This window comes from Nyctibius grandis, chromosome 9 (genome assembly GCF_013368605.1).
Source record: "Nyctibius grandis isolate bNycGra1 chromosome 9, bNycGra1.pri, whole genome shotgun sequence".
Lineage (NCBI taxonomy): Eukaryota > Metazoa > Chordata > Aves > Nyctibiiformes > Nyctibiidae > Nyctibius > Nyctibius grandis.
The window spans coordinates 3411009-3536499 of NC_090666.1; the positions used below are offsets into that span (position 1 = coordinate 3411009).

Below are 125491 nucleotides of genomic sequence, written 5' to 3' on the forward strand. Positions count from 1 at the left end.
AGTGCCACGGGGCACATACTGCTCTGGGAGATGCCTACATCATTGTTACCCTTTTCTTAAAGACTGTGATTGATTATTAATGTAAATAGTTGCTAAAAAAAAAAAAGTCCAAGTCCTTGGTGATACAATCCAGTGTAGAAATATTAATTGTTTTATTTCTTCACTTCGGTGTTATCTGACTTCAGAATAGTTTCTATTCATTGGTAGCACTGGCATACCTCCCAAGAGGAAGAGGTTAAGAAGTAGTAGTACATTATTAATGACTATTATCATGCTTTCCAACTGCAAAAATGATGACTGACCAGCTGAAAAAAAACCAAATAAATAATTGTGTAGTTACTGGGGTCATATGGAGATCATTGGAGAAAATGAAATTATTACCTCTTACAGACTATGTATCTTAAATTAGTATAGTAGGGAAAGGACTGTGAAAATACAACAGAATAATACGTGGCTAAGAGACTGGTTCTGTAGGTGGGATTTTGGGTTCTTTGACCACAGGGCAGCTTTCATGGCACCGGGCCTGCCTATGCCACATGGGGAACACCTGAGTCAGAAGGGGAAAAGGGTTATGGCCCAGAAGCTGGCAGGGCTGATCAAGAGGTCTTTAAACTAGGTTCGATGAGGGAGGGGTATAAGGCCAGGGCAGCCACAAATGAACCTAGGGGTGACAGGCCTGCATTGGGGGCAAGACCATTAGCCCAGCTGAAGTGCGTTTACACCAACGCACGCAGTATGGGCAACAAACAGGAAGAGCTAGAAGCCACTGTGCAGCAGAAAGGTTATGACGTGGTTGCCATCACAGAAACGTGGTGGGATGACTCACGACTGGAGTGCTGCAACGGATGGCTATAAGCTCTTTAAGAGAGACAGGCGAAGCAGGAGAGGTGGTGGGGTTGTGTTGTATGTTAGGGAGTGCTTGGACTGTATCAAAATTGAGGAAGATGATGAGGATGACAAGGTTGAATGTCTATGGGTAAAGATCAGGGGGAAGGTCGGCAAGGCGGACATTACGGTGGGAGTCTGTTATAGACCACCCAACCAGGATGAGCAGGCAGATGAGGCATTTTACAAGCAGCTGTCAGAAGCCGCCCGGTTGCCGGCCCTTGTACTCGTGGGCAACTTCAGCTTGCTGGATGTCTGCTGGAAATACAACATGGCAGAGAGGAAGCAATCTAGGAGGTTCCTAGAATGTGTGGAGGACAACTTCCTCATACAAGTGGTAGATGAGCCCACTAGAGGAGGGGCCCTGCTTGACCTGTTGTTTGTGAACAGAGAAGGACTAGTGGGAGATGTGAGGGTCGGTGGCCGTCTTGGGAATAGTGACCATGAAATGTTAGTTTTCGATAGTGGGGGAAGTAAGGAGGGGCAAGAGCAGAACTTCTGCCTTAGATTTCCCGTGGGCAGACTTTAGCCTGTTTAAGAGGTTGGTGGACAGAGTCCCTTGGGAGTCAGTCCTAAAGGGCAAAGGAGTCCAGGAAGGCTGGACGTGCTTTAAAAAGGAATTGCTAAATATTCAGGAACAGGCTGTCCCGGTGTGTAGGAAGACAAGCCGTTGGGGAAAAAGACCGGCCTGGTTAAACAGAGAACTTAGGCTAGAACTTAAGGAAAAAAAGAGAGCCTATTTGCTCTGGAAGAGGGTCGGGTAACTCGGGAGGTCTATAGGGATGTTGCCAGGTCGTGTAGGGAGAAGATCAGAAGGGCCAAAGCTCAATTAGATTGATTTGGCTGCTACGGTCAAAGATAACAAAAGAAGTTTCTACAAATACATCAACAGCAAAACGAGGGTCAAGGAGAGCCTCCACCACTTGCTGAATGAGGAGGGTAGTGCAGTGTCAGGGGACGAGGAAAAGGCAGAGGTGCTCAATGCCTTCTTTGCCTCAGTCTTTAATGTCAAGACCGGTCGTCCTCAGGAGACTCGGCCCCCAGAGCCTGAAGTCAGGTGCGGGGGGCTGTGTGAACCCCCCGTAATCCAGGAGGAGACAGTTAGTGACCTGCTGTGCCAGTTGGACACCCACAAGGCTATGGGCCCAGATGGGATTCACCCCAGAGTAATGAAGGAACTGGCAAGTGAACTTGCCAAACCACTCTCTATTATCTACCGGCAGTCCTGGTTAACTGGAGAAGTTCCAGCTGACTGGAAATTAGCAAATGTAATGCCCATCTACAAGAAGGGCCGGAAGGAAGATCCAGGGTACTATAGGCCTGTCAGCCTGACCTCGGTGCCAGGCAAGGTGATGGAACAGATCATCCTGAGTGCCATTACATGGCACATGCAGGACAATCGGGGCATCGGGGCCAGCCAACATGGATTCATGAAAGGCAGGTCCTGCTTGACCAACCTGATCTCCTTCTATGACAAAGTGACCCGCTTAGTAGATGAGGGCAGGGCTGTGGATGTAGTCTATCTAGACTTCAGTGAGGCATTCGACACTGTCTCCCACAGCATCCTTCTAGACAAACTGGCTGCCCAGGGCTTGGATGGGTGGACTCTTCGATGGGTTAGAAACTGGCTGGATGGCCGAGCCCAGAGAGTGGTGGTGAATGGGGCAAAGTCCAACTGGCGGCCGGTCACTAGCGGTGTTCCCCAGGGCTCAGTTCTGGGGCCGGTGCTGTTCAATATCTTTATAGATGATCTAGACGTAGGGATTGAGTGCACCCTCAGCAAATTTGCAGATGACACCAAGCTGGGTGGGAGTGTCGATCTGCTGGAGGGTAGGAAGACCCTTCAGAGGGATCTGGACAGGTTAGATAGATGGGCCGAGACCAATGGCATGAGGTTCAACAAGAACAAGTGCTGGGTCTTACACTTCAGCCACAACAACCCCATGCAGCACTACGGTTGGGGGAAGAGTGGTTAGAAAGCGGCCCGGTGGAAAGAGACCTGGGGTTGCTGATCAACAGCCGGCTAAACATGAGCCAGCAGTGTGCCCAGGTGGCCAAGAAGGCCAATGGCATCCTGGCCTCTATTAGGAATGGTGTAGCCAGCCGGTCTAGGGAAGTGATCGTCCCTCTGTACTTGGCACTGGTGAGGCCGCACCTTGAATACTGTGTCCAGTTGTGGGCCCTGCACTTCAAGAAAGAAGTTGAGGTGTTGGAGCGAGTCCAGAGGAGGGCGACCAAGCTGGTGAAGGGTCTGGAGGGTCTGACCTATGAGGAACGGCTGAGGGAGCTGGGGTTGTTTAGCCTGGAGAAGAGGAGGCTCCGAGGTGACCTTATTGCCGTCTACAACTACCTGAAGGGAGGTTGTAGTGGAGTGGGAGTCAGCCTCTTCTCCCGGGCAACTAGTGATAGGACAAGAGGACACAGCCTCAAGCTTCGCCAGGGGAGGTTCAGGTTGGACAGTAGGAAGAACTTATTCTCAGAAAGGGTCATTAGACATTGGAAGGGGCTACCCAGGGAGGTGGTGGAGTCACCATCTCTGGATGTGTTTAAGAAAAGACTGGACATGGCACTTAGTGCCATGGTCTAGTTGACAGGGTGGTGTCAGGGCAATGGTTGGACTCGATGATCCCTGAGGTCTCTTCCAACCTGATTGATTCTGTGATCATAGTGTTCATCAGAAAAGAAAAATGTGCTTTGCGTGTTTGTAGGACAGACAGTGAAGTGATACCTGCAATTCCTAGGAAAAGCTAATAACAGTGCAGTTATTGGGAAAAGCTGACAGGTGTGGAACCAGAACAGCAGCTGCGGTTTTTTGTTTTTTTTTTTTTTTTTACTTAGAACAGCAACTGAGTTTCTCCGAAATATCTAAGAAACAGTAACAGAGCTAATATAGTGTCAACCATTGAGTTCTAAGTAATGAGAATACATCTTGAGGTGTAGAGAAATAGTTGCTGTTAAAAAACTAGCCTTAATGAGGAAAGGAACAGGTAAACAAACAGAAAACAATGAACCAATGACACAGGATAAACACAGAAAGAATAGACACCTCTGTGTTATCCTTCAGTGTAAAGTCTTACAATAGAAGCACTTGCTTAGGTTGGTGTCAGGGAAGTCTTTGTCTTCCAGTGATTTCTGATGGGAGATGAATTAAGTCAACACTGAGAGCTTGGGGAATTGCTGTTTTGTTAAGAGATGCTTAACCATTTTGATTTCCATTTATGGCTTTGCGGGATTCTGCCTTATAATGAAAATTGTGTTTGGTTTTCACCCATCATCCAAGACAGAAAATCTTCAAATTTTCCATGTAAACATAGATGAAAATAATAAAAGGCTAAAAATAAAGAGCATAGGCAAGTAACACTGTAAGACAGAAAGCGGAAAGAGATTTTAGTCAGGAAGAAAGAGACTAAATGTAATGGTTTACTCTGAAAAAGCAGCTTGATGTTCTATAATTATACATATTAATCTTTTTTCTTATAATATGATTATTAGATCTTTAGTGGAAGTTAAGAGCAGTTTATTGACTTCATCGTAACAAGGGTGATATATAATAACAAGGAATCTGGCAAATAATATTCAGCATAATGACTCAAAGTTTCTTCAGCCTCCCAAATACAAAATGAAACGTTTGCTTTCCTATATGCCTTGCCCTTCTGAGTTAATTAACCAAATATGTTGGGATCACTTTGTGAACCAGCAGTAATATCTTCTTGTTGTTTAGTCAAATATGTGCAACTTGTTTTCAGATGAAACCAGTAAAAATGAAGATTCCGTAAACTTAACAAACACAGTTTCTTATAGCTACAAAGAGTGATCAATACAATAACCTCAATTTTGCCAGCTCATCAATCCAAATGTAGAGCAGATTCGTTGTGTGGAAGTTGGTAAACTGTTTGTAAGATGCCATTTCATGGTTTGATCCTGACCATCATCATAAGTTCTGAGATGTGGTTAGCCTTTTTATTTAGATGTTTGACTAGTAAATCTAGCCACATTATCTTCAATATACTTTCATTTCAGTAAATTATTCTTCTTTTGTCAGAACTGGGTGTTCTGCAAAGAGAGCTGTTTTCATTAATAATTTGTTTTAGAAGATACTTAGTCTGGGAAGTGCAAAACTTGCTCTGGAGATTTATCATTTAGCACATAGAAAAGTGATCTGGAACATGAGAGTCAAAGACTTAAGCATCTGCCAACACTGCAATGAGAATGGAAGGATCTTTCCTGATCAAACCAACCAGAAAACTTATCTGCATCGTCCTTATTCCTGTACACAGGACCTCTTCCCAATTTGAAAACTCACATTTTTGTTTTGAAATTGTGCAGTCCTATGTGCTGCTGTTTACATGTAGCACAGGACTGGAAGAGCACTCTAGAGTCAGTGAGTGCAGTCTTGACGTTTTTGTTCAACCACTATGAATAAAATGGAATGAATAGTTCCTAAATGGATCAAATCCCCCCTTCCTTTCCTGTCAATGATTATAAAACTTCATGAATTCATAGACTAAACTTATTCATGGCAATTTGCACCTATTTCCTCTTATTACAGCTATAACCTGTACTTTATAGCTAAACAACTCTCTTGTTTTTCTTATTCCCTCCGCCCTGCCATTTAATCTCTTTGATAAACTTCTAGATGGCAATTACAGCCTTTCTACTCTTTGTTTCATCAGGTTGAACAAGCAAAATCTTGTTTCACCTTGTAAGATAGTCGACTGTTTTCCTATAATTCTAAAAATCTTTAAGTCTATCCTCATTTGAATTCATGTTTCTTAAACAAGAACAATCCACACACTGCTTGTTCAATATTATGGGGAAGTTTCCAACACTGCATCAGCTGGTGTTGATGGTTCATATTCCTACTGTGATTGCCTATTGCATCCAGGTTTTAATCCTCCCCTGGTTTTAACTAATGAGCTTGTTCTTGTTGTTATTCCCAAAGTGCATGGGTTTACATTTTCTTATACTTAGCTTAGTCCCATTTCTAGTGTAGCTATTGTTGAGTTATCAAATTTGATAGATCACTTTGCTGCATATTTGCTGATAATGTTCACAGCTTTGACTCATAGAGTTCCATAGTTTACTTAGTGCTAACATTATAAAAATGTGCCTCATAACTAACCAGTTAGGGAGTCCTGTTTCCTCCTTTAACAGTACCGCTAGTTACTTCCCATTTAGCCAAACTTCCCTCCTCCTAACTGCTTTTGTATATGAAATCCAGGACAACTAGCAGTATACTATGTGATGCAAAATCAAATACCTTAGGAGAATCTAGAAAGAGTAGATCTATTTAATTTCTTTTGTTTTGAATACCATTTGTCTTATGAAAGATATCCACTTAATCTGGCGCAATATATCTTTGTAAGGTCTATGTTTCATTCTACCTCAATTTCCAGTCAGGTCAGTGGATTAAAATGTATCCTGAATCTTGCATACTGCTGAGGTCAGTCTAATAAGACTGTGCGTGTCTGTTGGAGCAATTGTTTTTCCATTTTAATATGGAAGAGTAATATTCTAGGTTTGGAAATTTATTCTTGTATGTCTGGTGCAAAACTCTGAAAAGTTTAGTCATGCTGGTTTTTGTTTTTTTTTAAAAAAGGACACCTTTTGTGGCATTACCATCATGCTGGGAAAAAACAAGCAGCAGCTCTTGGAAAAACTGTGGGAGTTTTCATTATCTTTGTCATTTTTCGTGTCAAATATTTTATTCTTTGGTCAATCTGTTTGTACTCCCCATATCATCCTATATGGAGACACAATGCTGCCCATTCGTGCTTTAACTTTTTCTACATCTGGTTGGTCAAACAACTATTGCTACCAGAATGTGCATTTCTGTTGCCAGGAAGAATTAAGCATGTATTTCCAAGATCCCATTCATTTTAGAAAGGTAGACCTCAGTGGCTTATTTATCCTTCTTCTTTTCTCAAACTTTAGTGCAGTTATATGAAGCATAGGCTTTGGCACATGAAAATAGTACAAGCAGGAGATGTATTAAATGCAGAAATGAAAATTACATAGACTGAGAATACAATAGGAAAAGATGAAAGAAAACTGACAACTGAAGTAAAAAAGTTCTGTGTATTTATTTTTTGTGGATAGTGAGTTCTTGAAGCACGACACTTTTTTTCTGAATCCAAAAGTCTATCACCTATAAGAAATATTTTATTTATTAGGACTTGGATTTCTTTTACATTTTGTGGGACATGCTTGTCTCTGTAAAGCTGAAATCTGTTGTTAGGTCATCAGATAAAAATTTTCTATTGCTGTATGGCATTGTGATACTGCCTTTTGGTTTTCTTTCTGCACCTGAAAACACAAGGTTTTTTTGCACAATTAAGTAATTAAATGAATATTATATTTCGGTGGAGCCTGTTGAGCCCAGCTTGTTGGGATTGCTGTGCTGAGAAAAATATTAAAAGAAAAGTGTCCTTAAAGCAATAAAAACGCAGGCCAACAAGCTTGGTGTTTGAGTGGTTTTGGATACGTAGTTTTCTTTTGTTAAATAATTGTTTTATATAAGTGAACACTGTTCTATCCCCTGTTTTGGAAGTTTAGCTTCACTGGAGAAAATGTGAAATGGTTTTGATGTGGGTCACAACTAGATATATTAGTAGAACAATAAACAATGTCTTGTTACTCACTTTCTGATAGTATTATGCAGACTTCTGGTGAGTCATCTTTCATTTACAAAAGAGGGAAGTGTAAGTCTTTCCAGTGTAAAAAGTGAAATTCTGTGGTTTGAATAGTGCCATTGATGAGACTTTAGCTCTTGTTTTATGGAAATCAGTAGAATCCAGAGGGGCAATAAAGGATTCTTCTTGATGTAGCTAGCTCCGTGTGGAAATATTTAGGACAGCTATGGATGGCTCAGTGATTGGTGGAGGATTAGGGATCATGATCTGCAGCATCTTAAATCCACTTACAGATGATCCTATTTGGATTTTGAATATGCTTTAACTTATGCTCATCAGCTTCACGTAGCTAATTGAGTCTTTCCTGAACATCTCTGTATAAGCAAGCCCAGATGTTTTTTCAAAAGATCATGAGAAAATTCTTTTAAAAGACCATGAGAAATTCTTTACAGTCCTTGACATGTCTGACACTATTATGCAGCAGTCATCCAATGTCTGTCCTAACCACAGCCTTAATATCCAGGGCAAAATGAGGCTATTGCAAATAACACCACTGTCAATGACAAAGAGCTTATGTCACTTTATATATATATTTGTAAAAGCTCTTGTTTTTAATATTTCATTTTACCTGATTTTGCTCTGCAGTACTAATTAAGTAAATTTGTAGCTGAGTATTATGAGTTCTATGCAAGCTTTGGTATGCATTTGTTGGAGAGAAGATTGGATGGGGCTTTGAGCAACCTGGTCTAGTGGAAAGGTGTCCCTGCCCATGGCAGGGGGGTTGGAACTAGATGGTCTTTAAGGTCCCTTCCAACCCAAAGCATTCTATGATTATTTTGATAGTATCATTGAAAGGAAAATATCACAAACAAGCTGCCCAGTCAATCTAAGTGTGGGTCATACATCAGAGGTGGGACAAAGACAGAGAGAAAAGAAAGAAAATAGAAGAAAGGAGATTCAGTATGGACATACCTTGACATGAACATTGACATTCCTGTTTCCAGAATGCTTCTGGTCTCCTTACTGAGAAGCAGCCCAGCATGGTTTTATGTACCCATTCAAATAATATTTTTGTGTATTCTGAGCCTTCTTTGAAAATTCTGCACAGAGAAATGAGGATAGAAGTATTCCACAGATTGAAAAAGCATTAGAAGACTTGTTATACCAGGCACAGAGATGTCAACACTAGCAAATACAGACATGAACTCCTCTGTTCTTACTCGAACTGGCTGTCAGAGCTTGACTTTGGCCAGAAGCTATGTGGTGCTCCTGGCAGGTGGTCTTAGCTCAGCTACAGCGTTATGCTAATACAGCTATAGAGCTTCTGTATTGGAGTTTGTTGCGGCGAATCAGCCAGCTTGCTGTGTGGATTAACATGCACATATAGGACAAGAAAATAATCCATTGCCAGATCCTGTCTTTCCTGGCAGTGCTTACTGAAGATAATGAGATTGCTCCATGATATTACTATACCATACCATTAATTTCCTGCGAACATGGTGAGAAGTGAGGATAACAGTATCACGATTTAAACAGATTTCTGATATGGAATTGCTCCTGCATGAGGCAGACTTGAGATCAATGTAAACATAATATCAAGGTTGTTGCACAACTTACATACTTTTGTAATCCCTGTTGGTTCAGGAGAACAGGTTCTCTGTATCTGTCTTGCCAATGACTTAGATGGTGGGCACAGTCTTCTTATTATTCATGTAGGATTCAAGGACCTTTATGAATTCCATCACTGATATTTTGTGCTGAATCTTTGCTTGGGACAGTTGAATAAGTTGTGGTTTGGCTTGTTAGTCAGGTCCATGCTGAAAGTACCAAGTGTCTGGTTCCTCCTCTTCCTATGTTTCTTGGGAAAGAAAAGGGTCAGCTACCAGCTGAGAGTTTTACTGATGATGCTTAACTTACTTTTCTGTAGAAGTGTTGTCTTTAACATCAAGCAAACTATAGCTTTGAACAAGAAAGCAAGCAGATACAAACTACAAATTAGTTGAAGTATTGAGGAAAGAGCAACCTCACCTTCGGGTTTTTAATGTATCTAAATTTAAGTCACCCATTCTGGTAATGGCTGTTCATAAGGAATGGCTGCTGAGACTGTAAACATTTTAGACTTTCTTTGTATAAACCTGAAATGATGTTCTGCAGCACTGAAATAAGAACCAAGTTCAAGACTTCAGTGCTCAGGATTTTGCTGGGAAAATATGTTAGCTATTCCTGTGGGCTTCCTGCAGAGCTGAAAACAATAGGCTAAATGGATATAAGACTTAATACTGTAGTTCTAGGGGATTTATAGATTTAATTGACCTTTTCTAAATAACAAATATAACTGCCCCTTGTCCCCAAGAGATGACAACATAAATAGAATGAAAAGCCAGTCTTCCCCATGGGATTGAATTAACACTATGAAACCTCAACATGAGGGAAAGACACAAAAACAGAAGACTTGCATGTTATCTTTTTCTGTGTGCTTTCAGTATTTGTCAGACAGGTAATTTTCAGCAGTCAGAAATAAAGACTAAGGGAAGCACAATTAGGATTTGGTAAAAGAACAGAATGTTGTTCAGTAAAGTGAAGTAAACTTGAAAGAGATGTAGCTGACCATGAATGCTATAATAATTCCTGTGTATGTATCCAAATGGAGGCTGAACTGTAGAGACAGTCAAAACCAAACAAAACCTCACAGTATCCTTCCAATGAATTTTTATAAAGAGCTGCCAAAATAAAGAACAAATTAACCAAAAAAATAAAAGCTTCTAAAACAAATATGAAATGAGATAGCTAATGTGAAATGTGAACAACTGGAAATTGTAAACTGCTAGATTAATGTTAGTATTTCAGAAATGCAGAAGTGGATGCTGTCATGAGAAAGCGGCACATTCCACATGCTTTGTATACAAGCATAAGGAGCACAACTCTGGAGTTGGAATATACAAGGTAGATGGATTTAGAAAAAGACAAATGTTAGCAATGTTGAGAGAAAAATGAATTTTAATAGTTTCATCTTGGCCATCCTGCAAAGGCTCAGTTGCATTGAGGCTGACAGAAGCTGTCTGTAAAGGTGGAAAGGTGGCTACAAACTGGCTGAGATTTAGAGTGAAGACAGTAAGAAACACATGAAGAATATGTACAGTTTACAGGGAAAGAGAAAGGGAGAACTCCTCTATTCCACCAAAATTATAATACTGGGAAAAGAGAAAGGTAATGAAGTGGGTTTGGGATTTTTTTTTTTTTTTTGATTGGGGGGTGAGATGGGTTGGTTTGTTTATTTTTTAAAAAAGTAGCTGTGGACTTACTGAAATATTGGAAGCTCATTTTAAAGAGAATTAGCTAGGGACAGAACTGCTATGTAGAAATATAGGAAGGGCAGTAACAGATATCAGAAACACTAGTAGTAAAAGATGTTGCTGAAATTATTAAAGATTATAAGAGGGGAGAGACCAGGCGGTTACTAAATTCAGTGGCAAAGCTCTCACTAAAACCACTAGGGGCAGGTCAGCCTTTGGGGGCGGAAGAGGAAAGGAACAGCAGGCAAATTGCAAGGATGTCAGTAAGAGGAATACCAAGAAACAAGAGGGAGAGTGTCAAGTGTGTAAAATGTTAAATTGGTATTAGCAGCTTATGCCTTCTGTCTCTGAAGGCAGCAGTTCCTGTTTGCTCTGCTCAAACCATGCTACAGAAAGATTTTTGTCCAGTCAGGATTACTTTTAACATCTTCTTGTAAGCTTTCAGGTTATTAAATATAGATTTTTTTTTTTTTTTTTTTAGATTCAAGTACTGTTGATTTTTTTCTGTGAAGTTGCTACACAATTGCTCAAGTAACATCTGTGTTATGAAATCATAGGTCTATACAGAATTATTGTGCTTGTTCCCATGAAAAACATGCATATTCCAAATAGCAAACTGCTATTACTATTATCAATTGGACATTTTAAAACCACATTATTTTTTCATAGTCAGGAAAATATTTTAGTGACTAACTGTGGTTGTCTTTGCTAGGGAACACCTCATTCATTCTGTCAGATAGTCCCTTTCTGGCAGTGGAAAGGACTGCAAACCCTTTCATATCCCAAATGGGGGTATATGGCTAGCTCGTGTGTTTTCCAGTAACTCTTCGGGGAATTCAGCTTCTTGCTTCAGAGTTTCCCATTTGATGTAATGGGTTGTCTGCAATTTGGTAACTACATTGTATCTTTATTATTAAAAAAAAAAATAACAGTTTTTCAACAGTTCTTGAAAGCACCTTCTAATTATGCAGTTACTGTAGGGGTTGTATCCTCCAAGAAAAGATAAAACAGAAGAACCATAGAGGGAAAAACAGATCTAAGTATTTGGGGAGGTTTGAGTTATTTCTCTGTCTCGGATTTGTGCAGAATGGACATTGCAGTATTTTGTCTAAAACTGAAATTGTTCACTTACATTTGAATTTTCAGTTACGTAAATCCATGCTGTGAGTTCTTCAGGATATTAGGGCTTGTCTTGTGCTTGGCATAAGACATGAATCTTGCCTGGAGTTCTACACTGTAAGTGTTTAGCAGCATCTAAAAGCATTTGTAAGTGAAATAATGCCTTCTTATACTGTTATTCCTCCTCTTGTGTTCTGCCTGTGCCAGTGGCAACTTTTACTCATGTTAAGGTTCTGCACATAAAATTTTCCTTTTTTCTTTTTTTTTTTTTAAAGGGCTTAAAATATCTTATAGTATTAGCCAGTCTGCTCTGTCATCGCTCGCTCTCTTTCTTCCAAGACCTCTACTTGTCTGTTTTGCAAACTGCCACAGCAATGCAGTCTTAACTAATCTAATGACCTGGAGTCCTAAATATGGACAAAATTAGAGAGGAAAATGTGTATATTCATAAATTTCCTTTCTAAATTAATGTGTAATTATTTTTTATTCTTATTTTTTAACATCTAATTTTGGAATTAAATGGTAGGATTACGTGTTTCTGAATTTCTAAAACCTTGAGAGACAAATTTAAATTTAAAGCATCTTTACCCCAAAAAAACCTCTGTTCTTCCTAAGCCACAAAATTTGCATCCCTACATAAAATGCACAAATAGAATTTATGGCTATTTCTTCACTGGGATAGGTGTTGGATGACAGAGAATGCATTTACGTTCACCAGAATGAACCTGATGCTCTATCCCATGAACAGAATAACAACATTAAGAGAAGGTCGTTGTGTCCAACTGTGGTGATAACAATCTGATGATGGTGATTTTGCCTAAAGTGGATATAGACCAATAAATGAATGTCTGCAAAATTTCATTGCTCTGGAAATGATAAGAACAAATAGCGAACAAATAGACTAGTGTGTGATCTCTTATGTTCAACAAAAATGAGCAGATTTAACACTGCTGATAACCATTACAAATATATTAAAAGTAGGAGAATTTAGATTCTTTTGCCAATATTTTAATATTAGAGTGAGGCCGTAGTCTGATGACTAATGAAATTTCACAGCCTTTGTGACCTTATTTACTGCAGGCACCAAATAATAGTGGTCATGCAATTGCTGAGAACACTGTGGGAGAGTGGGACACATCTCATAGGACATGCTCAGGGTGGGACTAGTCATGTTGACTGACTCTTATCTATAAGAACACCCTGAACAGAGAGGACATGCACCAGTTAATTATCTGGTCCAATTTTAAAACGCATTCTGAATCTCAGAAGACTGTTTTGTGAACCGCTTGTTTGAAACCGTTGCAAATTTGTCAAATCGGGTATATAATTGTCTGAGGCCTTAGGATTTATGGGTGTGGGATTAAGCGCAGGCTCTGTAGTAGAGCAGTTCTTAAGACAGTGTCTTGGTTTTGCAGGGATAAAATTTCTAGAAACACTTTTCTGTTACATTTTGGTTTGAGTTGTGGCCAGCTGTGGGATGGTGATCAAGGCCATTAGCAGCTAAATCCAGGGCAGCTGCCCCAGGCTGGCCCTCAGGTGTGTTCTGTAACATTAACGTCAGGGTCACTATAAATGGGAAAGCTGGGGGGGATGGTTGGGAGACTTTTTGCTCTGTTCTCTTTACTCTCTCTTCCCCATGGTTGTGATGCCTGGAGGGACTTGCTACCAGTCTATGAGCTAAGTATAATTTTGTGTCTTTTGTATTAGTATCAGTATTGGTTTTCTTATTTTATTAAATCTATTTAAATTTCAACCCATGAGTCTCCTTCCTTTTCTCAATTCCCTTTCTCGGTTGGGGAGGGGAGATTGAGGGATAGAACAACTGGTTATTTTTTAGCCCTGGGTGCAGGCTAAATGGAGACTGACAGTGCCACAAAATGCTGCAAAGGATCTGTTGGCAAGATGCTCACAGCTAGTAAAACATACTGTCTTCCCTTTAATGTGAGAGAGTACAGGGAGTACAGTAATTCTATCCTGACAGTGATCTTTCATGATTACACTGGTGACTCCTGATTCCACTGTACTATAGTTCTCCCTCTTGGGAGCTATTCAATGATGAATCATTACCAGGAATGAAAGCAGCTGTATTTTGTGTTTCAGATTGAAGAGACTTTCAGTGGTTCTCATTAGGAATATACAGAGAGAGGCACCTAAATTATTGTTATTTAGTACAGTTTTATGGAAAAGGTTATGTTAGTACTTGATAAAATTATAGCTTCCTTTATGCTAGCTGGTCGGCCAGATGGAGTGGTGGTTTTTTTAATGAGTCAATAAGTGAACAGAGAGTCACTGAAACCCTTTAATGTAGCTCTTGCTCAAAGGCCAAAGCAAATTCTCCTTCTTTGTGGAACTGGTCTATGTCAAAACCATTTCTCTTGTATGTACATACAAAATATTTTACTACTATATCTGCCATGGGTAGACAAAGCGAGCTTCAATTTTTTTGTTTACCTACCTTTAAAATCAATAGCATAGTCATATAAATCTCATCTGTAGAAACCTTTCAAAACCTGTCTGAAAATAACATTTTCTAAAAGGAAAAAATTACCTCACTGTAACACTTCATGTCAAAAAATCCTGACAAATACTCCTTACAAAGCAGCCAAAGGCAGGGAAAGCAAATGTAAAAAAAAAAAAAAGTTTACATGACTTGTACGATTTTGAAAAGAATATGTAAGCATGGGTCATTTAAAATTATGCTTAAATTTAGGTGTTTGTGTTCATGACAAATCTAATCACAATCTTTCTACAGAACAATAGTACGTGTAATAAAGAAGCTCTCAAAAATGAAAAAAAATATCAATTTGGAGAGAGAAAACAGAAGTCTGGAGTAGGAAAGATAAGTTATGGAAACTGGGAGAAAATGAAATAATTAACCCCTCCCTGTGCATTGTCCACTTGGCCACCTTGGTGACTAAACAATGCTATCTATTCATACTTTTTCACTACACAGGTAGCTGAAGGTTTTATCTTCTGATAATGCCAAAGGTAAATTTTGTGTACCTATAAATAAACATGCAGCGTGTCCATGCCTGTATAACATCTGTGTGCCAACACAGGGAGGCCTCAGTTGGATGCTATGTACAAATAGAGTTGCACGACATTGTGTTTTTGCCTGACAAACTTTGTACATTTCTAAACAAATTTTGTAAAAGCCAAACACAAATTTTTATCCAAGCAAGGAAAGTTGTCTGGGACCAATGTTCTATAGGCATCAGCCAAGCTGAGGACTATTTTCCTTCTCTGTGATTACAGTAAAAGATGAAGTGTTCTCAAGCCAGCTGGGGTGTACTAGGCCAGAGTCTTTGGATTAAAAAAATGTGTGCTGTGACCTGGGCAGAGTCATCATGCAGCTGATAAAGAATAACAAGTCATTCCTAGGAACAGCTGCTATGCTGAGTGAGGGCTCTAACCTCTCCAGTGAAGGGAGCACTGTTAGGTGCTATTGATTTAAAGAGATCTTATCATCACAAAAACCGCAACACTTCTCCCTCTGAACAGCAGTTTACTGCACAGACTGCTTTACAGTTCCCAGAGGTTTGATCACCAGCAAAGCACTTGTCTCCAAAACTGTCCTCTAAGACCTGCTTCCAGCAGAGGCATCGGTTTAGTCCCAATGGGCTGTTTCACCATTTTTTTTTTTTTTTTGCAGAGATGGTGCATTGTGTATATAAATGGCAAATTTAAACAGTGTGTTTCAAATTTCTGTAGTATTGGTAGCATGAACAGTCAGCTCTGCAGCAGTTTCCAATACGTGTCCCCAGTACATGCTAGTATAGTCAAAGCAGAATGAGGCCCTGGCAGTGGCACAAAGTAACAGGCAGTATGGAGTCAGGCAGAGGTGTTCCCACAGATGTCATAGTCGCATAGGATCCTTTGTTGACTGTAGATACGGCCAGTTCCTTTCATCTGCCCAGTCACGTGCCTATTGTTAAATTATTGCCATGTTAGTTGGAAACTCCCTTTAGAAACATAAAAAGGCCAACTACAGGGGCAGCTGGCTTAAGAGAATTCTACCTTACCTTGCAAAGTGATTTGCTTTCGTAACACCTGTCTTGCATGTATCACAACATAAATGGCACAGTAATAGCAGTGGGAAATACTGAAATAACTTCTCTAGGTTTTGTTTGCTCAGTGAGTTGATTTTTAACTTTCCTTGTACAATGTTTTTGGAGATTTCCATCCTTCTTTATAATCATCCCTAAAAAATATCCTGTATGTTTGCAACACTGAGGTGAACAACCTAAGGAGAAAGTAATGTGGTAGACTGTCCAAGACCCTAGGTCATGGGAAGAGGGCCCAATTTAAGCTAGGTGCAGGTCATCCTGAGGAATGAGAAGCCCACGGCTTAGATATTACCCAAGGCCAGCAAAAGTCTAATGCTGTGTAGATTATCATTTACATTATCTGCGTATGCTTGCACAGGGTTTATGGCCAAGTGCTTCCAGGCAAATGTATGATAATATGTACATTTTGGGTCATGAGAGGGCTCTAGTCCAACCTCCTCCTCAAAGTAGGGTCAGCTATGAGGTCAGACCAAATCACTCAGGGCTTTATCCAGACAGGTTTTGAAAGCTTCCAGTGATGGAGACTCTATAACCAGTCTGGACATGCTGTTCTAATGTTTCCATCCTCATGGTGAAAAAGCTTTTCCTTTTACCCAATCTGACCTCTTTTTCTCAATTTATACCTATTGCTCCTCATCCTCCTGCCATACACCACTGCAAATAGCCTGGCTTCATCTTCTGAATTATCTGAAGCTGCTCCTTACCCAGGCTGAACAAGCCCAGTTCCCTCAGCCTCTTCTCACAGGGCAAGTGCTCCAGTTCCTGACCATTTTGGTGGCCCTCTGCTGAACTCACTCAAGTTTACCAATGTCTTTCCTGAATGGAAGGTCCCAAAACTGGATGTAGTATTCTAGATGTAGCCTAATAAATGTTGAATAAAGGGAAATAATTACTTCCCTTGACCTACTGCCTATGCTCCTGTTGACACAGCCCAGCGAGCCCACTCCTCCAGCCTGTCTAGGTCTGTTCTATCGTTATTCAGACCAACAGCTTTGTTCTTGAGCATGTCAACAGGTCCCCTCAGTTTGCACTGGAATGGGCTGGACTGCACAGATGCAAGTTAAGGTAGATCAAGACTTTTATTTTTAACTCTAACAGAGTGGGAGCTGCTGTGTTCTGCCACATCCTGCAAAACGGGAAATCCTAGATTTTTAGACAATGTGAGCAAACGTTGCCAAGTAATTTGTGAATAAAGGCTTTGTAATTTAACAACTTTTAGCAAACTCTTCTTACCAAAGCTACCAGTACACAAGCCACTTTATGAACAATCAGAAAGATGTCAATTTTCAAACTTTCCAACTCAAATGGATTGGCTTAGTTCCAATTTTCTACAAAACAGTTCCATGACTGCTACAAAGCATACAGGTTATTTTGTGGTGTTTTGTCTGTGTGAAAATACATTTCCATGGGAAATCAAGACAAGTTAAAAATATGATATTAGACTGGAATTGAAATCTTCGTGTCATGGCTGTGATTCTATACTGAGGGAGCAGGGTAGAAATAGAGCCCAAGTACTGTGGGGCTTTACCATGCATGGAGCCTGTTTTTCCTGGTGTTAATACCAGGAGGTTCTGCACTGCCCCTGAAAGAGGTGTATGATCAGGTATTTTAGCTGTAGATGTTCTAACTACACCAGAAAACATGACAAAAGGGAGTCTTGCTTAGATGTTAGGTGGGTGTTTCAGATGTAGAGAGCATCTATGTTGTTGGTATTCTGTATGGATGCCATTCTTGCTAAATAGTATGCCAACTTGAGAAAGCTACATGCTACAGTCAAGAGAATTTGAACTTGAAAAATATTACAAATGAAATATTTAGCAGAAAATCAAGCTGGAGAGTGAGAGGGATAAGCTGCTAAAAATGTATGAAGGGGACACTGGGAATATTTGGAAGGACTGTAGGGTTCATCTACTGTTTGGAAGGCAAGTAATATATGCTACTGCTATAACTATATTCGTAAAGGCTAAACCTTGATAAGGTATTGTATGGAAATGTTTTCTGATTAATTCAGTTATGTCAGATATATCTGGACTACCTCACCTACCCTTGTCTGGAACAGAAGAAATCTGCCTGATTCATCTCAGTAAAATATTAAGGTTTAAGATATCGATATTTGTGTATTGATTCTCATAAAGACAATTGTTGCAAACGGAACCAGTCAAAGTCCAGAATATTTTAAATACTGCAAGTATTTAAGACCAAAATACAGAAAAAAGAAAATTAAGTTCATGTCTTATGCAATTAGACCTTCAGGAGGCTGGCAGGCAGTATCTTCTCTAAATAAGGTCTCTTATTCGTGTCAGCTTTGGCACCTAAAATGATCACTTAGTTTGCACTATCTTGGCCACATAGCATTGCTTTCAAGCTTGACAAGAAAAATCTTGTACTGTATCCAATGTGCTTTTTATTAATTATTTTTAAAATGCAAATAATACTTGTTTTGGATCAACAGTTCAGCTGTATGGAATTACTCACCGTGCTCCCTCACTAGTTTGCTGCTATATCAAAATATTCAAACATTTCATCCATACCCATCTGTAACTATCACTGTATAAAGCGAATGGAGCTACAGGGATGTATCTTGCATACCCCTCTGTTGAGAATGGTACATCCTGTCTCTGCACGTGAACGACCCCATTTTCATGACAAACCAGTCTGTAGCTATATGCTGATACATTGTAGGAATGGGTTGATTTCTTTAGCTGTCACTAAGCAAATTCTTAAGTGCTTCAAACTTCCATTCCTTTGCAATGTTCTGAATAATGGTAGTTGACATCAATTACTATTATTTATAGTTTTTAGTAAACATTTGTTACAGAAATTTAACTGCCTAGCATGTTAGAGTCTGTTGCTTTCTAGCCTGTTATGTATGTGATACAGTATAAATTGCCTTAATTTTTTTTATTATCTTCCATCTATTTACTGTCACTGTTGCACAAAATACTTTATTAACTGGGGAGATGCATGATCTTTTAAAAGTGAGAGAAGTCTGGTGATCCATCAGATGGCGAGCCATTTTGACTTCCTGTGTATGAGGATAGGAAAGTTTTTCCATTAGTACAGGATTTGGTATTTGCCACTGAACAAATGTCTTCTAACTTTAACTTGGTCACTTTCTAGTTATTTTTTCTTTCCTTTTCCCTTCCTGTGCATTTCTATCCAAAACCTTTCTTCCTGTGATGCTCATCAAGTGTGACCTCATCAAGGTGATGAAATTTCAGATTTTATCCTTTCCTTTTTTTAAAGAATTTTCCCCTTTCCCCAACAAAAAAAAAGGCTCTAAGTAAGGTGCAGTCCATTTTACTTAAGTAACTTTGCTTGACCCATTTCTGTCCTTCCTGAATCATCTCTCTGGCTTTGGAAACCTGGGAAAATATTATTTAGAAGAACTAAACTAAGGAGTTTTGAAATACCCATTATTAAAACAGTGAAGTTTCTTGCATGAAACATACAAAGCTGGAGATGCAATTAAGCTCTTCCCCCCTACCCCCCCCATTGGTGTACTGGTCAATGGAAACTCATTCTAGCAAAGACAGAAAGCTGTGGCTAAACAACATTAGTGGATGAGTCATTTCGAGAACTGGAAAGGGAAAAAAACCCCTCTGCTGCTTGATAAGAACCAAACTAGGTCCAGATGGTCTCCATAAATATTCTCATACTTGCCTGAAGACCAGCAGACAGGGCTAGGCTTACATTTTCTGTACTACTTGTTTTCTTGGTACAACAGGAACTTCCAAGCACATAGGAACCCTCTTCACCAGGTTTCTGCACAGATGAAGATCAGTCGGGCCAAGCTGAGCACCACGTTGCTTGCAGAGGTGTTGTTAACAGCTTAATAAGGATTATAAGTATAATTATTAGGAATAACAGTTCAATGACTAAAGACTTCACTAACATGAAGAACTGAAAATACAAGAGAGAGACAACTTCATTCCAGTGCCCCAACTTTGCAGAGACCAGTGCAACCCAGAGCTCCAGTTGCAGAGAATCCCTGCTGAATCATTGGCCAGATTCCAGGACAGATGGAAACTCTGGAGTAATGACAATGAGGCAAATCCCAGTAAGCGTGTGCAGGCTTAGTGTTTCAAATGTTTATATGTTCGGCAGGTTTTGGTGGGTTTTCACAAGAAAAGTGAAATATGTTAGGCCACATCCTGTCAAATTCCAGCACTTTGCTCCCTAGCTTGGAGATGTGAAAGGTTTTCAAACAAAAAGCATTATTCTTCTCCTTTGCATTATTTTCAGAAGTGACAGAACTGATTTATCTAAGATTCTTCCTTCTCCTTCCACTGCTTCCATATCAGTTGTGAGATACAGAGTTTGGTCTTGGATAATTTCAATGTAAGGAGCTAGAGCTGTTCAAAGCTCCAAAAGTGGAACTATGTGATGACACACTTGGGGCAAATGTGCTAAAGATGATGCTGACATTATGGTCTACAGTGTGTGTGTGAAAGAGTCTCTCTTCAGAGCAGTATGTGTACTTCTGCATCAGCATTGTAAATGCATGATGCTTTCCACTGCTTTTTGTCTGCTAATTATTGTATTGTCAGGAAAATATCCTTGAACTAAGGAGTTAAGAGTGTTCAAGAAACTCTGCAGTGCTACATATAGAATTCTAATTTATGTAGATTAGAGATTCTGAGAGCTGTTGGCTGATGATTAAAACTCTGTCAAACAAGACCCTTCAAGTTTAACTTGCAGCTCTGCATAGCTATTGGCTGCTGTGGTGGCCAGGCATCACTCGCCACTTACTAATCAGTCCATTGAAATTCAGTGCAAAGGCGATGCAGGCTGGCATACATTTTCAAAGAACAATAACGTTAGGAAGCATAACTTTTTTGCAGAAGCCATTGTGTAAACACAAGCGTAATCACCTTTGAAGTAGCTCAAGTCAACAGGTTTGGGCCTGAAGTTCTTGGCTGAACTGTTTCTTGCAGATTGGTATGAAAAAGTGATTAGGTGTGGGCCAGAATGAAGTAAAACTGCTGGCAGCTGCTCTTTGAATTAGTCCTACTGAGGTTGCAGACTGAAAACTGATATTGTAAGACACTGTTTTAGCTCATCAGAGAAAAAAAAAATAAAAAAGAAAAAGAAGCCCTACTAACTAGGGAAGGTGTGGATGTGAGCACAGCTGCCTAACCTTTGCCAAGGAAACCACATAAAACTTCTTTGAATTCACGTCATAATGCGGTGGGCGCTGGATTCTAACCTTTGGCCGCCCACTTTCTCCTCACCACGCACACTAGAAGCTGCCCTCTCTTCAGCTTTGCAAGGGGATTGGGCAGAGCTATGGTCTGGACAACGCCATATGAGGGTTTGCAGCGAGCCACTGGCTCTCTTCTGCATTTTGTCCTGACTGTGCTGAAGTTAGAGGTGGTGGTAGTACGGTTAAGCTCACTTCCCCATAGCAGAGATCAGCTTCAGTGGTCGGCACAGCTGGCTTCAGTTTCGCAAAGGGCAGCACAGTAACGATGTGCCTTGCTGGAACAGTTATTCTGATAGATTTTTCTTTGGATTTAGTCAGGCCTTTTGATTTCAAAATGCAAAGCAAATCCCACGTAGACTGAAATAGGAGAAAAATAGCTCCAGACAGCCCTTAGAAACTGATGCATCAGTGTTTCATTCCACTCACAGTGTGAGGGGCACCACAAAGGGGAATGGGTTTTAGATTGGCCTTTAAACCTGACTTTAGATGTGGACATCTGGGTTTTTTTGTTGTTCGTTTGGTTTGGGTTTTGTTTTAACTTGATACAGGAGAAAATCTTAGATGCAAAAGAGGCTTTAGCTTAAAAAAAGCTTGCTTGTTCTAGGAGAAAATCTGGAGGGGAAAAACAATTCAGAAGGCTCTCAACAAAATGCAATGTGCATGTCTCATGTTAATCAAGTTCATTTTATGTGTTTATGGTGTTTATGTTTATAGACTGGAGAAATTTGACAAAGCTGTTGTTTATGTACAAAGGTTTTTTACAACGGTAAAGAGAAGCACATCAATTAAAAGTGACCATCTACTGTAACACAGCTGCATGAAAGAAAAGTTTCTTTAGTATTAGCTTCCTTTCCAGGTTAGTTGTTTTTGTGCATGTTTTGAAAAATTCTACTATGCTTTCTTGATTCCTTCCTTAGAGTTATCAGAGCGTTGCTATGCTTCTTGGAATGCAGTTTGTCAAAAGAAAGACAAGAGGAGAAATGGGCTAGACTTTTAAACTTCACAAGGTCAGCCAAAAAACATGGTCTGAAAGTTCTTGTCTGGTTGCTTAAAGGATGAAATGGGTGCTATGGAAGTGTTGTGAGCATCCATACTCAATCAAATGATTCGATCTCAGGACCAAATAAAAAACTTGTGAATGACAAACCGATTTTTATAGCCTTTTAAAGTACAGTTTTGGGTTGTTTTTCTGATGGTGGAGTAGTCATCAGGAAGTGATGGAAGGATCATCATTTGAGGTATTTAAAGAATGAAAAAAAAGCTGGTTAAAGTACTGCTGAGAATAATCCAGCCCTGGGTTTGGCTAACTACAGTATTCCATCAATAATACTGGTTCCCTGGTCTAGAGAAAGTGCTTTTTGCATCCACTGGCTGTTTGTAATATATTTGAACAAGGAGGCATGAGATGCAGAAATGCATTCTTTACATAACTCAAATGCTGCTAAGAAACAACACAATGTCATTAAAGTTAGTGTAGATTGCAAATACCACAAGCAACAAAATCTTCTCCTGCTAACGTTCATTCTGAAGTTTTGTTGCAACACATTATAAATTGTAGGAGCAATATTTATGGGATACAGGGCACATTAGGTTAAGAAATATAAATTAAAAACCATGAGTGTCTTAAAATGAGTCACTCTGATTTTATTCAGAGGTAGACATGGAGCACCCACAAGATCTGTTCGCATTGTGGATAGATGATGGTTTACTTCCAGCTGACAGTCAGCATACAGCTGAACTCATGCAGCCTCTCCACATGTAAAACGCATGTTTTTTAAAGCTAGGTCAGTCTGACTGCTGGCTGCTGTGCTTCTGCTCTCATTCCTATTTCCAAGAAATCCCTCCTCTGAGATTTCTCACAAGCTAGTTAGACCTTGTACTAAGTCAAGAAAGACTCACACCTTGTCAGAAAAGATCCAGAGAGTTGAGAGGCAGCAGGACCATGCAGCTATGAGCAGGACAGCCATCAGAAAATAGATAGATACAGGTGCCTGTAGGCTTTTGTCTTCTGTATGTGTCTGTGTCATTCAGCGAAGCTCTTTGATCTTATCTCAGAATTCATCAGATGTGATTAAAATAAATCAAAATTTTTAGCTTCCCCAAAGAGCTTTAAAATGAGCTAATGTCATTGCCCTGTCTTTAAGCCTTTGCATTACACGAGAGATTGCCAGGTGTCACAACCTCTCTATAAGTGTAGACTGTAGACAGTGCTGACGAGGGGAGACAAATACAGAGGGAAAGGAGAGTAGATGCAAAAACCGGTAAATCATCTTAGAATGACAATCTGTGGAAAATTTTTATGCAGGTTCATCAAAAGATAGGATGCAAGAGTGGAGAAATGGATCAGGTTTTCAAAATTTACAACTATTTAAATTTAACTTTGTAAAACTGGTCAAAGAAATGTACAGCAACATGAATTTTCTGAAGGATAATCAAAATGACGCAGCTTCTACAAAAATGAAAGTTATGATACATTGACTTGAAGTAAGGTCTAATGGGACTTTAGGAGAAAATAATGATTTCAAAGCAAACATACATAGATCTTCTGAAAAAGGTTCATGAAAGACAGCTGGGGAAGGTATTGTGTAAAGATGAGTCAGAAATTTCATTTATTTGGCACCCAAGGAAGGACAAATCATGCAAATGTGATGGGACTGTGACATCTGTGCAAAGAACCAGAGCATAATTGAAAACAGCTTAGAAGAGTTCCTCTTGCACTTAGCAGTGGCTGGAAGCAGGTAGCAACTCATTGAATCCAACTAAGAATAAAGCATTGGTGCTGCTGATGATTACAGTCATCTTTTCAGAACTGTCTTAACTAAGCCATGTATTAGCGCTCTGGCTCATTTCTGCTTAAGCCAAAAACAGCTGAAGTAGTTTTGTGATGAGCTCATTTCAGATAATGGACCATTAGGAATTCTGAATATTTGCAAAGGACTGGTCTTACACACATATATGCATTAGCATGGTTGATATTACTGTTATACATAAGTGCTGTGCAAGTACAAAGCAAAGGAAATGAGATGTTTAAAACCTCTGTCTCCATTTTATTTGCTGTGGTACAAGTCTTTGGAATTCAGGGCTTCGTCCCCTCAGATAGTCATGTGTTCCTCTCTGCAGGCATTTGGATATACAGCAGTCTTCTCGTGCTCACAGTTGCAAATTGCTACTAAAAAAATGCATAACTAGTAAAAGAAAATTATAGTAACAATAACAGAGCATGGAATTTTTCATCAGGAAACTACAATATAACAATGTAGAGTCTAAATGGTCTTTAATAGCCTTAAATGGAAAAAGCAAGCCAAAACAGCCATACATATGCAAAGCAAGCAAAGTACTTTAGCAAAATTGGAGACTGATCCTAGTCTCTTTAATCACAAAATCTTATGAGAATACAGACAGTGATGCTTAGAAACTAAGTGAAGGAAAAGAAAAATTAAATCCCAGCTGTCTACTGGGCAGCATGAATCATGTAAATATATACAAGAACAAGAAGCAAAAGTCACTCTACATAAGTACAAATCCAGAGAGTGAAAGATCTAATAGATGGTTGTTTATTTTTTTATCTCACCTGGTTTGATTTCCATTGCTCTGAGTAATCATGTATAAGATGGTACGTTGATATGCTTCTTCAGCACACAAGTTGGAATTTGGAAAAGAAAAACCAGCTGTGCAGGTGTTAGTATGCCAGTGATACACATTTAAATCCAAATTGTCCAGACTTTATTATTATAATTTTATTCTGGGTTACTTTATTTCTCTCTATTATAGAAAACAAGCTGTGTTTATTTTTAGACTGCTATAAAAATAGTTAAGTCCTAAAATAGACCCAGCAAAACAAGGCTAAAAGGGAATTCTTGGTTAATACAGTCATGCATTCTAACTCTTATTTTGTGCTGGGGGCTGTGCCACAACCAGTTTTAGGGAACATGAGTTCATTAATTCATGTTAATATCAATCATAAAAATCTATTTCACTTGAAGGGTTCCGCTGCAAAAAATGAATGCCATGAGCAATAGTTTTATTTTACAAACGTAACATTAGAAATATTTTGAATTATTTTGAAGGTATAGTTATATAGAGTACTTATGCTTAAATCCTGTCAGTTTTGGATGTCAATAATATGGTCTTAAAATATGAAATGTACCTATAGTTTCTAAAAGACAAAGCCAGGGAGGAGGGGATATGGAAAGGGATAAAAATACCAGATGAGAGTGTAGAATCAATTTAGCAGTGTCTCATCCTGATAAGGAAATGATACAGTACCAGACATGCAATTCTTTTAAACATTTGTCTTTTCCTGGGGACTCTTTCTTTTGCATCAAATGGAGTGCTTCTGTGGGGCCATAATTTATTAATAGAAATGTATTCAAACCTTTTCACCAAGAAACAATCGTGTAAAGGACAATATCTACCTTTTAAGAAGAGGAAGTTATCACTATCAATTTTTTTTCTTCTGAAATCTAATTAATCTTCTCATAGACTGAATTCCTTTTTCCTAAAAGGCTAATTTGTAGAGCATATTGTACTCCCTTCAGGTCAATGGAATTACCCTGTCGGCCAGTGTAGGTGATTGATTCGATTTATATGTTTCAGTTCAACTCTGTGAATCATACTATGTAACTATTGGATAAAATTAGCTTTCAAAAACTCAGTGTCTCAATTTTTTGTTAGTTAAATTTGGAGACTATTAAGAATGCTTAATGAAATTAATCAATAAACTACACATTTTTCTGGTTTAATCATTAAAATAATTTCCTAGAATTGTTTCTGGCAAAGCAAAAACACTATCCAGAATTCATCTACTTTCCTGTTAGAGCTGAAAGTTCTTATGAACTCCTAGATGATTTAAGAACATGCTATACATGGTGTGCGCACTGTAGCAGCAATCATTGTTCACGACAAAATATGTGGATAAATAGGTGTTCTCTGGATTCTAAGCAGAACAAGTCCACTAAAGAAAAAAAGGAAGCAATAATGACCAAAATATGAGTGGTCTTTTCCTTTTTCTTTTTACTGGTGGATCTAAAACCCCTTCGATTAGAAGCTTTCTGGCAGGCCAGCTAAGTACTATTCACACTTGTGTAGTACATGCGATGAGATATTTCACTCTGAAGTATAGGGAAACAAGGGCAAAACCTTGCCCATTTCAGATGCAGCTGAAAGCTTTTGCATAAATTTTTAGTGAGGAGTGCAGAAGACTTTTCTCTGAAGAAAGAGTGTTTTGAGAGATTCAGAAGAGAGTGTGAATATTAAACAGTAGGAGATAAGGGAAGAGGCATCTCGGATTTAGTATCCCTAAGAATCACTAGGGGAGGAAGAGGAATGGAGCCCGTTCCTCTTTAGTCACTATGTGATGCATACTGACTGCCTCTCAGGATACCGCGATAAAAGCATAGACTGGGTGACCTTTCACTGGGACTCTCTTTCTGGTGGGCTTCTTTTTAGTATTAATGAGAAAATAGCTGAATTTTATGGAAAAAAACCCCACCAAACAAAAAACCAACCAACCAAACAAACAAACAAAAAAAAAATGACCCAATCAAAGAAAATAAAGGCCACAATATGTGAACAGAAAGAAATATTTATAGAAAAAGATCTTTAAAGAGAGAATCAGCAATTTCACAAGAGCAAAACTGAATTGGTGTATTTTATCCCATCTGTTTATGTTGAAAGAAAAACTAAGTAGCACTCAGATCCCTATCACTAAGAGCTTCTGAGCTTCAAAATGACTGCGGCTAACCATTATGCTATTGCTGTGAGTCACCCTCTTCCCTTAATACCTATCTCTAACTACTTCAGATTATTCAGATTTCTTCCTGAATGAAGAAAAATCCATTAGAGATTTAATTATTATTTTTACTTTAAAATAGTAATGGTTTGAAATATAATCTGCAAAAAAGTCAACTTCTCGGCATACTCTGCAGCTTTAGGAATATATGTCTGTCCATACATTTCTGTAGCTTTCAACAATTTTAAGCAGTAGGGTATTTGTGGGTCTGATTTGGATCAGACCCAAGATGAGTATCTGGAACTCAGGGTGCTTTGCCTTTGAGGTCTGCAATTCTGTGAGAGGATTTTCTGCAGGGAATATTACAGATTTTTTTTATTTCTAATAATTTCCACTTCTCACTTTGTACCCTTTCCGTTCTCCCTGCTTGCCTGCTATATGAGTCCTTGGCCCAAACATTTCTATGACATAATTGATAGTACAGCTTTTAGGTCAGGAATCTGCTTGAAAGGTGCAGGTGTGTAATTCTGATAGCCTCCATAGATTCCTTTGGATCATGGCACTTAGTGCCATGGTCTAGTTGGCACAGCGGTGTTAGGTCAAAGGTTGGACTCAATGATCTCAGAGGGCTCTTCCAACCTAGTTGATTCTGTGATTAACTCCAAAAGTAAATTAGTTCTGTCAGTGTGTGTTGCACTATTTCATACAAAGGTATATATGCATTGCTGTACTCTGCTTACAAATTAATTTTTATTTCTCTTTCATCCTTACCTTTGGTACCTAAATTTCAGCTAAAAGAGTATTGCAACAGTATCTTTCTTTGTTACAGAATAAGAAGTCTGTGGCAGTTAGAGTTTTTACATATAACAGGAAAAATAACATCACAGAGCCTAACATCTTTAGTGCAAGTGGCAGGACAGAGCCCTCACTGGAGTGCCCACTGAAGGCATGGAGTTATAACTGGGGTGGATAGAGTGGAGTTAAAACCAACGTGTTTGCTCTGCTTATTGTAATAGAAGAGAAGCAGTTGAAAGGAGACCTGGGAGTTTTAGTGGGTTGTTTAATGTTACGTTATCATAGAGTTGTCTGATATAGTTACAAAAATAAAACTATTCATCTTTTTACCATTTCTAGTGTTAAATACATGCTCTAAACATTCTAGAAACACAAATAAATGATGATTACGTATAAAGTACCAGAAGTAGGCTGCTCTTAGTGAATTAGTCTAAATGTAGTAATAGGCAATGCTTGAAATGGAAGTTTGGAGCACCCACATCCATGCTGTTCAGCTCTATATGCACGGCATGCAGGAAGAGCCACTAACAGCATTTTGCCACAGACAGTTTCCAAGGTGCTGAATTTAAATATTCCACTTCAAATTTCAATAAAAATGCATACTGAAGAATCATAAACTTTTCACAGATTTTAATTGATATTCTCAGAAGTAAGTTACAGATATCAAAATATTTACAGTACAGCACAAAAAGAAACAAGGTTTGGAAAGAATTATATACAATTGTATATAAACAAACCTTTGGCAATGACAGGTCAGGAGGAAAGATTAATTTTATGGTTTGTTATTCTGTAGCTGCTCTGCAAGAATGTTTTCTGCTTTTCTTGGAAGCAAGTGGTACCAGCTACTATGGGAGGTAGAAGTCAGAATAGTCAAAGTTCTGATCCAATACAGCAGTTTCATTGTATGACCAAAACCTGTTCTTCCCCATTTTTTCATATCTTGGATATAATGTGTAGCTGTGACCCATTGGCCAAATGTACAATTTCTGCATGAGTACAAGTGGAAGGCAATATATCTTCATGAATGAAATGTGAAGGTTACATTACACAAAAAGACAGATGTTTACCACTTGACCCAAATTATTTCGGTGAATGAAAATGGAGAAATCTTAAGCTTGTTTAATTTTTATAATTAAAAATCCTCCAAAGAGCTTCCTGAACATGCAGATTGCTGGAGCGATAGAAGATCCCCTACAGTTTGTGACTAATCCATAGACTGATTAGTTGCAGAATGAAAAGTAAACACAATCTAAGTTTGGAACTTCTTCTGCCATCACAATTTCGTGTTTGCAGAAGCTGCCTGAGAAAAGATAAACAGTCCTGAGATACAGAGGAGGAAAAAAATCCTTTCTACTGGGCCATGTAAGATTAAATCCTAAAAGGTAACAGCATGCCTAACATTTGCTTGGCAATACATAAGGCTGGGTTATAGGCTTACGTTACAGAATATGTGCCAGGAAAGACCAAAGAGTAATGTCACATCAAAACTTTTCTCTGAAAATAACCTTGAGTGTTTACAGGTTCCCTCTTAGTCTGTGAAACTATAACTCTTAAATACTCTTTCTACCGATTCCAAAGGATAGCACATTTTGTGCAAAGACTTTGAGAGTGATGTAGGCTGGTCTTCCCAGTCATGGCCCTTCTTCATTAGCATCTCATTTTTTCAATGTTTACGTTAAAATTAAGGTCCAAGTGGAGATGGGATGAATATTCTATATGAACTCCTGAGGCATTAATACAGGGGTTTGCTGGGCAGGATTTGTTTTACGTATATTTAACTAACTATATACTATATATATGTACAAATTACAGTGTCTCCAGTTTGGACAGACCCAGTGTCGAGCATTCTTCAAATAAGCAATTCTAATGCAAGAATCCTTTGTCTTTAAGAGTTTAGTTTTCTTTTGCTTAGTTAAGACAAAATGCAGGGACTTCATACAGTCAGTTTTAGCAGCTTATGGGTAACTGCATCTGTTTAGATACCAGAAATTATATTAACACTGTTAAAATAGGCAAAACAATAGGATTGAAATAAGGTAGGACAGAGTGCCTCTGAAACTGAAAATTGATAGAAGATGTCTTTAAAGAATTATTTCTTTTTCCTTACAGAAGTAATAAATAAATTCATTAATTGGTCTATTTTATTGTGAGGCTTGGGGAATTTTAGTTGTGGGTTTGGTTATTTTTTTTCATTCTCATGCATTTATGAATTGAGTTTCAGTTGGAAGTTAGCATATTTTTCACTGATCTATACTTATGATGCCATAGGGATTTGTAACCCAGGTGCTTCACCACATCTGAGTTACCACACAGTATTTAGGAGAAACAGTGTTACCATTATCTTACACACTTTCCACATCCTTGCTGATAGTATCAGCCCTCCGAGTCCCTCCTGAGAAGAATGCTGAGCCTTCACGTTTGTGGCAAGTGCTATGTTTGAGGTGATCCACAGCATCTTCAGCCACCGAGTGTAATTAATGCTTGGTTAAATCCTGTCTTTCCCTTACCTGGAACAGCTGAAGGAACGTCTCTTGCATTGTACATATTGCTCACATTTGTACGCAGTTGAAGGTGATAACTCGTGTCAGGTTTTCACTTTTCAGAACAATTTTGAAGCATCACAACAATCTGTTAGCATGCAGCTAGTGTCCTTGGCATAAGGAGATTAAAAATGTACCTTTATTCCCCTTGGTTTAAATGAAGGATCTCTGGTGCTTAAGTAGAACTGCTTGAACATTTTAATGCTGATGTTGGGTTCTGTTGCCTACCTTCTCAGGAATGTTTTTGGAGCATCATTTTCAAATCCCTTTTCGTTTTATGTCTTTCATTATTGTAATGTTCATCCTCTGATGCTTGTAAGTGGAAGCCCAGAAACCTTATAAAATCATTGAAAGTTAAGACTGATCAGCATTATCTAATGTTACATATTGATGTCATGTTAGGCACAAATCAAATAGGGCAAATCCTCATTAATTCATTCAGAATTTCCAACTTTATTAAAGGTCTTCTTTTGCTTCAAGGAGACTTTGATTAAACACAGACTGAATCAAAACCAAACAGTAACGGGGGACAGGGGTGCTGGGTGTTTACTTTGACTTTAATAGAGCTGAAGCGCCACTTTTATTCAAAGCCATAGCTAGAAAGTATCTTGAACCCACTGTGTGATATCAACACATTATGCTGTAGAAGTAACAGGAAGTACTAAAAACATTAGCAAACCTGTCCTCAGTGTTCTGCTGGATATAGGGAATTTTACCTGGCAGGCAAAGATTGGTTTGGTTTTTATACTTATTTCACTATTAGTTCTGCTGTTGTTTTTATGTTATCCATCATTATAATAAACCTTTGGCAAAAGAAACAAAACCAAAATAGTTCCCCACCCAGTATATTCCATGTTCTTGAGGCAAGAGAAAGGAAATATCCTTGCTATTTGTACAGCGTAGTAAAGGCTGCGCGGGGTAATGCACTTAAGTCTTCCAACATTATAATCAATATGCCACAATAGTGTTAGACATATACATAAACAGCATTATTAGTGTCTTTAAGTGAAGTGCGGTTAGGTTAGGCGTGCTGAGAAAGCCATCTCTGTAACCCTTTGAACCCCTTAAAAAGTGTCAGTAATTTTCCATTCTTTTCCATAAAACATATTATGGACGTGGTATTCTGTTCATCTAAATGCGCAGCTTGACTCATTGAAAGAAAGTAATGTAAATGAAATCTGAATTACAGCTGGGTTGTGTTATAATGAATAACGTCTGCTTACTAAGACACTGAGTCAAGGACCTACTTCTCTGTAGAAGGAAAATATTTGTGTGTTGCACTGGAAAAGCTGACAGGCGTACATCTGTGTGCTCTGCTTCACATGCTGAACACTAGAAATAATGCAAATTGTTGACTTGGCTAGGAGTGGTAAAAACATGGTTCAAGAATCATACCACTTTGTGCGTGACTAATCTTGAGAAGCAAATGCAAAGTCTTGAGCACTTTTTTTTTAAAAGCCTGTTTAGTTTGCCTTTCATATTTTGTGTTAGTTGTGGTATTAGCTTTAGTCTGGAATGTCTTAACCAAAGTTCAACAAGTAAATCAACACTTATTTTTGTCCAAGATAGATAACTGACTAGCAAAGAAGGATATAAAATAGGGTATCTTATTATGGTCTGAATTTTTCATGTATGTGCATGCAGCTTTAAATAAACACTTCAGCTTCCTGAACAAGCAACTCTTGAGAGGTTTGTATGATTTATATGAGGGCTGTTCTAAGAGAAACTTGTCTGTTTTTCAATTTCACTGCAGGGTGAGCTCTGGATATGAGCAAACCTTAAGCATGACACTGGACTTTCCTCTGTTCATGTGTTTCAGTTGCATAAGCTATGTGGAGTATGCGCAAGAGTTCTTCCAGAGTCGTATGATAGAAGCAGATCAAAATTTCTGAAAAGTCATCTAATAAATGTAGACTCTTTCATCTCTTTCATTTGTGTAGATATCTGAGCATACATCTTATACTAGTTTTAAAAATGCAAGCATTAGAAGACATTTGAAAAAGCATGCAAAAATGTAGAAAACCTCTATGACCCTGTAACAGACGGTGATGCAATTAATTTTCCAGTGCTCAGATTAAAAAATGAGAGTTTTGTATGAAATAAGAAGGAAATACTTATTCATTAGGAACAGTTGTGCAGTACCTAGCCTGCTGCTGCCAGGAAGAGGATGGAAGACTTTGGGGTACTGAATCCTGCTGGCTGGTAGGACCAGAGGAGGCCAAACTTTTGCCAAATCAGCAAAATAGAAACAATGCCAGCAATTCAAATCGATGCTGCTTCTCCTGGTGGTATACTTTTCTCAGGCATTGCTTGACTGACCGTGCTGATGGCTCAGGGTCGTAAGCATCTGAGTGTGAGTCTCACCTTAAGTAGGGCTTAGCACCCCAAGAAAAATCTAGGTAAATTGAGCCTTGTAAGACCAAAACACTATTTAAAAAAAAAAAAGAGAGAGAGTTAAAGCTGCTGCCAGCTATCACCTAGGTACCTTCTTTTTTGACATTACAATTCCTTATGTACCCAGGGCATTGCTCCCATGCATGTCCAGAGCTGCCTTTATCTGGATAACTCAGAGCCTGTTTTCTACCCACACTTGATTTTGATCCAAAAACTGACAGCTGAACAACTAAACACCAGGCAGCCCCAATGCAGTACGTGCTCTAGGAGCATATATAACACATTCTTTGGAAGTTGAGAACTTTCCAGTTTTAATAGTGGTAATTTAAACAAGGCCAGAAGAGTTGCCTATTGCTGTATGGCAGATGCGTGCAGGAGTACACATACATACTGCCAGGAACCACTCTTGACTTCTGTTCATACAGGTTTATTTTTAAAAGCTCTAAGGAAAGCTCCACTATAAGTGTTAGGTAGGCCATTGCAGATGTGATTTCCGTCTCCTTATCAGCCTGAAAGGACTCATGTTTTCATTTCCCCAGGGAGAAACTTTCACCATTGGTTGCCCTGGGCCTTTTCAGTGCTTTTGGTGCTGTCATCAGCACCTCTATATACCAAAGTTTCTTGGTTTATTCCTACTGCAGTCTCCACAACTTTGCCATTTTTGCAAGTAGGAAGACAGCTTTGCTGAGAGATTAACGTCCATTAGCATAAAATGGTTTTTCATATATAGTCCTCTCTGCGCAGCAGGTCTGAAAAAGTAATGTGCTATATAACATTTATAGAAGAACATTAAGTCACTGCAATGACATCTTAAGTTATATAAGTCACTATTTAAAATAAAAGCGCTAAAATTGTTGTGGTCCACCTGTCAGGCATTTAAAATGGCAATAGCCTAAATCAGTCTTAATATAGAGATAGAGCTTTGTGAGTGAATTTGGTTTTCAGAAAATTTGTTTGCTTTAAAAGAAATATCGATGCAGTCCATATATACGGGCAAGCAATCCTTTTTGTAAACAATATTGCCATCCAAACTCAATTATCATACTTTATTTGCTACATCTGTCAAGCTCTTAGGTGGGTTTTGTTTGCACCCTATGTCTTTAGTCCAATTTTGGCCTCAGTGGTGTCAATGGACACTAATGAAATCCAGTGAAATCTTTTATGAGTGACTGAAGTAAAACTTATGTAAAAACAAGATTCAAAGTGCCTAGGACCTGCTTTCCCACTGCAAGATACCAGCAATTTCACTGAGAGTTTTTCTTACCAAGCAGTGAGAGAAGTGACTGCCTGTCTCCTTCATAGCTTTTCATGTTACTTGATCTGAGTTGCAGCATCAACTCATTTCCCTCAAACAATGTATGTTCTGTTTCTGCTTCTTTTTTTTGAGTGTTTTTGCCTGGATTGGTTGGTTTTTTTTTTTTCTGAAGTCCATGTTAGGTAAATCAAGTCACGAGGAAAAAACACTACTTCTTTCTATTCATTAGCTTGCAAAAGATCTCTTCAGGGGCACAAAACAAAATTATTGTATTTATTCCTGGGATTAATAATACTTTAAATCTGTTTAGGTTGCTTCATTATTTATTTCCCTTGAGATGAGGTCTCTCTATTGTAAGTGTATGTTTCAAAGCTGCCATATAGGAGGCAAAGATTCATTCTCACAATCTGCAAACTTTTAATAAATCAGAATAATTTCTTACTTGTTTACATTTAACTGTTTGACAGCTTTCTTCTCGGAACAAAAGTTAGTTTTACGAAATAATTTTAAGTGTACTTCAATATTACATAAGGGTTTATAATTTCAGAGTTAAAACAGGCATAACTACTGTTTAGTTTAGGCCATAGTCTAAGTGTACTTGATATCCTTCCTTCCTCTCTGTACTTTTCTTCACTTCTTTTTCTCTTGTCTATTTACACAATATGCTGTTTACAGTTAAATTGTTTGTCTCAGTAGTTTTGTTCAACATTTTGAATTTTTGGCATATATAGTGGTGTATTTGGACACTGTGATCAAGCTTCTCTCTCATTTTTGCTTCCTGAATGTGCCATACAAGTCATTCCTTCTAGCACCTGAACATGTGCATGCGTCTGTTCCGTTTTACCCTTTCTTTTCTTGATAAGTAGTTGAGAAAGGAATAAAAGGACTTTGATTCAGATCCTTTCAGTACTTCAGTCTTACTTAGGTGGCCAAATTTGACTGAAACCAATAGGACTTTATGCCCTAAATACTCAGAGCTTATGTCAATTGAAACCAAATTTAAAATTTTCTCTGAGAATCTGTTGGGGTTTTTTTAATACAAACTGCTTTCTTGCAGTAGCCATTCTCCCTTGGTATTACAGTGACGCTTTGAAATGAGGCTGGCCCTATGAAATTCCTCTGAAGCGAGATGAAAGATGAGCAAAGACAAAGCAACGATCTTAAAATATTTCAGTGAGAATAGGTATCTGGGAAGAAAAAAAATAGTCTGAGGTTCCATCACTTCAAAAACATTCTTTTCTCTGAGAATGTCCTAAACAAATATCACTCATTTCTCTTAAGAATTCGTATTACTCTGCTTTCAGTCCCCCCCACCACCCCCCAATTTACATCAGAAGTAAACATAAGGGGAAACCAGGCTGAAGCTACAGCTGCTGCTTTGATATGCTGCCTCATGACAACATAGTTCTGTCAGATCTGATGTTCTGAGGCAGTTTGGCACTTCCAAGTAAGTGGGAACGGACACATGTGAACATTAATTTCAGCCTTCACAATGCCTTCAGCACCACTTTAATTTGCATTAAGCCTTTTTACTGCAAAGGAGAAGAGATCAAATCCTAGTTTTCATCTTCATATGGACTATTGTGTTGTCAACTGAAAGTTGTGGCTCTCCACTTCACCATGAGCTGAAACACAGAGCTAAACTTTCTCGAATTTATATGGGAAGGAACTCAAATATAATACAGACATAAATCCTGTGGCTTAAATCCACCTCTGCATGTGATTTCTCAGTCACTGCACCTTTTATTGCTTTTTTACTATTAGAAGTGACCATTGCAGAGGTATAGGAAAGCTCTTACATGAGCCAAGTATAACCATCAGCTCTGTTCTCTGGTTTTTCAACCTTTAACAGTCATCGTGATTGGAGAACAACAGACACATTTGGCTAAGCAACCTAAATGCAAAAACCACACTTTTACAGCACAGAGTTGTAATCTGGCAAGCTGAGTCTCTATAACTTGTAGGCCAAATGGGAGTCAGACAGAAACAGCAGCACTTGCAGAAGAGCAGCCGTGTAGGTTCATGCCAGGAGAGTGCTACCAGGGCACACATTCATTACTTCAGCAGCCCTCGGCGGTATGGTCATAGGGAGCATGAACCTAATTCGAAGTCGCACACCCAAAATGCTCTGGATACAGTCCAGAGCAAGAAGACATGTAACTACTGTTTGCTCTGTCTCCAAGAGGCGATCTTCAGCTCTTGCACAGTAGCCCTTCCTACTTCAAAGTGGTCTATGCAGCATAATACTTGAGAGATTGTGAAGAATCAGTGAGGGTATCCATGAATGCTAAAAGTGTCATAGCTTCCAGGCAAGTATTTGGATTGACCTGGGTGTTTGTTAAAGGAATGTGCAAGGACCTGTGCTACAGAAGTCACATTCAGTATCAAATTCTGGTTAACTCCTAGTGTCTGTCTCTCTAAAAGTACAGCTATGATGGAAATGTATCATTAGCTTTACTGCTCACTAATTTCCTACTTAAAATTATCAGTCTCATAATGAAAAACCAGAAACACTCTATGGTGATATTCCACTAGAGTAGAAATGAAGCACTCAAAGAAAATACTCTGGAAGCATCCTGCCCTCTGAAATCATAAATCAGGGTCAAATGCAAAATGCTCAGGAATGTAAAACTGGTCAAATCTTCAAAGTCAGACATTTCTATTCTCTTTTCTCTCATTAGGACACTCTGTCCGCAAGCAATGTAAGTAAGCATGCCTGAAGACTGGCTTTTAATGGGCTTTTTTGATTGTGTTTTTTTTTAAAGCATAAATGAAATACAAGGTTTCTTGATGCATTATTTTGTCATTTAGGAGGCTGTTTTCCAAATTTATGAAAACAATAATGAATTCTTGTTTTAAAATATCTTTTTATTTTAATAGTACTTATAATCATCATATATCATGGCATGAATCTCTCTTTCTTAAGTGCTTAAATACAGTATATAACTTAAGTATGAGCCAAATCTCTGTAAATGCCATCAAATAACCTGGACTTCTATAGCTAACTTTCCAAGTAGCGCATTCTGATTTACTGCTTTGCTGGAAACAGAGGAAGGAACAATAGGACTAAAATGTCTTTCAGGGCTGCCTTTTAACAGAGGTGGTGAAGTCTAGGTACAGAAACGGTCTTTGTAGTATTTATCATCTCTCTCCAATTTTTGTTTTAATTCTAAATCTTAATTTAATTCTTTGTGTTCATGTATTTTTCTGTCTTTATATATGTAGCAAGATTTCAGTGCTCATAGGATAAGGCCAAAATCTTGCTTCACAAAATATGACTTTCAGAAAGTCTTGTTCTCCCTGGCATTTTCCAGCCCAAGAATTCAGCAGTCGGTTGGAGAGAGGAATGAGAAGGGAAAATTTCTGGGGGCTGAGCAACAAAGTTTAATATCCAAAACTGAAAAGACTCCCATATGAATAGAGCAAACCAGACAGCCCAGCCGACACGAACTCTGGCCCATAACCTGCAGATAAATCTGTTTGCATGGACAATTACCTACAGAGTTCAATGACATCAGTGGAAATCCATGCAGAGGTAAGGATTTGTGAGCAGAAGCTTGGCTCTGCTCAGGTTAGGAAAGCTGTTCAGGTATTCCATTTCTTTGTCAAGTGAGACAGACATTAGATGCTTGCTGCCATTACACACTTTTACAGTAGACCATGGTTCAGTTCAAGCCACTTAGAATTGCTGGCTGTCAGACTGAGCTGGGTACTGCGTTCATCCTTCATTACTGGGAAGTTAGCTCCAAAACTTAGAGAAGGGCATGAGTGGAAATAAGATTTTTTTCACCCTATCATGATCTCCTTTTTCTTGCCACACAACAAAGCTTTATTCAGTTTTGCCCAGTTTTTGGTCGTGCGTGAGGAGACACAGATGAAGAAAAGGTGAAACTGGACTTCTAGCAAAGTTTTGTGGGACAATTGACTATTATGTAACTATCTCAAAACAACAGTGCTGTAATTTTTGTACTTTCATGAGAAAATTCTTTTCACAGCTACATTTTTATGCCAGTTTATAAATGCTAAAGGTATCTTCTATGCATACTCTGTTATAATCTACTCATCACTTACAAAATACAGAAGAAATATGTTTTATTCATTTACTCCACGATGTTGTTGTTCCAAACTTAGACACATATTTTATAAGTATTTTTAGTCCTGTTTCCTCTTATTGTCTCTACTTGCTTTCTCCTGTCCTGATTTTGTATACTCTTAGCCAAAAAGTAACAGATGTCCCATTGATTACTAATGTAGAAGACTGAATTTACTCTTGGAAGTCTTTAGAGGAAAAAAGAGAAGTCCTCTGAATAATTCAGACTTCCTTGTCTCTTTTCCTTCACTCTATCTTTGCTTCTGCTTGTTTTTTTTTTTTTCTTTAGACCCCTGCACTCCTTAAAATAATCTGTATCTCCCTGTGTTCAGAATGCTCTTCTGAAAGCTTTTTCTCTTAGGAACCTAAGCTACTTTAGACTAGCTTTTGATGGACCAAACCTTAACAGATACTGAATACACAAACTTTTCTCTAAAATGTATAGTGTATCAGTCAGGTTCAGACCCTAGTTATTAACTTCAGAAGCTAATTCTCTTGGTAAACATCATCCTAAGAGAGTCTTGACAGTTCTAGGTGAGGAAACTGACATACTTAGTAGGGAATAGAAAGAATCGCCTGTTTTTCTGAAGTAAATTATTTTTATTTATAATCTCTTTCTGGTATCCTGTAAAAATTCTGAGTTTGTGAAGTTGTTCGGAAGGTACATAAGCTTTGTTCTTCAAATGCTTTAAGAATCCATATATGTACATACTTTATATTTTCCAAGGTTGCAAACACAAAATTCATACTGGGTGCAAATTGAAGAACAAGGTTTCTGGCTTGACTTTCAGGTAAGCAGAAACAAAAAATAAGCCACATTGTGAACAGCAGTTACCTGAAAGTTTTTCTGAAGTCTCCCTGTGACTAGTTTAAATACATTCTGGTTTTGTATATCTTATAAACTTTTTATTTTGTTTTATTTTGTCTTACCTTTGCACTAGTAGAATTTCTCACTCACCATCTCTTGGTTCCAGGAATAGCTAACAGCCACCAGTCATTTTGATTATAGATATAGTTGGGTAACTTTCAGCTTGTATTAATATCTATATGTGAAACAACTGATTGCCCTAAATTCAATTTGTTGCGTTTGTATATATATTCAACTGAGTTCCACAGAAAACGTCTGAAGTAATTTCATATTTTAATATAGAGTTGGCTAGGAACAAAGCACGTGACTGAGAGGCATCTATGCCTGTTGTTCTGCCTGACGTTTTGTGTTAACACAGGTATGCCATTTAAAACCTGGTTCTTCCATTAGCACACCTCTAACACAGATGTTTGGAGGAATTTTACATATATACGCTTTGAGATACTACAGTGAAGGCACATTGAAAGACAACGCAAGATCACTATGGCAGTTCTAGCCTTTCCACTTTAGCCTGTAATAAAACATAAAAGGCTAATGATACTGCAAAGTTTTCAGTTCATTGTTAAAATACACTTTTTAGTTTATTACCTTTAGATGTGATCTGCACTGCATAAAAATCATGCAAGGAGCATCACTATAGTGGATAAGGATAGTAGCTCAGTATCCCTTGGAGCACCACTGTTGTGGCTGGAGCTTCCCATATCATAGCCTTGCAGTTCTGTGTGAGTGAGGCTATAAAGGGCTCTTAGCCTCTCCAATAGCTATTTCTCTGCTTTATTCACTTTAAAAAATACAGACTCCTCTGATTTTGGCTATTACTTTTCTCTGGCATAGATGAACTATTTTATAGGACACAAACCTTCCCGCACTTCGGCTCACGTCTCTGGCAAGTCAACTAGCTGTTCCTATGGAGCCAGAATGTATGGAAGGCAGCCATGCAGCTGACATAGGTTGATTTAAAAGACTGTGATTGGAGAGAGCAAAGTAATGAGTCCTCTAAACAGGAGGCTCTCAGAAGAAACTATTGCTGCTGCGCATGACTGACCTTTCCATTCATTCCTTCTGGTCTCTGCTAATAGCATCTCAGCCTTCACAAAACACACATTTTGTCTACAGTATTCAAGCTTTTTACTTCAGGTGTTCATTTGCCATTCAGAAATCCATAGGTTTTAATTTCTTCTTTGCCACTAATTCTTTTTCTCTTTCAAGTACTTACCAAACTGGAACACCAGGGAAATCCTCAAGATGCTTAGACCATGCTATCTGCTGTGCATTTATGAATTACCATACTGATAGTTATCACAGTCCTTTATCCTAGCCCTCTTTTTAGTCTCTTGTCAGGATACACAATAAATAATAATAATGTGAAAGGACACCTTTTACTGGTTAGATTACATGCTTGTATTCTACTGTTGTGTCATACATAGCATACAATGTCTGCAGGAGCTCAAAGGGATAACTTTCTTGATAGTCTGTGTTGTAGTCCAGCATTGTTGCCTGTTAAGTGCTATCTGCACGCAAAAAGCAGAGTATTCCTGTAGGCTACCGTATTTCTTCTTGCAGGTTTTGTCACTGATACATCTAACAAAATAATTAGTGAAACCACATCATGAAGCCAATATTTTCATCCCATTCTTTCAGTACAAATTTTTTAATTTGCATAGAACTGTTCACATCCTAATAAAGATTCAATTTAGAGTATTTAATTTAGAGTGTTACGGTTAGCCTAATAGATTATGTTAAATTTAGACTAAATAGGTTAGGTGAAAATCCAGAAGGTAGGGCTTTAGGCAATGCAGAGCACTTTTGTGAAATGTTGTCCTGACCTAACGGGGATTATTCAGGTATTTAATAAGAAGTGTAAAATCTTTGCTGAACTAGGACCTTGTTTAACCATAATACCTTTCTTGCTTTTACAGAATTAGGGGGAAATATGGGAAAGCTAAACATGACAACCTCAAAAAAGATCTATACAACTTCCCTGGTATATTAATCTGCAGACAGAGAAGAGAAACAAAACCAGATGCAACACTTGAGAAATGGAGTTCAAGGTGAATGTGAGTAAAAGGCTTTTATTGAATGATAACACATGGAGCTTTTGAATATGTTTAAGCCAGAGACATTTTTCGTGTTTCTTATTAACGTTGAATCTCAATAGCCTGTTAAAAAATAAAGAGACAGTTTAATTTTTTTTTCAACAATTTTAGCATTACAAGCTTCAAAAAATCTCCCCTCTCCTATTTACCTACTTTGCAACTAAGGCTTAGGCCTGTAAGGCTAAACTTCCTTGCAGCCACAGAGTAAGTGTCTTTAAAAAAAGTAGGAGTTAAGGCTGCTGCAGTATCCTCTGGTGATGGGCTCTTAATTTTCATATAATCAATAGTAATTTTGAATATTTTTTTTCCTACTGCAAATAAACTCCTAGTGTAAAGTTGTGTAAAGACTGTGTAAAGTCCCTGTGGGACTCCGGTGTATTTTCTTTCCCATGTAATTTTTGTAGTATCGTGATCTTTTATTTCCAATTTCAGAAGGCAAGGCTCAAGTCTTCTGCAATCCATTAGATGCCTGTAGCATCTTTTCCTAATCACAGCCATAAATAATTTCCTATCTTATTTTCAGTTTTGAGAACAATAAGCATAGTTTTCTATTGAGTTTACTGTAGGCAATCTCAGTAAAAAATGCAGGAGCACTGGCTCATTTATACATTTATACAACTTTGAACTTTTGACAACCTTGGAAGAACAAGCAATTGTAAAGCTACACACCTCTTAGTGTTTAACTTATAGTTAAACAAATCCATGTACCAACAGATATCTGAGCCTGATTATTCATTCAGCATTTTGAAATCCTTGTTCTTCCTGTATATTGTAATTTCTAATTTGCCAAATGTAGAAAAATATAACTCAACCAAGTTGGAGCTTGCTGACTAGTTTGTGATAAGTCATGCTTTTGCAGCCTGTGGTGATTCTCTGCTTCCTTAAAATTGGCCTTTTTTTGGCATTAAGTATCACTTTGGTGTTTAAACCTCTCTGAAAACAGCCAGCATATGCATCAGAGCCTGAAATGGAGAACTGAGTTAAAACAGATAAAGGTTGGATCTGAAATGTCCATATCCCTTTATGAACGTGGCACTTTGAACAGAAGGATGAAGTATAGCAGAGGCAATGCACAGATGGAAGGGATGATACCCCAGCTTTGTCATGCAGCACGAATGAAGTTTGCTGAAGCTCTAGCTAGTGAGTGGCCTGAAGTTTAAATGTTCAGCAATAAATGAAATGTTAGGAAGTAATTTGAAAGAACAGAGTGAAAGAATTGGTTATATGATTCTGAAATACATAGTAGGCCACAATTAAATGCATCTTGTTTCCTTTTCAGAAAAATACTGTGTTTTGGTATCTTCTGATGAGTCTGTCAGATGATTCCTTTTCAGCCCAATTATTTCAGCTTCGTCAGGGGAGGTTCAGGTTGGACATCAGGAAGAATTTCTTTTCAGAAAGGGTTATTAGACATTGGAATGGGCTGCCCAGGGAGGTGGTGGAGTCACCATCTCTGGATGTGTTTAAGAAAAGACTGGACATGGCACTTAGTGCCATAGTCTAGTTGACAGGGTGGCGTCAGGGCAACGGTTGGACTCGATGATCCCTGAGGTCTCTTCCAACCTGGTTGATTCTGTGATTCTGTGATTTCCAACAACTATAACCAAAACAGCCAATTTTTGCAAAAGGAAATATGCTGGACATTCTAGTGATCATTGTCCATAGTACCAAACTGCTCACTCTGGTTTTTAAAGGTTTTGAACCTTTATGAAACATAAAGTTTTTGAACAGTCATGTGACCTTTATGTTTATGCAATCTTATAATTAAAAAATCACACAAAAAATATAACCCACAAGGAACCACTGAAACAATTCTGAAATGAACAAGTTCGGGTTCAGTTTACATGAAGTATTCTGGTACTTCTCTGTCCATTTCTGACCCAACCCTCATTGTTGCTTTAGGTAAATTCTAGATTTATTTCAAAAGTCAGAGTGTAATTCTTGTTCCTGTCATAATGATCAATGTGCTGCCCACCACAGATCTGTATGCCCACCGTACAGATGACAAGATGAACTCTTTTGGGGAAAAAAGTGAAGGGAAATGTTCTATTTCTTTCCAGATCCCTGTTGCTTGAGCACAGAGCAATTTCATACCTTTGTCTCCCAGTTGCCAGAGGAGGCTTTGAGATCACACATTGTCTAGAGAACAACGATTTGACCAATACTTCTGAGCCTGAAAGGCAAATGGTTGAAGGAAGCTTTTGTAGTGGTTTGTGAAATAACAAATAAAATGAAAGACATAAATAAGGAATAGTTCTGTGCTGCCCTGAGCTAGAGGGCATTGAATGAAACTAGCAAGTGGCAATATCAAACTACACAAAAGGATTATTTCTTCACAGAACACAACACAGTTCAAATTGCCAAGGCCATGGGATGCTCTAAATGCTGTTTGTATAGGTTCAGAATGCTCCTGGAGGACTCGGGAGGGAAAAAAAGAAAAGAAAATAACATTTGGAAGCTATTAAACACAAAACACCACTTGTGGCTTAGGAAATCCCTTTGCTGTAAATCGCTAGAAGCAATTTTACTCTGGGAGAGTATCAGTTTGTAATTGCCCTGCTCCAGCTCTCTTCCTGAGGGATCTGCTCTTAGTCACTGCTCAAACTAGAATACAAGGCTGAAAGGACCTTTAGTCTGATCCAATATAAGGAAAATAATTTTCTTATTCGAAGTAAGAGATGCATACTGTATTTTGTAGAAAAATCCATGGTACACAGTGATTCATCATTAAAAGGGCAATGTTAAGTGAAGTTAAACATGTTTCTGTCCACGTAACACATTCAATGAAGGAAAGAACGTGGGGGAAAGAAGTGAACCACCAGTCAGACTAATGAACTCAGTGCTAAATTGCAACTGCCTGATAATTCTGTAGAAACATCTCTTAACACATGAGCTGGACATATCACATCACATATTTACAAAGATGTTTTGCCAGTTTTATTACCTGTGACCTAGATTCTGTTATGTTTGTTTCTTCATGAAATAAGGCCACACTAAGAATGCTAGTCTGTGTGTTAGTCCTAAATGGCTAGAAATATTTATGGATCAGGTGATTTCTCTTGTAAATCTGCAGGCGTCTAGTATTTACAGCTCATTTAAATTTACAAGTGTTAATAACTTCCTTGGGCAACTATGGGACTACATGGAAATAGAAATAAATAATCGATAGTTATTATAACAAAAAGCATTTGAGATTTTGGATGTCTGTCTGAAGCACAGTGAAGCAGTCCCTCTCACTACTGAGTTCTAAAATTGAAATCAAAGTCTCATAACAACAGATTATTTCAGGGAATACTGGGAGGCAAATGGGGAGGGAATAAAGGAAATTATTTATATACTATAGAGGATGCATAAATATATAATGTAGTAACCATATATCTACAATTGCAGAAATAAAGCATGCACTGAGTTCATCGGTTTTGTGGGGCTTTGTGTACATCACAGTTAACAGTGAGAAGAACAAGACCAGGGCATTTAAAAGGTTGCTGTTACTGTTATCAGTGTGCTTAGATAGGAATAACACATAATATTGTTTTTCACAATTACAGGAATTTGCAGAAATCAGAATATATAAAAACAGAATAAAATTGAAGCTCTTTCTCTTAGAGAAAAGAGGAGACTCATTTTTAATAATGGCTTTGCGTCATCAGTTTAGGACATGAAGACATAATTTGCCTGCATAGAAGCCAACAGCAGATGAAATTTGCTATGGTGACAGAGAGAGCAAGACGCAGACCACATAAATATGCACAGTATGTTATTTTAATTCATTCCAAAGTCTGTAATTCAGAAAAGATTTTCAGCCTGTTCTTTTAATTTACTGAATAGACCCATTTCATATTCTCCTTCATTCTGTACAAAGGTAAAGGGCTAATGATGATTTGCTTTATTTGTTGTCTTTGTTTCTAACCAAGTCTTTGGTGAAATAATGTGCCGTCAAGAATATGGAAGCATTAAACGCCTGCAATTTTTGCAGTAGAGTAATCCTGCTCCAAAAAGTAGTTAAGCTAGTAGTCAATCTCTCTTAGATCTCATACCCTTAGTTTTCAAAGTTAGTTAAGAGTCCTATCCTGTTTCCTTACCAATTAACTGATCAGTACGTTAAAAAGTTTATGTAATCTGCCTGAGGAGAAGACACTGGATTGGCTATTTTTGTTCTTTGTGTCATGTCTGTGTTTTAAAATTAGGTCTATTTCTTCTGATAGACTGACAGAAGCCTCATGATTAGTTAATATTGAGTTGTGAGAACAGCTGGTTTTTAAGGGAATGGATTTTGCCTAGTCTGACATTCTCTGCTGGTTACATATTCTCTTCTGCCATTGTCAAGTTGTCATTTTACCATCACCTCTGGTTTAGAGTTGCTTAAATCTGCTCCCAACCTACCCACACTTACTGTAATATAGTGGGGTGTCAAGAATCAGAAGTCAGACAAGGTACCTCCTTTCGTTGTCTGTTATACTGACACTCAGTTTAATGCTTTGCAATATCACCCATTGGATTAGTTCATGTCTTTTTACCCCATTGTGGAGATTTGGATATGTAAGTACCCATGTAATAATGTGTAACAATGTTTATTTACTTTTAATACCTGATCCATGGACTATGAAGTGTGAATGTGAAGATACTCGCACAGTTAATATCTGTGTATATTTTATAAACGATTCTTGCATCCTAAGTGATCATAAATAAATAATGAGATGGTCTCTGGTGTAAAAGGTACATTTACTAAAATCTTATTCCTTGACCATCCTTGTGGAGAATTATTCTCTAACAAAGAAAGCAACACCAATTCAAGGAGCCGTACTATCTGGCAGAGCTGAGAGTTTTATATTTTTTACTGGCTTCTACAACACAGAGCTTTACAAAGGGTTCAATATAAAATCTAATCCTACCCACGCTGTCAGGAAATATATTTTCCCTTAGGTAGCATCTCACATCCCCTAAGAAAACATGTGGTCTAAGAACTACAATCCTTTAAGACCACATCATGTTGCCTTAAATTCATTAAGAGCAGCCTTAATTTAACTGTTTATATTTATAGGATATATGTGTTTGTAACGTAGTCCTATTACTTTGAAACTTCGAGTCTTGATTTCTAAATCAACATCTTTTGGAAATCTTTTAAGTTAGTAAATCTGTTTCTTGCCAAACCAAGCAGCAGCAGCTGTTTCCTTCATGGTATTCAATGTTGAAAAACGACCTATCAGTCTGTATAGAGGACACTTCCACACTCTGCATTATCAGAATCTGTTCCAGAGGGCCCAATGATGGCACAGAAATTAAAAAAAAAAAAAAACACACAGGCAATTTTGGGTTAGGATCTGCAAAAAAAAAAAAAGAGAACCCATTCATTGTCTCTAGTGAAGATTATTATTCTTGCCAGCAGCATATGGTGTTGTAATTGAATGTCATAAAGCTTGCATGTAAAAAATGCTACCAGACTTTTGGTTTACAGTATTGTGAAAAAAAGTAGCAAGTAGGAACTGAAAATGGTGATGCCTAATAATTGATTCACTCCTTTTGAGCCAAATCATGTACAGAATGAGCTCTAGTTTGTCCTCGTGCTAGTAGCTCTTTTCTTGCCCAGTCTTTGAGGAAAGATCAGACTTCTGACTATTGTACCTTGGAGTACCATTACATTCAGTTCATATTTCAACTACTGTATAGGCAGTAGAAAGCACAAGCATTATCAGTGGAACATACTTGACACAATTAGTTTTTAAGCATCTCATTTTAGTAAAAGTCTGGACATTCAGAACAAAAACTCTTGCCCTTTTTCCTCAACAGCCATACTGTCCAAATAGGAAGCAAGTAGGAAGACTTCAGAGAAACAAAACATCAATGGCACAATGTCTGACTGAATTAGAGCATACTTACCTAAAATACGATTACCATAGTAACACTGTTCACATCTTTCTGTGGCCTGCTTATGTCCATTAGACTTTCATTGCTTCCGCTCAAGTGCTGTGTTTCTCTTCACATAGAGATATGTGCCAGGCAGAGCCCTCCTTAAGCATTAGCCAGCTTGCATCTGCACATGGTAGTGGTTGGGACTACTCAGAAATCGGGGGACACACAAAGGTTGAAGGAATTTTATCTAAGACAATTTCAAAATCATTTAACAAAGATTTCCACATCACTTATTTGCAATGAAAATCATCCTAAGTAAACAGTAGCATATTTCCCAGGAAGGTACATTTCTTTTGAGGAACAAAATATGTACCATGCAAGAAACAGACTTGCATCTGCCATGTAGTAGTTCCTGAAATTATTAAATCAGTGGTTTCTAAGCCAGGCCATAAGAACAGCACCAGTAGCCATCCTGAGTGGAGATGTCAGTCGGAATAGTACAGTTGCTCAAGAGCTCCAGTAAAACAATTAAGCTAAATGTAACCAGACAGTTTAATTTGATTTTACACTCCAAATCTAAACAGTCCACAACTACCTGCAAGGTCTTCTGAAACTTTTTCATTTTCATCTTGTTAGTATACTACGAAGAAGAGGTGCAGAAAGAAACATTTTAATAGAATTTGGCAAGTAGTTTAGCAAAGGATTATTTTGACTAGTCTACACACGTAACAATATGCTAAAAGTCTAAATTTCTAATAAAAGAAAGAAAGTGAAGGAGAGCATTGCATTTGTATCAAATATGAAATGAACAATTTCAAAATGTTACTCAAATTACTGAAAACTGAAAAAGTTGATGTGTCATGCTGTTCTCTGTTTTTCTATCCCTGGCGTATAGTGGGGAAATATTTATTAGATTTGCTAAATGCTGTAGTCAAAACAGTTCTCTCGTTTGGCCTGCCTGTAGACATTGCCTACTGCTCTGGATGCCATCTAATGCTGTGTCAACAGCTCACAAACCTGCACGGAGAATTATTCCTCTCTTTTGCAGAAATTCATGATTTTCCACACAAGCTCATCTTCCATTGGCATTTTAATAAAAAGACTACTTTCTTGAGTATACTCACATAATCTTGGAGACTAGAAGTGGAAAGGGCTTATTAGGTCATCTAGTGCACCCATCTGCCAGTACACAATTGTGCACTACAGGGCAGTTTTTACTACTTTGGCTAACGGCATTTTGTGCATTGTAAAAAGTGAAGTAGGTTCTGCACATCTTGTTCACCTTAGCCAATATAAAGACTGGGAGGTTTTGCATCTTCTTCTTTCAGACTGAGACCACAACCAGTATTTTTGGCTTAAAATTCCGTCAAAACTGAAAAAAAAAATGAAGTTTATTCTTCAATTGTTCACCTAATCCATTTGCACCGGAACTTTCATAGTTCACTCTTTAGGTGGTAGAACAGGGTAAAGGGTAAAATTAACAATTTAAACTGTTCCAAAACACAAAGTTTTCTCTCTGTTTTTAGCAGAACTTTGCCTTTATTGACATAGTCCCCAAATCAGAGCTTTTCTTGTCTTTAAGAAGTCATGAAGATGTGGTGATGAGGCTCTATGGGACATCTCCCACACTTCCTCATTCCTGATTTAGCTCTCTTTTCCTGCGCAACAGCTGATGCTTTTTGGATTTTGACTGATTTACAATTAGTGTGTTCCTGTCAGTGGAATCTTCATGAGATTCAGTTCTTGAAACCAGGCTTCGGTAGACCTTTCATTAATGTAACAAGGTACAAGGTAGTTAAGGATCCTCAGAAGATCTATCAGTGCTATCATAAAAATGGTAGTTTGCTCAGCTACTTAAAATCCTTTTGGGTGCAAGGTTTCTAGATCATCAAAGATTAATATCTTTTCCTAGTTGGGTGTACATAGTAGGTCCAAAGTTTCTGCTGCTATGCTCACAAAGTTATAGAGGATAACACGAAGAAACACGAATGCTTTGGTGTATTAATATCTGCATAGATAGCCAGGGTCTGCTCTTTCATCTTTCACACCTTTTTTTTTTTAAGGTATTTGCAAACAAACTGCAACTGATCTTTTCGAAGTAACTGTTCAGTGTCTTTCTTTGGGCATTTGGAGCAACTTTTTCTTGTTTCAAGACTTAGGATATAAGATCTCAGAAACTGTTCTCCTCTAAGTTTTGCAGTTTATTAGAGCTTATCCACCAAATCTTACACATGGACACATATTGTATACTATTAACACCTTGTATTTTATATTTCAGTTCTCTTTAACTATTGTAAAAGCCTCGGAGAAAAAAAAAGCCCTAACATAATTGCATAATTATACAAAGCACAGTTACAGAATTGACACAGTTTCTACGCACGGTTAGAAAATGCATTACATGTCAAAAGATGTTTATGCTAAAATATACTTTATACACAGAAGTAATTGTTTGAAATACATATAAACACAGTATTTTGACAAACAGTTACATTCTGAATTCAGTTGTTCACAACCTCTCCTAACACTAATTTCTAGGTTGGCTTGATTGCTTGGTCTCCATGAGAGGAAGTGAAACAGATTCAACAATAGGAACTGAGAGGTACTTACTTTAAAATACCTTGTTGGCCTATGCATGGGACCTTAGTTCAAATCATTCATTTTGAACTTTGATCTTCTATTATATTAGTTACAAAAATAAGACATTTTTATTATTATATTTGAGATAGGATATAAATCTGGGATATCAAACTGCAAATTCTAGTCCACTTTTTTTCAGGGTCTGCGGAAAGGGGCAGGAGCTGTTCTGCGTCTAAGTGCATTAAAAAGAATACCCTATAGCTGAAAAAAACCCAACCACAAAAAAACCCAGAGTGATTCATTCTGAAGTGATCTGTTTTGTTTGGCAGCTGAAACAGCTGAAACTTGTTTGCCTCACCTTATTTATAACATACAGTTAGTAGTCTCTAGAATATCGAAAGTTACTGACAGTTTAAGTGTTTTCTAGAAATAAGAAGTCAAGTATTCATTTTTTCCCAGGCTTTTACAGATCCTATTGCTATCTAATCTAATGTCCACAAACCCACTGTAAACACAGACTGATGTAAAGTAAACACTGAAGCCTCAGTGTCAGATAAACAGAACACTGAAGATTCAATTTTTTTTCTACACAAGTCTTCCCAACTTAATGTACAGCAAACTTTCCGTACATATCAATTTTCATGGGACTTTATAAACTTTGCATTGTTTTCTTTGATGAAGTCCACAGTTTTGCTAACTATACTGGGGCTTTGATGATAATTTCAGTAGATGTGAATTCAGAAAGTAAAGGAGGTGCTGTGTGCAATAACAAAATGTGTATTCTTTAATACAGAGATCAAGAAGAAAATATTTTTCACTTCTTCTAGAAAAAGAAAAAAAGTGCTTTAAGATTGTCTTAACTTTTTAAAATGTCCTAACTTTCGTGAGAGCTTCTGTATTGTTTTTTTTAAATTTTCATGCTTCTCTCTCTTTTGTGGAAGTCTTAATGTCAGAAGTGTTAGTGGGAACTTTTGTAGACATGCAGAAAAAGTTGTGTCTAAACATTGCCCTTTTGCTTAATTTCACAGAAGCTAGGGAAAAAAGCCTGGAAGGTGTTTCTTAATGAGCTGGGAAAGGGTACTACAAGAGCAATTGATAATTAACACTGCAGAGGAAGATAGTGAAACATTTTGTAGGAAAAAAAAGGCTTGTCCAGTTGAAGATTATGGTATAAGGGAAGACCAAAATGATGAAGTATGAAACCAAACACTGAGGAGCTGTGACTTAACTTCATGTCCTGGTACTATTATGGGTACTTTTAAGAAAAAATAACTTTTAAGCATAGTAAACAAAACTGTAGTTTTATATATGCCAGCATAGACAGAAGCTAATTTTGCAGATGCAATGTAGGTATCTAGTTACCTGGATTTTTTAACTGGCTCAGAAAACTCGGTCAACCATAGTCTGAAGTTTTCTAATTAGAAAATACCATGGATATTTTTATTGAAAAGCTTGCAGGAAACGGTGCATTAGTGATATTTTCTTTAAAAATATCAGTTACATTTTTGCTTGCATTATCTGAATAGAAAATACAAAATAGGAACATTGAAGACAAAAGTAAAACAGGACAAGTGAACAGGGCAGAAGTGTAAAACTCAGCCCAAAATGGAAAAGGCAGATGTGGCCAGGATAAAGGAACTGCAATCCAAACATTCCAGAGAAATGCACAACAGCTTTTGCAAACACTCCCCTACATAATTAGTGCTCAGTTTTGTATGTTCTGATTGTCAGAGGGATTTTCAAGTTGAGAATTCAAAGATATTCAACCCTGATGCAAATTCCTAACCAGCTTTCACCCTGATTTTAGTTAGGCACTCAGTAGCTAATCAATCAATGTAGTAGTTTAAGGCTTTCAGATAATTTAGTGTCCACCTATTGCATATCATAAAAATTTCTTCCCGTTACCACATATGCATATGTCTGCAGCATCAAAAATACCAATTTATCCAGGTGAGTTAGAACAATCCCTGAGTTTACACACATTATTTCTGCTCTCGATAAATTTATGAAGAAATATTGCAAAAAATACATGCCCTAGAAAAGAAATCTCCAGGCAGTTTTTCAGGCAAGACATTGGCCATAAATTTTCCAAAAACATCAAAGCAGCTTTTAAATAAACATGTGTCCTTCAGGAAGATCATATGCAGAAAAACAGATGCACTGTAAGGTCATTTTATTCCTAGACATGCCAGAGACTTGCTTATATAAATGCATCAGTGAAAGGTTAGCAGACAGATCAATACCTCTCTGCTTCTGCTGCAGCAATGTCTGAAGTAACTGGTTGGTCATTTTGTGGGTGGTTCTTTTGCTTTTCAAAATCTCAGCTGAATAGCTATGACTCTGTCCAGGCCCTGTACTTCCCAAAGTACACAGAGATTGGGGAATGGATAACTTAACAACTGTGAAAATAACTTGGACCTCTAAATATACTTTCTGAGGCAGCCATATCATGAAACAGACCAAGCCTTTGAAAAGCAAGGCCAGTTTATAATAAAATACATTATAGAAAAACATATTGTTTTAAAATAGATAATGTATAAAAAGATTCTTAAAATGCAGAAAGGAGAGGTACACCTCAAAGAAGCTACATTTTTTTGAAAAAGTTGGTTTGTGTCATTAGGATAAACAGGGTGGGAGTTAATGTTTTCAGACCAGGAATTTTAGGTTCAGGTAAATGAGTCAAAGATGATTAAGAAAAAAGATCTGGTCCAAGAGAATATGCTAAAACCATAAAATTTTATAAATAGGCTCACAAGATTACAGAGAAATATAACTTACTGTCCTGTTCATTAAGAAAATAAGTTATTTGTCTGATATTCAGATAATAATTTTATCATTATAAAAAAATCAATGGAATTTAAAACCATATCTGATTTCCAAGGTCCTTTTATTAAGAAAATTTTTAAAAGTTCAAAACTTGCACATCCCTAAACTTCTGGATGCACTAAATGTTTTTGTTGTAGGGTTATCTCATTCCAGAGTGTGTTCTCGAGCACAAACGGATCAGTCGTTATATTAATTTATTTCAGATGTTATACATTTCATTTATTAATTTGTCAAAATGTCTGACTCCAGCTCAGTTCAGTGGGTGGAGATTGTCACACGCTGAAGAAAATGTGCTGCTCTGTTGTTGCTGGCTTTGCCCCATGAGTTTGGAGACAGGAGACAGCATCAGAGCTTCTCGTGCCCTCCTGCACTATCCCACCGTGCCTCTCTGCCCGTAGAGCAGGACGGCTGGCAGGGCTGAGGTGTGAGCCCTTCTGCATTTCTGCTCTGCCCTAGTGTGATCTGAGGTCGTAGTTTTCTTCCATTCGCAGAGTTTGTGGCTCAAATGTCAACCTTTGCCTGCATAACTTTGGTCTGGTTCCGACCAAAGCCTAAGAGTCTCGTAGGCCCTGCATCCCTTTTCCTGGTCACTCCAGCAAGACCTATCCTACACACCTTGCTAGTTCACTCCTTGAATAGCTGATGCTCTCTGGATGTTCTCTGTTTTTGATGGTTATCATTAGTTGTGTTTGAAGGGAGAACAAAAAGACAGAACTGCCCAGTTAACTCAACAGAGATTAGATGGTAACTCATTGCAGACAAGCATGCTTTCATGGAAATAGAGCTGTCTAAAGATAAAAATCACTAGTGAAAATATTAAAAATATTTGTATTAATGTGTGAATATATCACATGTGAGAGAAGCATTTCACAATGCTTATTTTACAATCTCACACGTATGAAGACCATTTTACAATACTGATGGCTTAAAAATTACAAGGTGTCCTTAAAAACACAGGTATTTCTTATCTGAAATTAACACTAAAAACATGAAACTTGAGTAGTTAATTTGAATTCTACACAATTGTCAAAGCAAAAGGCAAAGAAGAAATACTGTAAGCTGTTTGGGGCAAACGTTTCTGTTCATGCTACAAATGTACTTGCGGTGAAATAGCACACAAGGAAGCACCAATTTTGATGTCCTTAATTTTTTATTGTGTTAAGCAGTTGAAAAAAAAATTATTAGTGTGATGACTGTGAAACTCTAAAACAGTAAAAGAGCGAGCAACTTCTAGCTCTTGATTCCCTCAAGATAGCTGAGAGACTGCAGGGTCAGCCAAGTAGTGACTTGTTGATGCAAAGTGTCTAGATTGTGCCTTGCTGGCTGACCGTGGGATTGCTTTATAGCTCTTCAGGGACAGGGGGTGAGGGGTTTGGAGAGCAGGCTCTTCAGCTATCACAGGTCTGAATAGCTCATCTTAAACCTTATTGTTGGGGTTTTTCCTTTTGTCCAACTTGACTCCAGATGTTAGTGGTGCTCTTTGTTAAATAAATTATGTGTAATTAGAGTGAGAACCAGATCAGAAGCTCCAAAAATGAAAAAGCACTGAGTGAAAATGGCAGGTATATACACCATCCAAATGCTGTTGGGAGCCTTATCTTTTAGAGGTGGACACAGATTCCCATTCCTGGAAATAGGGCAATATGTATAGGGGTCCTAATTCTACCTCCTAGTAGATGGTCTCCTGGGACAAATTGATAGTAATTTTTTTAATTTTTTTTATTTTTTTTTTTGTGACTGGCAAGGCACAATTTGGATGCGTTTGAACCTGGATTCCCAAGGAGATCAAGCCAGCCTAGATACATAAGTGTAACTTTTGGGTAGTCAAAAGTGTTTCAACAGTAAGGAATATGTGGTAAGTCTCTTTGTACTGACATGATAGGGCTGTGATGTTTATACTGTGTTTGACGTATTTAGGGGTCTGGCTTATGTGTTATTCAGTTCATTGAAAAGAACACACTGCATTTAAAAATTGCAGAACACAGTCTCTTCTCATTTTCTTCTACATCCAACATAATTTCCCATTGCCATTCCTGAAGTGGTAGGAATAACTCTACAGTGAGAGAATATTATTTCTTTCATATGCCATTTTTGTCTGACTCTTCCACAGAAAAAGAAAATAGAGCAAGATTCTTGCTTGTTTATTCTTTCTTTCCACTATTCAATTCATTAAGACGACTTTGATGTGTTTATAAATGTAATTCATATCTACTTTAACACTTGCATAATGAGCACCTGTGTGTTTTGGACTTCTGATTTATTCTAAAAAGAATCTTCAAAATCTCCTTTCACCGTGAAACCTATCAGAATATGAGACCTCAATATCAGTTCCAGAAAGAACCAGATGCAGTGTTTCTGGGAAGGACTAATAGCTATTTTTCCCTTTGGAGGGGTCATTAGCTCTGCATGAATAGATTAAAACTGGCTTGCTCATTGTACTCCAAAATAGCCAATGCACTAGTTCCAAAAGTAGTGCACATTGTTAGATTGATAACATTAGAAGTTATTCAAGGTCAAATTCTTGGAATTCTCATGGTTTGAATTATTTTTTACTCTTTGCCTAGCAGAAATTGCAATCCACAGTACTTGTGTACTTTTACAAGTACCACATTAGAAACATCTTATGAATATTAAAGTACTGCTGTTGACAGCTTTCCAGCTTTCCAAAGATACTGATGAGGTGAATTTTCCTGTCATTTATTTGAAAACAGCGTTTCAGTAAGGTTTTAAAGAAAATCTCTGAAAAAACACCTCATTCTAACTTTGAAAAGATTTTAAAAAAAATAAAGACCCCATTCCCCCCTCCTCCTGCACTTGCATATAGATATTTGATTTAAATATATGTTATTTTTTCACCTACCTGACATTTTATTCGCAGGTTAACAAAAAAGAATATGAGCAAAGTCCACTGTCAAAATTTTGAATGCTTTCTGTTCATCTTCATTGGAAAGCTACTTTACGCTAGAATTCGAAAATCCTGTGATCACTAAAGTGATGGTGCCATAAGTTTGCACTTAACACGTGCACGCCTTGTACTACAGGGCATAGCTAAATAAGCTTATTCATACTGTTCTTTGTTATGAGACTATGGCGAGTATGTTGAATAATGCCTGTATGCTCTAACTAACCCTTTGCAGAGTCGTGTTCAGATCGTACGTCACTTTACATAGCTTGCCATCTTACTGCATGGAAAGATCCCTGGGGTCTGGGTAGTGACCTCAGCATGAATAAAAATAATGCTGCAAATAGTGTTTTATTTGTATCATAATATTATCTGCACTGAGAGGTAGGTACACTCAGGCTTTACTATGATATATTTTGTGAAATTTTATTTTAAATGGGAGGTACTGACATTCAAAACTTTTTTATGTTAACATCCCCAGGCATCAGTTTTTAGACTCTGCAGTGTAGTTGTTATAAATTCTTACCAAATATATCATGCAACTTCTGTTTTCTTGACGTTTCTTGATTATTTGTGCCCTTGCACTTGGTTCTGTCAAAGTGCACAACCCCTGAGGCAGCCCAGGAGTCTGGCATGGCAGGAGGGGGGTATCTGTCTGGGAGGCAGCTGCTAACACAGAAGCAGAGGCAGCTCTAACTTTGAGGATAGTCAGGATCTGTCTCAGTAGAAGTTCATAAACCTTTCCATGATCTTTCTTTGTCATTAAGTTTTAACAGTGACATACAGTAGTGGCGTAACACACACACTTTTCACCATTTTACAACAGAAGGTGACTGAAATAGTACAAGGGTCTCACAACAATGCTATATCGTGTGACAACCTGTTGCAACACGTGGCAAATTTGCTGCTGCTTTTTCCGCTGACGTTTCAAGGTGCTGTTGTGCATTCCTGCACCCGCGCAGCAGTCCTCAGCGGGTCTTTCACGTTCCAGGTCCCAGAGCCAGGCACATTGCCACTTGGCTGTGCATGTGAAGGGTGTGTAAGAGTAAGCTGCAAGGCTGTTTAAAAGGGAATGATCTTTTATTCTGTTTTGCGAGGTGGAACAAGTAAATATGCTTGTCAGTATTTTTTTCATAATTAATAACCTACAAGATGCTTGTTTTGTATCATACTGTTCTCCGAAATCTGTCGCGCCCGGGCAAATGTGCATGCACGCACCTGCAGAAGACTACTGTAAAACTTCATCTTCAGATCGCCCCAGGCTAAAAAGCAATAGAGCAGACACTGATAGAAAGCATCAGGCAAGATCCTTCTTTTTTTGTTGTTTCCCTAAGGCACTGACCTCGAATCACAAAAATGGAAGGAACTCTGCTTACTGAGAAGAACAGGCATGGGACAAAAACAATCAGTTGCCATTTGTATTGATTTTTTTTTAATCAGTCAGGGAAATCTGTTAGTTGTTTGATAGCTTTTGTATTGCAATGCTTGGTTTATCTTGGAACATAAGCATCAACAGCAGTACAGCTCTCTGTAGATTGTACTCATGCAAATTTGTAGAGATCCTAACCATTGTAAGAATGTTAATTAAATGCATCATCAGAAATTTGTTCTGCACTGTGCCTGTATTTAAGAAATGTCTTTTTTTTTTTTTTTTTTATTTCAGAAGTGGAACCAAAAGCGTAGAAGGTCTGTATCAGGTGATCTGCACTGTCTGGACATTTGTAGAGGACTAAGAAATCAGCAGCATAAAACTTCAAAAGGGTATGTACTGTTTCACTTGCCAGTGGCACAATTCTGGTTCCAAAGTTACCAGGAGTTTGATAGGAATGCCAGTTATGTTTCTGAGGAATAAAGGTGAGTGTCACTTGGCTGGTGAGGACCAAATTTGAGGTACACAACAACCTCTTTAAACTGTAATTCATTAAATATGGCACTGGATCAGGACCAGGATTCTGCTCATATCTGTATTTTGTATTTTTAGAAGATATTATCTCTTCTTTATATTGTAGTTTTCCATTTGCTTAATGCAAAGATGGCACTCAATAAAGTTCTCAGAGAACTAGAGATGGTACACGTAAAGCAATTAGTCATTTTGAAATTTCAGTGCTCTTCTAAAGGAAAATCTTTCCTCCACTTTCTGAGTAGTTAAAATGGTTATGGGTGATATCTTGGGAGCTGGAAAAATGATACTATGCAGTGGTTTTGTTCACAATGGCAAGACATAAAGAGGCACAGTAAGGCAGCTTATGGGAAAGATAGTACAATAACAACACTGACCTCCTGACCTTTATAAATTAGGAAGTGCAATTTCTAAATCAAAACCAGCACCAGAAGCTCTGGGAATGGAAACAGGCTTAATTCTCTGTTGTGCAAAGAACCCGAGACTTCCATAACAGCAGGTCAGATTTTCAGTCCTGTGTACGTGTCTGTTCGTTTCATAAATTCCCCACAGCTGTGTGTTCTGCTGGCCCTGGGAATAAGCAGAAGCCAGTGGGGGAGATGCAGGGTGGGTGGCTGGGGACTGGCACTCGTTCCATGCCAATGAGATGCAGAGTTGCCCAGGAGAGGGGGGATTTGAATACTCCTCAGTTCCCTACTGGGAATAATGGGTGAGGTCTCTTTGCAGTGGAGACCCTCCTTCTCTCCTACAATGTCTACTGAATTGACTGAACACGGCCACTGCAGTAAATAACGTACTGCTTCCATGAGGAAAGAATGACCCAGACCATGTCTCTAATCTTAAAATAAATACTAATCAGATATAGTGGCATTCACTGAGAGATTTTTTCCACTGCTGCTGCTTTTAATTTTCTGCATGCAAGATTTCTTCGATAGTGTGGGTCCTGGAGCTTGACTGATCCCTAGCAAGGGTTTGGTGGAATAACCCTTTGAGGACATGGAGTTCAGCTGGGGCTGGGAAGGTGGGGTTACATGTATTTTCCTTAAAGGCATACTCTTAATTCTTTGCTCTCAAAATCGTGACTAGAGTACTCTTCTGTAATCACAACACTAGCCTCGTAGTCTTGATTTTCAGTATATTCACACCAGCTATTCACTGTTCTGCCATTTGGAAAAAGGATGTTTAATACCTTCAAATATGGATTTAATTAATAGGAGTAGACACTTTTCTGAATTTTCCATGTGTGTGGAAAATTATCTGCTGAGAAGAATACATTCTTATATTAAGAAGATTTCACATCTCAAAGCTATTTATTAATAAAAAGTTGTTATATTGTTCCAATAAAAAAGATATTTTTTCTGTTATATTTCTTTCCACTTTTCCATGAGACACAATTGTTAGGAAAGGAGATAGAAAGCATCTCTTGTCTTTAGGAAACAAAGAGTAAATAGATCTCAAATGAAGCATAACTTTTTTATTAGATTTAAACAGAATAGTTTAAATCTAGTTCATTAGCATAAATGTTTCAAGTAAAAATAAAAAAATAATTATATTATATCCACTCTTTTTGCCACAGAGTTTGCAGGGATGAAAAAAAAAAATTAATGTAGTAGTTTCGTTCTGTTTTCCAGATGATTCTTCCTAACTGTTTAACTTGGTTACCAGAGTCCACCACAACTTTGTTGTTACTACTTTGGGGTGGTTTTGTGGTATCTTTTTACTCAGAATATCTAACAAAACCTTCCTAGACTTGCCTATCATAGCCCCAACAGTTCTTACCAACATACAATTGATATGTTTGAACCAGGGCTTTCTGTTCTGCAATACTAAAACAAAACCTGCAAGCCCATATAGAGCTTAGCCATAAAATTAATTCAGATCAGTAGTATAACTAGATACCTATTTATAATTTTTTTTTATATCTTCTTTATCTGCTGTTATACCTGATGTTGTTAGTACAGTTTGAGGCTCTCAAACACCAGGTGGCAATTTAGTGTTCTTAGGAGAGGATTCATCTTGAAAGGAAAGATACTTTTAAAGCTACCTTTGAAAAGCAGAACAGATCAACCCATTTATCTAACCTAAGGTCCTGAGTTGTTCTTCTATGCATGACATTGGACAGATTAACTCATAAGTGCCACCACTTTCCAATAGCAGATGTATGATGGGCTCTATGACAATATATGCTAGAGTCAACAGCAGAGAAAAGAATGTAATGAGGTCATGGATCAGAAGAAATCCCATAAAATAGATGTCAAGAGAATCCTTGCAGTCAGCTCCCAGGCCACCCACCCACCGGCAAGAGCAGCAGCAGGGCTGGCCCCAGCGTGGTACACTTCTCCTCCTTCCAGAAAAGCAGCTGGACGCTGTTTCTCCATTCTAGGAAATCAGCGTGCTCTTTGGGACACGTGGAGCACTTACAGTCCAGAAGAGAACGTCATACCTGCCTCATACCCTCAGCCAGTGAAAACTGGTCTGACAGTACTCCTCAATACTGCTATTTCATTCTTTTTTTTCAGATTGGGATTTCATCTTTAGTGGAAGACTCCTGTATTGCCATGTTCTCTGACCTACTTGCACATCTCCAGTGTCCTTCATATAGAATAGGTTTTTTTCAAAAATTCAGTTGTTTTGCCTTGGTAATTTCTTTTGCTTCAAGTCATGTTAATACTGAATAGATCAAGAGTTAAAACATTTAATCCTGTGTTCTTCTGCTTTCTGTTTTTTCTAAAGGATGAGTCATATGAGTACGGATGGCCTTTTGTTATTCTTTAGTAAACTCAAACAAGACTATTTATTCCCTCATTAGAAAAACAATAAATCAGCAAACAGAAAAATGTGAAACAATTTTTTAAAAAATCTTGGCTGTATCTTACAGTTATTGTTCATTTTTTTATTTAAAAAAGACAAAAAAGCGTTCATAAAATGTGCTGGATTGCTAGTGCTGAAGCCTCAAACCTGGTACCTTTCTATGCTGAGGTCCCATATGAACCAATAGCTGAAGTACAGTACACTTGAGCCCTTCTGGGAACTACATGTACTCTTTGGAACAATGGTGATTTGAGCAGAGACAACAGAGAGAGCAACTGGTCCCTCAGCAGAGCCAACACAATGACTGTTTGACTTCCATCATGCACCCCCACTTTCTACACAAACCCTATGGTAGCAAGGATAACCTACTTTTTATGATAATTTGTTCTCAGACTGCTCTTCTGATGGATTTAACAGGTTTTTGTTACTTAGAGATATAGCAAAACATGGTTTTTTGTGATTGTGTAAAATTAAACATAGACACAAATTTACAGCCAAGTTTATTCTTAAGTTTATAAATATTTTCTGCCATTTTATGTTATTTTGATGTCCAGCAACCACAAGCTGTAGGGTACAAAAGCCTTTGCAAGACACTTTCCTGCCACGAAGTCTCATAGCCATTTCATTAAGTACTTCCTTAGGTGGATAGGACTGTAGTATTTCTTTAAAAAGTGAAGTCTGTTTTTTTCCAGCTGTACAGTGGAAGTCTGAATTAGAGACAAGAAAAGGATTCCTTGCAAAATAATTTTGACACCTCAGTGAAAAGGAGGAGCATCCTCACAAAGGCGTTGGGGGCCAATGTTCTGAATTAACGGATTCCATCATTGGCGACAAGAGTAGGTACGTGTTCAGTACAGAAAAACCACGCCCTGGCCATAGATTTTGAATTCCCCAGCATTCAGTACACCCAAAGGTCATTAAACGAGTTTGGCTTGCATCCCTCCTGCTGTGAAGAGAAAATGCTGTGGGTGCTGTCTGCTTCACCCGTATGCAGTCATAATGTTGGCTCTGCCTTAAGAGCCTTCACAGCTGTGCTGTAACACAGTTAGTTCCCAACATGACTCAAACGAAGGATTTTATTTAAGCTGTAGAGGACTTCTGCAAAAAAGAGAATTTTCATTTGTGGAAACTACTGAAGCTGTGCGAAGCTGAAAACAGAGTGCACGTGAACAAGAGGCTGCATCTCAAAAGCTGATTTCTTAGGAAATAATTTCAGTGAAGATGGAAAGAAGGGAAAAGAATGAAACAATTTTATTGACTTGGCCACCTTAATTCCTGTAATTGTTCGTTAAGATGTCAGTCATAATTTGCATTACTTCTAGCTCATAAACAGGAATGGTTAAAGAAGTGCGTGGGGTTTGGGTTGGTTTTTTTTAGTGGCTCTAGATTCAGCTTTTCTTGTAGGTCAAATGTTTTTAAAAAGTGGGCTTTAAAAGAAAACAATGTTATAGGTGCATCTTAGCAGCTTGTGTTAGTTCACTAAGTACAATTTGGGGAAAAAAAGTTTCTTTACACTTACCTAAATGCAGCCTTTTTTTTTTTTTTTCTTTCCACTCCCTGTGCTTTTGGTCACTATTTGCAGTGTTTTATTTCTATGAAAATATATGCTTCTTTTTAAATTCTGGGATTCTTTACTATCATTAAAATCCACACAGAACAAAAAAATAAATATCTGGTTCCTTACATAGGGGTAATTACAACAACAAAAACTGAAGATTCTCAGTTCAGATTAAGCTCTGTTGGAAACAAGGGATAGCGGCCATCCTGTTCTACAGGTCAGAACTTCTGGAACTTTTAAAGTAACATTTTAATCATTTGCTAAGGACTGACCGTTTGGGGAGGTGGACCTGAGATCACCTGATAAATATGTAAGAGCATGTCTCTCATTTGTCTTTCAGAGGCAGAATGTCACTAACCACAAGACTCAAAAATACACAAGGAATCCTAAATTGCAGGAGCAGCATGAATACTCCCGTTACCTGACGTAGAGGTTGGTCAATAGTTTTGGTCTGCACATCTCTCACGGTGTCCACAGTGACGTGCAAATACATTCAATAACTTTTACAAGTAATTATTCCAGGTCCCTCCGTGCAAAAATGCTCTGATTCTGAGTACCTTTTTCCAGTTTAGTCCAGATGCCAAGACATTACATCCTTGGGAAGGTGAGGGTTAGCCAAGAGCTACTTACTAAATACTCCAAAACTACCTGCAAGACTCAAGACAGCTGTGTTTCTAGGAGCGTGTTTCTGTGCAAAGGATGTGAAAAGGAAGCCTTTGCTTATAAAGTGTCCATGGATGTTCAAGGAAAGTTGTTGTGCCACAGTCTGTTCAGGCCAGGTAATTAAAACAAAACAAAATCGTGAATCCAGTTGAAAGAAATTCACTCAGGATGGTAAATGGCAATTGCCTCGTGGTTTTACACTAAAATTATAAAATCAATTCTACAGCCACTGTTATGTGAAGGTAGCGCTAATGAGAAATTCCAGTGTAGCTGAACTTTGTCATTCATTATTTTCCGAACCACAGCAAATATACTGCAGAACCCAAGAAAGATAGTCCATAGGTTATTTTGGTTTTTACAGGATGTAATCATTAAGTGATATTGGTTATGCTTCTATACAGAACCCTCAAGAGTCATTTCTGTACAAATTCAAACACACAGATTGATAGTCCAATGCTTATGGGAAATAGTAGATGTCATGGATAAAACTGGGTTCATAATCTACTTAGAGACTAGTTTAATATCCAAGGTGAACAATCCAGAACTGTTCTTAGAATTTAAATTTTACTTGAACAATAAAGTATTGTTCTGTAAAAATTGAAGGGAAGCGTTAGTGAAATTAAGGGAGTCGCCAAGAGTGTTCTCTTTTTTTGAAAGGATAAACTTAAGAAATACAGAGAAATGTTTTTGTGGTCAAATGGGCTAAAAAATTTGTAGAATTCAATACAAAAGTGGCTTTAAGTCAAAGACCATGATCAGATTTCTCTTATTTTTTCCTTGGCTATTTAAATGTGAGCACTTACCATGTAACATTCATTAAATTTCATGTGTATCAAACAATCACTGTGACAAACATAAAGGCATTAATACAGAAAAGAGAGTGGCAATAAGAAACTGATCTGCATGTGATTTTGTTAAACAGCTAATTTAGTTTAATTCTCATTCCATACCTGAGAATGGTTTGGATCCAGTGTTTGGTCTGTTTGTACATTTCTATTGAAGAGAGCCAAACAAATCAGTCCAGGTATTATTAGATTTTGTGGTTCTAATTTATGTCCTGAGCATAACTCTAAAAGAGAAGAAAACCTTATAGGCCCGTGCATAAAAATTTGAAGCATTTTGTCTTACGTTCTAGGATAACTCAACAGGAGGTGGTTATCTGTTTGTTGATTGTAGCTACTTGAAGTTTATAAATAACCTAACCTGTTAAGTAATACGATACTGGATATGAAAACCCAAAGCTGCATTAAATAGTTCCACCATCCCAATACAGACAACGTGGAAATTTGGGGGTATTTAATTCATGCAAAAAAAGTGGTGTGTAATCCCTTTGAAATTCATACCTTATGAGTGTATAAGACACAGAAGAGACCCTCAGGGTATGCTGAAAGTGGCATCAAATTATTTAAGATCTCTTCCTGCTTGCTTCAATCTCTTCCACCTCGGGTGACCCCAGCAGAAGAGGAGTTTCCCGTTTAAGCATAAATGTATTTCAGATAAATAGGTTTTGAAATGAGACCCAATACATATCAGATTAAAATGTAACCTCAATCTGCTCTTATTTTGTTATGCATACAGAGATATGGGTCCCTTTTTTGGGATGACAGTTCGTGATGTTAATGAATTATTGATAGAAGGGATGGTTCCCTGGGTCACTGTAATCTCAGCAACACTTAAGAACAAATGAATGAGCACTCCTGCAGTTAACGACCTGGATCAAATTAATCGACTGAGAGGAGCAATTAGTTTGGTCATTGTTTTAGCAGAGATGCACACTGTAACAGCTTTCTGCGTTCACTTTGGAGTCCCCAAACTTGTACTTAAATCTACATTCCCAGCAAAACTACATTCATAACAAAACCTGCTTAAGCCATCTTATTTGGAAAATAAGTTTCTGTGTTCTGATCCTATTCTCAATAAAGTTTTGCATGGAATAAAGAAAGAGCTAGGTTTAAAAGGGATTAGTAGTCCCAAGATTTCTTTTTTTTTTTTTTTTTTCTGTCTGCTATACCTTCTTTGAGGAGCAGACAGTACAGAAAAAGGTGGTACTTGTTCTGCATTCCTTTCAAATGTTGTAATGACAGCATCAAACTGAATTATTTGAAAAGTTTTAGTTTGGGAGATTGGTGCTTCTGATTTGGGATCTTGTTTTCTTCATATTTTTTTTTTAATGTTTGCTTTCTCTCCAGGTCACAAAAAATCATGGTGTGAGGCAGAGATGGTGAGAAAAGCGCTGGAACAGAAGTGTTGCAATTTTGAGGCCTCCCTTTCATTAACTCTTTTTGCTCATCAGCAGAAATACCCAGGTTTGCTCCTCCACTTCTGGGATTCTTTCAGTTTGTGTGGCCACATCAGGTACTTACCTTTTATATTTGTTAGGGAGCACTAAGAATTAAAAATCCTCTTTGGGCTGTACCTGTCGACTCCTAATTAACATGAAATAATGCTTTGCCACAGGACTTCTTTTTTCACATGCATATACCTCACATACAGCACACACTATTCCTATACAGTCTCAGTGTGCATTTCGTATGCACACAAAAGTTCCAGATGTGCTGTGTGTCTTGTTTAGTTGACTTTATTCTTCTGTAAAGCCAAGAGAAATATTAATCATTCATTTACTGTTAGGGGATGGGTCTTCTTCTCATGTTTCAGTCAAGGGGGTGGAAAAGTAAAGTAAGCCAATTTTTTTCCTATTTAAGGCCAAAGCTTGGGAATGCTTGTGGCTGAGTTCTGTACATGGCCCGGTGCTGGAAGGGCAGGGAACAACCGATGTTGCTATTTTGAATAGATTTTTCTTCCCCCCCCATTTTTATTTTTGCACAGAGAGTCTCATGTCTAATATTTAGACATGATGAGCTTTGTGCAAAAAGTAACTTTGCTCATTCTTGCCGTGTTTCAACCCTCAGTTATTTTGGCACAACAAGACGGTGAGTAATTCAAGCTTCTTATGATTGAATGTTTTTGTTTTATTTTTATTTTCACCAATAATTTTAATAGCTTGTAAGAAATGTGTGTTCACAAATCTCACCAGAACACTTTTCCTTGACTAATTCAGCAGTCAGATACTTAGTGCTGAAGCTGAAATCTGCAGCAGTTTGCATTACCATCCCAAGGGTTTCTCTTCGCTTTGCTTTCTTCTGTGGTTAAAGGGGCTGTACAGTGCTGTCTGCCTTAGCTGCATTTGTTCTTGTTCTTACTTGTTTTCCTGTTACAGACACCGGAGAGTTTTAAAACTATTTCTTTTAACTCTTGGAATAACATTTTAACTGTTAGCTCTGTGCTGCCTGGAAGTTATTTGTCACAAGCAGTAAGTCTTTGCTTACAGCTTTTTTATTTGGAGTTCCCCTTTGTACTTGTGTGTTTTCCAGTGGCAGGGTGGGGGTTGTTTAAACAATTTGCATATGGAAAACAGTCTTAAAATTCTAGCCTGTTTTGATGAAACAGTTTTTAAGAGTGATATATGAAAATATGTCAGTTTACAGGATTTTTACTTTAACATAAAGCAGAAGGGCAAATTAATTCCCTCAGCTGAAATAGTTTGAATTGTGCATCTGCAGACGGTTTCGGTCCCTCACGAGACTGATTAGCAGCTGATAGTATCTGGGAGTCCATGCAAGTATGTGAGTGCATGTTTACAGAGAGCAAGAACACCAAAAACCAAATGAACATGGAATTTAGAGGCAAAAAAAAATACTTTGTATACAATAATTCAACTTAGAGTGAAGATAAGTGTGGTATGAGTATTTAAGTTAAACAGATGACATTCCACAAGTACAGCTGACCTTTTTTGGATGTGCTCTGTTCCTCCTTGACAGACATTGTAAACCAGACCTTCCTTAAGATAAAACATTTTTCTTTTTTGTAAATATAAAAGATCTGCAATGTATTTATTCCCACATCGAGGCAATGAATAACTTTACAAATAACTTGATAAGCAGCAGCCAAATAAACTGTAGTGCAGTAAAGGAAAGCCAAATGCCTTTAAAACCACACCCTACCCAGTCTGTATGATACAAATAATGAAAATGACTGTTTTAGCCGTTTCATGGCAAATCTATCTGCCTCAGCATACCTGGGAAGGCACCTCTGCCGAGAGGGTGACTGTGAGTCCACCAGCAGGCTGTTGGCAGTGGAGCAGTTGGAGCCTGGGGGGCTCTGTGCATGAGCAAATCAGGCAACATCACCTGCAACAGGAGCATGCCGAAATACCAGCCTCCCTCACCAAGCACCACAGGCTAAGCCTTGTAAAGTATCTCAAAAGAAAAATAGCACATGTAAAGATGTTCTCTAGAGAATAGATATAATATACTGTAAACTGATAATTTTCTGTTTCTGCTTTTCCAGTATAAACTCTCTTCAGTATTCCTCAGTGAAGAAAATATTGTAAATGTATGCTTTAGGTTTCGCTGCTCAGAGCAGCAAATAATATATGTATTGCATATATTTAATATGCATTCTGTGTATTTTTCTCTCTCTCTCTCTCTCCCTCTCTTCAGAGGGATGAGGACTAAGGGACCATTCAATATAAAAAGAAGGAACATCAGTTTTATTTCTCCCAATAAACAAATCCCCCCTGAGTGCCAGGTCTCTTTCCCTCACTCTGATCATGTCCCTGGACATGAGGTGCAACACATATTTGACTCAAGAAGTGGTAAATTTTGGGTAGAAGAACAATATACAAACGAAGTGTGAGGGAGTATTCTCATTTCTCTGCCACATTCCTGTTTCATGGTGTAGCAACATTTCCTTACTGGGCTAACTTCCATACTACTTACAGGAATGAGGTTACACAGAGAGACTGATAAAACACTAGTTATCCCTGTAAATATCTAATTCTGTCCTTTCTTTGGCATGTTACTTTCCACACATTTGAATATGCTTTTCTCACAGAAAATAATAATTGAAGGAGTTGATTATTAGCATCATTAATTCATGTGCAGGGCATCGATGGACTGGGAAGCCAAATTTTCCATGATTCAAAAGAGAATTTCCAGACATGCTAAAATGCTCTCTCTTGTCAAGAAAAATGTTTATATGGTTAGTATCAAGTGTAAGTCAATATAAAATTTTCCTTGGGAAAGCCTGCCAGGAGACAAGACTTGGCACGATATTAAGGAAACTGCTCAGTATACACTAAGCTTAGGATAGTCAGATGTACCTCTGGGCTATGTGTTTCTTTGTCTTGCTGTAATAGCTAGGAATGGAGATTGAGCCTCAGGATTCAGCCTCAGGTTGAACCTCCTCAAAAGCTCGGGATCTGGGTATTGTGGAACAAGGAATTCTCTGTGACTTCATGAACAAAAGTTGTATGTCCTGGTAACCCACTAGGATGCTTTCAGCCTGCAAGTGAAATCACCTTGGCACAATTAGGGTTTTCTGATGCATGTCAAGTTTAGTGTAAGGCATTTGCAAGCCCTGACTGTGTTCAAGATGAAATGCCTCCTGGTGGCTGACATGACATGAAGCTGGTGCTTCAGACGTGACAGATGGTTCGGATTCCAGAAACGTATATTCAGTTCCACCATTTGAAGGCACCTTCACATTCTGCATATGAAACTTCCAAAAAGTATAAGAACTTCGAATGCTTCTTTAGGTAATAAATCCATCCTCTACCCAGCCAGCACAATTTGTGCAAGCATTCGCTAGCCTTATGGCCTACATTTGTACCAGTTATAGACTCGATCAATTTGTAGACTTCACCTAGACAGCTACTTCCAGAAAGCATAAATTTTAGCTAGACAGGCTTGGAGGTATTTGACAGTTTCCACTGACTATAAAGGAAGCACATGTACCACCCTGCTCACATCGGTGCCAAAAGGGAGCTCAGATGGGTTTGGGCCTGTCTCAGCTGCATGTGAGATGGGTAAGGGACGTCTCAGTCCCCTGGAGTATGACACTTCTCATGTGTACACCCATAGTCCTTGAGGAACTTCACTGAGGTCATCAGGAAAACTCTACTGCTCGAAAAGCAGTGTGAGAGCAGAGCCAGAACCCCTTCATTATTATTCCAAATAATTTTTTGCTCTAATGTAATTTAGTGTTTTCTTTGTAATGTAAGTATTATCTTGGATGTTTAGTCAGGAAACTCATTTCTGAGGTAATGACTGAATCCTAAAATATCTCTGAGAAGACTTATTGACTTTTCATATTCCTTTCAGTTGCAAATTACAGTTTTAAAATGAAATATAACCATTACATGTAGGTTTCAGGAGGCGGCATGCAAAGAACTCTTTATGCTGAGCACCCACTTCTTATCCCCCAGAAAAAAAAAGGGTGATATTTTAGGAAAACTTGTAAACAGCTTGGTTTAGCCATTTTGCTTTCTTCTTTTATTAATTGGAAAGGATCAGATGGGTAATGAAGTAGATAGGTAGTGCACAGATGCAGTGTATTTGTGAGACTGCCAGAATGACATTTTTAGCACTTACTTATATGCAACATTGCACACACACATTCTTTGTTGATAAATTAGCTAGTTTAAGAGTAATGCTAGTGACAGTCAGAACTATCTTTCCTTAAAGGTTTTGGTAACACAGAAAAGTCCCCCTCCATGTTCCTGAAGGTAAAACCAGATGATGCATGTCTGTGTGCCAACACATAATTATGCCATTTTAAGTAAGCTGGACTATGTGAAAGTATGAAAGATTGGGGGTCTGCTGCTCTTCTTCCATTTTTCCTAACTGGTTTTTACCAAGCACATGGCAGACAAGGTTACACTTAGGAAAATTGAAACATTCCTTTCTGGTCTGGAAAAATCATGCTAAATGAAAGCCTGGGGAATCCACCCCCTCTAAACATTATATAGATGTTCTTGGAAATATGACAAATTTCATAAACACATTTTAGGTCACACATCCCTGGAAGACATTAGCCTCGGGAAAACGAGACCATTATATATCCCTTTCATTATTTTCCAGATTTGTTTTTGATTTGAGACCAAATCTACATAGACTGGTTTTTTAAAAGAGGAGGTGGAGTTGGAAACATCCACTGCTTTATTACAGGGGGAAGAGGCAGAGGTAGAAGGGCGTTGTCTCTGGCATGAATATTACTGTTGATGCTTCAGTAAAAGTCATTACATTTGTTCTCTTCTTCGTGCTGCAGATTACAAGGAGATCCTATTTCCTCTTCCAGCTTCTGCCAAAGTTTTGAGGTTTGAAATAGGCCGCCAGGTGTCACTTGCAAAATCTTAGCTGATGCCAGCCTTACACAACAGCTGGGTGTTAGCTTTAATTAATGCTATTCAAGAGAAAGGAAGAAGTGAATTACCATCACTTTTTTGTCTCACAGACTGGCTGATAAATCAGACTGATATGGACCTATTAGTCATTGTCCCAGTTATGTGCTAATGTTGTTCAAACCTTGTTTTAATCAGAAATGTGCAGAAAGTGGGACATGCCTGGCTTCATAATTGGGGAGGTATCCTGTAGGTCAGTAACAGAAATGATGCAGACTGTCCTGTAACATTTTGGATTAAAAGCAATCTCTTCAGAGTTGAAAGGTTCAGCCTACCAGTAGGGGGAAACTACTGGTAGTTTCCAGTAGTTCCCACACACGGAGCGTGTTTTCCCAGGCTAGTGGGCAGCATGAAAACTATATTGCTCTTGATGTTTTTGTGGTAGGTTAGTAATCTGGAGAAGAGCACAAGCCACAGCTGCTGTAACAGTTGCAAGTTTTAATTTGTTGGTTTGAAGTAATAGTTCGTCAAAACCCACAAAAGTGGAAATTAGTGCAATGGTCATGTCCATTAATACTCCAGATTATGCTGTCCTGTAGTCATGCTTGTTTAAGAAACTAGACAAAAGATCTCAGTTAAGAAAAGGAAAACTGTTGGCAATGGTAAAGACATGCTGTTAACAAAATGGGTTTTTTTGGTCTTGAAGTAACTGGATTAAATTCATACATCATTGCAGAAGTTCAATGTGATGGAGCAAAATTCAATTTATTGTTGGCAACACCCAAAAAAACAAAAGTCGGACTTGAAAAGGGTATAGTAAAATCTTTTCTGAGTCAACATGACAACTGTTCGCTCATTCTCCTTGTGGTAGATTGTAGATTGCACAACTTTAACGTAATTTAGAGTTCAGTACCTACCACCTGTATGTCTACAGTTTTGAGACGTTCTGATTTTGGTTTTTGGCAGATGATAAATAACCTTCAACCCCAAATGGAACAAAAATGTTAGTGTCATCATTTTATCTGCTGCAATACTTTGCCAGCCTACCCCTCCTTTGACACATCCATGATAATATACCCTGTACAGAAGGAGAACTGGGCACAGATGTGATTCCTTCTCCAGGAGTGATGCAAGAAGTGATATTTTGCTTCTGTACCTTCAGGTCAGGCTGTTGAGGGGAGTGTTGATGGGTGCAGAAGAATGCTGCAACCCCTGGCCCTCAGCATGCTGCCCATGTCCAGCCCAGGGGATCCAGTGGATTCCTCCTGAAGAGAAGGCTGTTTGGGGCTGTGCTGCTCATGGTGATGTTATCTCTGTTACAGAGATGCTGCATAGTGACTCACTGCAGTTGGCTTCCCGTGGCCATGCTGCTACTAGATACCAGAGCCAGTGCTCTAGCTTAGTTACTGCTGCAGGACAGCTACTTCTCTATGGATTTTCTTTCTTCCATTGACTCTTTCATTGCCCAGGGTTTGTGAAGTTTTACTTTCTGTCCTCTCCATGGCTTCCCTGACAAGAGATGCTTTGTCCCTGGAAAAATCTGTAAGGAATTCCCACAGAATTTCCTGATCTTTCTTCATTCAGCACAGTCAGGCACATTGTGTTTCAGGGAAATAAGATTACTATATATATGTGTAGAGACCTTGCCATTAGTATTTCTCACATTGCTTTGAGACTGTATAACAACTTCAAAAATTAAGCCTTACGTTTCTCCTGGCTGTAGCTGATGAACTGATAATCTCCACAGGCAGTAAAAAATTACATATTACAGGAGTCAGAAAGCCTTTTCTGTAAGTGTAACGGAGGTAGTGAGGTGTGCTTATCCTATCTTAAATGCCAAAAGGGTGCAAGGAGGAATGAATTACATCAGTGACTGTAGAGCAATACACCTTTCACACAGAGGCATAGCAAATTATATTTTGCATTTAAATTTTCAAGCAGTCATTATTTTTTCTCATCTTGTATTTCACAGGAAAGGTCCTCTCCATTTTGCTTTGAGAAAACTAACCTACTTCCAACCACTGCTTTTATTTATTTTCACTTCAGAGCCAATCTTCTTGTCTCCAAGTTTGCAAAGTTGAAGCCTCTGCCTGTTTCATGTCAAAATGACAATGGAAAACATGATATAACCCCCTCCAACAACAACCGTTTGTTGGCTTCAGTTTGGATAAACTTCAGCTCTGAGACTTCTGTCTTTGTTTAGTGAAAGTACAGCAGAAGAGATTCCTTTCAGATTAGCTAAGAGACTACTTCCATTTTCCCTCATTTACATCAAACCCTTCATTTAAAGATGAACTATCAGAATGAGATTGAAAACGGTACCTCCTGTAGCAATGTCTGCACATTTTTGTCTTGCTTTGATTCACACAAGTACTTCATGAAGAAAAGTCTGCCAGGGAGCAGAAAGCATGCACAGGATATTGAACAGGAAGAATGTGATGATAATGGAAAGATATATATATTAAGGCTGAATGTGTTTTGTTATTTTGAAAGCCTAGGCCTTCTCTTACAGCTAAAGGGGCACCCAAATGACTCTCAAGAAATGGGGGATGTGACTTGTAGGTTTAAGACTTTAGCTGAGTTTGTACCAGAATGGCCTTCAGCATAACACAAAGCTATCCACAGCCACAGGAGACCCATCCCTTTCTGCTGCTGGTTTCCTCTTTCAGTCGTTGTGCACCCACCCTGGAGGTGGCACAGGCACCTCTGCTTTCCTGCCAGGCAGCAAGAGATTTCCTTCCACGTGCAAAACTTCTGTGAGCTGCTATGGTGGCTTCAGGCGCCGCTTTATTCCCAGCCCCAGGACTGCGAAGGTCAGCAGAATCACAGGAACACCCCATGCACGTTTGCAGCAGTAGATATGAAAGGATGATCTGTGTCTGGAAACTACTTCCCACAGCAATTTGACACTGGCAGTTCTTGGAAAACTTCTGGAGATAATTAGTTCCCCCTGAAATTCCCCGCAATTCATGCCCAGTGACCAGGCAGTGCATCAGCAGGCTGCCTGCTGCAAACATCTCTTTACCTCTGTTCTTTCCCTTTGTGCTGCTGCTTCTTCTCTCTCTTCTCCTTCATTCCATTTTCTTTTAGGAAAAGAAGCAAGGGCAAAACTGCAGCTCCTTTTTCAAACAGACACAAGAGAAACAATTGCTCACCCGAACACAGCTAATGGAAAATATGGGAAGCATCGCTCATTGTTCCTTTGATGTTCAGTGTAATAGCCACGCTGAGCATCAAAGGAGAATGAACAACATCCCCCATGCTTCAGCTATGAGCAGCGAAAATAGAATTCATATTATCTTGGAAAACACTTCTATGTTCATGAGAGGCTCTTTTAAAAAAATTTATATTTTTTCTGTGTTTGGCGTTAAATGTACTGTATGGTGTTTGCTTGTTTCCCTACAGAGCAGTAGTCATTCTGTGCCAGCTGTTTAAGAGAAGAATGTCCTAGTGAAAGCAAACAATAGACTGTGCAGTGGGAATTGCAAATCTTTGAAAAGAGTAATTGAAATCCGCTCAGACATTTCGAAGATTCTTTGCACAATATTCTAAGCCTGTTGGTGGCTCAGTTGTTGGCAGGGTGGTCCTCTTTGTAGATCCCTCTTCTTTGTATGAACAGAACAGCATAAATATGGAGGGGGGAAAAAAGAAAAAGGAAAGAAGAGAGGCGTTCAAGTCGAACTGAATCTTTCTCTGTTAGATAAGCTGCAGAGAGAAAGCGTTGTAAACTTATTTCAGTGGAGAATCAAAAAAAAGGGACAGAGCCCCTTCATTTATCAGGTGTTCTCTGTCTTAGGCTCTTCCACTCATACCTTTTAAGGACTCTGGCAGATAAACTCTGGTGGATCTGGCTGTGTCTGCTGAAGATGTTCTAGCCCTCCTCTGCTGCACGGCGCTGTTTATTCTCACCCTGTGCCAGCAGGCATTGTTGCTGCACAGAGCAGGGAGAGCGAAACGTGTGCCAGGCTTCAGGCAGCCACTTCAGTAGCAATGCTTCTGACCTCTGATATTAATAAAACGTCATCTTTGTGCTTGCAGGCTCTTCACCACACCAAAAGTGTGGATTTTCACCTGACGAGGAAATTAGTTAGGAAGATCCTTAGGTCTTCATGCCTAAAAAATAGGCATAGAACTTGATACTTAAAAGTGGCCCCATAATTAAGAAAGTTGTCTTTGGTACCCTGAGAAAACCCTCACGATACTCACTTTAGTAGCCTTAGGAAGCTGACAATAAGAATGTTGTATCCAGTGTACAAATAGCCATTTAATATTCTCTATGAGGCAGATTAAGAAGAATTTCAAATAATTTCATCTGTATCCAACCAACTGTCTGGGTAAATTGGTACAAACTGGAATAAGGAATGAATGAATACAAATTGTTTTGCAGATGAAACTAGGTTAATGATGGTTTATGCATTCAGAATCCCTCCCCCTGACCTTCTGAATTACAAACACCTTTAATTTATTGCAGCCAAAGATATGATTCTTTTCTTTAGACAACATGCCAGAGTTCTTTAATCCATCACTGGAATATGAAATACAAGAACCAAACCCTTCATTTACTTCCAACTTCTGAAATTGCAGGGAAATCAATGAAATTGTGCAGGGAGTTATGTTAGTGTAGAATTTGACCCCGTGCTGCTTTACTCATCTCTGATGTAAATTCACTATGGCTGTGGAGTTATATTGGGCCTGACTTTGTCCAACATATCTGAAAATATAAATGTTATTACCATATGTACTATACTGCATTGTAACATTTCCCATCTGTTTCAGTCTCGGGAGAGAAGCATTGAATCAAGCTGATTTCTTCCAAGGCAAACCACAGAAACAGCATTGCATAAAAGAGTTAGCCCTCTCACTGAGCTAAAGGGAAAGAGAAGATCATGTCCCACTTGAAACTTTGATCACCTGATAAAAATTGTTTAATTACAAAACTAGGCAATGAAAACCAAAAATCATACATTTTTTTCCCACACAGCCTTTGGGTTTTATCTTGTGAGAAGCTTAAAGTATCCTGAATTAAGTAGTTATAGTTCAGTGTTTTACACGAGGTGCTATGTAGAGCAAGCTATAACAATTATTAGTTTCCAATGGTTCCCTTTCACTTAGCAGCTCAGAAACTGAATCTCACTTCCATGATGCTTTGGATCTGTCAGGCTGGTTGTACAGTCTGGGAAACCTGCTTGTACACAATGACTTTTCCAGTTTTTATTTATTCTTGCCAGGACAGACCTACTGCAAGAAATGTTGCACAGAACTCTCCAAAGTTATAATCTATTCCTGATCCTAGCTAAAATCAGAAACACAGAAGTATGTCTTTGAGATATACCTTAGGGGTGATTTTTTTTTTGTTTGTTTTTGAAAGTTCTGACAAAATGTGCTGGATTTTGATAAATTTTTCCACTTAATTGATCTTAGTAATGTTGAACATGAAGCTATTTCTTTTCTTTAGAAATATGTTATGCCAGCTTCTTATGGAATAAAATTGTAAGTGTTCATGTGTTCAAGTGTTCAAAATTAAGATTACCTTGACACTTGGACTCTGACTGTAGAATCTTTATTGACCGCCTAAGGAGTGGGCATGATGTATGTTTAAAGAAACTAATAAATCCATAAAATCATCAGTAATCACATCAGACCTTGAATTTATGTCAGTTTCTGCTTGGTTTAAGACACAAGTCTTTGTGCCATTTGGCATCATTCACTCTAAAGACAAGGAGCACATTAAAATCGGATTACTGCAGACTAGTGAGAATTTATGCCAGCGCTACAACTAAATAGCCACAAATAAAGTGATTGCAGCCTGCTGCTTATTTTTAGAGTGACACCAAATGGCACAAAAGGTGATGTGCCAAAAAATATTGTAATGTAAGAACCGAGGGGATGGAAAAATCTCATAGGCATTTTACCAATAACTGGAAGAGTGACTGAAAAATTAAGCAATGGTCCCTCTAAAAGGCATTGAATGTACTGAATAAAGATGAAAATCTTACTCACTGTGTGTCCTACTCTAATGCAAACTGTTACCCTTATTAAAAGGTTTGATCTGTCAGGCACTGAAAACCTTAACTTCCCACCAGAATTATTAGAAGTTGTTGTTCTTTAGGTCTGATCCAAAGCCCAGTAAAATCAAGAGAGGTTCTGATCAGGCAGTGTTTACCTTAATCAGGACTGAATGATACATGCTCTGCAGATTATAGCAAAAGAGGTTATCTCTACTAAAAAGACAGATGTATAAATATAATTGTCTGAGTTAGAGAGTCAACCTGTTGAGAGAGGACTTTGGAGAGGAAATCGCAGAATAACATCTCAATACAAATGGTCACTAAGGAATACCTTCCTCCCTTACAAAAAACAATTCAGGCCATGATGTTGTTGAGGAATAGCTAACGACAAAATGAGCATAACCATCTCTTGCATCCATCAGATGTTTTTCTCAAAATGACTTTTATAAGTTGAAAAACAGGTATAACAATTCTCTGGGCAACCCTAAAAAAGCAGCAAGGTGGTAGTTATATAGCGGTCTGCTCTATCCTACCCTTTGTATAACTCGGTTTGAAATGACAGTTCTGCCAAAAACAACCCCACAACTAAACAAACAAAAAACCCATCCTTGCACTTTGTTTTCCTATTTGCAGTTTTGAAACAAAAAACCTCTTCTGCCATTGTTTTTCATGCCGGACACCAGCTGAAGCCAGTGGGGCTGTTGTGTAACAATATTGCTGATGGGATATCGCTGGTCCCTATTTCAAAGCAACGCTTATGTGGCAGGGTGACCTTTAGAAGTTGCATGAAGAACATCATTCAAGGATGTCAACATGCGTGCCTGAATAGAGCAATTTGTGAAACATAAATGTTGAGACTGAACAATGTGACAGATTCAGCCACTTCACACCACATTACCTTTGAGAAGAACAATAGCCCTCTGAAGATAAAGGAGAAAAATTAGAGTTCTTAACAGAAATCGCACTTTGAAAGATTAGGAAAAAGACAACAATCTGCAAGGAAAATAGAGGCATGTTGTATTTTACTTGGTAGCAAATACTCCATAAGAATATTTTTTAGTCCTGAAATTTCTAAAAGCTGCAGAAAGGTCGCAGCATTTGGAGCTTATAAAGATGAATGAAGGGAACAAGCAATGATTTGTTTAAAATGGAAATACTTGTTTGTACCAGTGCAGGCCTGTTTTTTTTTTTTCTATTTTGTAATCTGAAAGACAGATTGGGTGGGTCTGAAAGCAAGGACAGTTTGGCTACACGGCATAATGATCCTTTGCCTGAGAATCCAGCCTCTTCTATACATTGCCAGTGAAACAGCGCATGTCTCCTTTTCATAGAATCATAGAATGGTTTGGGTTGGAAGGGACCTTAAAGGGACCTTTTCGCAATATCTCTGACGGACAAGTACAGTATTATGATTAACCAGCATTCTTTTACGCTGCTTTCTCTTTCTTGCTCTGCATCTGAGTAAAGAGGAAAACGTCTGGGACTGGCGCAGTGGCAGAACTGTTCAAACGCCAGCTTCTTTGGCAGACGAGCATCCCTAGAAGTAAGAAAGCTTTGGTTTCAGTCTGAAAGCACAGGATGTAGCCGTCCTTTTTGGTGTGAAACTTGGGAAATCTGTGAATCATTCATTCATACTCCTTTTCCATTGCACCCGATAGCAGTTCTTCCTCCTACAGGACATCGAGCAGGAAAGGATTTTTAAGATGGACCTGCTCTGATTTTTTACAGCCTTCATTTAAGTGTTTTATCAATTGAGGTTTCATTCTTGATACCTCCAATCACATGGTAGACAAGCCTTACGAAATATTACATCAATACCATTAAATGTGAAAATGTCCTAATAGGTAGGTATGCCCAAATTGGCCTTTATGTCCTCGTGCACCATGTGAAATGGATTCACTTCATTAGCTGGTTGTTTAAAGACAATTCCAGCTGAGAGAATGTCTGTAGGCCTTGCAGTTGGAAAAAAGAAAAATCTTGTTAAACTATTTCTTTTCTTATCCTTCCACCTCTTTTCCTGACTTCTGTGAAACAGGCACTGTTCCAGAATTTTTGAGTACTCAGCACTTACCTGGCAGGAGCACATGCAGACAAACCACGCCATTCTGGCTCAGCAAGCCAATTAGTTCATTATGAGAGTCCGTTTGTTTCCATTACTGATCACGGGATGGAATGAGTATGTTTGATTTTCTTATAAACACCATCATAATACCAGACAGGGAGTCCAAACCATTTGCTTCGAGGTAGACACCATGGCATTCTTTTCTGTTCAGTAAATGGAAAGCAGCGCTGCTACAGACACTGGGATGGATTCCTCTGTCTGCTCCAGCCAGTGTAGGGGAGAATTACAGCATTTCCACTGAGAAATAACAATATATCTCCTTTCTACTTTGTGCTTTGGTTAAACAATGTATAAAACAGTGCAGGGATACACAATAAATAGATGTATTTACTATAGAAGTGTAAAAATGCTTTTTGAAGTAGCTATCCTGTAAAGCAAATGACCAAAACCAGGTCAGAGTAAGGAAGCAGAGGCTTTGTACAGTTAAAAGTCCATAAATGGCAACAGAAAGACCTTTCTTAGCTTCAGCAGACTTTGGATCCAGTCAAAGTTAGAGGCAAGGCCTCCTTCATCTCAGTGCTTTAGCCCTTACCAGATTCACTTGAAATAACAGCAAAAACTGTTTGTTTGACTCATCGTGTTTGCAATCAGATTCTCGCAGATCAAAGCTCCTCGGTTTTGCTTCCCAAGCTATCAAGCAGCTGCTGCTGGAGGACCGTGAGTCACCTCTGTGTGGACTCTTGCCCTTTCTGAGGCAGAACCAGACAAGTTCAAGATGTTCTTTAATTTCTAACCATTTAGTCACATCTCTGCAAATGAGATATGTGAGTCTGCTACTAATGCAATAGCTGGACATTTACTTTGTCCAAAGTGGAAAAAGCCTGTGGTTTTTGAGGATACTATTAGGAGATTTTTCCCTTTTACCATATAAATGTGATTAAGTCATGATATGATCATGCACAAATGCAAAGCCAAAAGCAACTACAAAACAGGTCAGCTTCTCAGATCATAGCACTCGATAACAAATTCCCATTCACCTTACTGGAATCGGGATTCTGTCCCATATGACATCTGTCATCCTTCAAGCCTACAGTAACCGTATTTGTTTTCCTTTGTATGCATTTGGGCTCTTTTATGTACCACACTTACAGGTCCTTTGAGACCAAATGGTGATTTTCCTTTCAGCTTTCCCTATTGGTCTGCTAGCATACAGCTGCTAGTCTGCTGAGAAAATGGGAAATAATTCAAAACCAGCCTATGACAAGGATTTTGATGCCTTTTTTTCTTTTCTTCACTTTTTAGGCTGGCCCAGGGAAATGCTACTCACAGCAAAAATCTTTTAAAATGTGAATGCTCAGCAAACAGAATAAATGCAAAGTTATTCAGGCTTTCAAATATTAAACTTTAATGTTTTGTACAATGAATCAGAGATTGACATGACTTCCAAGAAACCATTGCAATAACTGCCATAGAAGTGAAGTGCTGCATAGCCACCGTATCTAGGGCTTTGAGAAGAATAAGATTTTGCATTGCCATTGGTGAATACTGTTGAGTTCTAATATTTTTTAAAATCTTAGCCTAATACATATGTTTAGGAATCAATAAGAAAAGCTGGCTGAGGCAAGTGACTGTTTTACCACAAGTCTAGAAGCAGGCAAGTCAGCTTTTTTATAACCTTACTATTCCTATGAGTTACTTGCCAGTGCTTTAGCACAAATCAGCTTTCCAAAGGATTTTGGAGCTAACGGTTAATCTTTACGAGCAATGCAAAATGCATTAGGTCATAACATGCTGACACACAGATCTACATCTGAGCACAGAGGGGGTGTCTTGAACAGACTAAGTCTTCCCAGATGTAAATTTCCTTTGGAAACCTATTTAATACTTTGATTCTGCCAAAGGCCACAATGATTTTCATTGCAGCTCTCCTAGCTTATTTCTTAATTCATTTAACAATGTCCAGAAAGTTAGAAGCAAATATGAATGTCATTATATCCAGATGTCTTCAGTGTTTTGTCTTTTCTTTCTGTTAAATGATGCCATCTACTGTAGAATAACTGAACGACAACCTTGTAAAAATGCAGAGAAATCTGCTTTGTTTCCTTATGACTGTAAAATTATGTCAGTCGTTTAGTGACACATTTTAATTTTCCATGATTTTCATTGATATTGCTGACTAAAATATGGAAAGGTGAGTATTCTCAGTGTGAAAAACTGGTCACTGAGAAAAGCTTCTGCTTCAGAAAAGAGCAGCTGTCTTGAAAACAGAATCTTTTCTAACCAGCAGTGCAAAAATATGGGAAAGACGACCCTTTTCTGCTCCCCATTCGAGCTGTCCTCTTCGCTGTAAGGCAGCAGGATCACATCTCTGGAAACAGCAAAACAAATCAATGAAAATGAAGTAGGGATGAAGAAAAAATTGACATATGAAAATGCAAATTCTTGGCTATGAATTTCCTAGTGAATAAGAACCTTGCTGTCTTAAACACACAGTTTTTAAAAAAATTGTGGTTTTGAAAGGGTAAGAGAGTGATACCAAGAGCTGAAAATCTGAACATTAAAAATAATCAGTGTGTGTACACTATGCATTTTTTTATATGTGTATGCAATTCATATAACTGTGCATCACATGTGCACACCATAACAGTATTAATTCTTTTAGATATGTATCACGGTATTTTTATTTAACAATTATGTATAACCTATGTTTTGCCCTAAACTAAAGAAAAATCACCTCTTCCCTTCCTCATTATGTTTGTAAATGAGAAGGAGGTTTTAACCTCTGGAGCTGGGGAGTGCTTAAGCCAAGCGACAGCTGAGTACCTTGCTCTCGGATGAATTAGATCTATGCCCACCCGTGGTCTCTAGGGTGTATCCAACAAGCTCCTTGTAGACGGATAATAAGCTCTAACCTCCCCAGCAGCTTTGATGGTATTCTGCCTCCCACAGTATACTGCTTTTGAGATCTTCTTGTATACAGTGAACCACTTGTACACCGAGCTGCTCAGCTTTTGCCACTTTATAATTCAGGTTTTTTCATGAGTCATCAGAGAGACTATAAAAAAAGATTCCATTCATAACGCTGCACTTCTCATTTTTAAAATACATTTCAGCCTTCTTGTTTGTCAGGAAACATTTGCCATTACTCTTGTCAAGGCTGGGCAGTTTGTTTTTTTCCTAAGTGCCCACAGTGAAATCCTGGTTTTGTTAAAGAAGGAAAATGTTTCTCACAGAAACAGTCAGCAATTAGTTAAGCAGAGAATCAGCTTATTTACCTGGGATCCACTGACATGATTCTGTGGTGTGAGAGCTGGGAGACCAAGCAACTTTTTTAGAAACTATCATAGAATAGAATCATAGAATCATAGAATGGTTTGGGTTGGAAGGGACCGTAAAGATCATCTAGTTCCAACTCCCCTCCCACAGGCAGGGACACCTTCCACTAGACCAGGTTGCTCAAAGCCTCATCCAACCTGGCCTTGAACACTGCCAGGGAGGGGGCAGCCACAACTTCTCTGGGCAACCTGTTCCAGTGTCTCACCACCCTCACAGGAAAGAATTTCTTCCTAATATCTAATCTAAATCTCCCCTCTTTCAGTTTAAAACCATTCTCCCTCGTCCTGTCACTACTTGTCCTTGTAAAAAGTCCCTCTCCCACTTTCCTGTAGCCCCCTTCAGATACTGGAAGGCTGCTATGAGGTCTCCCTGGAGCCTTCTCTTCTCCAGGCTGAACAGCCCCAACTCTCTCAGCCTGTCTCCATAGGAGAGGTGCTCCAGCCCTCTGACCATCTTCGTGGCCCTCCTCTGGAATCTAGCTTGGCAGACTAAGGAAGGATGTCTAGCTCTCCTTCAGAGCTAGTGCCTGTAAGGCAGTGTCCTTTGAAGGAGCATCTGATGCTGTGACCCTGTGTCATGGTGGGTGTGAGGAAGATGCTGTCCTGGAAATAAGCAGTTCTTCTCCACCTCTCTTGTGCAGTATCTGAAGTTTCTGGTGAGGCCCAAAAGGTGGAGAAGTGAAGGGAAAAGAAAAAAGTAAATTTCTAACTGATAGAAAATGTCTCCGGGGGATTAGTTTTCATATGCCACTAGAATGTTTTAGATTTTAAGATTTTTTTTGTGTTGTCAAAGGAAGGTAAAATACTGGCTCCCAGCCCAATATCAGGCACAGGAAAAAATATTGGCCTGAAAATGATTTTTGGAGCTTTTTGCATCTTGTTGTTCTAATCAAGCTGGTGGTCAAAACCAACTCTTAACCATAAGTAGTGTCAGCCTTTACAAGTCAGCATTTTCCTGTTTGCTTCTTTTATAATTGACGTGCAGAAATACCATAAGTTGGTGTATGCAGAAAGCCTGTAGTGGAGTTGAAATTGAGAAAAGAAACCTCCTGTCCCATGCAGTGCCCTGCTCCGAGATCTCCACTCTGGTTCTCCACTCAGTGAGCCAGGAGGTCTTGGTTGTATTCCCCATAGCCCTTACAGAGCTCATACGAGCGGGTGATGAATTTCATGGGTGGCATATAGGAAGAAGTTGGGTTAATATGGACAAGGAAAAGCAGCTGAGTGAGACACTGGGAAGGGAGCAGAATCTGAAAACCTAAGGTCAGTTGAGTACATGGCAGTAAAGAAGGTGAACTGTTCAGGTACAAAAGACAAGAGGATTCGGGGAAGATGAAAAGGGAAATTATGTGTTATGGGAAAGATGAAACTGAATAGAGAAAAAAGGGACTGAAGCAGAAGCAGCATAAGAGAGGAAGCGCATCCAAGTGTGTACCATGCAGAGAGCATGGATATAGGTATGGAAACTGATAGCCACAAATACAGAGAAAGAAAACCAAAGAATGTAAAGAGAAAAAAGAGACCACTGTGCTAACGTGGTAGTGGAAAAGAGAAAAAACAGAGATGAAGGATGCTGCATGTGAGAAAAGAAAAAGAGACTGCATAGCCCATAGGAATGGACTGCACTATAAATTTGGACTCAGTCTCATACTACATGATTATGACCATTACAACAGTTTGATGGCATTCAGAAGTTTCTGTCTGGAGACAGAGGTAATTTTAATGTCAGAGCTTTGAATTACATCTTTTGGCATTTTTTCCTTTTTGATGGGGGACACATAGCAGGTAACTTATTCTGATATTGAAGTTTTAAGGACAATGTAGGCACACAAATAGCTCTTTCTCCAGAATTTTGTGTTTGTAAACCGAATTATTTTGAATTATTCGTTGAAAAAATCTTATTCCATTATTCAGGACTTTCACTGATACTTACATTTGCAATCTGAGACTTCTAATAACTTCTACAAAACTTACAAGGAGCTTGTCTAACTTTGTAGTGTTATTTTCATATTGGTTTCTTAAATGACCGGGCTTTCTGGATCTCATTTCTCTAAGAAAATACAAACCCAAAATTTAATGTTTGAAGCTGGTTTTCATCAGTCTCTTCAAATTCATTACCTACAACAAATTGGATCAGTAGAATAGCTGTTGGAAGGAAATCACAAAGCCATGAATATTACAGATGAACAATGTTTTTTTCTGAAAATGCAGACACTTTGAGCGGGCCAGATGACACATTAATTGCAAACCATTTGGGCAATTAATGTGAACATTCTTTTAGATCTATTGCATACGTCGGCTTTCAAAAACCACTTTGAAAACACTTGGTGCTAGCTATTAATGCAAGATGCTAGCAACAAGAGTTCCTGCTGGACAGACCGCTTATTCCGCATCCATGTGTAAGTGCTCATGTTAGCACATGGGGGCAAATGATACACTTGTTTGAGAGATTTGGCATGTTTCCTTTTTAGCTGCAGCAGAGAATTCAATTGCTAATTACACAGTAACTCAGTCTGACACTAAAATTACTCGAGACTGAAGATTATCACAGATTTAATTGGGCTTTGGATCATCTCCAGGAGGTTTCCATTGATGTCTATTTATAGATTCGGAGCAGACTCTGCAATTAAGGATCTGTTGATCCTCCTAGTGTCTGAAGAGAAGTATTTAGCCTTTTACTTCACACGCATAAATTATATTAGAGTAGAAAACAAAACATACTATCCCGCAGCTTTCATGTTTTTCATCTTTGATTTGGAAAACACATTTGAAATAATATTGAACACTGTTTTGTCTTTCTTTTTCGGTCGCAGGATGTACCCATCTTGGGCAGGTTTATGCTGACAGGGATGTTTGGAAACCAGAGCCATGCCAAATCTGTGTATGCGACTCGGGATCTGTTCTCTGTGATGAGATCATCTGTGACGATCAGGAGCCAGACTGTCCCAACCCAGAGATTCCCTTTGGAGAGTGCTGTCCAGTTTGTCCCCAAACAACACCCCAACCTACACGAGTAAGTTTTTTCTCAATATTGATGCTTTGGTGTTGCTGCCTTCTTGATTCATGTCAACCTCAATTCATTTTCTTTTAGATGCTCTTAAACACTTTTCTTTTAAATGCTAAACTTTTCACTTTCTGACTCTAGGCAAATACTTAGGATGGGCAAATTTTGCCAAATCAAATAAAAAAAACAGCTCGAACTTTCAGAGAGTTTTATCTTTTTTGTTAAATTCAAGAATACTACTGTATTCTATCAGAGAATTGGTACAAGATCTGATAAAATACTTGTTAGTCTTTTGGGCTATGCAGCTCAAAGCATTTAGTCCTTCAACCCAGTTTTATGTAGACAACAGGCACAGTTAAATAGTAGAAAGGGACAGAGGGCAACAATTAGCCTTTACATACATCAGGGGAGACCTTATTGCCGTCTACAAGTACCTGAAAGGAGCTTGTAGCGAGGAGGGTGTTAGTCTCTTCTCTCAGGTAACAGGCAATAGAACAAGAGAAAATGGCCGCAAGCTGCGCCAGGGAAGGTTTAGATTGGATATTAGGAAAAATTTCTTTAGAGAAAGGGTTATCAAGCACTGGAACAGGCTGCCCAGGGAAGTGGTGGAGTCACCATCCCTGGAGGTATTTAAAAGACGAGTAGATGTGGTGCTTAGGGATATTGTTTAGTGGTTGACTTGGTAGTGTTAGGTTAATGGTTGGACTCGATGATCTTAAAGGTCCTTTCCAACCAAGATGATTCTGTGATTGATTTTATGGAGAAGCATGGGAATAATGCAAACAGCTTATTTGTTGACTGCATACTCAATCTATATCCATGAAAATAATTCCAACACAGAGTTAAAGAAGGTTACACAATTTTCACAGCATACTGTGAGTCTGCATTTCTTATCAACTCAATTCTACATCATTACAGAGTAAATTTCCTTTTGCAGAGTTATTGCTGACTTAGTGCCCTGTAAAGGAAAGATGATTCAAGCCCTACATCCCTAATTTATCATCATCTTGTTTATAGATACCAACATTATCTAAACCAGTTGCAGCAACTTAACCTCATGAAAATCGAGAATGTTAGTACATGCAGAGTCCCCTGCCTAAACTGCTTCAGTGAGTGAGCCAGCTCTGCTGAGCTCTAAGGTTATCTGAACATTTCATCCTTGTTTGACACCTATGAGGTTCTGTTAAAGTACATAGATTTCCACAGGCACGTTGAAGATTCTTACCCAGAAGATAAAAGAGAGCGAAAGAGATGTGTATATGGAAAAGAAAGGGAGAAGATGTGTTTCTGTAGCTCTATAGTAGTATATCTGCTTAAACATGCTTAATACCATATACAAATATGTCACCTAGAGTTAGTTGCACCATGCAACTGCTTCCAGGATTACCTGAGCTACTCCATTAACATTTTTAGAGGTGTAAACAAGTGGTATGTACAAGCATGCTGGAGATTTAAGCACAGCTCCCTCTCTTATTGCGTCTAGAGACTTTTTGATCAGTTCTGTGGTTCCTGATAAAAAAGGACGTGGACTACTTCCTCCAGCCTCTGTCTTCAATGTATAAGAGTTTGGACAGCCCACTGGAAGCTATCCTGCTGACCTTGGATGGTGTATAGGGAAATGCCACCTTGAAAGATCCAAGATAGTTTCAGCTGAATATTCTTTGCTACCACTAGCAGCTGAATACATAAAAACTGTTCTGAACTATTAATTGAGAATCCAGATAGTGACATGTAACTGAATTATTAATTGAAAAATAAATACATTGGAGGAGTAGATATGAGAAATGAAAATTAGCTACATTATCACACTTAACATGCTGGACTGAGAAGGATAAAGAAAACTGTCCCTTACAGCTTTCTACAGTGGGCTTCTGTCCCCATTGTACTCAATGGCAAAGCTCTTGATTAGTGCCATGTTTTTGCCTACAGGAGAGGTGTGGCTTTATGGATGAACTGTGAAAATGCAGATGGAAGACTGACCAAAAACCCCACAGCTTTTAAATATACTGAATAAGAACAAATGGAATTCATTTGATGAAACTAAACTCTGATGTTTCAATGTGTTTTCCTCTTGTTTTGTGTGTGTATATATATATATATATTCGGTTTTATTTTGATTTTCTTTTTTAATTTAATTACTTTTTTTTTCTAGACTCCTGGAGTAGTCAGCCAAGGCCCCAAAGGAGACCCTGTAAGTGCAGCTTTTTTTTTTTTTTCCCAAGGAAACTAACAAATCAAGAGCCAATTCCTATAGTCCTATATATCCTATTCAAGATGCTGAGATATCCAGCTTTCATTGCTGTCTGCAGAACTGTGCCATGTAGTTGTTTTGAAGTAGCCCTTTAGCTTCAACCAAACTCTCAAAAATTTAAACTGGAAAGAGAGAGAGAGAGTTTAGTCCAAACTGTATTACATTTGTTATTTTTTGTTATCTTTCTTTCCAGTAGGAAAAAAAAAAAATGTATGTACTCCACGATCAGTATTAACTGTAGATTCAAGAATTGACCTGTTTAATATTTCTAGTGTGTTTGATCAAATATCAGCTGCAATAAGGCACCAGCAACTAAAAAGTGTTCCATGTGTGAATTTCATGCACCATCTATGTCTTTCCTGAATGTTCAATTGTGGTCTTAGTTACGATTAATAGAGAAAGTTTCCCACCACAATCGTACAGGCTGCAATGCCCTTGCAGTTGGAGGCAAGTGCCAATGTCTGTATCTGCTCTGTTTGTGTCTTTGCAGGGTTCTCCTGGGGTTCCAGGCAGAAACGGTCCCCCTGGCCCTCCGGGACAGCCAGGGAGTCCTGGAGCTCCTGGCCCCCCCGGGATCTGCCAGTCGTGTCCCAGTATAAGCGGAGGTGTAAGTCATTATTACATTCAGCTTCTACCTTGTTGCTCATAAGCGTACAAAGCAATACTGTAGGCACCTATCCCTTGCACCTTCACACGTACTTTGCTTTTAATGGCATCTCTCTGTCATTTGTGCTTTTGAAAAACACAGCTGAATAGTAGGTGAGTTTTTGTTGTTGTTTTGGGGTTCTGTCCACAAAATTCATCTGGAGTGTAATTAAATCTCTGCCTTACCTTATTTTTTAAAACTTTTGGAGCCAGATCTGATTAAGTACTTACATAACTACATAAATCAGAAATAATCTGACCAGACTGAAAGTGTGCAGGAGGAAGTATATCCCCTCAAGCTTAATGGTTAGGGAACTCTTACTTTCCTGTATTTTATCCAATGCATGTTTAATAAAGCAGCATTCCCAGGAGACTAGACTGAAACGCAGGTCCTCTGCTTGCAGGGAAGTGCCATGTAAGAGCTATTTGTCATGCTCCCTCTTTATTTCTGGCCCACTGAATCTTGAATTCTCTTCTGAAGAGTTGGGCAGACTCAACAAGAGAGCTAAGTTTAACTGAAGTTTCTGTGCAGTTGGTTTTGTTAAGGGAGCTGAGCAATAGCTAGTACTTTGTTAAGAGATGATATTGTCTCACATGCAATCAAGCAAGCCTAGCTTTACAAGATGGGATTGCTTTAGCACAAAACTGTTAAAAATTGCATGCTAAAACAATTGCTACTTTTGAACACAGGCCACTTTATAGCTTCCATGTATGCTTCCCACTCCGAGGTAAGCCAAAAACTGAGGAAAGATGTCTTGGTTTTATTTAATTCTGGAAGGGATTGCATCTGAAGGACTGAGCTTCTGGGAGAGGTACCCATGGATGAGTTAACCAGTCTCAATGGACATCACAATAACATACCAAGAGAGCTACTGGGTTTGGGTTGGCAGATGCAGACACAGGAAAGGACGACAGGCTGAGTTAGCCACCCACTCCAACACTGTATCAAAGATGTGCTGTTGAACCCTAATGGGAGGGTTGATATCAGTGGCACAGGAGTCTTCTTGCACCTGGTCAGCGAAGGAGCTGGGTCCACAGTGGCTTGGGTTATCGGGCAGATACGCTGGAATAACACTGCATGTGTTCAGCCTTTCCTGCTCAACCACCTATGTGCCATTAATGCATAAACTACATTAATACCATATGATTCAACTGTGTTTGCTAACATCTGCGTAATAAAATCAACATATGCCAATTAAGAGACTTACATGGGAATCCCTTGAAAAACTGACTGTAGAATTTAGAGTTCTGGGGTTTTTTAAAACAACATTTTATGTAAATAGGCATGTCAAAGGTGCTGTCTGCTCTCAGGAAGGCCCACAGGACATGTTTTCACTCCGTGCCTGGGACTGAGCTTCCATTTATTTCAAGATAAATTGTCAAAAGCATTGAGGCTTGGCTGCTTGGGCTCAAAAGTGATGATTGTATTTGAGTTATTTGGAGTGACATAGTGAATGGGAAGGGAGAAAGGGAAAAGTAGAAAATGGCATCAGGAAAAAAGTGTAATGCTCAGTCTTCTGAATGTGTAAGTTCCCATGCATGAGGTAAAAAAATTTATTTGTAATTCAGGGAAGGACAAACTTATATGTAGGTAAGAGTTTTTTTGCTGCAAAATAATCTGAAATGAGACTTCCATTAGTCACAGGTAAAAGAAATGAGGAGACTAATAATGAACTGTTCAACTGTTGCATTCTTTAGTGCAACAGAAAATATTTCATCAATGTCCTTGAGTGACAACTAGAGCCGACAGAAAAGAGGCTGATAAAGAAATGGGGGAAAAAGCTTAAAAGGAGGCAAACAAGAATGAGGAGAGAGAAAGGTAATTTTTTGGCTCAGCTGAGACCCTGCTGCCAAGACAAAAACTGGATGTGCATAGCGTAGGGAGCTAACGTCACCATGGCCGCAAAAGAAATGTTGGCTGGGCTTCCCTTATGGACGATTTAAAAATATGGCAGCTGTATGTCAAACAAGTACTACTCAACAGATACAAATGAGTTATTTCCATACATTTGCCAGACAAATGTAAGAAAAGACTTATTTGATTTGTAGAAATCATCACCTTTTTTTTTCTTTTTTTTTTCTTTCTGTTTTTCTCTATTTCTTTTACAGAGTTTTTCTCCACAGTATGACTCCTATGATGTGAAGGCTGGTTCAGCTGGTCTCGGTTACCCACAGCCCATTGTAAGATGATAAAGCCTTTTTTCTGTCCTTTCGTTTTTTTTAAAGAACAAATTTTCTGCTCGTAGATTATACCTTGGATGTGTATGTGTCCTGATTTTAATTTAACAAGATAAGTTTTGATTTAATTGTTGCCTGCAAGTGGAATGCAATGTAAAGGCAGCAGTTTGCTTGGCAATATAATTCTATAAAGTAACTACAGATTATCTGAGGTTTTTGCCTTTTCTCTGTCTTTCTTCTTTTCTTACCTTCTTTTTCCTAATCCCTCTCTGATTCACTTTCTTACACTGCCTAAACATTTATCCCTTTCTCCCTTGCATACCCTACTCATTTATCTGCTTTAGTATTCTTCTGCTAATTGCTTTCCTCCCTTCCACCACTTTTTTACCTCTTTCACTGTCCCTAATCTTCTTTTATACATTCAGCAGTATTCTGTCTTTACTCAGTATGATATTCCATACTTGTTTAATTTTCCACAACTCAGATTTGCCTGATAACGAGTAAACCCCTTTTATAATATTTTTTTCATCCCAGAAGCAGTCAAAAGCTTTTCACTTTTTCTTTTAACAGTTACCTTTTTTTTTTTTACCCACAGCTATTCAGACTGTGTACTAAGGATGCTGTATCTGCCTGCTAGGCCTGGCCCAAGCTTTTCACAGTTTTTTTTTAGTGAGATAAAGCATGGATGGCCTGAAAGAGTTATGCATGAGCTATGCTTCCCATATAAAATAAACTTAAATGTTGCACCTCATGATGTTCCTTTTAGGCACTGGGATTTAGAGATATTCACTACCGATGACATGGAGTGTTCTTGATTCAGGCAATCTGCTATACAGAGGATGTGGTGAATTGCTATTATTTGAAATTGGCTGCTGCTTCATTAAGCATAATCATTAATTTCAGTCCAATGCTGCATAACAAGGTTTGGGTATCCCATGCTGTAACATATCAAGGCAGTTCCAAGCAAACGTGTTATTTCTCAGGGTTCCATCAGATCATCTTGTGAAATAAATTTTACTAATCATGACAGCTGTTTTTCCTGAAATATAGTTCATTATTTCCTCACCTTTATTTTCATCTGTTTATTTGTACCTTGTTCATTTGCTAATATGATCATCCATGCATTGGTCTTCTTCAAACACCTGTTTTTGTATTTGTTTATTCATTTATTCGTTTTCAGCTCCTCACAGTTTTTTCCCACAGCTTATAATATCATCTACATTTTGCTACTTGCTGTCTTAATATGTGATGTGCTGAACCAGGCAGATAACCGGATACCTTTCAGCTAACAAACATGGCTACTCCTCTCTATTTTGGCATTTTTCCCTGAGGTGCTTAGTGATTTCCTGTGCTCTGATCCCTGGCCCTGGGTTAAAGAAATAATAATTTAATTGGGTGCCCTAGAATGTCTTCAGCCAGAATTATCTGTATATTTTCAGGTCATATGTTCTTTTATATTGCGTCATGGAATATATGAATGCAAAGCCAGTTACAGAGCAGTTACAGGCAGATGTGACTAAATTCATTAGAAATAAATAATGTTTATCACTAACATTACATGGATTAATTTATTTATAATTTTATAAATTTATTATCAATTTTCAACTTAAACTTCCTATTTAAATAATATCCAAACTGAAATAATTTGGAAGAGTAATAAGATAAAAAATGCCAGCTATAGCACCAGCATTTCTCCATGGATGGTTACCATGTCTGGTATTTCCTCAGTCGCACATCACTACTGTCTTTCTGGTGGCTTTCCACTGCTTGTAGACTGATTTTGTACTTTACGTCGCAGTTTCTCTTTACTTGCTCATATAACATCCATGTATTGTCTTTGTCTCTTTCCACCAGTGCACATATTCTAACTAAAATATGCTCATTTGTTCACAGTCTGGAGATGCTGGCACCAAGCAATTGCCACGCCTAACTATCAGTTTATCTCCTCAGTGTCCACCTTGAAAAAAATAACATCTTGTTTGTTTATAGCCATAAGTCTAATAGATTGATTGCGATTGATGAGTTGATGGTTCCAATTCATGCTAAGTCTGAACTTATTTTGTACCTAATGAGTTCTAACAATTAGCAGTGAGGGACTGCTCGTTGTATTCACACATTGAAGGCAACCCGATTTACCCAGCTACTGACTGCTCTGCCACTTGATGTACTTCTTGTCTTAGAACACAGCAAATATTACAATGATTCTCTTTTTTAGACAAAAGACAATCCATGAATATTAACATAGTGTATGTGTAGCATAGTAGTATAATATACTACACTACATACCAGTATAGTATAGCTATACTATTAGTCTTGTATTATCAAAATTATGTTCCTATAACTTCTATAATACATGACCTTTTCTGACACCATGTGACAATATCCCATGAAACACATTATATGCAATATTAAGCTATGGAATATACTGACAGTACTGCAGCACACTGTGTTTCTCCTGTAATTCATATACTTCAATTGTTTTGGCTCTATCAAACCCACAAAGAGTTTAATTTAACAAAAGCTTTTTTTAAAGAACCACATATAGCTGCAGTAAATCACTGTGCTAATTTTCAATTGTTTTCTGTTTTGCAGTATCAAATGCTTTTGTGGTTGTTGCTACAGGAAGTAGAAATATTAGCACTCTTCCCGAATTGAGAATTTCCTTAATAATATTTTGCTCCCTTTTTATCAGTTAAAATAAGGAACAGTATTACTGATTTTAGTTAAAACATATGTCTATTGAGATTTCATCTGCTCAGTCCTCTGGTTAGTCCAGACATCATTTATTTTTTATGGCTTAGTACTGTTAAAGTTCAAAAAAGATTTCATTGGTGAAGATGCTTGCCTTACTGATCAGTAACAAAAATATGGCCTTAATTCAGTATACCTGTAAATCCTAAGAAGTCTAGGGTCATAAACAGAGTTTATCATACAAAGTTCTTCTAATTCTTTGTATATGTATATGTAATACATGCTCCTAAATGCAGGTGAGAAATTTAAAAATCAGTTTTAGAAAGCAAAATCTGGCATCAATAGACTAGCAAGCAAGTTTGTTAGTACACTTTGGCTCCACCACTGAAGATGTAAGGTTAGGCTAATAAAAGCTTGGTTACATGGCAGAGAAGCTGAAACTCATTTACTCTGTTTAACAAATTAAGAGTTCCAGTTATCTATTTTCTAGTTTAGGCAGCTGAGAAGTTGAGCTGTGAGCTTCCTTCTGGGGGTCTAGAGAAGGGGAATAGTGACTCAAAAGAAAAAATTGCAGCTTTGAAAATATCTTGTGGAGTATGTTAGCTAAGGCTGCAAAGAGAAACCCAGTGATCCCTTTTCTGAGGGGACTGTAGGTACTAGACATATTATATTTAGCAATATGTATATATACTGCTGCTTCTTTTTTACTGCATCAAGTGCATGTCACCGTGGATTTTTCTCTGTACTAATATGTAAAACTTTATTTCACAGTTATTGGTGACTATTGCAACTACATTAAGCTTTATAGCTATATTACATTAATATAATGACTATTTTTTAATCTACACTATAGAGTGGCTTTCCAGGACCCCCTGGCCCCAGTGGCCCTCCTGGCCCACCTGGTCATGCAGGTCCCCCTGTAAGTAAAATTAATCTTTTCATAATCATCTCATATTCTTTTATGTGAGCTTCTCCTTTTCTCTGTCATAAATATTAGGTACATTTTCAATTGATAATTCTAGATACTGTGCTGAAGAATATTATGGATAAATGTCATCTTCTATTAATGGGGCTGTGCCATCTACACACCACCAAGACTCAATGGCTTAGGGCTACATACTGTACTTGCTTAAGTCTGTGTGTTCCCCAGTGCTTTCTGCAGTTCTGTGGGGCGTTGGCTAAAGTTGTCTTAAGACATGCCATTGCCTGTCAGCCTCTGTTAACATTCCCAAATGTTTATTCATACAAAAATTTAACAGGAGATAAATGAAAGTGGGAATCCTAATACACATTCGATGAACACACAAGTCTGAGTTTTTTGATGTACATCTCCTTTCAGAGGAGTAGTTTTAATTCTTTTTTCATGGAAGCATATTGTGCTTGCTTCTGCTAATTTCACCTTTGGTCATTTTGGTGACAGTTCTGACTAACGTTTTCCTTACAACTATGAGATTATTATAAAATGTAGTAGCACCATGAAATGATGCACATAATTGTTCACATCCTAACTGTTTTTCTGCTGCATTATAGGGCTCTGCTGGATACCAAGGTTCACCCGGAGAACCAGGACAACCTGGCCCTCCTGTACGTATACATTACATATCACTATATATGTTAAAGGCATGATCTTACAAGCATGAATCTGTGTCATCACTGAAGTGGATTGAAATTTTATAGTTCATCCTGTCTTGTTTACTATCATGTATGTCGAATGTACAAGTATTTTATGACACCTAATGCATTTTTAATTTGAAAGAGACTAAATATTATTATTATAGTTAATATTAACTATTTTTCTACAGGGACCTCCAGGCCCTGTTGGAATGATAGGCCCAGTTGGTCCACCGGGAAAAGATGTAAGTTCACTATTATTCATTCAGTGATTAAGAAATGGAAAGAAAGAAACTTCATTAAATGGTAAGATAGCAGAGCACATCGATACCATTGCATTTAAGAATTTTTAACATCTCCCTATTTCTCAATTTGACAACATGACTGTAAGAAACTACATTTGTCTTCCATTAGTTATAAATGTCCATTCCAAAAGAGTTTCAATTTTAGCAGTTTCAATTTGATTAACACCATTTAAAGAAAAAAGAAATCCTAAGCATGAAATACTGTCTTTTGATCTAGTGAAAAATAAATTAGCAGTTATAAAGAAAAGCAGATAGTAGTGGTAGTTGCCTGCTCCCTTCAAATCTTGCTTTGAGAGTTAAGGCTGTTCAAACCATCTTTTGTGTCACAGCTGGGAGTCCTGAATAGGTATAGTACAAGGCGAGACAATCAGCTAAATATTTTGTCCATTTTGAGTGTTTCACCATGAAAAATAAGTTTTCTGTGATCATCTCTTCTTAAAAGTTGGCTTGCAATAAATTAGATGTTAAGCAAAATCTTGTTAAAAATTGACTTTATAAATTCTGGCAACTGTTTTTCAGAAGGCAGTCATATACTGAATCATCACCCTGATATTACTTTTCCCCACTGTCTTTGGTGGAAGTTTCACCTGCGTATTCCGACTTATCTTGATCTGCTAGGACTGGTTCTTTGCCAGTAAATGAAGTAATAGCAAAGCAGTCAAAAAATTTTACTTTCGTTCAATAGGGAGAACCAGGAAGACCAGGCAGAAATGGAGATCGTGGAATCCCTGGATTACCGGTATGGAAAAGCCCCGGATAATAATGGTCTTCTAATCAAAGGTTTTTTCCTATTTTAAGTTGGCCAAGTGAACATGACACATAATGAACATTGGCTTGTGCCTTTCATACAGGAAATATGTGATTTATTAACTTTTCTATATTTGTGGTTCTAGGGTCACAAGGGACACACTGGAATGCCTGGAGTGCCTGGCATGAAAGGTCAACGAGTAAGTACTGAGTATGTCGAGTACAGCTGAGCGCGTTACTCTACTTGAATTATGGTGTTGCACTGTTGTGCTCTTTCAGTCATTAATTCCCAGTGAAAGAGACTGAATCATACAACTAAAGATCAGTTTCTGTACAATGGAATCTGACCTTCCATTAAAACGACTGTTAAATCTTATCTAGTTACTTCAGTTGTAGAGCTCCATCCCAACCGCTGGGCTAAAGCATGCCTTCCAGAAAAGCATCCTTTCTTAACTAATGGTCATGGAGAAATGAGGGATTCAGAATTTTCTTTCAAAAAGTGTTCCAGTAGCTGATAGCACTCATTATTAAAAATATGCCCCTTTATATGAGTTTGTCATGAAGCTTAATACTTTGCCAAGAGGAATCAAGTTTTCCAGAATGCAAGAGAAATAATAATCACAGATATGGTTTTCCTTTCCCACAGGGTTTTGATGGAAAAGATGGCGCCAGAGGTGAAAGTGGTGCTCCTGGTCCAAAGGTAAAAAACTCTAGTGTCATCTTTGTGATAGGTAGAATAATACCGTCCATCGATCATTATATAGCTACGCTTTGCATATTATACAATTATAAAAATCCATTAAACACTGAAGAAACTCATTGAATAGCTCCATGAAAAGAATGAGAATCGTTCCAAAGGAGTTAGACTTTCTAAACCATGTCATGTCCCGATTTTACAGCCATAACAAAGATGAGATTCCAAAATGAAAGGACATGCCTGGATCCATCTGACTTTATTGCATAATATTAAAGGACCGAGCCTTCCTGGTTTTTTTTTTTCTGTTTAAATATTTTGTTCTGGCACTCATTTAGATTTCTCAGACCTCACAGACCTCAGTTCATGCTGAGGGCTCTCAGCACTACACAAAAAGGGGCAATGGATTGGGCTGTCTTGTTTCTATGTCTCTTCCCCTTGAATAAACCAAGAAATGTTCTCACCAAAGTTCATTCTGTTATTGGTATTTTCTTTCCGTAACAGGGTGAAACCGGTCTTCCTGGAGCAAATGGATCACCGGGCCAACCGGTAAGTATGTGTATCCTGTAGTATTTAAATGGAAGTGCCCATGGCACTTCTTCCTTAACAGATTTACTCATCTTTCTTTTCATTATCCCACTGCATGCATTGAACAATACTGAGATATGCAAATAAGAACAATATCTCTTTGCTAGGTCATATTATTTTGGAAGCCACATGACAGACTTATTTTCTTATGTTTTCTAGGGACCAAGAGGTCCAGCTGGCGAAAGAGGAAGACCTGGGAATCCTGGTGGCCCTGTAAGTAACTGCAGCTGTTATTCTTATCCAGAAGAAGCACATATATTGTTTCAATATGTTGAGAATTCCCTGCTTCATAGATTTACCTTAAAACAGTTGTAATGCAAAGGATTAGAAAACCATATAGCATCTGTAAAATCATACATGAGTAGTTTTCAGTCCCCAGTTAAAGACATAACACTTCTAACTCACAACGTGTTCACCATCTTATTCTCTATTTCCTTTTTAAATGAAGAGATTACACATTGAGGGAGAGTTCAGTGTTTCAGCAAAAGCTCAGGTTTGGCCAAGAGGAATAAGGAGTGGAAGCAAAGGGCAGCAGCAGAAGGCAAAGAGAGGAAAAAATGCAATCTTGGAAGTAACTCGCAGGAAAAAGACAAAATTACTCTTTGACCGAGATTAGGGTATATTCTTTGCTCTGAAGGAAGTCATAGTTCATAGCGTTCAACACAATCAACAAAGCGCAGCTGAAGTATAATAGCCAGCAACTTGTTTGTACAAACAGTACATAACCTGAGTAGCAGACCTGGTTTAACATGTCTACAAGACAGGCAACAGGATTTAAATCATACCCCTGTTTGTTAGGTATTTGGAGTGAAATTTTAGTCTTTTCTGTGAATCAGAAGTAACTGTTACTTTGAAATATACAACATCTATTGCGATCTTATTTATTTAACCTCAAGAAGTGGGCACACAGATGATGCTTTGTAACTATTACTTCCTTAAGAAATCTAGTAAGAATACATTTTTTTGCATCTTGCTGTCTCATCATTACAGTACAAGTCACATGAAGTGATTGATATTTCTTCAATAATATTTATTTAATTATTATTTTGGAATTTCACAGTTGAGGAATCCTTGGGTTATGGTAAACTAAGTGGGAATGTACAGACATAAAAAGATGGTCTGTGAGCCATGGGCATTAAAGCATATGGGTTCTGCATCCAGGGTAGTGCTCTGTACCCAACACCTCTCTTCTTTCTGTAGGGTGCCCATGGCAAAGACGGATCTCCAGGAGCAGCAGGCCCACCTGTAAGAAGACTTACAGATGTTTGACTTTAAGTATTTGTGTTGCTCAAATCTCATTACTTCTAGCTGATGTTCTGCAGTGCCAGCAATCCCGAGACTGGGGGTGCACTGGCTTAAAAATGACCATTTATTGAATTATATTTCATAACTGTGTTGGTTAAGGTACTTGAAGCATACAGTGAAATAGGAGAGCTTTAATACTGTAAATCAGAAAATGCATAAATCCAAACCCAGATTGTTCTCAGAGAACTTATAGATGGATAGAGTTGCTGTTCTCTATGCAGATCAAATTTTTAATGGTCTTATCAAATACATTATTTAGCTGAGGTGAGCAAAAATTTTTCCTTCCCATCTGCCTAGAAACCTGAGCATGTCCACTTGTTGGCTCCTTTTTCTCCTACACCTTTTTTTTATAATTAAAACAAATTTTGGATATTTTTAATAACTTAATCTCTTTAATGATAGCTTTTATGTTTTTTAAATTTACAACACAGAAATTTAGCTGAACATGTAAAAGTCAGGGTATTTAAGATGTAGATGTGATATTTTAGGACTAGTCAAACTTCATCTTCTACAGCATGATTTATATTTGCTATTTTGCCAGGTGTTTCCTTAGTCAGAGAAAAATCTCATAATCAGACTTTTTTTGAACTTAACATTAATTCCATATGGCTTTTTCCTCCTGTATTAATAGTATTTCTTTCACTTTTAAGGGTCCCCCAGGTCCCCCTGGAACTGCAGGATTTCCAGGCTCTCCAGGTTTTAAGGTATTCAGCTTAAGATGCCCACTAATATAGAATTTGGTACTTTCTCTAGTTAGCCAGCTTATGTCACTATACATCTTCATGTTATGAGGCCTCCTTTTTCTGGCTGCTATTACAGTGTTTGCAGGCCTAGAACTGATGTGTTTTCATATGCAGCACGAGACAAACCCTATACTCATCACCTTCATGAATACCCACCCCAAAACCCCATTAAGTGGTAGGCCCAGTGCTTTATGTTGCATTATGGGAGGGGCTCAGGTGAATTTCCTTCAACTGGAGGAGCCGTGCGGCATGTGCTGGTACCTTGTGCCTCAGCACCAGGGTCGCCATGCTGATTTGGCTCTTGCACTCAGGTGATGATGGTGGTAACCTTCTTCCCGAATCACACAAAGATGCCACAGCAGAGGAAGAAGCCATAAAGCTAATACTTATTACCCTGGAGATGAGACTTAAATGCATTCATTTTCCCCTTTTACTGTTTTTCCATAGGGTGAAAGTGGTCCTCCTGGTCCTGCTGGTGCTAGTGGTAGTCCTGGAGAGAGAGGGGAACCTGGTCCTCAGGGTAATGCTGGGCCACCCGGGCCTCAGGTACATAAATACCCCATGGGAACTGGCTAGCGGTGTGCCACCCGCTCTTCACAAAGCCCTAGGAGTCCTTTGATTTAAGGATGCTAGGTTAGTAGCATCAATTATTTACACATTTATTTTTCAGGGCCCTCCTGGAAGAGCTGGAAGCCCTGGCAACAAGGGTGAAATGGTGGGTACTTTTCACATCAGTCTTTTGTTGTACTGTGTTGGTGAGAGTTGCAGTTTGGACTGGGCAGTCCAACTATGCTGTGCTCTGTTCATCTTGGTCTCCTTTTGACTCTCTACAGGGACCTTCTGGTATTCCTGGTGCTCCTGGTCTGCCAGGAGGCCGTGGTCTTCCTGGTCCTCCAGGTACAAGTGGAAGCCCTGGAGCAAAAGGCACTCCAGTGAGTTACTAATTATTTCACTGGCTGTACAAATAAGGTGGAAGTAGTTCTGATACCATTAAAAAACACGTTGCATTTGTCCTGTTCACTTGAGATGGTCTAATAAATTATTTTTTAATAACAATAGGCAATTATTTTATAAATATATATTTCTCTTTCACACATTACTTTATATATTGCTATATATAAAAATTATACTTAAATATGATAATATTTATTTGCTTTCCTAAATTATCTATCAAATCAGAAACACACAACAGAAAAATAGCTTGTCTAAAATGGCTACATTAGACAAAATCTGTTATTTTAAAATCCTGATTTCACCTGTTCAAATTCCCATGTAGACTGAGTCTACAGTTCACTACACCTAGTGAGTTGTACCTTCTCTTATATTGTCCTTTACCCCAGTATGCTTTTTCCTGATGATAGCCTTATATCACACATAGTTCTTCTCAAAGAAACACTCAAGGACTTCAAGTCACAATGATGTCTGAAATAGCTCAAAAACAGAAATAAAATTTTACTCAGTGGTGTTTAAGATTGTATCACTTCTTTCCTTTACTGGATTTTTAAGGAGCCCCATGCATTCCACATCCAACTAGGTTCAACTAGTGTCTGCTAATTTGTTTGCAGAATGTAAAATAATAAAAAAATGAATCAATAATTTGAAAGATATCATGTCTATTTCTAAAATAATACCCTGTTGCAATCCATAAGTTTAATGGGATTTTCTCCTGTTTAGGGAGAACCTGGTAAGAATGGTGCAAAGGGAGATCCAGGCCCAAAAGGCGAGCGTGTAAGTGATTTTAAAATGCGTTCAGAGACTTCCCAGGAAGTCTGAACGCTGAATCATTCCCCATACAAAAGCCGGGGTTTTCTTTTGGAGACTTCTAACTCCACCGGTGGGCTTCATTGTTGTTGTTGTCAGGGTGAAAATGGCACCCCAGGTGCTCCTGGACCTCCTGGTGAGGAAGGCAAAAGAGGTGCAAATGGTGAACCTGGCCAGAATGGTGTACCTGGTACACCTGGAGAAAGGGTAAGCTGCTGTAGATGACCATGCACACAAGGTACATTCTGAGTTAATACAGAGACAGCAAAATTTGGTGTTCAAAGTACTTTGAGGAGCAATTTGGCTCCATATCTGTTCTCGGCAAATTCCAGATGTGAAACTGGGTTATGAAACTAGGGAGAGTTCTTATCTAGTTCCTCATCTGAATTGCAGTGTTTGGATCTGTCTCAGTCTGAAATAATTTAATTACTTTCTTTTTTTGATATTGAAGAAGCAGTGATCTTATATACCTGGAAGATGTATTGAAAGATTTGTGCTGAAAAGCAACCATAAACTGTGACAACTACACAGAGGAGAAAAAAAAATATATACAAATTTCAAAATTACTTCTCAGTTAACAAAAATGAACAATCACAAAATTTCAGCTCTGGAAAGTGAAATTAACACAAATCCTTCTACATTCAGGATATGTATGTCAACATCTTTATTGTCAATAGATCTTAACTGTCAATAATGTCAGTAGCAACAGTAGCAACAATATTGTCAGGATGTCTTCTATGTTATATCTTTAATGCCAGCAGGGTTTTTGGCTAGTAGATTTGATAACTTTCCAAAGAGCATTCTCACGAAGGAATTCTTTAATTGATTTATTCAACAAAATAAATCGCAACACCCTTACAAATTTTAGATTTCTGTTCCCATCTGAACTAAAGGAAATTGTGCTGATCTATTTATAACTCCTAATTTAATAATTGATTGCAGTATTTGCTGAAGCTATGAGGAAACCAAAGATGCACAGTGAACAAATTAATCATATTAAATATATAAATGGGGCTGCAAATTAAATTTTATAATTCAAGTTTCTTGTAAGCAATGAAGATAGTAGTAAGTGTAAATATTAAAACAATACAATAGAGGTCTTCTGAATATTGAATTAGAAGAAAATAATTGTCCAAGACTGAATGTGTTGTTTTATTTTTGATATGAATTTAGAAAACTTATGAATAAAGTAACTAACGCAGGGCCAGTTAAAAATAATGGAGGACGGGCTATGATTTCAACAGGAGGGTTATATCCAAAGAGAAGATATTTCTGTAGACTTTCTTGCTACAGTGAAATGTCATTTCCATCTATTTCTTTCATTAATTTTTGTAATAATATGTCTAATGGTAAATAGTTTAGAAAAAAACCCCACTTGCCATTAACTAAGTCATGTTGCCTATGATCCATGTTTTGTTCTTTTACTTGGCAGGGCTCCCCCGGTTTCCGTGGCTTACCCGGTAGCAATGGGCTTCCAGGTGAAAAGGTATAAGTCTTCCTCTAAAAAGAAAAAAACCCCAAACTTCTGGAGAATCCATGTGAATTTGCATGGATAATTTCAAATTCAATACGATGCTGATTTCCTTGCTGTGAATTTCAACATCTCTTTTTTAGGGTCCTGCAGGTGAACGTGGTAGCCCAGGTCCTCCTGGCCCCAGTGGACCTGCAGGAGAGCGTGGACAAGATGGAGGCCCAGGTCTTCCCGGAATGAGAGTAAGACAGGACGTCTCCAAGAAAATGAAACAAACTCTAATAGAGATGCCTCATCTGAGCTGATACAATAGAGGATTCCAATTAGAAAAAATTTCTATTAACTCCTTTAAGTAGCGTACTTAGTGCACTAGATAACCATGCAGAGACACGGGGCATTCGGAGAACATCTGTCACAAGTGAATGAGGAAGCTCAGATGAAGATGAACACGCTCCCAGTTCTCAGAGTGTGCCATGCACTCTCATCAGATATGGCTTTAATGTGAATTAACATTGGATGATTTTCTGTATTGTCTATTTATGTTTTAGCAAATTTTATAATTTATTATAAAATGCATTATGTTTATAATATTTAATAGGTATTTGGGTTACTGTATTTAAATATATTTATATTTAAATTATTATTTAAGTAGGCTTAAATTTAACATTTAAATAATTAAATTATACATTGATTTAAATATTTCAATATACTTAAGTATTTAACTTATATTTATTGCTTATTTGCAATTACAGTAAAGCTGTTGGTCAGATTTTCATAGTACCTATCAAGAAGATTTGCAGAGATAACCTATTGTGTAATATGTACAGAATGTAACAACATTCTGTGAGCTACACTAAGAATTAGCAACTGCTGACACCAAATACATTGAAATTCAAAAGTCAGCCTGACTGCAGGCTTCTGCGAGCTAAACAAGATTTTATGAGAAATGAAAATGAATTATTTAAAATATAACAAAAATAATATTTTAAAATATAAAACAAATAAATTAACTAAAATATGTTATAAATTGTGTTGCTTTTAAGTAGAGGTACATAGTCAAAATTGTTTCATTGCTTGATTTTTACCATCTGAAATTACTTTTCTTCCCAAATAATGTAAGAATGGAATTTTTGTGCACGTTGATTGATGTCTAATACCTTGATTATACACGATGACTCTCAGAGAAAGTGATAAACTCCTAACAAAAGAATTTGTTAGTTTTCTCCAATGTTTCCCCTTAATGGGATGGGGGGGAAATGGGAGGAGTTTCAATCTTTATTAAAGAGGTTAAAATCAAGCAAGTAGTTTAAATTTATTTTTTTTTATATTTATTTATTGTAACTTAATAGTACACATTTTAAACTGAAGAATAACTTTTTTTTTTTCTTCAATTGCAGGGTTTGCCCGGAATTCCAGGAAGCGCTGGAAGCGATGGGAAACCTGGCCCTCCAGTATGTAAATTGAGCAAATATTTTGTTCTAGTCCTCCTACTGACCTTACCCTCATCCCACAGTATCTACATGACACCTTGTTATCACAGTCAGATTAATGGTCTCGTTTGTTTTAATTACCAGAGCACTTTATATGCTTCCTCATTGTAATAACATTCTGTAAATCTTGTCATGTAATACTATGTAAAATACAGAGTATTTTAGTTGAAGCTTAGTTGAAATGCAAAACACATAATAAGTTTTGAATGACAATGTCCTAGCCTGATCTCACCCTCACTCACTGTTTAATGAGTCATGGATATTCATTTATTTCACGCAACAAATACCATGTCTTCGTTTCTTTTTTGCTTATTCCAGGGTAGTCAGGGTGAATCTGGCCGCTCTGGTCCACCTGGTCCCCCAGGCCCACGTGGTCAACCAGGTGTAATGGGTTTCCCTGGTCCTAAGGGCAATGAGGTGAGTGGGATTTCTCCACTTCTCCTATGCTTATGCTTGATCAGTGAACTGTTAAGTTGCTCCATAGTGGGGCTATCTGGTGCTGTAGCTTTAAGTTATTGTATGCTAATTAGAACAGGTATTCTAAATGTGATCTTTCTCTTTTGTAAGGGCGCACCAGGTAAAAATGGAGAACGAGGCCCTGGTGGACCACCTGGAACGCCTGTAAGATTCATTAACATTTTGTTCAATGAAATAATTTAATAATGACATAATATTAATTAATAATAATTTTGTTACTCTTGTAATAATTATATCAACCCATAACCATAGCCTAATTTTGTCTTTGTATAGGGTCCTGCTGGGAAGAATGGTGATGTTGGCCTCCCAGGTCCTCCTGGACCTACTGTAAGTGTGTTTGATAGTCCTGTAAGAGGCAATTATCAGTTATTGCCAAGGTGGTCTGGCATCTACAGAGAGAGACTGTGCATTTAGGGGAAGGAAAATATTTTTAGTTATACAAAGAAATCTCCTTTTATGAAGACAACTAAAAGAGCTCTTCTTTGCCATTATTTTAATAAATTAATACTCAAAACTTTAGTTTGAGTTTTGTTAGAAGGAACCTGAGTCAGGTATACCTGGTATAAGTTCAAATGAAAAGTCAGTTTAGAGCTCTTGGGGATCTACCACCTTTTTCAAATTGAAGCATATTATTGCTCCCTTTAACATCTGTCAGAGCTAGCATTTCAGACTAGTATCGAGTACAAACGTGTCTGCTGAATTACTTCTAATGGTCGGAGTGAAAAGAGCAAATATCAGAACACTAAGGTATATTAGTCTTTGGGCTTGTGCAATGTCATCGTCAGATCACGATAAGGAGGCATAGATAGTAGAGGTGGTGTGGGGGTGTTTATGTGATGAAATGTTCTCAATTTTTCTTTCTCTTCTGTTTGATTCTAGGGTGCTTCTGGGGATAGAGGAGAACCAGGACCAGCAGGTCCACCTGGCCTCCAGGTGCTGTGTGTTTATTACTTATTGGTTTCTGATTCTTTTTAACAGACTAACACACACACACACACACACACAATGAGGCATCTAAACATTTTCATTAGGGTGCATGTCATCATAGGTTGCAGTAAGACAGATCAACCACTTGACAAAAGTTATTGCTTAGTATTTCATAATTGCAAACCAGATGGCTAGCTCAGTACGTAGTCACATAAAATCTCTAGCTATCAAATTAGCACCTCCTACTTTGTAAAGGATTAGAATGAGTTGGGGACACATCTTCATGTCAAAAAAATTTGTTAGATAGGAAAATGCATAATTTATATATGTAACAGAGATGATAATACTTTTCCTTCATATAGGGATTGCCTGGTGGACCAGGACCAGCTGGAGAGAATGGAAAGCCTGGAGAACCAGTAAGTAGTAGTTCCTTTTTTTTAAAACAACAATAAAATTATGAAAAGCTCTTCCTAGATTAGGTTTCCAAATTCAGATAGCTATCAGCACTCTGCAGAGCAAAGAAGTCTGCTTTAAGGGATAATAGGTGCGAGACACGGGGTGCCAACCACAATGCAGATTTACTAAGTAAAGTGGGTGGATAACTTGCATTTGTTTTCTCATAAACAGGGGCCAAAAGGTGATGTTGGAGGACCCGGATTTCCAGGCCCTAAGGTAAATCATACACCAATGGTTCTATAATTACAATAAGGAATTAAGGAACTATGATCATGACAACAAAGAATAACACATTTCTTTGCCACAGGGTGAAAATGGTGTCCCAGGTGAACGTGGTGCCCAGGGACCTCCAGGACCTCCTGGAGCAAGAGGTGGGCCAGGTCCTGCTGGCTCAGAAGGTGCCAAGGTACCCACAGACTTGCTTGCTTCCTGCTATTGTGTGCATCATTCAGGTTCGTATTATTTTTTTTTTAATCTTTTCTAATTATTTTTTGTTACTCTTTAGGGTCCTCCTGGACCCCCTGGTGCCGCTGGAGGCACAGGGCTGCCTGGCTTACAGGGAATGCCAGGGGAAAGAGGAGCTTCTGGAAGTCCTGGACCAAAAGGGGATAAGGTAACACACCCATACACACCCCCACACGTGCTCTGCCAATTTTATGCTAACTCAGTGTTAGCTTCCCCTGAGACAGTGTTTGCTCCTGTCAAACATGACTTTTGGCCCAATTTCAGAGGTACTGACTGTGTAGCAGTGTTGTTGATTTAGCAGCGTGATGTGGGTCCTATATGTTAAAAAAATATAGGATTTTTCACCTGATTTAAAATATGTTAGATATTTTGCTGTGTTAGATCTCTTAGGGGAGGACTACGTCAAAACAGTTCTAATGAAGCTAATAAACAATTAGAATAGTTCATGCCATGGGCAAACAGTTTGGCATAGACTCCATTTTGAATCAATTAGGGTTTTTTTTCCATCAAAGTATTTGGTATCTGATGCTGAATACTGGGAGAATGCCATCCCCAATTTTAGATTTGTATGATCACAATAAGGGAATCTGGTTATTGAGATACCCTCAATATGAGATCTTCTCCTCAGTAATGTTTTAATTCTTCTCCCCCACCCCCTTATGCTCGTCTTATGCTTGCTTTTTGCTTACGCTTTTTACATCTTACGCGTGCTAGGGAGAACCTGGTGGCAAAGGTGCTGATGGCCTTCCTGGTGCAAGAGGAGAGAGAGTGAGTAGTCTTTAAACATCTAACAGTTTATCAATTAGCTTCACATAGTCTACACTTAGAACATGAGTAAGCTTACAGCAAATAAATACTGTCTAGGAGAGGTAAAGTAGTAATCCCATTGTATTTCATCCCGGCAGTGCAAATCTGGTTTCATAAACTAAATTAGACTTAGTAGTTTTTGTGATTACAGCAGCTTGGGTAGATATAATAGAACCTTTTTGCAAGCAGATTACAATTAATTGGGACAATGTTTTGGAGGGAAAGCACCAGTACGCAAGTAGAGAAAATGTTACTAGCTTCCTAAACCTAGCTGACTAATGAGGAAAATGCTGGTTATAATGAAGCACAAAAAGACATCATGATAGTAAGCATTCTCATACAAAATAATTCTACAGGTTACTATACATGATATATTTAAACATCTATATAGCATATACACATAAAATAAATACTTGAAATATATACATATATCTAATGAGTACATGCAAGCATATATACATCAAAATAGTGAAGGACGACAAATACAAAAATGCAGCTTGTATGAGTTGGAGGAAATATAAAAAATGTATTTCAAACCATCAGGTACGCATTACATTCTCAAGAAAGAAAAAAGTCAGGAAGCTAGTCAAGAGATGTTGAACATATACTGAAGAAATATGGACCGGTTATCTATATGAGAAGTTAGGGCAATGGATAGCTTTTATTGTCTACCATTGAAAGAGTCCTATTAAATTCAAGTGATTTTGCATTAGGTTTAGATGGTGGAAAAAAAAAAAAAAAGAGGATAAATCAATCGGAGGTCTCTCACATCACAAAATGGTGTGATCTCAGAGTGTCACTCCAAAATGTAGTGTGCAACAACACACTGGCATTGTAGACTTACTTCCATTTAAATATCTTAGCTACCTGTTTACACTGACACATAAATGCTATTGATCAAAATAGAGGAATTGTCATATTTTGATACAAAATATATTGTTTTCTAATTTTTTAGGGTAATGTAGGTCCCATCGGTCCTCCTGGTCCTGCTGGCCCACCTGGAGATAAGGTAAAGCACCCTCCATAATGATGCTTGATACTGTAAACGGTCACACCGGTGGCTGTCTGATGGGAAGAAGAAAAAACACCTAGTCATCATTCTTGTTCCTTACAGGGAGAGACTGGTCCAGCAGGTGCCCCAGGTCCAGTGGGTTCCCGTGGTGGTCCTGTAAGTGATAGTACTTTTCTTCCAGTATAACTTTACCATGGCTCCTCTAGCCTAGTATAGACATCAGTGTTGCACCTACCCTACGAGGAACACATGTTATTAGAGTTCAAAATAAACTAAGCATATTCGGCTCCTGTTGACTCTTGGGATTTACGGGTGCTAAGGACTTCGGAAAATCAGTGCTTTTAACACTGTAAAGGGGTTGGAGGGTTGCGGTGACAGGTCAGGGCAAGAGTGTGAGCAATAGTTGTCTCCATCTTGTCTTACAATTAAGTAAACTTTAAAAAATACTCTTATATTTTAGATTGACAAAACAGCACATTTGGATCTCAGTTGGATCTGGGGAACACCATGGATTGTGCTCAGGGTTTATACAGGTGTAACTGAGATCAGTTTGTCACACTTTAGATAATTATCAGATAATTCCTGAACAGTTGTTTTTAGAGCCTCAGGAGCAACAGTTGTTTTGGGTTTGTTTTTTCTCCTCCAAAGGCTGATAAGACAAAGAAATTCCGTGGCATTTATGGGAGTGTTCTCTAACTAGTAAAGCAAAGCCTATCTTTCTAACATCTTCCATTGCTGACATGTTGTTTTCTACAGGGTGAACGCGGAGAACAAGGTCTTCCCGGACCTGCTGGCTTCCCTGGAGCTCCAGTAAGTATAAATACTTAAAAGCAATTGAATGCAATTATCAATTTTTAGTTTCTCTAAGTTCATCCACATCTCAGAAAGGCTTGCTGTAACCCCCTTAATATACATACCTGCTACATACATTTGATTCATTTGCTACTCTTTCTGTACTCAGTCACACTTGGAGCAACATTTCTTTATCCTTCCCTTCCTGTACTGGTAGACCAATAGAGTTCAACTGCATTCACATTTAATTTAATATTTAAATTCCCTTCAGAAGACTATCTGGATAGGATTTCTCATCACAGCGATATCATCTGCATTTTTTGAGTCATAATATAACAATATAATTTTTTCTACAGGGCCAAAATGGGGAACCTGGTGGGAAAGGAGAAAGAGGCCCACCTGGTCTAAGAGGAGAGGCTGGACCCCCTGGAGCTGCAGGTCCACAAGGTGGTCCTGGTGCACCAGTAAGTTTTTGCTGTTCCTTATTACTACAAACAGAGGTTTCTTCAGTTCTCCCTCAGCCTCAAGGTGGCTGGGCCCAAGAGTGAACATTTGAACTGCCTGAAATTTAATGACACTTCCTATAATTTTCATCTATTTATCGAATACTTTGCTTTATCTATTTCCTTCCATGTAGGGTCCACCTGGTCCCCAAGGAATAAAAGGAGAACGTGGATCTCCTGGAGGCCCTGTGAGTATCTCTTTGACTTAGTCACTGATAAATTACTCTGTTACAATAAACATGATGTAAATGAAAAACAAGACACTCAGTGACTTTAATATCTGCAGTTCAAGAATAATTAAAGTGTTCCAGAAGGAGTAATTAAAGTTGAGGTGTTTAGTGATCTGGATTACATTGATTTTAATATAAGTAAGGTGCCAAAATAGCTTTTGGCACAATGACCCAAAGCTATAAAATGGCTTATCTCAACAGTTACTAGATTTACATGGCATCTTTGCCAAGTTTCTCAGAGCCCACTAGTTCACCTTTGAGGAACATATGGGACCTTCCCTTGGGGAGAAAAAAAAAAAAAGAACTTCATGTTCGGTTTCAGGACATTTAATTCAGGTTTTAAGCAAAACAGCTAAAAATAATTCAAAGTCAGCTGCTGTATAAATATCAATTTGTTCATGTTTTTCAAATCTTCAGAAAATGAAAACTAAAAGTATTGATCTCTTATAGGGTGCTGCTGGTTTCCCTGGTGCTCGTGGTCTACCTGGTCCCCCTGGTAACAATGTAAGTTGTCTTATCCCCCTTTTTCTTTTATTCTTACCTTGTGGGTGTATTTGGACATATATTAATACATTAAACTATATTAAGCTTTATATTGACATGAATATAACATAAGCAAAAGCATCCTGAATATGATATTTGGACTAAGGGAAAAACTTCTGCAAAAGAGAGTTTACTCTCCTCTTATTTCATATGGAATAGCAATTAATTCACTTACCATCTTGATACTCCTTCTTCTATTATGGTTTGCTTTCCAAAGCCTGTCAGAGTTAGTGCAGTCCTTCTCCTGGATCAGGTCCTTGAGTATTTCTGTTGGTGGCAGACATCTTGTCTTCTCTCTTGCTCCTTTCTGATGCAAGAAATATTCAATTCAGGATCTTGAATTGGTATGCATTTTCAAAACTATATTTTGTAGATCACTGTTGAGAATTTTTTTTAGTTGCCTGTAGACTGGAATGGCATAAGATTTAATTATTTTGGGACAGAGGAGTTTGGAAAGATTCTTGTGGCAAATTTTCTCTCTTATGATATGGCCTACATCTGAAGTTTAATCTACCAGTCTGCAGTGTCCTATTATAAAAATGTATGATGATGCATCAGCTAATTCCAACATTCTAGACAATATCTGTGTGTGAAAAAAAGCTGTTTCATAATATCCTTGCATGTTCATCATGCACCTACTTTTGACTTGCATAGTAAAAATTAGATTCTGATTTTTGATTCTTTAAAAACTAAGGAAATACAAAGAATACAATGGATTTACCCATTTTAAATTCAAAATTATGAGTTATCCTTTGTTGTATGGTAACTGAGATATAAAGTAAGAAAACATATTTCAATAAACAGGTGTTTATTTTCTCTCTTATAGTTAGACAAATGCAAATTAGAATGTTGCTGAATAAAAAGAAAAAGTAGGCTTTTATTTAAGGTACTAGTAAAGTCAATGGAATTTTTTCCATTGATTGGCTAAGCTAAGAGTTTTAATGAAAGACATTTCATTCTGCATGTGTCTAAGACACCACCTTAAACGTATCTGGCATGAGTGATTCAAGAAATCAGTGGGGTCTGCAACTATTTCAAACGGCTGTGGCAGAGCCCCAGGTAGGGAACATGTATCCTATGTTGGATGCATTACAAACACTGGGCATCCAAACTGTGCAGGTGTTGTATTATGCAAACCATATGTCCGGACAGTAGGGCGAAAAAAAAATCAGGTTTGAAAGTGGTAGGCGAAAGGATTATCTTTATAAAACCAGATTAGATCTGGGTGCATAGAGGTTGGACCCTAAATTCACCTTCAGACAATGAATAAAGTCTGGTTGGCTTTCAGTAAACACATGCTACTGTTACAGATAACACAGCTCACTCTTCTCTTTAAAACTCCTTCTAGGGTAGTCCAGGTCCCCCTGGTAACGCAGGGCCTGCAGGCAAGGATGGGCCTCCCGGACCCCCTGGTAGTTCTGGTTCTCCTGGCAGTCCAGGACCTTCTGGAACAAGAGGTGAGCCCGGCTCACCAGGCGAAAAAGGGCCACCAGGCGCACGAGGAGAAAGGGTAAGTACCCATCCAGCCAGGGACAGTTATACTCATTGACAGAGATTACGTTTGCCAAGAGTAAGAAGCCATCTATTGAACATTGAAGAATTTCAGTATTGACTGATCTGACCTTTTCCTAAACAGGGGGCACCAGGGGAACCAGGTCCTCAAGGCATCGTTGGCGGCCGGGGTAACACAGGTTTGCCAGGTCTGCGTGGCCCAAGCGGTCCACCCGGTATGGCGGGTGCCAAGGTGAGAGCACATTCACTGCAGCAATAGCCTCAAAGCTAACGCGACGACTGTAATCCGGCTGCTGAAAATAGCTTTGTGTTACAAAAAGTAATGAATGTGTTGCATTTTTAGTCTAGAGACTACAGAATTTACAGTTATTTTTGTTTACATGCATAAGATCAGGCTTTAAACTGTCTGGTAACAAGCAGTTGTAGGATGTGAGGTTGTCTTTAATCCCTATTACCAAGAGTCCTGGATCAGATTGTCTAGAAGCGTATAACCAGCTTCACCCACTTAAGGAGGGCAATGGGCTATAAGCTCTCCTTGACGCAAGAACTGAGTCAATAGTTTCACCTACCACAAGTTGTTTTATCTTTGCTTAATTCTCAGTATGTTTCTTGTTTAAATATTATGATCCAAACAGGAAAATACTTTCGCCTCCCTGCAGAAAATGTGGCGTGAGGCCCAGTTTGTGTTTTATCGCTAATATTGTGATAGACCAGCATTTTTTTGTGAACTGCTTTGGCTATTGTTTTGGGGTACATGAGAAGAGACATACCTCTTTATTATTTCTGAGTTGACAAAACAATAAGGAACGTCCCTTGGGTTTAATGGCCTTGCATGAATATTACTAGCAATGAAAAGAAACCAGTTTGGCCAAGTTTTTATCTTCCTTATTTTGAGCATTCACAGTCACCAAAGTCACACTGACCCTTCACTTTATTAGGTCTCCTTCATAATCGCTGCATATTTAATTAAAGATGTATAATATGATGGTATTTTATAAGTATGTTATCTGCAATGAAATCCTTTCCCTTTTTGTTCAGGGTGAAGATGGTAAACCAGGCACCAATGGTATCCCAGGAGAACGTGGTTCTCCTGGTCCACAAGGTCCTATTGGACAAAGAGGCTTACCTGGAGAGCCTGGCAGAGATGTGAGTGGATGTGTTAGACCCTCCTGCTAGCTTGTGAGTTACAAACAGGAGACTCGGGGACTAAATATGCTTTAAGGTTCACAAAGCCTCCCTCAAGTGCCTGATGCACAGGGGCCTGGGCAGATTACATCCTCATGTAAGGTGGTGTAGCCTGCTGTCTCTGCTGTACCTTTTACTACCTGTGGACCATGTCTCTGTCTCACTGAGAACTGAAAAAGAGACTGCGCTGCCTGTATGCCTATAAAATAATGCAGGCCTAATAGATCATTTATGGGCCCCTCCACCTCCAGGAACTCTTCCTTCTTGAAAATTTTCTCTTTCTTTGATGAGCATTACTTAAGCTTACTGGAAAACAAGCTGTCTGTTCATCATCCACCTTATGAACAAACTGTACCACTCTTTTTTCCCCAGGGTAACCCTGGTTCAGATGGCGCACCTGGACGTGATGGGTCCCCAGGAGGCAAAGTAAGAAGTCACCAATATCTTTAGATTGCCAAATAAATGTTATGTAGAGATGACAATATACATAGCTAGTTCTGTGCTATGTAACTTGTTCCTTGAAGCTCTTATGCTCCACTGAATATACCCTTTACATTGTAGTTCTGTAAAACATTAAATTTCTTATCCTGTCAACTGTGACTATCTGCAGGGTGATCGTGGTGAAAATGGCTCTCCTGGCCCTCCAGGACCTCCTGGTCACCCTGGACCTGCAGGTACTAGTGGTGCACCTGGAAAAGCTGGTGAAAGAGGATTTCAGGTAAGACCAAAGCAAATAGCTTACTGCTTATTTACATACCTTTCCTATGCAAAGTCCATTTCCTGCTGTAGTAAAGTAGAAGTTTGGAAGAGTTATACATTTGTTATTGTCATAGTTTTTTGGCATTGAGGACCTCTTTTATAAGAATATCAAGGGGAAAGACATCACAAGTTTATGTTCCCAATAACTGTATATAAATTAAGCTCAAAATCCACGTACTCCTTAGGGTGCCAAAAAGCACATCATTCCACCAGGCCCTATCTTAATTTCCATCCCATCTGGTGCTCATGCAACACAAGCAATGTTTTTTTATTTAAACTAAGGGAGTAACTTTGGAAGTCTTCAAGTTATTTCTGAGAAGTGCTGACACCAGCACAGCTTGAGCACTGAGCACCTCACTAAATGAAGAAGGGGTCTAGCGCACGTGGTATGTGTCAGTGCCTACAGGCAGCTGAGTAAGACTAACACGGGTGAAAAAGGAACTGACCAAAATTCTTGCTGATTATATAATGTGTGTGGAGCTTCCCCTTGTTTCCAAACAGTTGCTGGCTTTGAACATACTGCTTATCTGGAAATATAAAGGCAGCCTAGTCAACTCCAAGTGACCCATGCCATCTTATTCTTATTGTGTCACAGGGTCCACCTGGTCCTGCTGGCTCTACTGGTCCTGCTGGTGCTCGAGGTCCTGCTGTAAGTCATATTTAAAGTATTTGTGTATCATACGTTCACTATTTCCAGTTATTTGGGCATTTTTCTGATTTCTGTATATATTCCTTTTATTGCAAATCTGCTCTTAAAGGGTCCTCAAGGTCCTCGTGGTGATAAAGGTGAAACTGGTGAAAGAGGCAGCGCTGGCATAAAGGGTCACAGAGGATTTCCTGGTACCCCTGGTCTCCCTGGTCCTCCTGTGAGTATTTTGCGTTGGTTTGGGAATTACAGCCGTTCTTAGTTCCTGTGGTTTGGGTCCCAGGTAACTAGTTAGCCTTCACTAATTTACTGAGGCAAGAAAAAAAAGTATAAAGAATCTGTGTGATTTGATTGTCAAATGTGTAAAAAATTCCAGATTCCCTGAATCAACCTGAAATAAGCATTAATGAAGAACTGGGAGAAGCTGCTAGGAGCTAAAGCTTGGTTTGCTAAAACCCCTTTCAGCTACATGTCTGCCTTTGCCTGGAACAAGCACTTTTCCCATTCATTTATACAGGCTATTCCTGATTAAATTGTAAAAGATAGAAATAGGGGTTGAAATATTTGTCTATTAGAAATCTATGCCAGACAGACATCTAAATCCATGAAAAAGCTACTCAGAGTCCAAATACCTCTCTTCGGTCACGCGTCTTTTGCAGTAATTGATATTAGGGAAAAATGGGCACAAATTCGTAACCTTTGTTAAACTACTTAATTGTAAACACGCATTACTGTTTTGAACAGTTCTTAATGGCTGAAAGAATTAAAGGCTAGTAGACAGGCGTGCCCTAGGTACTTATGACAAGTACAAACTTTAAGAGGGATTTATACTGAAAAGAACTATTAATAGCACTCATGACAAGTAAGAATCAAGGAACCAAAACTCACCTAGTTAATCTACTGATGATGGCAAAAAGATGGAAGTGTTAATTATAAACGCCACCAATACCAATCTATTTAACAACACAATATAACCTGTTGTCTTACTTATAACATGAGTAAAAAAAGTCTGGTAATGTCTCATTTACACCTATGACAGTGAGGTGATTAATCCTTTTTAAACATATGGCTTAGTTCTTTGTGGTGCATACATAGAGCAAATTTTTAGATGCATTTGAAAATGCTAGTGTTTGTCAAATTATTTAAATAACTTTACTGATAATATGATTTTATGGTAATATGCAGCATTTTGAGCATATAGCTGTGTATTCTTATGAATACAAGATTTCATCCAAAGCTCATTGATGTCAGTTGGCTTTCTTGCAGTTTGGATGATAGTGTATCACTCATATTTTTTCATATAGAGAACATTTGATAATTTTTTCTGGTTAAAGAATGGCAACCATTCTTCCTCATATCTGACGCAGGCTTTTTATAAGGATATGTTTCATATAATCTTAAAGATGTTTCAATGTCTCTATTTAAGATACGTGACTTACTTACTTTTATTTTCTTCATAGGGTCCACTGGGTCCACAAGGTGCAATTGGAAGTCCAGGAGCTTCAGGTGCAAGGGTAAGAAAAACTCCTTACTTAATGTAACTGGAAGGAAGATTCAAACTGTTTAAACAAATTATATATATATATTTAGATTGGCCATCTTAACACGCAACAGCTGAAGACAGACACCCGATAGATCGTACAGAAATGTTTGAAATCTCTCACAAAGTATTTCTGAATTTGAGGTTATCTGGTAAACTATTTTGTCCATATTATTTGTGTTCATCATTGTTTTAGGGTCCCCCAGGACCAGCTGGGCCACCTGGAAAAGATGGTACAAGTGGCTATCCAGGTCCCGTCGGTCCTCCTGGCCCCCGCGGTAACAGAGGTGAAAGTGGCCCCGCAGTAAGTAAATTGTGCACATACAAAGAAAGAAATCTTCAGGGATTATTCATGAAACATAGGGTGCTCTCCCATTTAAATATCTCCCTCAGAAAATTCTGTGGTTTATGGACAGAGTTTGTGGTAGGAGATATCCAGCTATCAAGAAAATCAAAAAAAAATACAGATCATTTGTAGTTCAGTGTAACTATTGATGCAGTGGGCGTTGTGTTAGCCTCAGACAATCATCAACTTTTCTGTGTACAACAGGAAGGCAGGATCTCCACTTCAGAGCACAGACCGCATTGTGTCTTGGAAGCTGTGACATGGGTTTCCTAGACTCCTCTAAAGAGCCTAGCGCTGCAAAGAGCACTGGCATAGTCACTTCTAAAGCCAAGAAATGGTTGTTCTCTGGATTTTGGTGGAAATGGTTCCTTCTCCTTCTCAAAGCTCAGATAGAAGGAGGACAGTCACAGCTTGGCAAAATTAGGAAAAGAGAATTCCAATTTTAGGAAAATAAAGGCCTGGAAAGTCTAACATGTTTTTACAGAGCAAGTGCCAATATTTAATGAATAAGTAAATTAAATGTTTATGTGAGAATTCTTATGTTTTTAAAATTAGGGTCCACACAGACTTTTAGTTTTAACCTGTGATCTCTACTCACAACTATGTTCACTACCTTTTTAGGGTCCACCAGGCCAGCCTGGTCTTCCTGGTCCTTCTGGCCCTCCTGGTCCATGTTGTGGTGGTGTAGCTGGCCTGGGTGCTGGTGAAAAAGGTCCAGCAGGCTATGGGTATGAATATCGAGATGAGCCAAAAGAAAATGACGTCAGTCTGGGTGACATCATATCTTCAATGAAATCAATTAACAACCAGATTGAAAATATCATTAGTCCTGATGGGTCACGGAAGAATCCAGCTCGTAACTGCAGAGATCTGAAATTCTGCCATCCTGAGCTCAAGAGTGGTACGTTAGGTTTTTATTTTCACCAATGGTAGCAGAACTTGATTTTTTTTTTTTTATGACTGCTATTGTCTTTGAGTATTTAAATGCAAAGTTCTGCTATAAAAATTTGATTTTTTTAAAAACCAAATATGATAATGATGATAAATGTAATAATGATTTTGAACTTCAATTTACTATACATTTACACACTATATACACTGACTTCAACTCCACTCCTTACATGCTTATAACTTTGTTTAACATTTGTTTTTCCATAAATAATTTTGCTGGAAATTTCCATTGCCATAAACAATTTTATCGAAAAAACCCCACGACAAGTATAAGCTCTATATTTATTTCAAATGTCAGTCATATTACTGTATTCATATGAACTCAGTATGTTTTTATATCATCTTATTTTCTGTGGCATCTCTTCTGTCAAAATTAATCCACTTCCTAGTTTGGCTCAGGAATCTAGCATAGAAATAAGCTTCACCATCCTGCAGTCAGATTCTTCTCAGAATATATTAAGCCCCTTAGCCTTTTTTTTTTTTTACCTCTAGGAGAGTACTGGATTGATCCTAACCAAGGCTGCAAGATGGATGCTATTAAAGTATACTGCAATATGGAAACTGGTGAGACATGCCTCAGTGCTAACCCCAGCACTGTGCCACGGAAAAACTGGTGGAGCAGCCAAAGCAGTGGAAAGAAACACGTTTGGTTTGGAGAATCTATGAATGGAGGCTTCCAGGTAAGAAATGACCACAGTTAACAGCCCAAAAGGTAGCACACATGTTGTACTCATGTACATCACAATGTACTAATAAATAATCCTGAAATTAAACTAAGCTAAACATTCAGTGTGTGAAATAATAACTATATGGACTGTCCCTAGACATGATTAAACCAAAACTGTTGCTTATGTGTATACTCTGCAGTTCAGCTATGGAGATCCTGAGCTTCCAGAGGATGTCTCAGAAGTTCAGCTGGCCTTCCTCCGCATCCTCTCGAGCCGTGCCTCCCAGAACATCACCTACTACTGCAAGAACAGCATTGCCTACATGGATCAAGCCAGTGGAAATGTGAAAAAAGCTCTGAAACTGATGAGCTCCGTGGAAAGTGAGATCAAGGCTGAGGGAAACAGCAAATTCACATATGCTGTTCTGGAAGATGGCTGTACTGTAAGTAAACAAGACTTTAGTATGGTAGTATAAATAATTCCCTCTAGAAGACTAGACCCGTAATAAAGGGAGAGAGAGCTTTGCATGACCTGAGTAAGGAAAGGACACAGTTACACCTAATTGGGGAAACTCAGATTCTGTACACCAGAAGTGTCACTCCTGTAGCAAGTGAGGTACACTCCCATTTAAATCTGTACTTTACAGGTATCTCCTTCCTTTAGAGTCAAAGTTGGTGAAGCCACAGTAACCAAGTTTTGATCCATCCCCTGTCAACTCTAAAACTAAGAGTAGTAGGAATCGTCTTAGTCATACAAAAAAATCAAGGCTAGCTGATTCAAGCCATGGGCTATGATTATGGGAAGGGGCAAACACAGTCATTTCGCAGATGCACCATTGCTTCACTGTGCCTTGCCCACTGCAGCAGGAAGTACTGGAGAGGAGCAGGAACATCAATGAGCACGCTGGTCTATGAGTATCTGCAGCCTTTTCAGTACAAATACAAAACACCGTAACACTATCCACAGTTTCTCCCTCCTGCTGTTTGAGGTCCCAGAAGCACAACAGACACTGACATATATAGCAAATCTGCTGTTTAAGGATGCATGAACACATCTACTTTGCAGCCACTTTGTGGTCATTTCTTTAACATGAACACGAAGAGTTACCTCATTACCACTGTCACTTTTTCCTGAAGCCAAAACCACTTTCCAAACAGAGTAGCCATTTGTACTGTCTCTCAGCATGCAGAGCTCACCAGTCCTGAGCCAGGGCACTAGCCCTGCTCCAGACTATTGTCCATCAGGGATCCCATCCTTTCTGAGCTGCAAGGTCTACAACCCCACAAGACCTTGCATAAAAGGTCCAGAAATGAAGAACATCTGTCTATGCATTCATTTCAACAGAGACTGCAACCAGTTTTCATGGTGTTGAGAGGGACACATTAATGTGAAGAGAGAAAGTATGAAATCCAGTGAACTGTAGGATAACTTTCACATAGCCCAACACTGATTTCTCTAACATGGTTTTGTTGTTTTTTTTCTTTTCTTTTTAACTTCACAGAAACACACTGGTGAATGGGGTAAAACAGTCTTTGAATACAGAACGCGCAAGACAATGAGGTTGCCTGTGATTGATATTGCACCCATAGATATTGGTGGTCCTGATCAGGAATTTGGCGCGGACGTTGGCCCAGTCTGCTTCTTATAAATCAAAGATCCTGCTCTTTCTGAAACCCCAGCAAAGAGATTCACACTCCAACTGTGCTCCTTTGTTTTAGCCTTGTCAACTCGTACAGGTGACCATCTGTATCCCAGTTATTTATTAACAAAATTTCTGGGGGAAAAAAATCAATTTGATATCAAGGGTTATTTTTTTTGCTATTACACAAAGTACAGTAAAAATGCTTTTTTGCTCTGTTTTTTTTTTTTTTTTACCAAATTCCATCTTCAAAACATGTCTCCGTGGTGCTATAATAAGTACAACTTCAACACTTAATAAAACAACACTGTGTTCTATTAGTTGAATGTTAGCCAATTTACAAAGCACTGATTGCTCCCAGTACCAAAGTTTACCCTCCTTTCTAAGATGCAGTCCATAAAGCTAGAAAGACCTCCCTGTTTCAACTACCTCAACACGGACAGAAACCGGGATGTGTCTGAAGAGTCAAACCAAAACTCAATCAAACAAATCAATCAAAACAATTGGATCCATTGGTCAATTCAGTGGAATCATTTGGTATGAAATTGTCTATTTCTGTACTGATTAGCTGTGAGAAAGTACAGTCTATTTAAGAGTTGTTTAATACCTTAACGTCAGTAGTCACCATAATTTTATTGTTGGATTGTATTCTGTTATCAAAGGTGCTTCTCTACTTTCCTGTCATTGCTGGTCAAGACCACTAAAATTAGGGAAGTGTAAAAGACTAATATGATGGTGCTAATGTATTTTTCACTCCTAACTCTGCAAGTCAGGGTTATTGACTTGCTTAAAAAAAAAAAAGGTAAAGGATTTAAAGCAATTGTAACTGTCTCCTGTCAAAGATTGTCATTGGCATGTCATAGCTGAGAACTTTCTCCCTTCACTCTGTAAAAGTCAATAAAGATGCAAAATTGTGAACAACTTCTGTCACGTTAACACATTTATAGTGTTGAAGGTTAACCATCTTTGTAAGCTTTTATATGGTTGTTGGTCTATTCCTTACAGAGACACATAATAAAATATCTTAATAAAACTTGTTGTTTCATAAAACTGACTTTTTTTTTTTATTTTAGTATTTGTATCTCTTTCTTCAAAAAAATTAGTAAGGCAGGATACTACTCTGGTACCACTGCAATTGGTTTTTCTAAGATAATTTGTTTGAAGGAAAACTTGGTAATTCTAAGGGATGCAGTTTATTGCATCACACTATGAAATTCTTTCTTACTTTTTCCACTCCTCTGCCTCCAGTGGCTCATTTTTTCAAGCATGGTGAGCTTCTCTGACTATCAGCATGGATTCAGCTCTGACAACAAGATCCAAAACAGCACCCATGCTCCTAGACAGATCAGTTTGGAGGAAATAAGAGCTTAATCCTTCCTCCCCCCCAAAAAACCCTGCCTCAGTCTAAATAAATAGGCAGTCATAGGCTACTATCCTTTCAGATGGCAGCTTTAATAAATGGCCTAGGGGTCTCCTGCAGCGCAGGCCAGAGGCACTAGCAGTTTGATGAAGCCAATAATCTAAGCAGCTTGATATTTTTTTACGGCCATTGGAGCTGCACAACTAAGTCATCCCCAGATCTTAGCAAAAATTCAAGCAGATGCGATTACCTGAGCTTCAGGCCAGAAGAAGGAAATCAGCCGCCCACCAGAATCCAGGCTGTGAAGCCTCTCCCAGAGGTAGATGCTGATAGAGGCGACTCGGTCTTTCTCACGAAGGAAGATACAGAGCCTGCCCCCACATCATTACTGCACTGCCACACGTTGCTCCACAGCCCAGGGTCGTTAAGGACCCTCTACAACAAGGTCAGACAACAAAAGTTAGGGAAAAAAAAAGTAAAAATTCTTAAAGGTTCTCATTGATGATTATGGATCATGCACCCTCTGAGAATACTTTCTGGATTGGACCAAGCTGGAAAGCTGGGCAGAGAAATGTCTTTTTAAGAACCCTCACCAGATTTGGGTCTGAGCCAAGACACGGCCCTGCTCTGGCATCACAGAATGTGGACATGCCCATGCAGAAGAATAGTGAGGGTCTGGGGAGACCGTAACAGCACAAATGCAGTACCAAGGCAGGCATGACTGTAATTAATGCAACATAAAAGAACAGTGCCAACAACTCATAAAAAAATTACTGACTTTCGCAGGAAACCTCCTCATTTTATGGTGAAAATAGCTACTGTTGGAAGACGAGAATTACATGTACGTAATACTATTACTCTGACATAAATTACATGGTAGGAATTCTTTTGATTGGAGTTGAAATTTTATGACAGCAACTGGTAAGAATGCTGGCTGGTGGGAAAAAAAAAAATGCATTGCAGAAACCTGTTCTTAATCCTCACCGCAAAAAAAAATAGCCTCTGTAATCTCCAGTGCTACTGTGGCTGTGTGAATGGCTGGTAGCAATTAGCCAACCTTGAAACTGAAGGTTTGGGGCCTTTTTTTTTTTTTTCCCCTAAAGACAACATAACAGTCATCAAGTCACAGAATCACAGAATCAACCAGGTTGGAAGAGACCTCTGGGATCATCGAGTCCAACCGTTGCCCTGACACCACCATGTCAACTAGACCAGGGCACTAAGTGCCATGTCCAGTCTTTTCTTAAACACCTCCAGAGATGGTGACTCCACCACCTCCCTGGGCAGCCCCCTCCAATGTTTAACGACCCTTTCTGAGAAGAAATTCTTCCTCATGTCCCACCTGAACCTCCCCTGGTGAAGCTTGAGGCTGTGTCCTCTTGTCCTATCGCTAGTTGCCCGGGAGAAGAGGCCAACTCCCACTTCACTACAACCTCCCTTCAGGTAGTTGTAGACTGCAATAAGGTCACCTCTTTGATTAATAATTTCTGTTAATGAAAGGTGATTACTGGAACGTTTGTTGAAAACACAAAGAAATAGCCAAGACCACCATAAAATAATTTACTTGATCCAAATACATTAAATACCCTTTTTTTTTTTTTTTTTTTTTGGAGGGTCACTTATTAAGCTACCATGATTCTGATACCGCTACTTTTATAGAAATGTCTTTGAGATAATAGAAATATGAAGCAGATCAGGTTAATAAACAAGAATTAGCTTGGAAAATAAGGCTAGCCTTTGGAAGATTTAGCTTCTAATCCTATTTTTTTTTTTTAACTCTGATTTGCTGTGTCAGTCTGCAAAAGGCTCTGGCTTTTAGTTAACATGGAAAATATAATTTAAAAAAAAAAAATCTTACCTATCACTTTCAGACTAGCAGCACCATTACTCACTGTTGTAGAGGAGCACAAGTTCGTAGACTACAGCACGCCTGGGAATAACCCCCTTTTGCACAGGTAACTAACAGGTCTTTCAAGGCTGTATGGAAACACCACCACCTGCTTTCAAGCTCTAAGATAAATTGATTTTTTAGGCACATATTCAAGTGCAGCTTCCTTTGGTATATAAATTTAAAGTTGTATTGGACAAAAAAAAAAAAATACTGTAGTCTGTATAGCTGAAAGAGAGGCATGAAGCTGAAAGAGAGACACAAAGAAAGAAAGAAATAAGTTGCCCATATGGTAATAAGATTAAGAAATTTCTCATTCTGATCCACAGCTTCTTATTCAGTCATGTGTTACACCAGTTGATATTCATATACTTCATAGCATCACATTACTATGGCTTTCTGGGGAAAATAAGAAAAGAAATTTAAAAAATTAAAAAAAAAAAAACACAAAACAAAAAACCCTGCCTCAAAGAGTTTCCCAGATCATACAACAGCTTTAAGATAGCACTAATTTAGGTTTTAATATTTCCTTGGAACTTCACCTTTCCAATTAATTGCAGGTTATCACCTAAAGGTGTAGCGCTTTTGCAGGACAACACAGCTTTTCTTCTGGGGACTGTGGACTCCCTGACTATTGTTTGTGGCAGGGGGACTATTTCAACACCTACTTTCTATATTCTTTAGAGAAATTATGTTTAAAAAACCCAAAACACAACAACAATCTAGCAAACCCTTCTCTAATAGAAAAGCTTTGCTATCTGATTAGGCCCTAATTGTAAACAACATATAAACACCTGTGAATCATTTACTTACCCAGCCTTACCTCCCTTTGGGCCCCAGGTAAGGCATTCTCCCTGGCCATCATCTCTAGCAGCTGCGTGGCCCAGGCACTGCTTTAAAACCCCCCCAAGCACCCTTTCACAGCCTTTGGTGGGTGCAGTGTGAGAAATCACTACAGAAGCAGCTTGGCTTCTGCAAACCCCCCTCTCCCTGTTGGAGGTAACCACCCAGGGACAGCTACTGGCAAGAGCTGAGCCGACGAATGAGTTTGTGTCTCTGCAGCTCTTCACCTCAGTGGTAAGTTCGCAGCTAGAACCAGGGCAGGGCAAACAATTGTAACTGGGTTGTGATGGTTTCTGAAGTTGAATAGCTACTAGGAATGTTTTCTGGAAGCTGGCTAATTATCAACAGCTTTCCTTGCTAAAAAAAAAGCAGCTAGACAATTAAATAAGCAGCAGTGTAATTTGTAACCCAGTTGTGACATCAGCTAAGTAGTGTTAAGCCTCTACTTGTCGGCAGTAACTTGGAGGAAGAGCTGTCTATGATAATTTTGAATTCATAAAGGGGAAAGGTCTTCCCAACACACACTTTGCCATGCTATGGCTGTCCTGATAGCTTTAGTAGAGAAATTTAATTTCTAGTGTTCCTTGGCAGCTGCGTATTATTTATATAAGCTGGAAAATGTGCTGGTTTGGAGGACTGATTGTTATTTATGACAGTAACACAGCTTCATTGTAGTCACTGAATTAGAACATATTTCTTGTTACAGAGCACATAGCCATTTCAACCAAGACTGAAACTCAAATGGTTCTTTGAAAAATCATATCTGTTTCTTTTCACCAGGAAAGAAGTCAGGTCTGGCAGGCTCTGATTTGTAAACCAAGTGCCTCTCTTCTGTAAATGGGAGTAATGAGGCACTCGTTGCACAAGTCTTTAGCTACAGCAGTGTATGAAATATTTTGATTACGATTTAGCATTTTAATTCAACATGTGTTTGTAATCAGATGTCCTTGATTATATCTTGTATGTTTGTGAAGAAAAACTGTAGAAACCTAGATTTAAAGTACTAGAAGAAAAAGATATTTTGCAGGAGGTTTTAGGATTTGGGAGATGATGAGATGCTTTCTGTGTTTCTGCCTACCTGTTTACTGGGAGGAGGTGAGATGTAGTTCACCCTACACTGAGGGACTGGGGTTCCAGGATGAATGAAATCCACCAGACCAAAATCCTGGTGGTCTTGTCTTCCCACCTGTTCTTTTTCTTGCAATAGCTTCAGCTTGGAGGATGTCTTCTGGCAGCATTGACTGTAACCCACACTGCTGCTTGTGACATTGCCCTCCTAGAAGGCCATTGGTCATATTTCCCCACCCCCCACCCCCTGCATGAGTTGTCCCTCGCAAAGCTATGCTTATCCAAAGTTCCTCTGTGCCAGAGGAGGTTCATGAGAAACTGCATGACCTCCTTTCAGTATACCCTTAGCCACGGACATCTCTGGATTAAGGGTCAAAACTTAAGTTTTGTTGCTGTATCCATGTCCACATCCACTGAGAATGCAGTCATAAAAGATTACTCTGGGAGGCACTGGAGATGTTCCAGTTTCAGTGGGGTTTTGTGAATGTTCCTATTGTAACTCACATTTCAGTTTTACTGTCTTTGTTATAGTAGCTCCAAGGCACCTGAAAAAGTTTGCTCATTCCTCCTCTCAGGTAGCATCTGCAAAGCAGAAATTAAGATTCCTAGCAGGAAATGGCTGAATTGATACAGCAGCAGGAAATGCTTTTGACTTACTCTGATTTTTGTGTAGAACCACACACCATGTTCTTAGAGGGCAGAGGCTCCTAAATTACAATGATGGCTCCTACAATTGTCACAGTCTTCTGTCAATGTCATGTTTCTCTGCCACAGGGAAGATCGCTCCCTACCAAACATGTAAAAATATTTTGCTGAAGTTTCTAGACTTGTAATAATGTTCTTTTGTTATAATTGGTTGTGTTTCTATCAGATTTTTCACTCAGTTGACTAAGGCCAAAAAGCAGTTCTGTGATGCTTTGTCAGACATGAACTTGTGTGTTTTTTTTCTGCACAAACACTCCTAAATAAGGCTGCAGTCTTCTCTGGAGGATGGGTAGTAATACCTCAATTGAGGAGCTGATTTTGCAATAGAAACATTTGATAGTGCACCATTCTCTGATATTGAGAACACAACAGATCGTAATGATTATGAAATACTATTTAGAGAAACCTTAAGCCAGATCTTATAGAAAGATGGTTTCTTACTCTAACAGCAAGGAAATAAAAATGTGTAAGATATTAACATGTCAGGAATGGAGGAAAAAATTGACTCTTCCAGCATCCAGCTCAAACTAGTGTTACCTGATACATTAACACTTTCCTAGATCTTCTCCCAACAAATGACTGATGTACAAATGCTGATAGCACAATAGATACATTAGCAATCAAGCTCCTTACGTTTTCTCCTATGTTGTGTAAATCTATAAAGCATTTCAGTTTTAATCTTTGCATCACTCTGCTCAGGTCCTCCTCAACACTGCCCTCATTGGCTCTACTGTGTCCTTTCTTCTTCAGCTTGTCGAAAAAGCAGGTCACTTCTTCTACTATTCCTAAAGATATTGGCCAATAATCACCTCACAGAAATGAGAGCAACTTCACAAGAAAGCTGGTCTTTTGTACCTAGTTTTCCCTTTGTGACCATACATATGCTCTCCTGGGGCAGACAGGGTTTAGTGCAGGTGATTCTTAATCATAATTCATCATATTCTTCATAATGGTTCTTACAATCTCTATTTGATACATTAATAAGCATTACCTCTGATTTTACCACGAGCTAAATTTCTGAATAGCATGCCAGCAGGTAAAACAGGCTGGCTGAAAACATTCTACCTTTTAAGAAACTAAATCCAACTCTCTGGTACCCATCTAGCAATTTTGCTTAAGAAGGTTGCTTTAAGGATATTCTGAACTCGCAGAATATGCCTGAAATCACACACTTCAACAAAATCTTGAAACTCCCAGCAAGCAAATTGCGGTCCACTGGGCATAATAATCCAGAATCGAAATGTGGTTTGTTTGGGTTTTTTTCTGTAGCATAAACACACAGTTTGGTCAACTGGGTCTATGGGTCTGCAGTTTCTTTGGCATTTCTAGTTCAGCTATTGAACTGCTGATTTTGTTTACCTTTTGTCACGATTTTTTTTTTTATAATACCATCATACCATACCATAATACACCTAATACTATCATTTTTACCTTGTTTTCCCTATGGTATTTGCCTATGTGCAGGAAATCTTTCTTTTCTTCCATTACCACTTCTATATTTCTATTTAGTTCTGCTTTTCCTTTTGCACTTGTTTTACTCTGTCTTCCTGGAATCCTGTTCTTTTTATAAATATCCTCTCTCAGCGAGACCAACTGCCTAGTGAGTATTAAGCCTTCAATATGGCCTTCATTTCCTGAAAAAAATAATAAAAATATCCATAGATTATGAGACTATTTACCAGTCCAATAACTACTTTGCTCAGTCTCAGGCAGCTACAGGAGACGAAAGAAACCTGGGGGCTTTTACCCAACAGTAATAAGAAAAATGATGCTTTTTGCTCTTAACCCATTTTTAGACTCTTTACTTGCCTTCATAGAGGGGGGAAAAAAAAAAATCTTCCTCGCTCTCCTCTATCTGCTTGCTATGTTTTATAGACTCTGACTGTGTTGTTTCTAGCTATAATGCCATGACATTTTCTTTCTTACACTTCTGTGTTGCTTGATGCATTCTTCTACTGCATGTAGTACCCCTGGAACTCTACAGAATCTCTTTAGTATTAAAAACTTAAAGCCAAGTATTTATGATAGCTACAAGGGAGCTA

The 125491-nt window shown here is 38.4% G+C and overlaps 1 protein-coding gene across 1 annotated transcript; it reads left to right on the forward strand.

Annotated features, from left to right (window-relative positions):
* Nucleotides 1-64802: 64802 nt before the first annotated feature.
* On the forward strand, nucleotides 64803-118635 carry COL3A1 (collagen type III alpha 1 chain). Its single transcript, XM_068408314.1, has 51 exons — nucleotides 64803-64988; nucleotides 83457-83656; nucleotides 85800-85838; nucleotides 86389-86505; nucleotides 88653-88724; nucleotides 92266-92331; nucleotides 92943-92996; nucleotides 93215-93268; nucleotides 94014-94067; nucleotides 94222-94275; nucleotides 94722-94775; nucleotides 95274-95318; nucleotides 95517-95570; nucleotides 96558-96602; nucleotides 97313-97366; nucleotides 97853-97951; nucleotides 98076-98120; nucleotides 98239-98337; nucleotides 99080-99133; nucleotides 99266-99373; nucleotides 100599-100652; nucleotides 100781-100879; nucleotides 102035-102088; nucleotides 102446-102544; nucleotides 102695-102748; nucleotides 102878-102931; nucleotides 103484-103537; nucleotides 103894-103947; nucleotides 104159-104203; nucleotides 104295-104393; nucleotides 104493-104600; nucleotides 105167-105220; nucleotides 106215-106268; nucleotides 106374-106427; nucleotides 107028-107081; nucleotides 107420-107527; nucleotides 107701-107754; nucleotides 108247-108300; nucleotides 109688-109849; nucleotides 109976-110083; nucleotides 110890-110997; nucleotides 111409-111462; nucleotides 111647-111754; nucleotides 112391-112444; nucleotides 112554-112661; nucleotides 113902-113955; nucleotides 114178-114285; nucleotides 114949-115228; nucleotides 115771-115958; nucleotides 116146-116388; nucleotides 117448-118635. The coding sequence occupies exons 1-51, from the start codon at nucleotides 64910-64912 to the stop codon at nucleotides 117592-117594; spliced, it is 4374 nt and encodes a 1457-aa protein (XP_068264415.1). The 5' UTR covers nucleotides 64803-64909; the 3' UTR covers nucleotides 117595-118635.
* Nucleotides 118636-125491: the final 6856 nt, after the last annotated feature.

Coding starts and splice junctions, on each gene's coding strand:
- COL3A1 (XM_068408314.1), top strand. CDS start 64,910: ATGATGAGCTTTGTGCAAAAAGTAACTTTGCTCATTCTTGCCGTGTTT. Junction 86,506..88,652: donor GTCCCAGTATAAGCGGAGGT/GTAAGTCATTAT, acceptor TTTCTTTTACAG/AGTTTTTCTCCACAGTATGA. Junction 104,394..104,492: donor CTGGCTCAGAAGGTGCCAAG/GTACCCACAGAC, acceptor GTTACTCTTTAG/GGTCCTCCTGGACCCCCTGG.